At 36.3% G+C, this 144,179-nt stretch overlaps 1 protein-coding gene and 2 long non-coding RNA genes across 3 annotated transcripts; all 3 read right to left on the reverse strand.

Moving 5' to 3' along the window:
• Nucleotides 1-24,895: 24,895 nt before the first annotated feature.
• Nucleotides 24,896-37,590, reverse strand: LOC129274525 (uncharacterized). The gene is made up of 3 exons (XR_010295567.1): nt 37,441-37,590; nt 30,477-30,664; nt 24,896-25,100 (listed from the first exon to the last, which is right to left on the reverse strand). It is a non-coding gene; the product is annotated as an uncharacterized LOC129274525 (long non-coding RNA).
• Nucleotides 37,591-41,289: 3,699 nt separating this feature from the next.
• On the reverse strand, nt 41,290-54,180 carry LOC129275024 (uncharacterized). Its single transcript, XR_008585962.2, has 2 exons — nt 54,033-54,180; nt 41,290-45,741 (listed from the first exon to the last, which is right to left on the reverse strand). It is a non-coding gene; the product is annotated as an uncharacterized LOC129275024 (long non-coding RNA).
• Nucleotides 54,181-76,958: 22,778 nt separating this feature from the next.
• On the reverse strand, nt 76,959-96,671 carry LOC129275025 (receptor-type tyrosine-protein phosphatase N2-like). Its single transcript, XM_064108933.1, has 8 exons — nt 96,579-96,671; nt 93,046-93,246; nt 91,328-91,507; nt 90,416-90,563; nt 88,941-89,014; nt 88,124-88,201; nt 82,321-82,509; nt 76,959-78,839 (listed from the first exon to the last, which is right to left on the reverse strand). Exons 1-8 carry the CDS (start codon nt 96,669-96,671, stop codon nt 78,633-78,635), a joined length of 1,170 nt encoding a protein of 389 aa, XP_063965003.1. The 3' UTR covers nt 76,959-78,632.
• Nucleotides 96,672-144,179: the final 47,508 nt, after the last annotated feature.

Raw genomic sequence — 144,179 nt, forward strand, 5'->3', positions numbered from 1 at the left:
CGATGTGCTTTGGACCTGGTCTCATGTTATAATGTAATATTTGACGAGGTTGAAAGAGGCTCCAAGTAAATTATTCGGCTTAAACTATTACTGAAATAACCGTTTGGGATCAAGATAAGAACATTAAGAGGAGAGAAGAAACACAGTCATAAATGTAATTGTTAAACGACAAAAATGAAAGGAACCATGACAATTGCTCGTATGAATATGAATAATGAACTTCGGGTACTAATATTACTCCTACTACTACCACTACTACCACCACTACTACTACTGCTGCTGCTTCCAATTCTTCGACGAAAATGGAGATGAAAACTGCTACTACTAGTACTGCTGCTGCTGCTGCTACTACTACTACTACTACTACTACTACGTCTACAGTATTACTACCATTACTACTTTTATTATTACTTCTACTTCTTCGACAAAAATGAAGAAGACTACTGCTAGTACTATACCACCATCGCCACCACTATACTTTTACTACTGCTACCTCTACTACCACTTCTACTACTACTACTACTACTACTACGTCATACCTTATAAGTGATCTTTGAATACATGCCATGTGGACCCTAAAGTTGATATTTAGTATAAATATGATTGATTTATTGCTCATCCATTATGATAATATGGCCATGGAGTGATTTGACAAAATGGCGCCCTAGTGACGTTATAATCACGTGATGACTTTGAAAAGCTAATTTCTGCATGCCATCAATATGCATGATAAGTTATGAAAGGGTATTGAAATTGACTAAAGTCGTTTTGCATATTGACTGGGACGAACAAGAATATTAAAGGCAAAATCGGAAGAAATTAAGAGGTTATGTGCCATAAATGACTGGCCAGCTAATTCAGAAGTGCCGCATACCTGCAATGTATTTATTTATTCATTTTTTGAAGAATTAGTCTTTATTGATAATTCAGTAAAAATCATATATAATGTTTGATTCGTTTCAGAAAAGAAAGCATATCTCGTATTGATAAAAACGGTATTCTTGCATAAAGACACATTTAGATGTATAATAACAAAATATATAAAGTTATATACCGCATCTTGTATCGAATAAATGAAAATAATATCCGTTCGAGTAAAACAAAAGACTAAATATGTAAAAAATAATTACACATAATTAGATTCCACTCCTCCCCTACCCAAAAAGCTCTGAAATTAAATATAAATATCTTACCAAGGGTTGCGGTCTCGACCCCTACCACCCCCCCCTTCTCCTAACTGATCGACAAGTCTTGGATTGCTATGCCATGCATATCAATCCAAGCACAGGTTGTCAGCAGTCAATCAAGTCTAGATCCGATCTGTGGCCACCAAACGTGTCACTAATACACCAGTAATATCCAAGAGATGGATAAAGATCGTGCATGAACGAAATTATAATTTGATATTTTGATGATTTCGTCATCGCTTTCTAATGCCCCTGTGCCAGTCCGGCCAATGAACGGGAAACTCGCTTGATTGCCCGCCGCCGCTTCCCATTACCCTAACCTAACAGCGCTGTACCATTCGCACGTTTTGAAATATGTAAGGTCAAGCTCATAGCTGCAACAGGCAAGGAATGAGATATGACTGAGAAGATCTTCGATTTTTTTTTCAAAATCTTTGTACTTTTCAAGACAAATCATCAATGTTGGCATTGAACCTTGCTTCATGACGTCAAAGTTCAAGATTCACGTCACAATCAAATTTTCAACACTCTATTTTAGGTTGATAGAAGCAAATCTTTCCGTTGCTTATAATGTGGACTTTAAAATGAAACATGTGAGAGTGTAGCTGAATTGTATTAAGAAAAATAAAGTTATTAAGTTGACTACTTTTTAAAACCCTCTCTACTTGATTTTCTTAATGCATCTTCAGTCAATTCTACCAACGTATGAAATGCTAGATTCCTTTCCTTTGACATGCCTATCGGATTTTCTTTACCGAATGTGCTTCCGGGGTAAAAAAGTTTCGTCAAATAAGAATATTGTATCAGTCCGTTCTGCAATTATGACACTTCAAAGTATTTGTTGTGCCCATTCCCAACCACGCCCCAATCCCCATATGATATGCAAATCTGGGGCCGATTTCATAAAGACCAACAACTATTGTAACTTTGCCATTATTGAAATTACCACAGAAACCTTGATTGTGATTGGCTGTTCATCCGGATTACCACGGTAGTTACCACAGTGGCTAAGTTACAATAATGGTATTTTTTAATGAAATGGGCCCCAGTTATTAACCTAAATTATGATGTATCTCACATATATCCTTGACATATCAACTGTTGTTTTGTTTCTTGTCAAAGGTTTGTCTTAATTCATAACCCGACACCTTGTGTTTGCCATCATTCACAGACGAAGCACCCCTGTGACAAAACGCGGTCAAGTTTATATACGCAACGTCCGCGGTTTCGCTCTAAATTCACCCACAGTCTAGAGGAATGTTTCATGCAACGTCTTGTCACCGACAATCCGTTCTCAACCTATCAGATGAAAGGATTTCAGTAGCTTATAACAGTTGCCAGTGGAAATCAGTGACGACTTCGTCAGTGAAAGGCTCTCCAGGACACAGACCCCGTTTCGTTGACAATTAACGATAATTAGACATGAAGATTGATGGTCATAAAACCTCCTTGTGCTATCTTAGATACCCAGAGGGGGAGGTGGAGGAGAATGAATATGGGTCTAGGATAGCCAGTCTCAAAAGAAGGGAAATTGAGAGCGAATTTATCTGAAAATTCCGAGAAAGTTTGGCTGTTCGAATTGCTTTGTCGCGTCAACTAAGGCTCCCGGCGATTTTCGTCACAAAAGAAAATGGTAAACGGTTCAGTTATCACAATTTTCCTAGGTTGAGGTTGCTGGAGATTTAGTAGAATATTAATCATTTGCAATACAGTGTCGAATTCTAGGTATCAAATATGCATTAGTTTGGTATGTAAGGTTATATTTCTTTCACAAGTTGATTCGACATTGGGGACTTATATTTTCCAATTAAAAATGAATTCTTTTTAACTTAAGAATGTCTCTGTGAACAAAATATATTTGCTGGTAGATTAATACTTATATATATTTGGTTCGTTCTCACAGTTTAGACATTATTTTAGTTATTCAAAGATACAATGATGGTAATGTCAGTAAGATAATTGCAGTGTAGAGTGATGTACAGCTGTATTTTATAATTAAATATGTTAACGATATACTTTAAGTGCTGAATATGTCAGAGTGCAAACAATTTCTGTTGCTCATTCTACGTCGATCCGATAACATAGTTCGAAGTCAGAGTTGATTTCGTAATTAAAGTTATCCCTTTGAAAATTCCAAAACCGTAATGCGAACTCTACATATCTGTTCTCCCTGGGTCATTCTATATAATGTGAGCCGAGCTGTTATTCCTGTACAAGAAACATTGTTATGTTCACCCTGTTTGTTGATGTTATTAAATACCCAAAATGCATTCGTACTTTCTAATTAATTGCCTTGACAATTGATAACATTATCTATGTCTAAAAATACCAATAATTGGTGAAGTAAATGAGTGATCACATCAGATCGAAGCTATGACATCATCATATGGTACAACAATTTCTAAAACGACGTAATTGAATCAGTTAATAGTTGACCATGGGTACTCAGATGACGTCAAAAGAGCCCATGGGACATACAAAATGAATTAAATAACTCTTTCCTCGAAGTCCCTCGAATTTGAAAAAAAAAATGAAAAAACACAAACTTGTCTCACAACTATTAAACACTACTTTAAAAAATACATGAAATAAATATCTTAATTAACGGTGGCAGGAGTGGGATACGACAAAATGCAGTGGTTCAGCTGTTCATATTTGGTTCATTCTTGGTTCTTAAGCGTACATGTTATTAGGAGATCCAATTATGAAGAAATATTGGAAGGAAAAGACTCGATGGAAACATTTTCAATAGAATGAATATTAAAATGGAAGAGGATTATCACCAATTAATTGAAACATTTTGTATTTGAGTGATGGGGCTACATAATGAATTTTATGCAAATAATCAAAATCAGCGGTTGTTTTCATTTGACAATATAAGTGCAGACATTACGATCTAATAATCAATTAATTAAATGACATAAATAAACATTGAAACAATTAGGGGCGATCAAAGTACCAGTTTACTTTTTCAGATTATTCCGACAACCCGTAAACAAGCTTGTCTGAACTTGCTCGAAAAATTTTTTCCCAATGGTGAAAACACTTTGCGATTCTCTTATTGATTATATGTTTTAAACTACATTTCATCAGTACCATCCAAAATTATGTAAGAAAAATGCAATTAGGAAAAAGATTAAAATACTTGTCAGATCCAAGCCATCAATAAGCAATAACTACCTCAAGCATGTAAAATAATAAGCTAACAAGTACATCCCGCTTCGGGTCAAGTCTACTATCGGGGTCAAACATGCATTCGGGGACATCGCCCCCTCCCCTCCTCAAAGCTCTCGCGCTCTTCTGAAGACAGTTCATTTCAAGGTTAAACGCCGGGGAGACGTGGATAGTGTTATATCTTCGAAACGCATTCTCATTGGTCCGAAGTTTGGGAACTACATAGACAGTGGTGCGCTTCTGAAATAGATAAATGAACTTGATTTGTTTTGTGAAAGAGGCAAAGAGAGATATTTCATCAACAGGTAATGCAACTCGAGTTATCATGAAAAGTTCGACGACAAAGTTCGATTACCATCCTTAAAAATAAATTAATTTACTATATTTTTATTGGCATATGGAACTTTAACCCTTCAGTTCAGTTCCTCCCCTCCTAGAAAAACAGGTAATTGGGTTAGAATATTTTCAACATATAGCTCTGCAAATTTTACTCAAATATAGTCAAGAGTATGTGTGGAAAAAATGTTAAATTCAGATAGTGGGCCACTAACTGTTAATAAGTATTTAATGCATTACATGTTACCTAACGATAACCAGCCAATGTCAACAATAACAGATAGCCAGAATAATTTTATTCTCAATACCTTTTGTTCAAAAGAGCATGAATACATGACTTCCAGACAGTTTGAAACGATTTTTCTCGAGAATCTCGACAAAAAAACAGTTTATCACAATCAGTCTGAAATAATCTCATGCCCTCGCTGTCAAGGCTAATATAAACGCACCCCAAAGAGATACAAACGGGTCAATATTTAGGGAAAACATCGGCAGACGATGATCATGACCTTGAAAGCTTGAGTTTCAAAGCGTCTCGATTTGGCGGGAAATTGGGGGAGATTGTGTGATAAATTTAGAAGGTGTGTATTTTGAGTGGCACGGACGCAGTCGGGCTGGCATTTTTAGTGGGCGGTCCATGGGTTGAAAGTGATGTTTCTTACAAAATATAATAGAAAAATTGATAAAAATAGAATGGAGAAAACAGCTTTAAACTTGATTGGCTAAACACGCACTTACGATTAGTTTTAATTTCGAAAATTCTAATTTATATTATCAGGTATAGATATGTTAATAATTTCAAAAGTTACATTCAATAGAACCACACACAGAATTACTTGGAATTTACTTTCAAAGAACATATTTTCAAGGGGGTAGGTGGAGATGGAAAGAAGCGTGTATATTTTTGTTTGTTTTGGAAAGTGGGTGCGTACCAATGTATTTTCAGACATATGGCCCCTATAACAGATCTAGTTTAGTATTTTGGGAAACATTCTATAATACCTTAGACACATGCAAATCTGTGTATCAAAGTTACCAGACATGTTTTATTTATTTTTTGGCTGAGGTACGTGGAACAACATTATCACCGAAAAAAGATCCATTACATTTCCTTCCAAAATATTTTTCTCATGCGTTTTAAAGAAACAAGTGTACACAACACAACATCAAAACAATCCTTCTCTATCCCACCACAACGACGCAAAGTAAACTATCAAAATGTGGAATCATTTTTATTCTTATCTTATTAATTACCTTGAATCTTTATTATCTTCATGTTGCCAAAACTATAGTTACACCTCAGATCCAGGCACGAAGAACTGCAATAAAATGGGTTTGATAATTGGTTTCAAACGGAATACTAGTATGCTATGATTCAACTAGAGACGGTTAAAAAGTTTTAAGGCATCATTAATTTTAGCAGGGACTCGCCTTCTTACAATTTCGGCGCGCTTCATGTATATGTATTAACGATCAGATTCTGTTCTAGTCTAGATCTGGACGTTTGTGATTTACCAATGGATTCCATTATAAAGATCTATTGTTAACACACGGATACATAACAGCTAATCACAAACATCAAGATCTAGACTAATTCTGATCCGGAAAATTGTTTAATGTAATCGAAGAACAATTCAATTTATATATTTGTCATGTATCTGTTGAAAAACACAATAAATGTTCTCGGACCCTTGAATACATAAATAATATTACTATCATAACAAAACATTTTTATATAATGTATACTAGTACACTAACTTGTAATGCGTGTGTACTGGCCAACATCTGTCGTATGAGTTTTCAGGCAGATATGATATGAAATGAAATGGTGGTTTTCATCCGATTACTTCCAAGACACCACGGCACCTCCGACCTACATCATCTAATTTTACCTCCGAAAGTTGACCTTAATATTGAAACCTGAACGGGTTAAAAATAGATCCCGCTCATTTAAACCCGTCTGTTTATATGGTAAAGCCGCAATTATTTAGGTGAAACATGGAACAGGTTTTGTGGAATTTTCCGAAATCCGCTTGTAAGAAATTGCGGGTGAAATAATCGTATCGAATATCGCCGGGTAGTTTTTGGTCCGTGGAAAAGGGATTTCCAGGAGTTGGGCTGACAAGAAAACTGCTCAAAAAGCTCACCGCATTGGAGATTTTAGTGATCTTTTTCCAACGTTAATCGCGAAATCTATAATTCCTATGAGGGGCATATGTTTCGATAGTGGCATGAGCTTTAATCCAAAAGAAGTTGTTTCGAATCAGAGTCTATTCAAAGACATTGATTCAGTTTTCCATTCTAATACTTCCACGTCCATTCTAGGACGGTAAAATAAACATTTTTCCAAAAATGATTATATCATATATTTGTTATACACCTTGGTTTTAGATAGCTATCAACAATACAAAATACGAAATGTGATTTTGTATACCAGGTAATTAAGTAAAAATTCCGTAAAAACATGCTACCTAATAATAGGATAAATTGACTCTCGTGTTAACATGGTGGTGGTCACGATCGAGTCCATCTTCATATACTGGACACCCGACTAATTCGCCTGCCGTTAAAAATTTACAACTAATTTGACTTTCCCAATTATTTTCCTTCAAAAAGTCTTTAAAAATAATAACTCTTATTAACCAAGGGTAGCCACTTCAGCTGTAAGCTTGTGCTTCCAGCGTACCCTGCAAAACATATTTTAATTCTCAATCGTCGAGCGTGTGCCAAGGCAGAAGGTACCATTTTTAAAGTCTTTGGTATGACTCGGCCGGGGATCGCATCCACCACTTCTTTTTTATGAGGCAGGCGCTTTACCATTGAACCGCCATGTCCACTTGTTTTATATGATTATATTAGATATCATCTTTCTTTAATCTATGAACTACCTGCAATAGGCCTAGATGCTAACCCGCCCTCCATTTTGAACACATGTACGCCTAACCATATGTACCCAGCATGCACTATTCAAAAGTTCACTTCCTGGAAGACGACACCTGGAGGAGATTGAGTTTCAGCTTCAGAGCGAGTTTAAGAGTGTGTAATCCAAATAAGTAGGGTACTTTGTGCGTGGGAAGTCTTTTACAAACTGCAAATAATTGGGAATTTCGGGAACATTAAATAGCATATTGCAAGCAAGCAAACCAACAAGTTTTATTTTGGCTTCTACTTCTTACCATACACCTAAATTTCATTATCGCCTTGTAAACATGGTAAGATAAAAATGAACACAAGCCTCTTCATTAAATTTCATTGTAATCCATGACATGCATGAGGTGGTATGTACGCCACAAATATTGCAACTAAAAGTTACACCTCTAAACTGCCCAAAACGTACTTCGTTTAATATCTAACACTTGCTATGCATATCAACAAAGGTTAACAGACAACACAATACTTGACAGGCGTGCAAAAATGACTCAAACAATAAATTTAATTTGAAAATATGGGACAAACTGATATTACTCCACCTGCTCCTTGATACATCAAGACAAACTTAAAACTTTTGTGATATTTTTAAAAATTATTACTCATACCTCTGTAGGCATCATTTTTTTTAGAGTTTTCATTGTTTTCATTTGTCAACGGGCCTAAACAGTTCATTGTTTGTTTCTAGGATTAATTTAATACAGAAAAATATCAAACTTTGCGGAGAGGACCCATGAGCAATTTTACACAGTCATGCAGAAGGATGCATGCATAGGGGCGTAGAGGTTTATAGGTTCTGACACCTGTCTTTCAATAAGAGGGTCGTGGGTTCGAATCCCAAACATGTAATATTTTCCTTCAGCAAGGAATTTATCGCACATTGTGCTGCACCCAACCCAGGTGAGGTGAATGGGCACCTGGCAAGTTAAATTCATTGAATGGACAGCGCTGAAACTAGCGGCTTAAGCTAAAGCCGTGGTAATGATAATAGTGCGCCTTTGAATAGATTTCTAGATAGATGCTATACATGAATTATTATCATATTGTATTATTATCATTATTACTCTGTATACATCGTGATATGCAATATGAATTATTCAACATCTCACGTTTAATAAACTCACCAACACATCTCTTCCTCTCCTTTATTTTCTGAAGCGCATAGAGACATATTCGTATTATGTGCTATATAAAAACTGACTAAATTTTTTTAATTATTATTATAAAGCAAAAAATGAATTTTATATTTATTTTAAAGCCCATTGTATCCTAGATAAGGTCAATATCAAGTAAACAAATCGTGGTGCATTTGAACCCCCGAAAAGGGTACGAATTGCTGAGAAGCAGCTGATGCACTTTTAATATATTGGATGAGTAGTATCAATTGTAACAGTAACAAGTGAATCCCCCATCCGGTTATTGTCTGCCCTGCTGCTGAGTGATACTATGAGCTCATAATTTATCGAACAATATTGTGCTGATAGCTCTCCCCCAAATTCAGGATACAATTAATGATGAGAATTAGGGAGAGGGGTGGGGGATTGGGAGGGGGTAATATATGATATTTATAAGGGGTGGGATTTATTGAAAAGAGAACGAAATCGAGTGGAAGTCATAAAGATAGATAGAGATACATATCAAGTTTGTGTGTACGTGTGTCTGTGTGGGTTAGGGTGTGCGTGGTTGTCTGTGCGATATAATAAAATAATTTATATATAGGAATGTAAAGAGTGAGCGAAAATAACAGAGGGGGAAAAGGCAGATAAATAATAAAAACAGAGAGAGAGAGAGAGATACGTGAACAGATAGATAGATAGATATAAAGTAGATAGATGGATGGGTGGATAGATGGATAGATAGATAGATAGATGTAGATAGATAGATAGACGGATATATAGATAGATGGATGGATGGATGGATGGGTAGATAGATAGGTAGATTTAGATTTAGATTTAGATTTTATTTCCGTTCAACAATTTTTTTCAAAATATAATCAAAGTAACAATACATATTCAATATAATCGATAATACAGACAAATCAATGAAATTTCGTAACAAATGTTGAATATAAATTAAACAAATCTACAATTTGTTTCAGTAATATTATCAATGAAAAGAAACAAGAAATGAACGGAGGGACTTGCCAAGAAAAGCAAAAGCTTGTAGAGAAGGCAAGCCCCTAAACTTAGTTTCAATACTAATTATAAACAAACTATATATACAACTCTATACAAAAATCGAGACGGACACAGAAGACAGACTTAAAACAAGTAATCCACAAATATCAAAATAAAACGAATAAGCGACAACAAAATTAAGAGAAAGTAATTCGAATAATAATAATTACAGTGGTAACACACAAAAAAAAAGTACTTACAAAATCATAATAGGGAGGGAAAAGTGGCAAAGGAAAGAAAGAGGGAGATAAGGGAGGTGCAAATAAAAAGTGCAAATGAAAGGAGGAACATGGCAGGTGCACAGGTCGTAATGTATTGTATCATGTTGTAGTGTTGTTTTTTTTTTTATAAGTAAAGTTTGACAAATTTATTGGCAGTTAAAGGTTAAGTTATTATGTAGTTTTAGTTTAGGTTATGTGTTAGCTTGACTTGTTGGTGTGGAGTATTGACAAATGAGCATCTTTTTAAGTTTGCGTTTAAAAATATTAAGGTTTGTAGATTCTTTAAAGTCGTTGGGCAGGGAATTCCAATACACAGGTCCAAAAAAGATAAAAGAGTTTTTCGCTAATATAGTACGGGTAGGGGGTAGGTGATAACAATTACGTTGTCTCGTTGGGTAATCGTGTATAGAGGAGTTTTTACAGAACATATTTGAAAAAATTGTTGGGAGATCATCTTTGTTTAGTTTATACATAAATTGGGCGAGTTGGAAAAGATATAAATCACTCACTTTAAGAATATTATTTTGGAAGAATAGTATATTTGTGTGTGATCTGAATTGGGTTTGAAAAATTATTCTAAGAGCCTTCTTCTGCAGCAACAGTATTCTTTGTAATTGTGTTTGGATCGCACAACCCCATGCCAAAATGCCATAATTAATGTATGGTAATATTAATGTATGATACAGTGTAAGTAAAGTGTGAGATGGGAGAAAATATTTGAGTTTGTTGATAATTCCGATGTTTCTTGAAATTGTTTTGCATGTATTATTGATGTGTGGTTTCCATGATAGCTTATTATCAATAGTAACCCCCAAAAATCTTGTCTCTGAAACATTTTCAAGAACAGTATTATCAAAAATTATGTTGTCAGGTATTGTATTTATTCTGTTACTAAAAAGCATAAAATTCGTCTTTTGTAAGTTAAGTGATAGTTTATTCGCCTTAATCCAGTCAGTGACATGTATAAGTTCTGAGTTTACAATTCTTACAAGTTGGTTTACGTTATCATGAGAAAAGAAAATGTTCGAATCGTCAGCAAACAATACAAATGTTAGTAAATTTGAACTTTTTTTAATGTCATTAATATATGTAATAAAAAGAAGAGGACCAAGTAAACTACCCTGTGGTACTCCACATGTAATAGGAAGAGTAGAAGAAACAACGTTGTTGACTGACACAAATTGAGACCTGTCTGTTAGGTAGCTCTTGAACCACTCCAAGGCCTTCCCCCTGATACCATAAAAAGAAAGTTTATGAAGAAGTATATCGTGGTTAATGGTATCGAAGGCCTTGGAGAAGTCCAGGAAAATACCAACAGTATGACAACCTATATCTATGGAAGAAGTAATTTTATTAATAAAAGTCAAAATTGCATGCGAGGTGCTATGATTTTCGCGGAAACCAAATTGCGAGTTCGAAAAAGTATTGAATTTATTAAAACCTTGAACCTTGAAGGAATAATCCCTTAAGCAGCTCTTCCAAGCTAAACTGGGATGGGATGTGCTGTGACAGAAGGTGATGGTGCAGACAATTTTGTTGGAATTCTATTTACAATAAAATTGGTGAAGTGCAAGTAAAAATCATGCTCCTAGTGCTTACAGCATCCTGGAACCTACAGGAGGCTTTAACCCTCTGATGACAGGAAGGGCAGCCCCCCGGAAGACAGCAACTGATGGGGCAGTAACTGCTTTAGCTGGTAGATGGTTCCAGATACGAATGGTACGGGGATAATATGAAAATTTGTATGCATCAATCGTTGCTTGTGGTACAGAGAGTTTTAGCATATGATCTCTTCTACTGATGTATGGAGCCTGGGTTATGAAGTGTGGAAGCTGGATATTCACAAGCTGGTGGTATATTTGATAGAGCATGGTGCTTTGTGCAAGGATACGACGTGTGTGCAGCTGGTCCCATCCCAAATTTGAGACAAGTCCTGAGGCTGATGTAGATTTTCTATAGTCGCGGGTGACAAAGCGAGCAGCTGTTTTCTGTACCCTTTCCAGGCTTGCAGCCGTAGTAGAGGTGTGGGGATTCCAGGCTTCAGCACCATACTCAAGCTGCGGTCGAACCAAGGCCATATACGCATTTGATTTGGCCTTTTCAGAACAAGGTGAGAGAGTTCTTCTCAGCAACCCAAGGGTTTTGCTGGCCTTGTTCGCAATAAGTTGACAGTGCGTATTCCATCGGAGGTCTTTGGAGATGGTGACTCCGAGGTATTTGTATTGGTCGACCTTTGCTATTACCTCATTGGAAAGCCTGTAGCTGTGTTGTATGGGAGCTCGCTTCCTAGTAATGGTAAGGGAAGCACACTTCTTGACATTAAAAGCCATAAGCCACTTTGCTGACCAATCTGATAGGGTTTGAAGATCTTGCTGCAGGATGGAGACATCATGTGCTGTGTTGATATCTCGGTATATCACACTGTCGTCTGCAAAGAGGCGCATCTTGGACTGGATATTTGCAGTGATGTCGTTGATGTAAAGCAAGAAAAGGGCAGGGCCGATCACTGATCCTTGAGGCACCCCAGATGTCACTGGCATCCAAGATGACCGTGATCCCTGAACAACAACTGCTTGTTGTCGGTTGGCGAGTAGTGACATGATCCAGTTTTGAGTGTCTCCTTTGATGCCATAGTATGCTAGCTTTGTTTGCAGATGGCAGTGAGGTACTCGATCAAAGGCTTTCTTGAAATCAAGAAATATGATATCCGTCTGGCCTCTGCGTTGTAGGGTGTGTGCCCAGTCATGAGTGGCTGAGATGAGTTGGGTAGTTGTAGACAACTTCTGCCTAAACCCATGTTGTTCATCTACTAGGATGTTGTTTGCAGCTACATGCTTTGAGATGTGACTAAGTACTAAATGTTCCATTAACTTACTGCAGATGCAAGTCAGGGAAATCGGCCTGTAATTTCCTGGGTCGCATTTATCACCCGACTTGTGAATGGGGGTCACCAAGGCAGACTTCCATTCTGTTGGAACAGTACCTGTATTGTAGCTCTGTTGGAACAGGAACCCAAGAGCCGGCGAGATTTCAACGGCTACAAGTTTAAGTAGCTTAGGAGGAATCTCATCCGGTCCACAGGCTTTGGACGGGTTGAGACCTGACAGTTGTTTAGCCACACCAGTGCGATGAACATGCAAGTGTCCAATGTCAGGATAGTGCATAGAACCTTCCACAGATGTGTGACAAGCCTGTTGGTTTGTGAAGACAGAGTGAAAGTAAGCATTTAGGCACTCCGCTTTGTCTTTGCTAGTCATGTGGATACCCCTGTCAGATTTCAGAGATGGAATGCTGATGTTTTCAGACCTGCAGCATTTGACGTAGGACCAGAACATCTTAGGATTTTCTTGTAGGCTGTCTCCTATGATGTTGTTCACATAATTGTGGTGTGCCTGGTGAACAAGCTTAGCAACCATATTTCGGTGCTGTCTGTAGGCCTTCCATCTTAACGTACTAGGGCCCCTACGGGCTTTCTTGAAGAGCCTGTCCCGTTTCCTCATTTTCCTTTTCAGGTCAGTGGTTATCCATGGAAGGTGTCTTCGGGACTTGCTGAACTTGGATGGTATCAGATCTTCCATGCATTTCTTGAGGAAGACAGCTATCTTCTTCCAGTTCCCATCAACAGATTCAAGCTCTGGATTTGAAAGGAGGAAATCTGAAGAGAACTTTGCAACAGCATCTTTGATGGCTTCATCATCTGCTCTGTGGAATTGGTAAATCTTCCTGGAAGGGGTGCGGCCTGTCTTAGGGTTACCCGAGAAGACAAAAGATACAACATTGTGGTCAGATATGCCTGGAAGTACTTGTACATCTGTAATAAGGCTTGGGTTAGATGTCAGGAGAAGATCCAGGGTGTTACCCGATGCAGGGCGGGTTACATCCATAACAAGTTGTACCAGTGAAAATTCCAAAAGGGTGTCGAGCAGGAGCTGGTGGATGCTTGCACGGCTCATACTGCTCAATATGCAGGATTCCCAATCAATATCCGGAAGGTTGAAGTCTCCTCCAATGATGATATTAGGATGACTTCTCCTGTGTTTGGAAACCACCTTAGATATAGAGAGTTGGAGTTCCTCAAGATCCCACCTTCCATTTGTTGGAGGACGATAGAAACTTGCGATGAAAAGAGGCTTTGCATTTGTGAACTGCAAATTACACCAAATGATTTCACTTTGAGAGTCAAATTCAGGGCAGCTGGATAATATGAGAGACTCGTGGACTGCTATGAAAACACCACCCCCATGTTCATTTCGATCCTTTCTAAATACTGTGTAGTTACATGGGAATACACTATATGTAGAAGTTGCTTCATCAAGCTTGGATTCGCAGCCAAGAATTACATCTGGTTTGTGATGATTGATTGTGGCTTGGAACCGAGTGTACTTGGCAGGGCTTTTGAGGCCGTTGCAGTTGATTATCATACCCTTCAGGATCTTTCTGCGGTTTTTAAGAACGTAATTGTACGAGTATGTATAAGTTTTTCGAGAATTTTAGATAACGAAGTGAGCAATGAAATAGGACGGTAATTAGAAACAAGTTGATTATCACCTTTTTTGTAAAGGGGGATGACTTTGGCTATTTTCATTAGGTTAGGTACCTTCCCTGTGTTCATAGAAACATTAAATATGTGGACCAGAGGATCGACGATAGTTAAAATAATTTTCTTAAGTAGGAAGTTAGGAATACCATCGAAACCTGGGCTCTTCTTGGTCTGTAGATTATTAACAATATTAATAATTTCTCTTGTGTTCGTAGGATTAAAAAATATAGAGTTTGGATTTGGGTTGTCAAGAAAACTGTTGAAAGATTTATGAGTTTGAGGGACTTTGCTTGCCAGATTGTTGCCAATGTTTGAAAAATATGAATTAAATTCTTGTGCTATTGAGATGTTGTCGTCAGTAGTTGTATTGTTTACTTTTATTTTTGTTATAGAAGTACTTTTTTTGTTTTTGTTTAATGCTCCATTAATGATTTTCCATGTGTTCCTCATATCGTTTTTGAACAAATTGAGTTGGGAGGTATAATATTCTCTTTTTGCAATGCGTAATAAAGTAGTGTGTGTGTTTTTGTATGAAGTATATTTAAAGCGAGATTCGTTATTTTGTTTAGTTATGTATTTATAGTAAAGGTTGTTATTTCGGTTGATTGATCTCAAAAGTGATTTAGTAATCCAAGGGTGGAGTGGAACCTTTTTATAATTTGATTTTCTGTTAGTGGTAAAAGGAACGTGAGTATCTAGAGAAGAGTTTAATTTGGAAATGAAAAAGTTATATGCGTCATCAACGTCTGTGGATTCAAAAACAGTTGACCAGTCTGTTGTATTTAAATTATTAACTAGATTGTTTATGTTGTCATCAGTTATCTTTCGAAATGGAGTATTGAATGCTTCTTTCATGATAATTTTATTTGTAGATAATTTAGCAAAAATTGGAAAGTGATCGGTAATGTCACTAAGGATAATACCGGCTTTGGGAATTTGTAGAGTTATATTACTAAAAATGTTATCAATTAAAGTGGCCGAGTTATCTGTCACTCTTGTCGGTTTAGTGATAAGCGGTAAAAAAGAATATGAAAGAAACATTTCAAGAAACTCATGTGAGGTGCTGTTTGAATTACAATCTACTAAGTTAATATTAAAGTCACCCATAAAAAAGCAATCTTTATTTTTCAAAACAGGATTTGATAAAATTTCATTAAGAGATTCTAAAAAAGTATTAACATTAGATTGAGGGGGTCTATAAAAAACACCAAGTACTAAGTTTTTACCTTTGGGGTTTGTGACTTCAACAAATAGGGTTTCTAGAACGTCGTTAGATATGGTCATGTTAGCTATAAGAGTATGGTCGTATTGTTGCGGTATGTAAAGAGCTACACCACCCCCAGGTCTTAGCGTTCTATTGTTAACAATCAAATCAAAATCAGGGAGTGTGAAGAGGGAACATGGATTATCAGAGAACCATGTTTCGGTTAAACCAATAAATGAAGATTTCGGAAACCGGTTTTTATCTAGAAATAGTCTAAGTTTATCAAAGTTTTTACTGGCACTTCTGATATTAAAATGGAGAAGAAAAAAACTTTCGCCAGTGTTATCTGATGTAATGTATGATTTGAAATGTTGTTCTGTGAAATAATGTGATGTAGTGAGCTGTCCGAAGTGATCATTTGCATCCAAATTGTAATTAAGATCGGATGTGTTATTGTCCATAAAATTCTGTATGTGTGCATCATAGTTGGAGTTATCATGATTATCTAGTGTGCGAGTAACGCCATGTTGCGCCGAGAGAGACAACAAGTCATCGTTATTTAGAGAGCTAAATGGAAACCTAGAAATGGTAAATAGATAGATAGATAGATAGATAGATTGAGGGGGCAGGCAGACAAGGGATTTGGTAGGTACTTCCTTCTGAGAAAGAAAATAAACAGAAAATTTGTAATATTCATATTATACAGGAAGACTTAATAATCGCATAATATATCTCGTATTTCCTTTTTCCCCCTTTAGTTCTTTTCTAATTAAATACCGTTCTTAATTCCTTTAAAATACAAGTAAATAAATTACATTCTTTCCAAGTAGGTACATTTCTTTTCATGAAAAAAAATATTTAAGTCAGTGTATTCTATTTAATGAAATAAATCTCCCGACATCTTCGCAGCGTTTAATTCCCCCAATCTGTAATCACCGTCTCCAAGCAGACGACCCAGATTCAAGCGCGCGTACCTGGGAATTTCTCTATAAATTATGGCGGGAAACTCGTATCAGTGTTTCAAGCGTGCTTTTCAATACCAGGTGTCGATTGGGTTATGATTAAGATTCGCATTGATAATGTTATGCACCATGATATCCGAAAACAGATGCAGTCGTACTGAAAGGTTGAGTTAGACCACTTGTTACAGGATCTCCCTGAACTAATCATTGGAGGCACTCACAGGTTCCGAAGGTTTGTTAATATGTTGAAGGTCTACAATAATTGGAATGGCTTGTAAGTCCGAAAGACTATTTCCTACGCCATGTAATATGGTTGATACTACATGAAAAGTCTTAAAAGTTTTGTACTGTCAACTCGATTCCGTAAATGTGCTGACAATCATTTAAAAGTATGATAGCTTGAAAGGTCGGAAAATTGGGAAAATCTTGTTTTTTCTAAAGATCTGATGAACTGTTTCCATCATATCCCGAATCTACCCTCACACAAGAACTTTTCCGGGGGGTGGAAAAGAAATACTCAAGAATCTAAAAACGAGGGAGCGAAGAAACCGATCTACTGACTAGAATAACGTTGCATATTTGAACACTTTGCATTGGTAGATTGACAGTTGGCAGGATTTTAACATTTCCATGGTACATCTGGATAATGATATTATTTATTTATTTTCCAAATGTATACTCCTCTATATTATAGAGGATTACATTTGGAAAAATAGAAGATTTATATCATTTGGGAAAAAATCACACTTCCCCCATTTCAGAACTATGAAATTTATCAAAGCTTTATTAATACAGTTTAAAAAGGGGGTGTGTTGTGTGATGATTTGCATATAGGCCTTTACATGTAGAACTCTTCGGTGAAGTTTTCGTATAATGGAAATCTAATGTAAGGAGAAAAATGATAAATGCTCATTATCAATTATATTGGTATAAAATTGTCACTAAATAAACACATGTTTCGTGCACTTTTCGAACAGTTATTAAAGATTGATAATTAAGACTTACTTAAGGATTCTTTCAAACGTAGGCCTATAACTTTTTTTCATATTTGTTCACATATAAGCAACCTGGCACTTTTTGCACAACGTCTTAAGAGGGTTTCAAAGTCTACTTTGATTCCATTTCAAATTTTAAAAACCATAACAAGTGGGATTATGATGACCTAATCTAAAGCTGAAATGCAGTCCTTGCCAGCTTGATCAAAAACTTTCTAATCCCAATGCCAACAACGAATGATGCATTAATGAGTCATTAGGAGACTACTAAGACATCGAGGTAATGTCGCAGTCATACAAAACAGAACAGACTCAAGACCGATCAAAACTTGAACGTTATTTTAAATGACATACCATCGGTTGTTTTGAAGTCCGGTTTCGTTGATATGACTGTAACAGGAATAAATGGCAACTACATAACGATCTTTTCTGCCTCTTTTATATCAAGTTATGTCTTCTGACTCTAAATGGTTTAGATTATGTTTTTTAAATCACTTTGGCACAAACTGGCCCTGAAAGCAATGTGACATTTCAAGTGGCGCTGATTTTAATTCGGTACGATCTCTTCTTCTATTTCATGGGGTAAATAACTGTCCTTGCTTTTGGTCTATATCATTTTTAAAGACTTAATTCTTCCTTTTTAGTATTTGTTTTTATTAAGAATCATATCTGATTAACGTATTCACAGATATTCAAAGAGATAAAAGATATCACAAATTATCACATTTATATTCGAATCCTAGCTATGGCGTGTTTTCCTTCAGCAAGAAATGTATCCACACTGTGCTGCACTCAACCCAGATGAGGTAAATGGGTACCGGCAGGAAATAATTCCTCAAAAAGCTATGTGCACCTGAATCGGTACCCTGGCTTAGCCGGGTAATAATAATAGCAGGGCCCGCTGGAAGAACAGTTTTCGGAACTGAAGTGGCTACCCTGGGTAAATATACCATTATTATTATTATTGTTATCATTATTATTATTATACCGGTACATATAGAACGCAAATTTTCCCTTTCTATACAATATGTAAATTGGAATATTAAATAAATATTGTAATCACCAGGCATTAATGTCCAAAATGTTTCAAAATGAAAAAAGTGTATTAGAATTTTTATTATTATTGTTAAGGTACTGGCAACCCCCGCCACCGAGAGAATTTTATTTTTCTATTTGAATCTGAATCTTACTTCTAAAGTATTGCGGGGAAGTTTAAGACATTAAAGATATGGCAAACTACCAGGAAAAACCTCTTCCTGAGCCTCACTAATCAACACAAACTGCCCGGCGTGAATTATCAGCTGCAAAAGCGTGCCCTGGATTAGAAGATTCATACTTAAGTTTCTCAAGTCTAGTTGAGACTCCTGACGTAAGAAATTAAGACTTTCTCAATCATTTCTATCAGAAAATCGACATGAAACGTGTGTGAATGTGAACAGACAGACTAAATGCTGTGTTTTTGAGCTTTGACAAACATAGAGGGATAAAATGCATTGGTGAAGGAAAAGAGTGATAAAGAATTTTTTTTGGGGGAAAGTATTAATATCTTGAGGAGAGAAGAGGAGGTAAGCTATCTTCTTGATTAAGGTATTGAGGTAAAGGAATAATCGATTGATAAACTAAATGATATAGGAAGAAAATATTAATAATTGGATACAGTTATAAATATTGATTGGAATTCAGTAATGAAAGAAAACAAATAAATATAATAAAATAATGAATTAAATGAAATAAAGTAAAGCTATACTAACTAGGCATTGTTACAATTCAGTGATTTCCAGATAATCAGCAGCTGGATGATCAGTAAGAAAATGCATCTTTCATTCCCTTGTTATTTCCAGACGTACAGTATCAGAAGTGAGTTCACCCCATGGTCTGACTCCTGGGGAGGTAAGGGGTCTTGGGGATGCTGCCATTTTTGAGCAAAAATTATTATATTATTACTTTCTGCTTGTTAATTTTTTTTCCATATCTACATTCTACATCTCTCGTGGATAATATTTTCATGTACAGCTTTCTCAGGAGAAAGTAATGCTTCATGCCTGATCATGATCTCTCTAATTTTTACCTATTGTTTTATTACAATAAAATCGTTGATGAAGAACTGTACTGGTAAGTGGATAATTTGGCGGGTGTCCTCACAATTGTTGAATACAGTTTCGCAATCCCAGGCAAAAACCTTAATTTTTTCTCTTAGAAGTCTAATATCGTCTGCAGAAAAAACATATTGCTGACCATCGGATTTACATTATTGACATTCATCATGTACATATATCATTGGGATTACAAGAATTACAACTAAAATCAGTCCTTCTTTTCACCTTCTTGGACAACTTATCCATGAAAAATAAAAGAAAATTGGAGAACTATCATACAGAATGATTATAAATCATAAGCTGAATTGTTATGATATTAAGAATTTGAGAGGACATTTTCTGATCGACAGTCAGCAAATTACAATAGGTCAAATATATATGTGTTTTCTGACCATTATAAAAGGGGAAGCATGGGGTATAGAGCAAATACCCGTTCTGGACGCTGTTGAGTTTCTAATGATTGTCATATTTTCAAATATGATATTATTCCTTTTGTCGTTCTGTTCTTGTTGATTTTAGCTTTATGCAAGATCAAACATCAGTGAGGCATTTAAGGTGCCACAAGATTACCATGGAGACTATATTTTTAAACTGAAAATGTAAATATAACCCTAACATAACGTATGTTATTTTTATTTTAAAAAGTCAAAATAATTCAATCTGACTTAATTCTGGGAGAGGGGAGTCAGATGAAATACGAAATCAAGCAATTCATCGCAATATTATGCTGAATATTGGTTCTTCTCTGAAGATTATCCGAACGGTTAGGAAAAGTCAGAATCTTGGCAAATTGGCCAAGGACTTTCAATTAAATGATGCATCTTGGATGACTCAACAAGTCAAGTCGTTCTTCACGTCAAGTCACACCAATAGAACCGATATCAAGTCGATCGATGGTAAGTTATTGAAAAAAACGTAAAAGGTTAGATCGGGCTGGAGTAGGCTTAGTAAGTGTGACTGTGACATGATATTTGAAGTCCCTCGACAAGCAATGATATCGCCCCTCTTGTCCGAATCTTGGCAGCTGTGACACAGGTTCCGTTCCAAATAGACTCGTTTAAATACAACTCTTAAAGATCAAGCTCAACTCCTATAGATACGCGCGTCCGATTGGCTCCAAATAAAGTTGTGTTTGATATCTGGAGTTACAATTGATTGCAGCTTTTTCAAGGACCTTTCTTCTCGTTAGACAGACACATTACAACCCTCACTTTCCCGCTTGCTCACGTCGAGTCGTTGGGACATTTTCGAATCTAGTCCGAGTAAGATAAAAACTGCACTTTTATTTGGCCATGACCAGGACTTGTCATCAGCAGTCGTAGTAATACGTCAGAAGGCAAGATGATTTCCCGATTTTCTTGTTGGATATAGTTTGAAGACTGGATAAAATAATGGCGGTTGTCACAAGAATGGGTATAAAGTGTGATCTAATTTATCTCCAGGACAAAGGAAACTTATATTAAGATCTATTGTGTGAATCTAACAAAAGAAAATAATATTGAACTAAACGCCTTGCCTTAGGAAATATTATATTAAGATGATGTTTACCCTTTAATCCATATTCACAATTTGGTTATTTTAGCAATTGTGCAAAATCAAAGCAATAGTTATGAATAAAAAGGGGGTAGCATACGACGGCTTACTGTGATTAATTTGTACATTAGCATCTTGAACGAGGTCATTGCTTTTCATTACTTTTCAGTGTTTCTGTTTGGAAGCAACCAATATACTGTGCCGTTAGGAATAGTGATAATGACAAATTGGGTGTTGCACGAAACTTGCAATTGATTCCAAGTCAATTATAAGTTCTGAAATCAATCATAATTTTTTCGATCAATTTCTATATCGCAAATAATTGTATATAATCATAATTTTGCAACACCCATAAGAACATCACATATCCGTCTGCGCGTTGTTGCGTGCGCCTGTAATCTAAGGTATATGGTGAAGTTATAGTTAATTGATGCGGAGGTTCGAGGTTCGAGGCGTGGTCGTGTATTTCGGATAATTTCAAGGATGGTGATATGAAAGGTCGATGCTAGACTTGAATTATCATATCTGGTCGAAACACGTCTGTAAAAAGTTAATCATACTCCTAGCTGTCCTATAATGAGAATACCTTGACTTCCACCTGGCAAGTGTATCTTTAAACAACATGTCTCGCAAAAATTCTGATAAAACTGGGAAGTACTCAGGCAACAAAGTAAACACAATCTCTGGTAGGTTTAAATATTCTGACAACTCTGGTGTGAGTTAGCAAATCGAGGGCTTATTCCAACAAGGTGTAGGGATGTACCCAGTAGCTATATCAACACGCACTTACACTGGCAACGAACTGCATTTGTGTATGCATGGTCACGATAACTCACAATTTTGAATTCTTTCCAAGTTTTCAAGGAGAAGTAACGAGGAGTGGTCGCTGGATCGGCTGACTAATATTAAATTATGAAAAAAGTGAGCGTAGAATTAATACAAGATGATATCAAAGGTCATTTATATGGATCTAGGAATTTTAATTATCTAGGGATTTTGATATTTTTATATCCCTTACCGGATCTGTACTGTGGCATTTTGTCCTTCGAGAAAAGTTAATCCGAGAAAGGGAATAAGCTGTTATGCACATCCTTGTGAATTATTGCATCAATAAAATTATAAAACCATTAGTACATCTTCGGAAGGCAGAGCATATAGTTTAAGAGTTAGGATCGATAGTGCGACTGTCTTAGTAATTTCGCATCATTGGGGTACAAAACCTACATCAAGGGATAAAGGTGTCCAACACTTACCATTTGACTTCCAGTATTCTGTACCCATCATCAAACGAAGTCTGATCGGATGAGAATGATGGGGATGTGTTTAATATTCCAAGGAGAAATTGACAGATGCTACCTTCATCCTGAAATCCCTTTCCCTCATCACTCCTCCCTTTTACCCTTCATGATCTGGACTCCGTCTTACAAACAATTTCGATTGATTTCCATAGTTGTGGTTGATCGGATCAATCGTAACTCATTGTAAGACGGAGCCATATCATATCGAATCAGGGGTAGGGGCATCCGGATCCAGCTAACAGATGGAGGGGGGGGGGGGGGGAGGGGACCTGCGCTGCGATCTATGGCAGCTCCTGTGAATGTTGTATTTTGGGGGTGGTTTTAGAGAAGACGGTATACCATTTGTAAATAAAGTGAGTGGACATGTTGGGATACACATGTTTTTTTTGTATGATTTGGTACAGCCTTTCGTCAACTAAGATAAATAAATACAATAAATAGGTAATGAGTGAAATTTCAGACCCATGCGAACATGTTTTAGCTGATAAAGCCATACCCAACATTTTGTGGAAGATAAATAAAATGGAATAAGGAAGGCGCAGCATTACTGAAATTAGTGGAAATGATACATGAACTAAGTGGTAATCAAGAGTAACCTATATCGTAAATCTGTTTTAATTTCATTGGCAATTAAACTATGTCACTATAGCAATAATTGTTAGTGGATTACCAAAAGGGGCATTAGAAAAAATGGCGATTCATTTTGATTCTTAATATGCGCATTTTCTATTTCCCTTTCAATATTAACACCTACCTTCATCTGACATCCCTTAGTTCTTTTTATGTTTTCCTTAATGTCATCACTCAACACATTATTTCAGATCATCATGACAGAAGCTTTTTTGTAACCTTTCGAAAAGGTTGATGTTTTGATGAAAGGACGCGGCTTGAACAACATTAATGTGAAACCGAAAATTACAAGCAGACACCGTGCCCTACTTACTAAATATGGCAGCAAGAACTCTCACCATCATCTTGATGAAATTACGACTAGCTGATCTATGTAATAAGCCTTTAGAAGTTAAGAATACGGTAACCAACGGGTTAATACATAACTGCGTCTATTTGGTGGTCATTTGTTTGTAATAATACTTGCCAATAGTTGTCGTAAACACCCTTTTATTTAACCCCAGTATTCAGCTTTTCGGTTCTGAGGATTTTATATCTATTTCTCCTCTAACATTGCTGTATGTAGTATGAATTAAGTATAGGAACGAATTAGCAAGGCTCTTAGGAATCAAAACGACATTGATGCAAATCTGTAATATTGTTATATCAGGTTAATTATTAAAACAACATCAGATATACCTGGATTGACCTGAATATATGAAAAATATAATAGCTTGCCTTTACAGTCGTTAGAGCACCCAACAAGAAGGGACGAATCGTCTATTAAATGCGAGTCAACACATTTTGTATTTAAAAAAAAATTCTTAAAATACTGTTTGAAAAAAAAGAGAGACAGGCAACAAAACACTACTAATTTGAAATTATTATATATTCTTCACGACAACGGGAAATCGAATATATCCGTCTATGTTTTCTATCATCATGAATTTTTATTTACCTCAGTCTACCTTTGAATTATTTGCGAAGATTTAGAGCGATTGTAAACGCATCAAATCTTTATGCACTAATTATAATGATCGTCATCAGACCATTACCGAAACCAGACATTCCACGCTTGTCGGTTGGTTCTTATGTCACACGAGTTGTTTAAAGGAATCGTTGAGGTTTACAAAATATTCATGCTAAGGTAATAACTTAATCGATGTGCAACGCATGCGACAGCATTCCCCCATGATAAAATGACATTGGTTTCCTTCAAATGAGGCATACGTAGGTTACTAGATTCATAAGATTGACAAACTACAAGGGATTATATAAGGTTCCACAAAGTATAAATTGCTCATAAAAACCTGAATTAGCTTTTATGACAAATTGAAATGATGGCCTGTAGATATTTCTTAGCATTATTGGCATAGTTAAGTGGTCTTTAAGATTTCATATAATAAGTGATGCATTGTCTAGAACAAAATGTTCTTGAAAAAATAGTGCCATCTCTACTGGTAGCTTGGTGAGTATAAACTGTTTGTGTTTATTATTCTAAATAGAGGTAATAATCTTAGATAAAGGCTGTAAATAATGATTAAAATCTAACAATTACATTACAGCATTTTCAATAATTATCATAGATTTGGTTGTTGATATTGTTGCATTAATATTACTGTGGCTTACCTTTAAAAGACGGTACATCTTCAGCTATATTCTTCAGGTCTGAACAGGATAGACCAAAGGTGTGAGGAAGTATACCTTTCGGGCTGCCGCCGCCTCCTTCTCGTTCACCCGAGACGGTCTGTTACCACCCCCAGTAGGGCCCCGGTGCTTTCATCTCGTCGGTTTGGCTCCATTGACTGGGCTGGAGCAACTTGATACACCCCGTTTACATCTAAAACATAAACAAGATTGGGCGAATATTGATAAAGATTATTCATCGTGACGATTAATCTTAGTTTTTTTTGCAAAAAAAAAGACATATATATGACTAAATTCAAATCTTTCTTATTCGCGATAAAACTATCAACGTCTAAAAATTATTCTTCTACTTCTTTTCCACTTCCCTATTTTATCGTTAATTTCCATATTATTATTATTCTTATTATTATAATAATAATTATTATTATTATCCGCCTCCTCCTCTTTCCTCTGCTTCTTTTTCTTCTTCTTTTTCTCTTTCGTCTTCTCCTTTCTTCTTCTTCTTCCTCTTCTTCTACGTCTTCTCCTCCTTCTTGCTTTCCCCTTCTTTGCCTACTAATACTCATTCTTATCCTCTTCCTCTGTTTCTTTCTCTACTTATTCCTCCCCTAAAAAGTGTGCCACGGTTCTATTTTTTCTGTTTCCGCTGCACATTTTGCTGTTTTAAAATGTCGTAGACTTGATAAAAATTATGTGAGATCCATTAAAAGCCAAAATTTTGCAAAGATAAAGTGTATTTATGTTGTCCATAAAATGCAGCTTTTATTACTTATTTTACTTTGCAATATGCGTGCATAGATATGATACAAATCAGCCTGTTCAACACTCACGACACTAGTTACTAAATTAAGTCATTTAACTCAGCTTACTACATGTAAAGTAGAGCCTAGATTTTCATGTTAAACAGGTAGACTAAACACTGGACATACAACTAGGCTAATTTCAGGATGTGAAGTGGTTCCATTCGTACCCCAGACGAAGATGAAAGAAATGGACTCCGGGTACATCAACGCTACCATGCTCTTGATAATGTACCCCCTTCTCATGTTTAGATAAATTAATGTTGCCTTTCCACTGCTGATGGCTGTCAATTCACGCGAATAATTGCTGTTTTCATTTTTTCTCCACTTTGACGATATTTTCACCCCTTTTCTTAATAGCTTTTGCGGGAAGTTCCTACTTAAGGATTTGGAGTATTCCGTTTCAAGGATGTGAAACGCACGTAGTTCGGGTTACTTAGGTTACGAACATTGACCATTTTCTCAATTTTTCGTGAAACTGTCTCTTATTGTTGCTACTGTAATTATCATATCACCAATGAACGAATCAACGCATAAAATCTTCTATTTGTCAATGATGATACAGATCCTTTTACGTGATTTATATATATATAAAGAAATCCAAATAAAATTTAAGTAGATATTTACACCGATACATTGTGTGCCCCTGTGGAAATGGAGAGAAGAGCATGGAAACCTGAAGATGAATTGACTCCTGGGGCCCGTTTCATAAAGAGTTACAACTGTTGTAACTTTGCCATTATGGCAACTACCATAACAACAGGGCTCAGCAGCCAATCAAATTCAAGGTTACCATGGTAGTTGCCATAATGACAAAGCTACAACAATTGCAACTCTTTATGAAATGGGCACCATATGTGACTCTCTGAGCAAAGATAGATAATAACCAATTACGTACCCTTTCTAAATAAAACAAAAATGGAAAAAGGGTAAACATAAAGATAGGTCTAGGTTTGAATTTTCAGAGAGGTATAGAATTACTAATATAGGCCCCTTTCTAAATTAAAGGAGCACATGGAAAAACATAGGACGATTCTAGGAACGATTATTTAAGTTGAGGTCTAGAATAAGTGATAATGTGAGTCCCTGCCTAAAAACAGAGAACAACATGTAAAAGGGAAAGAAAATCCTACTATCTGTATGATTCTTTAATCAGAGATGTTGAATTACCAATCGTGTGCCCATGTCCGAATGGAGATAATAGCATGGAACATGAACATATTAATGGACCATAGGTATGGCCCTTAAAGCAAGAGTGTTGAATTGCCAACCCTGCACCCACGTGTAAAAGGAGAGGGGCAAATGGAAACATTCGAAGACTATTCGATTGTTGGTATGACACTTTGTGTAAATATTGAGAATGACTACTCCTTTCCGCTTGTCTAAATGAAGAGAAACGCATGGGAAAAAATATATTCTCAGGTAATTCTCTTCAAGTGCAGTTGTAAAATGTCCATGTCCGAGAGAAGAGTATGGAACATAAGAAGAGTCATCCCTAGGCACGAATCTTCATGCAGAGGTATAGAACTGCCAAATATGTGCCCCTGTCTGAACGGAGAGATGCACATGAAAAAAAAGATTACTAGTACTCCGTTCATGGTGTATCACTTTGTGTAACGAGTGAGAATGTCATATCATAATTATGTCCTTATCGAAATGGAGATAAAAAATACGCACGAACAACAACAACAGCAACAAAAATCGACTCTAGGTAGGACACTTCATCCAGAGTTGTAGAATGGACAATTATGTGTCCCTGTCTGAACGGACAGGAACCCATGGAGGGAGAAACAAAATCAACTCTAAATATGACTCCTCAAGTCAGTCGTAGAATGACCTTTCACATGTCCTTGTCCGAATGGAGAGAAGGGCAGGGAAGACGGAATGATGGTTTGGCTCTTGTCATGACTCTTCATAATTATAAAATTGTAGAATTGCCAATCATGTGCTCCTATCGGAATAGAGGAACGCAAATATGGAAAAGAATAATGTCCCTATTCGTTGTACGACAATTTGTGTAAATGTGCCCTTGTTTAAATGGAGAGAACAGCATGGAGAAACTAAGATGAAATCTACTCTAGGTATGACTATTTAAGTACAAGTGGTAGCATTGCCAATGATATATATCTGCACAAATGGAGAGAAATGCATGGAAAATGAATGAAATAAACTCTAAATATGACTTTTCAAGTCAGTTGTAGAATGACCTTTCACATGTCCTTGTCCAAATGGGGAGAATGGCGTGGAAGACGGAGAGATGGCTCAACATTAGTTATGACTCTTCAATCAAAGTTGCAGAATATTCAATCCTGTGCAAATATTTGAACAGAGAGAAGCATAAGAGAAATTAAGAGATTCACCGACGCTTGGTATGACACTGTATGAAGATTGAGAATGACTAATGATGTACCCATGTCTTAATGGATAGATGTGCATGTAAGAGGAAAAGGTGACTCGACTTCTAGTTATGACTCTTTAAGTAGACTTGCAGAATAGTCAATTATGTCATGTGCCCTTGTCTGAACGGAGAAGAATCCTTGAAGAAAAAAAGGGGGAGAAATCGACTCTAGATATGGCTCTTCTAGTACATTGTAGAATGGACAAGCGTGTGGCCTTGTCCGAATGGAGAGAAGCGCATGGAAACAAAATTGTATCTATTTTTCGTACGTGACTTTAAGTGCAGGTTAATGGCCAATGGGAAGCCATTAGTGATTGGGAGAAAAGTATGGAGAGAACCTAGCACATGTTTTAGATATGATTATTGTACCCACTATAAAATTGATGCTAATTCATACTTCATCATTATTAATATTTAATCAAATATTTTTTGCGGTAGCAGTTTTAGTGAAGCGCCGTTACTTTGGTAACTCTCGGATAAAAAAAAAGACTTTCTTGGATAAATCGTCAGTCGAGTCCTACCTTGAAAAACTGACCATTTCAACTTCTCTTTCGCTCATCCGTCAACTCCAATCAAAAGGTATGCCTGCAGCGGCAGAAGGAATTGATAATAATCAATCACTAATTCATTTATACCGTGATTGCGTCAAGGAAAGCGCATCTGAGACACTTCTTAAGACATTATTTCCAAGGGCCAATATGAAGTTATCACATCGTGATAGTTATTTTGGTATATTTCTTACCTGACTGATACGAAAACATGAATGCTTGTAAGATAGCATTAATGCTTGTAACTAGGCAACCAAAGGGCCGTAGCCTTAAGGTTCTCTCAGAGGGACTTGCATTTGAGGATTTATATCTTACCAAAGGGCAATATCACATCAAGTGGGATCCCTACCCGGGTCAAAACGGATTGAGAAGCCACAACTCTACCGACTGAGCTAACTTGCCTTCTTATAGCGATTTTCCATAATTGGAAACGTGACCTGATGCATATAAATACCAACACTTTGTAGGACAATAGAGAACATTGATATCAAACGTTCTTCACAGAGGGCGTATGACCGGTCGTTGTAGCGTGGAATACTCCTTATCAGTGTTCAAATTTGGGTGATCGGTCGTTAATTTGGTTAGACTCCTATCACGTCAAAGGAAGCGCATCTGGCCTATTCCTCAAGACAACTTATCAACAAGACTAATATGAAGTTTATCACAAGTGTTGATATCTAGTTTTATCATTTATTACTATGTGACTCACGGAATTGTGATATATATTTCCCGAGACAACTAGGCAAGAAGTTTCTTTTATTCTATTTATTTGGGCTTCTTGACAAAGAAAGTTTATCCCCGATTTGGAAGAAATATTTGATTGGTCTTTGATGTCAACATAAGTCGAAAAGATATTTACGAATACAGCTGAAGGTAAATGAGAAAAAGAGAAAATGAAATAAATGAGAAGTTGCTTTGTTTTCAGCATAAAAAATAAAATAAGTTATACGCAAATTGAAAATAAAAGTAAAAATAGCAATTTATTGAAATATAAGTATGACGTTCCTACTTTTTCGAGAAAAAAATGAAATGCCTTCAATGGGATGCCCATAAATTTTGCTCCAAAAGTAAATTATGAAAATTCGATATTTATAATCGAATGCTTGTTACCAAGTAATTCTTGGTAACTTGGTTAAGTTGAAAGTAGCTTCTGAATACCATTATGAATCACCCGTGATTTGTAAACCTTAATCAAGTAATATGGCAATACATACTATGCAAATATCGACGTTAAGAGGCCCAAAGGCCTATGTGGAGGGCTGCTTCGCATAGTTCCAATAAAGATCCGAGCCGGATAGGACCCGAATATCAATTTCGTTATCCGATATAAAAAGAAAACAAATGAGGTGGAATCTTCAGCAACCGGTGTCAAAAGCAGTGTCCGAGATGGAGTGAGCTGCTATTTTTAAGAACGAGTCAAGTTTCTGGCGATTTCACCTCTTCCTCTTTCTACTTGTCACCTCAACATCCTATTTATATATCCTTCTTTCTCTCTATCTATCCATATATCAGTATAAGCTTTGTCTATCTACCTATCTACCTATCTATCTATCTATCTATCTATCTATATATCTATCTATTTATCTCTCGCTGTCTTCTCTTTCATCCTAATCCCAATAATCTTCATCACGTTTATATGTCTGTCTGTCTCTCTTTCTCTCCCTATACCTACAAACTCTCACATCAATCTCCATTACTCATGTCTTTTCTTTAAACCTTATACTCATTGTATCTTTGTCGGTATATCTTTTACTGTTTCTCTCTCACCTTTTTACCTTGCAAGCCAAGAATAGATGAAGAAAGAGGGACCAAGCATTACTCACGGAAATACGATTACATGGTCGGTTTGTGTCCATAAGGAGATCCGTCGTCGATGAGTCTTTTACTTGTTTTGGTCCGTGGTGCTTGTCGATGACTAATTTAGGACATGTTTGTCCAGGTAAAGTAATTTCTTTCTTTTCCTTTTTTTTTCTTGCGAAGGTCTCCACTTCTGCGCGACCACAGCTTCCACCTAACAAGAAAGAAATTGAAACCTTCAAAATATCTAAGTGACCAATAATAATTTAAAAAAATATTGTAACGGAAATTGAGTTATATGATTATCCATCCTCTTTGTATCGAAAAATTATTCAGATTTGACAGAATTGTTATCAAGACAACTTAAAAAACCACACACAATCAATAAGAACTTATCATCTGTAAAGCGATGTATTGTTTACCTACCTAATAAATATTCTGCTGAAAACCCTTACGAGAGGAGAGCCAATATCAGATGATTCATTATAGTCATTATTTCTAGTCCAAGATTTAAATCACTTGTATTGAGAGCAGCAAAATATGAAATATAATTTGGATTTAAATTATCATATCTCTTTTCATTTTTTTCAGAATTTTTTTCCCAGGTACCCAGTTCCGTCACACGTCAGGCAGCATGACATCGGAAGGAGGTCCCGCCCTTGTCATGTCAAAGACCTTCAAACATTTACCCTTGCCATTATTCCTCACAAGATGATGGACAAATCATGTCAACATTCAACACCGTTCCCATGGCAACTTTGTCATGATATGCACCTCCAAACGCTACGTTGGAATTAAAGATTCCCTTCAACAGAAGTTGGGTATATTGTTTGATGTAGCATTTTTTTATTGATTTATTTTTTACAGATATCATGATTTTCCCTAATTGTGATTCTTGGATTAAAACAAAAAAACTTTATCCTACTTTAGCCTAATACACCACTTGGGCTAAACCCCTTTGTCTAAAATAAATTTGGTCTAATTTTCGTTAGGTCTGCACTACACTTGGTATTATGCCCACTTAATGTAATTACTAATACCAATTTAGTCTAATTTCAGTTTGTCTCATGTTCACTTCGTTGATTCTTTTTCTTTAATCAAATAAAAATGTGGTTCATAAGCAGTTTATCTAACTATATGGACTAAGCTGTGTGAGAGCAAGTGGGTACTAGACGGAATGGACATACGGTTACTGGAAATAGACAAAATAGAATATGGGTTAAATTGGTAAGCCCCAGTCACATATAGACACGGATCCTCACGGATCAACACGGCAACGCCGGCATGATCCGGGGAGGTCCGGGATCGTTTTGCCCCGGATTGAGCGTTGATGACTGTAAAGCCACAGTCACATATAGACACGGATCCTCACGGATCAACACGGCAATGCCGGCATGATCCGGGGAGGTCCGGGATAGCTTTGCCCCGGATGACTGTAAACACGGCATCTACACGGCATCTTCACACGGATCTACACGGACCATGCCGGCAGAGCACGTCGTCAACACGGACCTACACGTCAGCAACACGGACCTACACGTCAGCAACACGGACCAACACGTCAGCTACACGGACCAACACGTCAGCAACACGGACCAACCCGTCAGCTACAAGGACCAACACGTCAGCAACACGGACCTACACGTCACCAACACGGACCAACACGTCAGCTACACGGACCAACACGTCAGCTCAAGGACCAACACGGCAGCTATATTGACCAGCACGGCAAATAAAAATCTGCTCATAATAATGAGCTGATATTTATTTATTTTTTTTCATCCTTGTCGCAACATTATATTATGTTGTTTTAAAAAAAAGATATCAAAACTTAAAACTTCCTTAACCAGCAAAAACGCTGTTTTTTATACAACGCAGTTTACTGTTATAACAGTAGTTGTTAAGTACTTTAAATATTGAACGACAAATTTAATTTCGATTTGATTTGATATCACGTTATTGAAATCACAGTAAAGGAAAGAAATTTACAAAGTCAATAGAAAACATAATAAAAAATTAAGATAGGCCCAGGTCATGACGCATAACTGTCGATGCAGGGCAGTGGTATAAAACTTAATGTACAATTTTGATGTAACAGGTACATAACATTTATTTTAAGAAAATGAAATGTGAAATAGTAATAACAGACAAAGTTGGGGTAAATATTTATTTAAAAAAAGAAAGAAAATTATTGATACATGCACTAAGTTTACAAATATTAGGTTGGGGCCAATCTCCAAAGCGTAAGAAAATATCCTGAATCGTTAAATCATCCATTTAATCATAAATAAATTAAGCAAGTTTGTGTCAACTGTTTAACAACTCCTGAAAAGTTCATAAAGTAAATAGCGTTGTAAAGATTTGATGGGAAAAAAAAACACGGACTGCCAAGGATACTCCAGGCAGCCACACGGACCTACACGGCAGCTACACGGACCTACACGGCAGCCACACGGACCATCCCGGATGGCTTTGCCAACCCGGCAGTCCACGGATGACGCCGGATGTTTTTGACAGTCAAAAACATCCGGCGTCATCCGTGGACTGCCGGGTTGGCAAAGCCATCCGGGATGGTCCGTGTAGGTCCGTGTGGCTGCCGTGTAGCTGCCGTGTAGGTCCGTAAACTGTGTTGTATAAAAAAACAGCGTTTTTACTGGTTAAGGAAGTTTTAAGTTTTGATACCTTTTTTTTAAAACAACATAATATAATGTTGCGACAAGGATGAGGGAAAAAATTAATAAATAAATATCAGCTCATTATTATGAGCAGATTTTCATTTGCCCTGCTGGTCAATATAGCTGCCGTGTTGGTCCTTGAGCTGACGTGTTGGTCCGTGTAGCTGACGTGTTGGTCCGTGTAGCTGACGTGTTGGTCCGTGTTGGTGACGTGTATGTCCGTGTTGCTGACGTGTTGATCCGTGTTGGTCCTTGTAGCTGACGTGTTGGTCCGTGTTGCTGACGTGCTGGTCCGTGTAGCTGACGTGTTGGTCCGTGTTGCTGACGTGTAGGTCCGTGTTGCTGACGTGTTGGTCCGTGTTGACGACGTGCTCTGCCGGCATGATCCGTGTAGATCCGTGTGAAGATGCCGTGTAGATGCCGTGTTTACAGTCATCAACGCTCAATCCGGGGCAAAACGATCCCGGACCTCCCCGGATCATGCCGGCATTGCCGTGTTGATCCGTGAGGATCCGTGTCTATATGTGACTGGGGCTTTAAAGAGGAATTTCATCTTGACGAATAGTTTGGTGTAAACAATAATAAGAGATTGGTGAAGGTTTAAGGAAAATCCATTAATCAAGAAAGTTAGTAGAATTCTAAATGTGACGTCATATATGAGCAGCTATTAAGCTGCTATGTTATATGAAATGCATAAATTGCCAATTTTTAATGATTCATGACAACTTAATATTACTGTCTAAAAGTAGCAGTTGTGGGATGTTTATTTATCACTCACCATTCACCAGCTCCAGTGTAAAAGCTATGGCCCGTATTCTGAAGTCAGGTTCAACTTAGACCATGGTCTAACTCTGTGCTAAAATTATGGGAAGCCAAAAGTGTCATTTTTTTTATTAAGTTGTACGTTCCTTATGTTTACTGTGCTCTTTCCTGATTCATCGATGATTGAAGACAATCATCTATTTATAGTTCCCTGACAATTACATATATGAATGATTTGAGAGCCAAATGAGCTGAAATATGATATCTCTACTGTTAGTGATTTATGTAACAATTGGCTATCCATACTTAAACCACAACTCTAAACCCGAGTTTAAGTTAGACCCGACTTCAGAATACGGGCCTATGACTTTGCTCCTTTCACAAAGGTGACGCGTCTTTTTTTAAACAAACCATCATGATTTTTCTAAAGTAGGCCTACCCAGCTATCTTTCCCTTTTATCACGAAAGCGATAGTCATCGAAGTAGGTCAACTTGGTTTCAATGTGGTGATTCCAACTAACGGATATACAAACATGATCTCCTAGTCTCTTTTAATTATATTTATTTTTATGCACTGATCACGTTGGAATAACACGTTGATTGATAATCATTTCGATATTTACATGTTAGTGTCCCAGTACGTCTCTTCTTATTGCGTTTAAACTAATATTCACTAACTACGCATTACGGAAATATCTTGCTAAATGAAAATCAGATGTCGGTATTGGTAAAGCTTCTGACTATCCCCATCTATACTTTGAATGTAAATTGATATTGTTTATGTTTGTGATTATAAAAAATGAGCGGTTTCTGTGTGTGTCTTAGTGTGTCTTCATTTCATAATAGGGATTTTTCACAACCGCAATGCAGAACGCTTTAGGGAACAATGAAAATCTATTGTCAAATGCCCTTCATGACAATAAAGACATTGTCGAGGGATGGTGAATCGAAACTGCTGTTTCGTCTTGGACTCTGGATAAACGACATATTTGCCATTTTTTCGTCAGATCTAAAACGTAGGACGAAACTGCTGTTCCGATTCACCAGTTTTCGACAAAGACCTCCTAGCTTTTCATTGTGATTTTACTTGAACTTTTAATGCATTTGCTGTGTTGTTGGATCAGTCCTGCGTCGCGCTGTGAATACCCCCAAATACCTGTAGGCCTAATGGGATCCGTGAAGCTTTGCGGATGTTTCGATAAACATGTTTGATAACTTTCTTTGTGTTATCCGATAATATTAATAATAAATATACACACACGATGAGTTGTCTTATATCCATACATCGTTACAATTACAAAATGACGGAATTCTGCCATCTAGAAAACTATCCTGCAAGTTCCAGCATATACTTTTTTTTTAGTAAAAGCTTTATTGAAACACAATTTGATAGTTTCGAATGCATTTTAAAAAAAATAATTAAATATTAAAGTAAAAATATTGGTACAATGTTGACTGAATGTTAAAAGTTAAAAGGTGTATTGCGAAACAAATATCCTTATTGAAATATCAGGTCAGCCGAATTTTTAATTTTCTATATTCCTCTTTGTGGAGCGGGTTTTGTTTTACTCAATTTTTGCCCTTGTCTAATGAACCTGCCAAGCCAGCCCATCATAATTCAATGATTACAGATCAAAACATTGCTCGAGGCACATAGATACTTGGAGCTTAACATGTTGTCGCCAAGCAGGAATCGAAGTGCAGACGATATCAGATGTATGCCCTTTCATCGCTATTCTTATTTGCCACTCTACTCAGAATCTGATGCGGTTGGAAGGGACATACTTAAACTTCACTCTAAAAAGAATTGGTCAAAATGACCATTCTCTTGGTCAATATGAATACGACCGAAGAAAATGGTCAAAACAACCAAATTATTGGTTAAAATCTACCAGGAATTTGGTTGAGTTGACTATTTTTCTCGGTCGGACACATGTTAGCCAAGAGAATGGTCATTTCGTTTTTTTACCAATACTTTGATATGCAAATATGGAGAGAGAGAGAGAAGTGTACATTTTGTGCTATATACATGTACATGTATAGATACAGTTTCGAGATAAGTCCGAATCGATACAAAGGGCTCTAAAGACATTTGCTATTGTCAAAATAAAGAGTAATGAAATATGTCGATTTCTTATTTTATTACTCTAACTAATTATGTACTTACCGGGACAGAGACCGTATCTCCCTCACCAGCTCTCTGTCTTTAATAAATATGGGTTATGAATGTGAATGTAATATTTAGGGACAGTTTTCTGGCGTCCGGCGAGCGATGACACTCATTGTTTTTACAGTCACGTGGAATGCGTTTCATGATGATAAATTATCTGCACTGTTTGTTTAATTATATCCCAAAGATATTTATTTGATTATTGAAGTTCATTCTAGTAAAATGAGGAAAATGAGCCAAAAGACAAGAAAGCCTTGCTCATTTATCAAAATTGAAGATATTCCAGTCTTCAAAGGTGCCAGTACTATTAATTCGCGTGTACTCCAGGTAAACCCTTGTTTTATTTTTATTAATAAATCATATCGATATTATTGGCTTCATAGATTAATTTTAAGAAAAGTTGAAGAAAACTTCACATCATTTTCGGCGCATTGAAGCACAGAGCTACATGCAGACAACATCAATTAACAGATGCACTTTAAAAACAGGTATCGATATCTTTGCCGTCACGTGACCATAATATTCGTCACACACCGCTGGAAACCCGTCACATGTTTTTACAAAGAAGATAATACGCTCAACAGGAAAACAAAGGACGTTCGAATGAAGTCCAAAATTGATACAAGGAAGCTTATCAAATCATCCTAAACATTGAAGGAAATTGGAAACTCCTTCTAAAAATGTTTTCATAGTTACTATCTTCGAAATCGGGAAAACTAAGCATTCAAGGGAGGAAAAATCCAGATAATTTAAAAAGAAAGAAGAATGGTTGTAACCATGACAACAGACATTCTCCCGCTACGATTGGGTGTAACTTGACCTATAAACTTGCTCTGAAAATTAAATAAATTGCATCAGCGAAGACGTTTTACTGCTGCTCATCCAAACTTGTTGCGTAGCGTGAGTTGTACCAATCATTGATATCGAAATTATCAAATTCATTCAAATTAATTTGGTTTAAAAATCGGATCTATACATCTAGCATTCCTCAAATAGCAAGAATCGACCTAGGATTTCGAAACGAGACCCAATATATTATTAGGGCATCTGAAGACTTAACACAAAAAGTAAGCTTCAGTTGAATTAAATTTGACGCAACTTTTGAAATTGATCGCAAAACTGGCATCAGACCCCTCCGTCTAATATGTGGTCGCCCTTTTCCAGCTGCTCTAAATGAAAGAGAAGGAGGGGGAGGCTTCCAAAGACGAACAAAGCACTTTCAATATGTTATAAAATGAGCCAAGTACGTTGGGGTGCTAGTGTATGAGTTACTTTTGTTAACTGAAGTCCTCAGTTTTATGAAAATTACTTTAAAAAGGAAGGCCTACCCGAAACGAACAAACTTTCCTATTCAGATTCTTTTCTTCTTCTATCTTTACTTACCGAACTGGATAAAACTTGTTGAAAAGGTTTTCCTGCTATCTATTCAGTAGCCAAAGATGTATGGATCAAGTTGTTTTTGATCTAATAAATCGTCTTTCAGATAGAGTCGAAACAGCAACTGACATGTACATTTCCACTTAAACGAAACCCTTCCCCGATCTGTTCATTCTGTGGTGATTCAAATTTCTGGTCGGTTCTTTCCCCTGGAACCTATTAACAAGGTATTTCTTTCAAACTGTTGAAAATGAATGGACTACATTAGGCCTATACAATGCATGGAATCCGATTTGCATACATTGACTGTTGCTTTGTCCGATAAACCACTGAAAGGTGTCCTGGGTGGTGTTTTCATAAGCAGTTCGTAAGTTACGAGCGACTTTACGAACGTCTGGCGGTCATTTTCCTTTCGAGCTTTCGTGGGTTATCCTGTTCAAGCCTGTTGTTTTTAACTCTACTATATATATATTTCTGGTGACTTGCCCCCCAAAAAAAAAAATAAAAAAAAATTAAGGAATGAATGAATATAAATGAATGAATGAATGAATGAATGAATGAATCAATCAATCCATCCATCCATCCATCCATCCATCCATCCATCCATCAATCAATCAATCAATCAAACTTATGAAACCTCTACCATGGTGGTCATGACCATCATTGTGTTTGGATGGTATGCGGAACATTTTTAGTTGGTGAACAGGTTTATTGCGTTGGCACTCTAACCTTCCTCCGACCACGATAATCGTACTGGTTTCGAGAAGTATCTTGGTCGGAGGAAGGTCGGAGTAACTCTGTCCAGTCAGATTGGCACTACTCCGACCTTTCCTCCGACAAACGCAGCCTACGTCTGGGTTGTGATAAGATAAATATCTTTGAAAATTCAATCCATGCATATTGGAATTTTACTCCGACTAGGATCCCACGTAGTCTACAAATGTAGACCCACAACTGCAGTGTATGTATCACAGCTGATTCAAGGAGTCTGCATAGCAGACTAGGTCTACTGTGGCTGCAGATTGTGAAATGGCTCGCTTCGCTCGCCCTTTCGGGCTGGTTTGCTTCGCGCGCTGAGATCCCACCTTACGAGCTATTCAGAGTCTGCATAGCAGACTAGATCTCACGCGTCTGAACAAGGCTATCGATCGAAAGTCATGTTAGGAATTTAAACACATTTCGAGATTTCTTCTTACGACTTTGATTGAAAGTTATTGAGTGAAGGAACGATCACGCCTCGCCGATTTGGATGGCGGTTCATGGTGGTTTTCCCGCCGAAGCGGGGTGCAATGAGAGCCCTTTATTGCAGATCTTGGTCTATTTATTTTCAATGGGTTACGATAAGGTGCGGTGTTGCTATGTCAGGCAAGCACAGTTCATAAGAAAATTACAAACGTTGTTATCCACTGAAAGATGATTGGTCAAGCTCAAAAAGGGCCCTGAAAACCGCCAAGAACCGCCATCTATATAGGCTATGTGTGATCGCATTAAAAAAATATATATTGGTCCGAAGCCGCGTTATCTAGAAATTAATTGAAGGCCTCGATGAAGAGACGGATCTCTGATGCCGGTTTTGCAATAAACTTTAAAGTTTGGCAAATTTGCTTTCAAAGGGCTACAACCATTGGCGGCGGAAGCCAAACAAATTAGGGGGACCACCACAAAATTTTAACAAGCAAAAAAAAAAACGAGGTTATCAAACAAAACTTTAGGGGGGCCAACAAAATTTTTTGACAAGCAAAAAAAAAAAAAACCCACCATATTTTAAGGGGGGATCGTCCCCCACCTCAGATTTAGGGGGGACAGGTCCCCCCCGTCCCCCCCCCCCCGCCTATGGTTACAGCAAGGCGTGAATCGCTTTGTTAGGCAAGCCAATTCAAAAGAAAATGCGAAACGGTAACCAACTGAAAAAAAAAATTGCCAAACTTTGTTATACAAAGGAATTGCAAATCGTCTCGAACGTTATCGAAACTAGCGAGTGACAACCCCTTTTTTGACATACACAAACATCTAATAATCAAATATGAATTAATGTATTTTAAACTTGTCGTGATTGTCGACGTCAAATTCGTGCACATATTGATATTTAAATAACAAACGTCTGAGAGATACAAAAACATAAAAGAGGGGAAGAATGGAAAAGTTATTTTTAAAAGCAATTTTAGAAAAATCCCGCCTTAATCCGCAGTAGGAAGTCGGCATTTTTTAGGGCGGAAATTGATTGATAATTCCTGGAAGTAATTAAGGCAATTATCCAATAAACTCATTTTCTGTTTCCATAAACCGCAAATAATGTGTGCGGAGTAGAAAGATAGCAACATTAAACATTTCCCAAACTGAGGTTTCCAAACCTTGACTCTATCAAAGAAGTTTGTATATATGCTAACCTTTTTTATTTTCAGGGCCCCTGTGCACGATCTTTGAAGTGGGGGGTGCTTGTTTTGAAAAAAATATCGACAAAGCAAAAAAAAAAAAAGTTTCACTTAAAATTTTTGGCCAAATTCTTTTTAAAAACACTTTCGTGCAGCTCTTCGTCAAAATAATATTGCCTTGAACTCAAACAGTACAAAGAATAGAAAGGACATAATAAGATACATCATTACTATTAAATCGTTCGTTCCTAAGGAAGTTGCAAACAAAGTTATGCTTATTACTTGACATACCCGTGAGGGGATCTCACTATGTTCCACCGAGATACTGGAACATAGATCTGCTATCCCTAGAAACATTAAATTTATGATAAGTTAAGCAAAGAGAAAAATACTTTTCCACTGATATTTGCTCTGGTTGCCGCTGTTAATCGCATCAACATGTCTGACGTATCCTAAGTAACTACTCCAGGTGGAGTCTGAGGATGCTGTGTGTTTGCGTCATAAGAACATGGATTTCATTTTTATAACTAGAAAAATCACGTGGACACAGGAAAGGGTCGTACTATATTAGAAAATAGATCATTTATATTTTTCTATTTATTTTCATATTCTTTTTGAAAAAAAAAATGACTTGGCTTCCAAATTTTAATGATAGATGGATTAGTTGGTTTGTGGGAGGGGGTTAACGCATTCCATGAGGTGCTTCTGTTTTGAATGGCTTGGGTATGATTACATCAACGAAAAAAAATACACACAGACAGAGAAAAAGAGAAGGAATGGGACAAGTATCATAATCGACGTGGCTTCTACGCTACTGATCAGTAATTTCATCAATGCAACGATGTTGACCATCATCGTCATCATCATCATCATCATCCATATCACCATATTCATGATCATCATTATGATCGTCTTTATCATTATTATCATGATTATCATCATCTTCATCATCATCATCACCTTCATCATTATTATCATTATCATCACCATCATCATCATCATCATCATCACCATCACCATCATCTTCTTCTTCATCATCATCATCACCGCCACCATTTTCCAACAGCATTACTATAAAAATACACAATTCCTACATCCCCAACTTTTAAAAAGCTAATCTAACTCAATAAATCACCATTATCACCATTACAGCCATCATGATAATCATTTTCATCATCATCATCATCATCTTCTTTTTCTTTATCACCATTATCACCATTACAGCCATCATGATAATCATTTTCATCATCATCATCATCATCTTCTTTTTCTTTATCACCATTATCACCATTACAGCCATCATGATAATCATTTTCATCATCATCATCATCATCATCATCACCATCACCATCACCATCACCATTTCCATCATCATCACTATCACCACCACCACCACCACCATTTTCCAATACACAATTCCTACATCCCCAACTTTTAAAAAGCTAATCCAACTCAATAAAAGTGAGCAATCCAAACACAAATATTTTCTTCACATTCATTGCCTACATGCCGTTTATTCACATCTTCAAAAAACTATACACATAGAACACAAAAATTGAAGCATCAAATTCAATACTTTCAAAAATTGGACACTGGAAAGATGCAGAACAGTTGTACCCGTCCATTTTCTTTCTCTTTTTAGTTGTTGCAACAGCAGAGGAATTTCATGCAAACATCTTTTTTTTCTAAAATCCTGCAGGTTTGAAGAGTGAAATTGACCAAAAATCTTAGAAATACTCATAGGATATTAGAAAGTTCGAAAGAGACAATAAATAATGGAATTTATACACATGATGGAATGAATAGAGGTGAAATACCAAGAATAGATTATAGTAATACTCCGTAATTATTTTGAGATGAATATAATCAATCAAGCTGGCACCAGGTTTTTAAAAATTATTGTCATTTTACCAAAGTATTTCCTTAAATCTCTGACCATTCATGTTTCAAAAATTATTTCACATGGTGTGCTCAAACAAACGTTCAACAAGAGGCAGATTTTTTACAAATTAGAGTTGGCATTTGTTATTCGAGCCCTATCCTCTGACACAAAAACACAAATGAAAGAAGTCTTTTAGATAAAAATATAAGCTCTGACAAATATTAATTTCATCCTAAAATTTGTAGATATTTTGATTCCATCTTATTCATAAATATATTTCTACATATTTTGTGTAAGTACTAGATGCAGTGAATTGAATATTCATAACTAACAATACTTTGCAAAAAAACATTCAAGAAATACTTCATCAAGAATCTCAACGAATAAGTATGCAAGAATTTGCATTTCATTTAAAGTCTTGTAATTTCTGTCATGACTAAATGTTACTCAACAATAGTTACATGGTTGTGACCTTGGTATATTGATCAATATCTTCTCTTAATGTAAATTCATTTTTTGCGATAATTAATCAACTAGAGAAGGAAAAAATGATTAATATTATACATTTTTTAAAAGTATGGAGCCGTGTAAACTAAATTGGATGAAGTAGATGGATATTGAGTATAATTAGTTAAGATTGGGCCAAGCGAGGGGAGGCGGGAAATTAGGGACTCTTCTTTGTAATAAATCAAAATATCCCCCTGTCAAAAGATAATGAGATAATCAGTCTTAATTCTGAACTTCTGCTTGTTAAGCAGAGCACTAAGCCATAATATCCTAAAATATTGATGAATATTTTCATAATAAAAATGTGGTCCTCCATAAGTTTCTAATTTTCTTTTCTGTCTATTATTGTTAAAATATTAGACCAGGATTACCAATTAAGTGTACCATTATGTGATTGCAAAAGCTATGATCCTTAGTGAAGCTTATCATTTAAATATGAATGGACCAAACAATACTAAACATGGGTAAGAATAGAATGCCCCTGTTTAGATGATAAAAGTAACCAGATTTGATTAATAAGGTTTAAAATGCAAAAGAACAGAGGAGCTGTGGGTTCAGAAGTCACTCAGCTTAGACTACCCTTTTCACATAATGAAATTAATCAGATTTGATTACACTATGCAATTTTTTCTTCAAAATCACACAAGCTGAATCGTGTTCATCAGTGATTAAGTTGCTATGCGTATGTACTGCATAAAGCAGTTACCAAATCATAGCATGAACAACAAATTATCATACACAGTTCATATTGCACAAGAGAGTTACAGAGCATTGAAGAGACCGTTGAATTAATTTGATGTTAGACCGGTCCCAAGGGATCAAACTAGACCATCCTTAACCAAAATTAGACTGTAATCCGATACCTGGCAGTTAGACTATAATATTGTTTTCACCCAACAATAAACATGATGTGAAATATTAATAGATTGCTTTTATTATTTCATGGACATAAATCCCTCCGTGACTCACCCGTCTTAAAATGGACACAACCCGGATTGATAGTGAGATGTAATCTGGTGAGGTTCCTCTCGTAAATAAAGCGCGGACCTCGGTGAATCAGAGAGGATGATGGGAAGGGACGATACCAAGTTGGCAACACATCGTTTATCTTTGAATCTGGGGTCCGTTTCTTGAAGCATTGCATTAATGAATAGTGGTAACTTGCTATTATTATGGTAAGGACCGTGGAAACCATGATTGTGATTGGCTGACGAGCCATCTTACCGTAGTAGTTACCATTGGATGGCAAAGTTACAACAGTTCTTAAGTCCTTATGAAACAGGTCTCTAGTTGCAACCTTCTCTCATTTACCTTTTTGTGTTTGCTGTTAAGTATGAAAGTCTACTTACGGATGCCTTTTTTTTTCTTTTTTTTTCAAATATTGTATAGTCCAAAGAAAATACAATGAAAAGTGAAAGCACGGACAGCTCGTGCTCATTAAGCCGGCCATGTATGCTTTACAAATGAGAGTCCATTTTTGGATCAATTTCCCTTTTTTTGGGGGGGGGGAGAGGGGGGGGTATTTTCCATCCACCCTAGTTTCATCCACATAGCATGCTATGCTGCAAAATTTTTTTATGCAAGTGAGCGTTTACTAGAACAATTAATGTTTACCAATATTGCATCTTCCACAAAGTTCCAATCTTCAACATAATTCCTTTGACTATCTTCATCCCCATTAACTCCCCTTTTCAGTCTTCATCATATCCTACAATCTTGATGAACTCTGTAGTGACTTTAAATTTTAAGGTATATATTTATTGAAACCGTAAATGTAAAATAAGTAGCAAAATAAACAATTCAAACCCCACCATGATGTCTTATATCAAAATCTGGACGTATCTGTACATTAAAAAAAATAATGTATGACCAAATATTGAATAGTTATGGATCACTGAGAGAGTCAAAAGATGAAAAAAAAAGAAAAAAGTGACAGTATGATGAATTCATATCTCAGATGAATTTAATTCATTCTTATTGGTTATATCAGGATATCACATGACAAATATTAATATCTCATTTTTATACCCTGGCAAGTTCTTATTGTCTGAATATCAAAGAAGATGAAATAGAAGATAGGTTACTATACATGAGAGAATACATCAACAAGATACATTACACATCCACACAAAGGAAAGACACAAATAACGAGAGGAAAAAAGAAAGTCCAAGGAATACAAATGTCGAGAAAATAAATATATAGAATTAAATGATTGGATTATAATCGCAGCTGAGCGCTACAAAATATACAGAGGAATGATTAATAAGTTGTAATAAAAACAAATGTCCTTGATGATTTTTGAATGAAATTGCATAATCTAATTATTCAATCTTTGATGAAATACACACGATAAATCCAATTCCAATGACCTCAACTGCGATATTGCATAACATGATTTGAGTCCTGTAGCTGGACTTATAATATTAGCACATGATTGATGATAATTTAATCATGATTATTGAATAAAGTAATTTAGATAAAAATGCACATTTCACAGTCATTGTTGCCCCCCCCCCCCCATTCTCCTTAAGCCCAGTTTTCTTAGAGACTTAAAATAAAAATGAATCTCCCAAAGATCATTGATGTACATTAACAGCACACTGCTTAGATAAATCCATTTGTTTACCTCGAGTAAAAGAGAACATTAATATCACAAAATAAAATTTATCTTTTATCATCTGGTGTGTGCATTATGCAGTGCTGTGGTTTGGTCTAAATTCAAATTTATTTTGGAGCTACCGCGTCCTTGCATAAGACTAATCAAAATCTACATTCAAAGCACACAACAAGAACTAGTGTGTGGGGAACCTGGGAACAAGACAGATAAGGTGCTTAGAATGTTTATTTTTAAAGGGCATTTGACAACAAATTTCAACCAATCCCTAAACAAGACATATTTTTAGGCCTATAGTCAACACAATGAAATCAAGCTTTTAAAACTAAACTCTGCTTTTTTTTAAACACAGTGCACTCAGCATCACTGTTGAATCACAAACTTGTACAATTATAGTTCTTGCTCTCAAAATTTAAATAAGTGCCTCTGTATTTATTTTCATATAATTTGTATTTTTTTTGTACAATATTCATCATCTTACATCTATTCACAAAACAACACAAATTGCACAAAGAAAGGTAGTATGGGGGCTTGATTTGGCCCCCACTTTACCTGCCTATCGTAAGATGGGAGCATTGGAACGTTATTATCGCTTCAATTTCTCCTTGAATTTATAAAAATTTCAACTACCGTCTGAGACATTTTTTAAGAAGATGAGAATTAACACATTGGATGAATACAATAATCTGATTTTTTAAAATTTTTGTGACGATGCGTGCTAGATGCCTTTATACTATGTGGTTCTGCAGTAACTGCACCTTGCACACTGGTCAGTGAGTTGTAGGTTCAAATACCCGGTGAAGACTTAGCCCGTGTTTCCATTGGAGGGACGGTTGACCTCTGGTGCGGAGGTCGAAGGTCATTGAGGTAAAGCCTTCAGGATTGCGTTGACCTCTTCCACTACGGCGGTGAGTGCAAACTCAAACTGGGCCTGGATAAAATATGAAGGGAGAGAGAAAGAGAGAAATTTATTTCTTACCATCTATTTACAATGCTTGACTGATTAAAAAAAAATCGCTAGGTACCCCCCCCCCGGTACTACAAAATAGTAAGTAAATATCAAATAAAGATTTAAATTCTAAACATGTTCTTTATTTGCAGGACTTATTGTGCAAGGACTAACAGAGAATAAATCTCTACAAAGAAAAAAAAAATATCATAGAAATTGGAATAACTTCCAAGACAATGCTTGCTTTAATTAAAGCAATTTAAAGAACAGAGGCAAAAAAAAACCTAACAATCATTTTCATGTTTAAACATGAGTAGCTGCAAGGAAGGGAATGAGTTAAGACAATAATACAGTGGGGAGGTGAACTTTATTGCACGTCCAATTCATAATGATTTTAATCTTGTCTTGTGGGAGCATCACAATCAGTCGGAGGGAAATGTGTCAAGTCGCTGTCAACAAATTCTACAGGAAACATTATATGAAAGGTGACAGCTCTCTACCGTGGTAAATTGCCATTTGGTCTACACCTGCTTTGTTTTATTTTCCGTTTGGTCTACACCCACTGGCCCGTATTTTGAAGTCAGGTTTAACTTAGACCATGGTCTAACTCTGTGTTAAAATTATGGGAAGCCAAAAGTGTCAAAATTTTTATTGAGTTGTACGTTTCTTATGTTTACTGTGCTCTTTCCTGATTCATCAATGGTGAAGACAATCATCTAATTATACTTCCTACACAATTATGAATGATTTGAGAGTCAAATGAACTAAAATATTATATCTCTACTGTTAGTGATTTATGTAACAATTGGCTATCCATACTTAAACCACAAATTTAAACCTAATTTAAACCAGACTTCAGAATACGGGCCACTGTGTATACTTTCCATTTGGTCTAATCTCAGTTTGTCTACAACCATACCACTTCATCTAATATTTTACTTGCTTATATAGCGTTTAACACTTACTTTATCATAAGTCTCTAAGCGCTATAATTCAGCATAATTACCCTGGCTTTAGCAGAGCAGCTGTTACGCGCGCTGCATTTCGAGGCACAAATTCCTACCAGGTATCTATTCACCTCACCTGGGTTGCTGAAGGAAAACACGCCGTTGCTTGGAATTGAACCCACGTCCCTCATATTGAACGACAAGAGTCATAAACACGAGGCCATGATGCCCCCAAATCATCTACTTCATCTATTTAACTATTTGGTTAAAATGCCTTTAACCCATTTACCATATTGTCTTAATTTTATTTTGCTTTCTTCTTCTTATGCTTGCCTAATATTCAATCTTTGGGCTAATTTTTTTATCCTTTCTTTGAATACCTCTTTTTTCATAGCATCATTAGAAGTGTTGTCAAATTCAATTAAACAAATTTGCATTCTTGTAACATTTAAACCAAAATAGCAAAACGTTGTTTTCCAGTCATGAGAGACACATCTTCTTTCAAGTCTGCACGTACCATATATCAAGTTGAATTTCCACTTCTAATAATGCTTCCTTAATACCCATCAGATATCATTTCATTATAATTTGATATATATTTCCAGCGGATTCCATCTCGAATATTATCAGGGTTGGTGATCAAAGATTTTCAAAGCGATGTCCTAAATTTGATGCATCGTATCTTCGTCTGCTATCGGAATCCAATCGGGGGGTGAGGATGGGGAAGAGGGCGTCAAGTAATATGCAGCTCGTAATTTCCCTTTTTGCAACTCTCAAACAGGAGTGATTCAGGGCAGATGGAATGATTTGGGGTGAACTTGATGGAATATGATTGTAGGCGACTGCCCAACCCCTGAAACTCAAAATTGAGGTAGAGAGGATGACCACTGATCATTTTTTATTAGCAAATCATAATGATTGTCTTTCATTTTGTGTTTCCTCAAAAGTTTCTTGGTGAGTCCCTACCTTGAACAGAAGGTCAAAGAATACTGTCAATTTCAACATCCTATTTTTGTTTACTTCTTATAGTCATAAAGATAAGCTTGTATTATAATCTGAAACACTTTAACTGGTTTAAATCTGCACACTGGCAGTCTAATTCGAGACAAATATCAGATGTTTTTTATCACCATTTTGGGGTACTCAAATTTTTAAAAACCTCTGAATGTGATGAGTCACTTTTTACTTGATCAATAAGGTTTGAAAAATACTTTTTGTCAATTGTAAAAATGAGACAGATTAGAATGATTTCCCGATAGGGTGGCAAAACTGTATTTTCATTTCACTTCTCAGGTTCAAATTAACAATAGATCAACTTATAAATTCATAAAAACTTTAACGTAAGAACAATTATCATTTCCTTTTCTCTGCGTCCTGACTCCCAACTGTGAATACTTCACCAATTTAAACCCAAAGTCTTGGCTCAGATATTTTCGGATTCAAAATTTAATATTTCATAAATTGTAAACATCATTCGAACAGAAATGTCAGATTTCTTGCTGATGCGTGGGCAACTGAGAAAATAGGGCAGTTCTAATTCCATTTCTGTTTTTTTTTTAAACAAAGTAAGTAGACACTATGTCTGCTTCTATCCAAGATAACATCAATGAGGTATGAAACTAAAGTTATTTTTACAATCGATCATTAAATGGTAGTTTCTATAAATGTTATTCTATAGATCACCGCACATCGCATTCTCTTAACTATTGTATTTTCAAAATCTAGGTCAATACTGCTAAGTGCTAAATTAAAAATGCTTAACCCATCGCGCCTTGAGCCTGCAGTAACTAAAGCGACGGTCATTGGAAAACATGTATCATACTGACATCAAAGTGAGTGTTTTAAAATCCGGCGTTGACCTTTTGCTGTTAGTGTTGGATCAAATTTTACATGAGCACGGCACCAAACTAAAAATAAAAGCAGTTCCTGACAAAAATCTTGGCAGTGTTGAGCTATTTTTTAAACAATCATTAGTTGTATTGAAGCTAAGGCAGGCAATCTAAGTTGTGCTTCTTAGTAACACTAGAGCAAAACTTTAAATCACCTTTTGGTGTTATAGTCCGGTCTGTTAGCGTCAAAAATGCCCTACTTGTGGACACGGTGGACAAAAGCATGATTTTTTCTCCAGACCTTTGTTTATGTATAATAATTAAAAATGGGGTATGCTCCAAAAAATCTGGCTGCAGGAACAGTGAAAAAATGGGTGAAAATGTCAGAATTTATGAGTTTAGATTGGTCTGATATATAGACTAGCGCTAGTGCAAAACTCAATAGCAGTGCATTATTTTGCATTGGATTAGTTCTTGAATTCAGACCCTTTTTTAACAGATCTTCTGTTTGTCCTCGCATCTCAATGACCAAATATCTGAATGCAGATGCTAACCAAGCCCAAGGGTGGCGGTGGAGGGGGTTGAATGTTGGTGTGTATGTACATATTTTGGTCTTGGGGTAAAGATGTGCAATACATATTTTTTGCATGTGTTGGAAATGACGTTGCCATGGTAACAGTGTATTATGGCAAAAATAAGGTAAAAATCTTGCAGTTAGAACTACTTCCTCTGTTTTCATCCGATTCTCATGAAATATGGCGCACACATTGGTCTTGAGGTGAAGATGTCTAAGACACATTTTTGTGTGTCTTTCAGAAATCTAGTTGCCATGGTAACAACATATCATTTGGTGAAAATTGGGAAAAAAACTTACAATTCAAACTGCTTCATCAGTTTTCTATCAATTCTCATGAAATTTGGCATACACATTGGTATTGAAGTAAAGATGTACAAGGCACTCTTTGTGTGTGTTTCAGAAATTGTGTTGCCATGGGAACAATATATCATATGGCAAAATTTAGGTAAAAACCTTGCATTTGAACTACTTCATCAGTTTTTTTTTGTTTTGAACCAATTCTCATGAAATAATTATGGCTCACACATTGGCCTTGAGGTAAAGATGTGCAAGAACCTTTTTATTTTATTTTTTTTTGCATTTGTCAGAGAGTGCATTGCCTTGGTAACCACATATAGCCAGAAATATGGGGAAAACTCATTGTGGATCAATCTACTCTTCAGTTTTCAGCCTGTGCTCATAAAAGTTGACACAAATATTCATTTTGTGTAAAGATTCATATTCAGTGGTAAAAGGGAATCCAGCCTTGGTCATAATGTTGTGTGCATGGAAAAGGAGAAAAATAAGAATGGTGAAGGTTTGAAAGAAATCGGACAAGCAAAATAAAGTTTTATGGCTGCTTTAAAATTAAGATCCCTAAGGCTACTAGTATGTAGAATTCAAATTTGCAACTGGGTAAGTAAATTATGACAAGGGGTGAGGCCGCAAGGACAACTTTCCCACAAGACTAGTACTTAATTATTAGGATTTTTGGTTTTCTCCTAAATCCCTATTCCATTGGGGCTGTAATATAAACCTAGTAGTATAATGTTTTATGTCCTCATGAGCGAGATATAATTTGAAGTAAAAATTTTGATTTTTTTTTTTTTTAAGCCAATTAATTATTCCAGTACATGGAAGAGTGGTCCTTGCCTTACATCACTATGACATCACATATGCGGTCAATTTGAAGTCTTCATGGGTATAGTGATTACCAATGTTTACAACTTTTATATATTCACAACTTTCTTATGGTTTGTCCGATATTGTTCCAACTTTGACCTATAAACTTGTCTGATTTTTCATTTTCCTCTAAAACAAGTGTTTATTTGGGTTGGATTCCCCTTTATAACGTCATATAATAGCGCAGGGTATTAATCACCTTCAATAATATTTATAGGTTCTTTTTGGGGGGCGGAGGAGGTCCTTAAAAACTGACAACATAAAAATATAGAAAGTTAAAGGCCATGACCATTAGGAACTTAAACACTCTTTTTTTTTTTTTTGGGGGGGGAGGCTTTAGAAAATTGCCACATAAAGAGTAAAAGGAAATTATTACGACTAGGAACTTAACCCCCCCCCCCAAAAAAAAGGGGGAGAAAAATCCTTTACACTTCAGCGTATTAATTTAAAGCCTAAAACATTCTGCTTTAGAAAAAAATTGTTTCCGGTGTCCAATTAATCAATGTTTTATTTATCTTCTTCTACTCAGTCTTTGTTCATTTCAGTTCCTACTCTCCCCCCCCCTCTCTGTCTCCCTTTCTAAGTACATTTTTCTTTGCTATTTTAATTCATTATTATCTAGCAACAATTATTCCATTTTGAATGCTTACACCTACACCGAAATATAATACCATGACATTTATTTTTTTTTCTTCATAATCTTTTAAACTCCATTTTGGCTACACTCTGTCGATACTATTAGCAATATTTAATTTCTAGTTTAAAGAATTGAAGAAACGACTGTCATGATATTATATTTTGGTAAAGGTACATCAAATTCATATTAACAAGGTTGCAGCAGTCAGAATGGAATAGCTGTTGCTTGACAAAAATGGATGTAGTTATTTTCCGAAAATCCTCTGTGAAAATTTTAGTTTTATATTATATCACTGAGTTTTCCCATTCCTGCAGTTACCACCATCTGAAAGGGATAAGACTAGAATATAATTATATGTAGAGAAATAAAATTTTCTCTACATATAATTATATTCTAGTCATATCCGTTATAAGTTTGTCTTTACTCCAATGGAAAATTATTTGAATTTGTTTTTATGACAGTCAGAGTTTGCATCCAACAATTTTGCTACTGACACATAATATTCATTTTTTGACAATGGGAGATGTAGGATGTATAAAGCAGGGGCTATCACAGAAATATACTGAAAAAATTAAATGAAAGAAAATATAAGGCTAAAATCTATTGTGCACTTATGTATATTTTTTATATGGTATGTTATTGAGTCATGGGTTTGCAAGTGAATTTCTAAAACAAGTGCAGAGATTTTTGTATAAATTTATATTTCTATAATTAGTTGCACGATTAAAGGTACACTTTAAAATATGTCAGAAAAAATATACTCGGAGAGAGAGAGGAAACAGAAGGAGATGGTATGGTGAAGCTCAAAATCAAGAGTGATGTGAAAGTTAAAAAGAAAGAGTAGGAACGGAATATGAATATGAATAAAAGACTGAGTAGGAGAATATAAATAAACAATGGTTAATTGGGTACCGTAAACATTTTTTTATCAAATGAGAATGCATTAAACTTCAAATGAATGGTCTGAAGTGCAAAGGACTCTTCTTACCTTTTAAGGGGGAGGGGGGGCATTTTCAGCTCAAAAAATATATCAGCCCCCTATTTTTTCGGGGGGGGGGGGGTGAAGTTCCTAGTCATAATCCTTTAACTTTAACTTTGAACTTTTATGAGGTCATTTTCTAAAGACCCCCCCCCCCCCACCAAAAAAAACAAAAACAAAACAAAAAGAGCAATGTCTAGCTTTAAAAATGCAAAGACACCTGAGGGGCAAAGGTGAAGGTAGACTGGTTTGAGCATGGGGAGGTAGAACTAAAAGTGGTATGGGGAGGGGTGCACATCTTGGGGAGGTGGAACTAAGGTTTGGAAAATCGGCTGTTGAAAGTGGAAGGGGTACACATTTTGTTTTGCTTGCCAGTGTTGGAACTCCTCTGCCTCAGCGGAAGGTTTCACATTCACCCAGTGTACCTCCAGCCTATGCCCTTGAGGGGATGCGTATCAAGAGTGTTTATCATGTTTATGTTTCTAATGGCCACCGCCTTTAACCTTCTTTATTTCGATGTCAGATTTTAAGGACCAATCCCGCCCCTCCCCCCAAAACCTAGAAATATTAATGAAGGTGATTAGTACCCCCACACTCTGGCGTGAATATTTTAATGCAGAGAAGACATTTAGAATTTAATATGAATCTTTACCCCAAGATGAATATTTCTTACAACTTTTATGAGCACTGACTAAAAACAGGGAAAGTAGTTTGATCCACAATGAGTTTTCCTGCATTTCTGGCAATCATATGTGGCTACCCTGGCAATGCACTCTCTGACAAATGCAAAAAAAAAAAAGGGTTCTTGCACATCTTTACCCCAAGGCCAATGTGTGAGCCAAATTTCACGAGAATTGATTCAAAACTGATGAAGTAGTTCAAATTGCAAGTTCTTTACCTAAATTTTGCCACATGATATGTTGTTACCATGGCAACACAATTTCTGAAACACACACGAAAAGTGCCTTGCACATCTTTACTTCAATACCAATGTGTATGCCAAATTTCATGAAAATTGATTGAAAACTGATGAAGCAGTTTGAATTGTAAGTTTTTTCCCCAATTTTCACCATATAATGTGTTGTTACCATGGCAACTAGATTTCTGAAAGACACACAAAAATGTGTCTTAGACATCTTCACCTCAAGACCAATGCGTGTGCCACATTTCATGAGAATCGGTTAAAAACAGAGGAAGTAGTTCTAACTGCAAGATTTTTACCTTATTTTTGCCATAATACACTGTTACCATGGCAACACCATTTCCAACACATGCAAAAAAATATGTTTGCACATCTTTACCCCAAGACCAAAATATGTACATACACACCAACAGTCAACCCCCTCCACCGCCACCCTTGGGCTTGGTTAGCATCTGCATTCAGATATTTGGTGCATTGAGATGCGAGGACAAACAGAAGATCTGTTAAAAAAGGGTCTGAATTCAAGAACTAATCCAATGCAAAATAATGCACTGCTATTGAGTTTTGCACTAGCGCTAGTCTATATATCAGACCAATCTAAACTCATAAATTCTGACATTTTCACCCATTTTTTCTCTGTTCCTGCAGCCAGATTTTTTGGAGCATACCCCATTTTTAATTCTTATACATAAACAAAGGTCTGGAGAAAAAATCACGCTTTTGTCCACCGTGTCCACATAATTTCGCTAACAGACCAGACTATTAGTGTTGGGATTGATTTATACATTCAAATTTCAAGGATTGAAAATAAATCCAGATTGGCTGTGAATAGTAAGTGTTGGAACGAGTTTATTGTTTCCATTATAATTAATTCAACCTAATTACTGTCTTTTAAAAATATTTTACAAATCTCTAATTGCTGAAAAAAAAATCACCTAATGCTTTTTTTAATTTAAAAAAAATACTGCTACAAAGACAATGATTGTGTATGCAAGTAATATGTTTATTGTCATTGTGCACAGTTAATTGTACCTGTTACATGTTTGTAATTTTATAAACTTGTTGTTCTTATTATGTTTTTGCACGACATGCATGTTAACAAGATGAATTTCCATTAATGGACAATATTGACAATATTTATACTTTTGTTTATGCACTAAAACAAGAGACAAAGGGAATTCAGGCTTTACATCATATCCAAAGGACTGGCATGGTTCTTACCTGGGTCTGGACCATGCCTGGACGTTGATCTCTGATGTGTTCTAGGGTGGCAGCAATGTCCAGTTCCTTGACCCCTTTCAGCATCCTGGTCAGCACCAGGTCCAGCAGACAGTACGTCCCGGTGCGTCCAACGCCGTCACTGTGGACAGAAAAACACAAAAGGGTTCACAGAAATGTAAATGATTGATAATCTGAGCAACTTATTTTCAAGAAAACAAGGATTTAATTAAAATACACTCTCAAGTTTTGTCAAATATGAAATATGCTTGACTGAAGGAATTTTTTTTTTTTTACAAATTCTGCAAACCTATAGAGAAATCGTGATGATCCAATAAGTGCACACAAATGGGGAGGTAACATGTTCTGCATGTTGGACAAAGTTATGTCAAATATGAAATATGCTTGACTGAAGGATAACATTTTTTTTTACAAATTCTGCAAACCTATAGAGAAATAGTGATGATCCAATAGGCGCACACGAATGTGGAGGTAAAACGATTTGCACGTAAGACAAAGCTTGAGGGAAAATAATGGCAACTTTTCTCCTGATATTTCCTTAAATTTAACTCTGTTTTCCTTCAAGCAAAGTTAATGCTAATCATGTTTCTATAACTCTTTTTTGAGGGATCACTGAAGTCTATATAATATTATCTAGTTTGGTTTCTCTGATACATTGGGCAAGGTGTATATTCATAACTGGAAAAAAAATTATTGTATTCAATGGAATATTTCCAAAAGAGTACAAGTATCCTAGATGAAAGGGAAGATGGGTTTAGAGATAAAGGGTCGTCAGATGTCAGTTGACAAGTGGTGGACAGTTCTGGGGGAATATCCTCATGCCAATGACCTTGCTCTATCCTTGAACCCATTCCTACTTCCAAAAGACCATTGAGTCACAATCAAAAGATGCTCTTTTCATTAAATACGTGATGACATATATGGATCACATCCTCACTGCGCTGCTTTTACAATTTTCAATCTAATTTGATACTTTTTTCATTTTCTAGCTTTACTGTTGTGAGACTGAATTAGATCCTGTAATTAAAAAAAATTGTGATCACAACCTGTTTATTTTTTATGACAAATCTGCTCTAAGCCAATTATATTACAGAATTACACAAGCTCGTATCTACTTTGTACCTTGCTACCAAAAAAGTTTCAATAAGAAATGAAGTCCTTGATTAAAAAAAAACATTGAATGCATGTTTGTAAGATGATGATCGGAATTGTAATGGATCATCTAGAAGGGATACTTGCAAAAATCTTGTTCCATAGTCTTCTTACATTAAAGATAAAATGAGATCTATAGAGTGACTTTAATGTGTGGTTTACATGGTGTTGCATTTAGAAGACATATCTGTACTCTTTAAACCTAAAAATAAATCTAAATTGCTTGATTAGAAATCAACACTGACGGTAGCACAACCCTGCATAAAATACCTTATATTGGTCACTTTGACTTTTTAATCTCTAAGCCGATCAGGCAAAATGAACAAGCACATTTTTACAGAAACAAAACCCAAGCTCAAAGACATCCATGAACTTTAACTTCAGGCATGTCTCCATAAACAGAACAAAGAACTTCCTAAACAGCACAGCATCCATGTCAAGATGCGGTCTGGTTGCCATGGCAGCCCCACATCCGATGACTACACCCGTCCTGGAAGACCCAGGTGGTTTGATCACATGACCTTCCCTGAAGACAGGGAACGAGAATGGATGATTAGGAGCAATGAGATCATGGATGGACTACTTCGTAAAATCTAATTGATAATATAATGAAGGTTTACCTATAAAGAAAGTCCAGGAGTCGTATAAAATAGCTTGTAAATACATGTAAAGGCCACCGCACACCTTACGACCCAACTGGTCGGCGACTGGCTTGCGACTGAGTGAGGGAAGATGTGACGTCACGGCTCTTGTCAGCTTGTGCGTCGCAGACCGGTCAGAGACAAGTCGCAAGGAAAATCGGAAGGATTTGACATGTCGAATCCTTATGACTGGATCGCAAGCTCAATCCAACTTCCAGCCAATCACACAGCAGAGTTGCACGATGCGTATTATGATAAACAACGCGCATACGCAGTAGTAAGCGCACTTTCTCAGTTGCAATGCCAAAAAGCAAAAAGCGCATGCGTGAGTCGCAGATCGGATCGCAAGGTGTGCGGTGTCGAGGCTTATGACTACCTTGCGATTCATTTCCCCTCACCCAGTCGCAAGCCAGTCGCCGACCAGTCGGGTCGTAAGGTGTGCGTTGGCCTTAAGTAAAGGTAATTATACTTCTACTACAATTAGATAAAATGGAAAGGTAGAAAGATAGAGTATGGGGGGAAAAACAAAGAAAGATGGGGATAGACAGGGAGGGGGGAGGGATCAAGAGAGAAAGAAAGAGTGAGGGAGAGTAGGAGGAAGAGAGAGGGAGGGAGAGACAGACAGACAGAAAGACAGGTAGGTCATGATGGGGAAGATGGGGGGAGAAGGGGGGGGGGGGGTTAGCAAAAAATGGCAACCAGCAGAAGAGGGAAAGGGTTCAACATACATGTATCATTATTCAGCTTCTACCAAAAAAGCCCAACCAATCCAGCGATCAACTCAGCAGAATCGAAAAGTCTAAACACTTGTCCGCACACTATACTCCACCATAGTGTGAACACAGTAATGACAAAAAGAACATTCCTAGGGTCTGTAACCTCCGAGACTTGGGACCGACACTGCCTCAAATTGGTGACACACCTGAGCTCGACACGGGCTGCCGAACATAGCGACAGACATAGATATACTCCTTTCCCACCACCCCTGGGGCCGCACCGCTCAATTACGCCTCTAATAGATGGCTCTACAGAGCAGCGGCATGTGTGCCTCAGAAGGAGTAGTCTCGGGGTCCTGACTGTTTCAGCGAATTGAATCATGATCAATAGGGGCGACTTCATCAGAACTACTTTGGTGCTCGAGCCTGCCGTTTCTTATATGATTAATTAGCATTAAAAAATATCTCACTTATTTTCTGCTTTAACCTACAAGTTTATCCTGAAGAAGACCCATCCCTTCACATCAGACATAAAAAAACATAATTTCATTAGTATCGTGACAGACATTGCAATCATTTTTCAGATTTCAAAATTAAAATTGGGATAGCCAAGCAACATAGGCTCTGCTCTTACCAGCAACAGAAGAAGTTTTCATGACGACTTCTACTTTTTAGTGAAAGATGTTATAAGCTACTGGAAATGCTTGCATTTGATTGGCCGAGAGCAAACTAGTCAGTGAAAATCACAGACAATACCCTTCATGAAACACTCCCCAGATGAATAACGAAGATTTGACAAAAGAGGGCACCATCACATTCTGTGCCAAAATTTGATGGACAATAACACCATTGATGAGTGTTGATGTCACTAGGAGAGTTCAGTAACCATGAAAATTGCTCTCTTTTGGCCAAGTTATGAAAAAATGTTCTCACAAAAGTCCCATGAATCCTGTGAATACCGAATGACGATCCACAGCATTTATATTGCGCCGTATTTCTGTTAAACACATTCATAGGCGCAGGCTCATCCAATTACAAAGCAGTATGCAGTTTGGTGCTGATTTTTTTAATGACATACCAGAAGAGAGTTTCTCATCAATATTTGTCCTTTGACAACTTTCCTTGATTTTGATTGACTGAGAAGCACAGGTATTTGACTGTTACTATGGTAACTGTCGGATAAAACAGAATTCGTCGGATGAAAATCTGACCTGTGGCAGTCCCTTTGTGAAATGTTCACTGGAGAGGAAAAAACTAGCGAAAAGCTGTATGAACTGCACCGAGTGACACCAGGTTGATAATCCAAGACTAGATCTTCACCATCATCTTTCCTCATCCCTTCCATTCATTTCATGCTCCTCTTGGCGGAGTCAATTAAATCTTATTCTGAAGATTCTCAAAGACAACAAACCGATGCCATGAACTCTAAAGAGCGAAGGTCCATCCCCCTTGGGGTGAACGTTCGCTCCCCCATGAAAGGGGAAGAGTTCCTCACGTTCCACTGCCAAGAGAACATTGAACTTTGCGAAACTTACTCGGAGGGGGCGGCTGCAGGAGAGGAGTCACGAAACTTGCTATCAGAGAACAGTGGCTGTTCTATAAATGTTTCAACAATAACTGATCATCAGCAGTACCGGTCCTTGGATTAAATTCCTGAACCCTTAGACTGAATTGACACGCTACCTAACCCTTGTCAAAGTTCAAACGCTTAACCTTACATTATCCTTACAAAAGTAAAAGCAACCACACTCCCTAATAATGGCTTATCATCGAGAGTCTTTGCAAAAGGAGGGTGTATGTTGATGCTTCTACAAGCATAAGAGAGACAGGGTAGAATAGCTGGTGGAGACGTGGTCTAGAACTTCAGAATCAAGGCTCAAATCTCAGTCAAATGTTAGTAATCCTTCGGTGTGTGGCACTTTAGAAACCTTATTACTTGGTCCCTTGGAGGAGACTAAAAGCTCTTGGTTCCCTGGTTACTTACTAGCAAGCATTCATGATTTATTTTATAGTGGTCAGGTTAAAATAAAACCTAACCACAAACTATTTCTGGTTCACCATATTTTAATTGGAATAGAAAGAAGGGTTCCTGACCAAGTATGGACAACATAAAAAAGGTGGTTTTCTTATGTTGTGTAGCTATTAATTTGCATAACTATGCAACACAGTCACATTGTTCTTGGTACTATCCGACCATCCAACTCTCGACATAAAAAATTTACACAAGCGCTATAATTGGCTGTATATTTTAACCCTGATACACTTTATAGAAAATACAGACACATTTTCTATATCATTCCTTGCATCAAATATTGACATTTATAATCACAAACCTACCATGAAACTTCTGTTTATTTAGTCATAAAGTTTTTTTAAGGGTTGCTGTCATTTTTCACTAATCATTATTGAATTCATCCATAATTGAGATCCTCTGTTCGTAATGACCAATTCTTATTTTCTTTGTCATAATTCACAAAAAGCTTTGCAAAACATTCCTGATCCAGCCTGTCAGACTCAAACTCAAACGACAGCTTGTATTGCGAGAGTACATTAATGGGAGAGCAGTGGGGGGGGGGGGGGGGTTGATGCACCTCAGATAACCCTAAAAGGGGGAACTCTTTAATCAAGAGCAGCGCGAACATGACTTCTCAATTAGCTCAAGGGGGGAAAACAATGGATTCCATTACATTCCCCAAACAGGATATTTACAGCACATTATGCAATATCCAATGATTTCCTGTCGCCTTATGTCCCGATGTGTCCAACCTCCGAGCGCTCAATTAAAGAAATTAATTAATTCTTCCATTCGGTGGTATGGCAATTGGATTAGTGGCGTGGAGATTTTGCAAAGTCATCTGGGAGTTTTCTCTCTCCCATGATGCCGATGGGTGCATGCGCGGCCTGCTGCCGGTGTCCCCTTTTGGAACAACGTCAATGTGACCAACATATAATAACAGGAAAGTACATGACCATGATCTCCACCTCAACATCCTCCTCCTTTTCCTTTATTTCTTCCTTGATGGATGTCAATAATATCACCCCCAGCCCCCTCTCCTGTTCCTTAAAAAAATTGTTTTCTCCTGCCAACTCCTATTGCAGTTATCAAATGCAAGTGCACATACAACTGGATCAATATCCTTATATTTTGAGGTTAACAGGCTGGAACTGGAATTTGCGATTTTTATACCAGACATTCATTATTTAGCATTAATGTTTTAAAATTGTTTTAGATCAGATATGTACACAAAATAGTGATACACTTCTTGCCAATCTATCTGTGATATAGAGAAAACTTATAGCTACAATGTATTTAAAGACTTTTTGATCTTAATGGCAAACTTCATTTGAAGCTTTTAGGTATAATATAAACAGAATCTAATTAATCTTATATAAGTGCAGGCATGCATGACTGAATTAAATGACCAAGGATTTTATTTTCTGTAAAAACTTCCGTACTTTGTTAGGCCCTGATGACTGGAATGAATTAAAATATGTAGAAAATCACCATGTCAAAATAATACTATTAGTATTTGGCCTGCTGTGAGATATTAATAATTTCAAAATTTCACAAAACAGCATAAAATAAAATGAACAATGGAATATCATATTTGATGTGACAAATGATCAAAATGGCATATCAATCAGTGTCCTTTAGCTGCCAAACAGATGACGCAATGAACACATTTGCTATCTTACTTGATGAATGTATCAAACAAGAGAGGATTTAGCATTTAATTAAATTCATATCACTGCCAATCCGATAAATCTGTTTCGTCAACCACTTTACACCACAAACAATAACACATATAAGAACATGTTCCACCTGTGAACGCAACACAGCACCAACGACGGATCCCCTACGGATCTTAATTCAATGTACGCTACTGTTAATGAGAGTGTTCCATTGTTTATGTGATAATTTAATTCCTTTCTCTCGGGGTATGTGTCGAGCAGGGGAGGTGATTAACAAATAATTAGTGCAATTATTTCTGGTAATGAATTTGCTGATGGAACAAAGAATATTGAACATTAACCGGGGGCTATCATTTTCACTTCTGGAAGTAAGTTCGTTTATTTTTTTAAGGGAAAGTTTTTTCAGTGGCAGGGATTACAGTAATTTGATTTACAGTGTACATGAAGATAAATAAATTTGAAGTGTTGCATACCTGTGAAAATGTGAAATTTGAAGTGTGTCAAAAAATTAAGACAAGGGAAAATAAAGTAAAAATGACTGAGAAAAAAAGAAAGATAATGACTATGCTAAAACCATAGTCATGTGACAATAAAAAAACCCATTTATCAAAAAAGAGAATATTCTGCTTCATTTACTTTTACAAGTGCGCCCTTGACTACCGTAATACTGGCTTATACTGCTAAAGACACTATTTTCAAGTTAAGTACTTTCACTTAACATAACTACTGCTTTTATGATGAATTTCCCTCAAAATACACTGTTCTTTTCGCTATAATAATGAAGAAGAACAGAAAAAACATATAAAGTTTAAATCTGTGTACTTTAGAGTGTACAGCATTTAACCTTAACCCTAACCTTACACCTATACACATACAAACCCCATAGGAATCATAAATCGGCATTTCTGAGAAAACACAGCTTACGGCAAAATTGTCCTTTGAATGAATTTCAGAGGCATCAGGTCAAGACGTCTAAGATTTACAGAAGCCAACTACTCATAAAGATGACCTTCCTTGCCATCGAGACAGATACCTGTAAAGCGTAGTCACGTTCTGCCGTCTTACGACAATCAATTGTTCTCAGCTTGAAACGATAGAGGGCACTATTTAATGAAAACCCGAAGCTCAGGATATCTTTATATCAATCATTATATTGAAAAGAAGTTTTCAGCATAAGCTGGAGATATGATTATTAAACGTAACAAAAAAATCTGAGATAAAATACAGGGATTCTAACACGGTCTTCAAAATGCATTTTACAGAGATAAGGAATATCGTTTCTGTTAGGGTAGTTAGTATTTTCATGGTACATGTATAATGGTCTCATAGACCACCCACAGCACAAGGATTTGCAATCAAAAGCAACGCAGCAATGGCCAATCAAAAGCATTCTTACATAGATGGAGTGATCAATACACCCACCAACAACCAATCAGAATCAGGATTTACAATTGGTAATAATGATCACAAAGCTTTATGAATAATGTGCCTTGGTCTTCAGTAACCAATGTTCACTTTGCGATTCATTTAAATAAAATGACTTGACAGAATTCATCACGAGAAGTTCAAAGAAAGTATGCCAGAAGACCCCAGAATGAAACCACATCTACATTTTGGATGAAATGTGAGCAAGATGTGTATTCCCTGGCCAGAATGAAGAGAGGCACAGACGACAGTTTCTCGTCGAACCGGACAGGATATGGCACATTTCACAATAGTTTTGCACTTCTCGTCTTTCCTACCATAGGAAGAAGGGGACATTGAAAAACTTCCGCTATGTTCACCTAAGTGTGAATCACTGGTTCCAGTTTCCTTTAGAAGTATTTTTTTTCCATCTTTGAATGTTGCTTTGTTGCTTAGCATCTACCATAACATAGATTGATTGCTAGTTCAATGGTATAAAAACTCAAACTAAACTTGTATTAATTTTATCTTTACATGTATATATTTACAAATTAATTCAAAAATGAGCATAACATTTACAAAATAATCACTTCAAAAGTTAAAAGGCGAAGTACTGGTTAATGGGATGCTCTGCCAGTCACAATGGTGAAAAGAAAGCACCTAGTAGACTTAAAAGAAGTTAAAAGAAGAACATTCTGAAGGCTGTCTTTCATTCCTGCTTAAATTTTTCACCTTGAAATTCTTGTCTTCCAATAAAAACCCTTTCCAAATAGATTGTGTGGTTAGAAGTAACGTTTGTGCTAAAGATAGTAAAAATATGCCAAGTTTGAAAATCTTCCATAAAGGGAGGAATCGATACCCGCTCTTGTTCTCAAGTAATAACTAGGACGCAAGCTGAGGGAAATGAAATGGAATACTAGGTGGTGGTGTGAATTCCACGTTTTACCCAGGATCTTGTCAATTAACTCCACGCCACTGGTAAGGGCGGTGCAGGTCACCGTGCCCGCCGAGGGTTCCCTCCTTTTCTTTTCTTCGACAGGACCCCCATCTCATCTGTCATTGGGTTGCACAAGTCCTTTATTTTACGCCAGGCACGAAGAAAAACTGTTTGCCCATAAGAGAAACTACTCGACCTAGTTCAGAAGTGGCTCATAGTTTTGCCGCCAGGGAGGTTGACGATGAGAGTGACGTAAAGAGGTGTGAAGGCCTATAACATGACCTTAAAGCCTGTACCACCCATCTACGAAGTTGTTTGCCCTCTAACTCAAGGTCATTCCTAATTGCACTTTTTGGATAACTCAATTGTGCATAGACTGATCTTAAAATACTGGGAGATTAGGTACAATCATAACATCTTTATGGTATCAACTTAAAGAGAGTGCGACTAAAGTTTGTTTTGATTTAAAAGAGTAGTTTTCATGAATGATTCAAACAAGTTTCCTGTATCTTAACTCATCATATTTCATAAAATATGCTTTCCTTGTGTGAGAACATTCATGCTCTAAACGAATCATGAAGGGGGGGGGCCACTTCCATTGACGAGTGGATACCATGCGCGACCATGGGGTCTCTAAAAGCACCCTAAACACGTATTTTCCATATTTTGAAAATGCACCCCTTAACAAGTCTTGGCGTGTGAAACCCTACTCTTAACAAGTATTGGAAACAAAACGATACTCTTAGCAAGTACTGTAGTCCCTGAAATGAAACCCTAAACAAGTACAGCGATATTTTATTGTTATGTCACGGGTCTGTCGGTCATTGGTTTACCTTTACACATCGCGCAAATCGGACTCTAAACACGTAATGTTTGGGGCAAAAAGGACCCTTTATAAAACATTTTAATTTTGTTTTATCATCCCCGCAAATTTGACCCTAAACGCGTAGCTTTCCTAGCGAAATAGATACCCTTTTTTCATTGTTTTTGTGTTTTTGACACCCTTATCACGTTACGTACGTAACGTGCCCTATCTTGAAAAAGACATCCTTTTTACGTGTTTTTTTGGTCCCGCATGGTATCCACTCGTCAATATAAGTGACCCGGGACTAGGACCGAATAAGCATTGTTCTTTCATTGATTAATCGCTAACCTTTGTGTTACAGTACCCTGGGTCCTGTAACATGAAGGTTAGCGATTGATTGTACTCTGATTGTACGCTTGATTTTCACGATTGATTGTACATTGTAGTCAATGGAATCAATCGTAGAAAAGTGTTCTACGATCATTGCTAAGCTTTGTGTTACGGGCCCCTGGTCAGGAAAAGTTGAAGAAATCAATCAACCCACTTTAAAAAAGACAATATGCCTAGCAAACGAAGAAAGAAAAAAAAAATAGTAATTCAAAATTTGCGTATCTCATCTTTTGTGAACTACAGAATCCGCTCCTAGAATGAAATCATGTTCAGTGCATCAAATGGATGGTGCTAGGAAATGCACAAATCTTTCCGCCGGGGTCAAACTGGTATCATCTTTAGAAATTAGCTTACTGATTACAAACAAATGAAGACAAAAATAAACCCCCTTGATAAATTTGAATCGATGATTGTCTCGTCTACATTTCCCTAGACATAACTCAATGTCTGTTGCACAATTAGTACATCAGTCTGAGATTACGATTCTTTTCAATCGCTTCATCCTAAATAATTAGGTTAATATTCCATAAGTCTCTGACCCAGACATTCATAATATGATTATTAGTTATTATTAGTTAATAAGAATACTTGACAAATTGTTCTAGAACAAGGTATAATTGGGTTACTGGTCTTCAGACATATTTTGACCTCTCTTTCTATCTTAAGTTGTATGCCTTCTTCTGAATGTCCCAGTTTTCTGCTATGTTAATTTACCATCAAGAAAGTATAACTTCCTCCGTAAAATCAAGAAAAGTTCTGAATTGGCGCATTTATTGTCCTCTTAATTTCCAAACTTAATCATAGCCTGGTTTATCATCTTACTTTCAAGAAATAAACCCCTCCATAAAAATCAATTAAAGTTATGAACTATTTCACTTATTCGTTGGATTATTAAATTTGATCTTATAAAACCTTCTTTGTAAATATACTATCAAGAAATAAACTGATGTATAATATCAATAAAATGTCTGAATGAGTTCACTTTTATCATTCTTTTATTATCATTAATATTATAAATATGATCTTTAATAGACTAGTTTGCCGGCTCACTCTGAAATAAATAAGCTCATAAATATCTATTTCATCTTTAAAGCTAACAAAGTCTGAGATACTTAGAGGCCTTTCTTGAACTCTATTAAAAGTCTATATTCCAAATATTTAAAACAAATCCAAGACTAGTGGTTAACAATGACCAATATAACATTGGAATTATTATTAATCTAAAGGATTTATTTTTAAATCTCAAAGGGTTTGAATTTTAATCTTTTAGCTTTGAATTCAAATCCATTAAGGGTTAAAACTCACCTGCAATGGACAACGATGGGGCAAGCTCGACCGCGGAATGACTTGTTCACTTTTCTGTAATAAGGAAAAATACAAGGAAAGAACGAGAAAAGGAGAGAGGGAGAGACAGTGAAAAAAAGCAGAAAAAGAGAAAAATTAAAATTACAGGTTAAATTTCCTTTTTGTTATTCTGTACTTTATAACTTCTATTGAAACAAAATTATCCATGTACCTGTGTAATAATCCAACAATGTCAATCTTAGAAGAAAAAAAAAATGACAACAAGAAATAACCATTTCCAAAGGGTGTTAAATTGGAAGCAAAAGAAAGATGATCAAATCCAGGAAGTTCTGAAGTTCATGGAAATTATAAAATGATGTAAGAGAGAATAACAAGTCACTCAAAATCAAATTTATTATGATCTAGAATTTTTTTATCACTACATGTAATTAATCGAATTATCCCATTCATAAGGGGCTAATTTCCCAGCTTGAGGTACGAACATAACAAGAGGTATACTAAAAATATATAGAAATGAAATGTGGTGTATATATATCTCAAAGGACAAGGCATATATATATATAGTCAAGGTGGTGAGCCTCACAACATGAAACAGACTAATATCCTACTCCCCCTCACGACCGCTCTACGATCACGACAATTACAAATTATCAGCATTGTCCAATATCCTCATCCCTATCAACATCAGAAGTGTCATAGCAATTAAGATATATAATGAAATTATCACACAGATCGCTCTTTTATCTCATCTTGAATTTCCTACCTGTTAACTGATCACTGCTAGCTTGTTAATGAAAACTTAATAAGGGGGCACATGCAAGGTTTCATATGAAAATCTCGAAGGGGGTGGATAATGTCTCTCTTTGTCATGTGCTAAAAATAAAGGGTGAAGATGGTAGGATGGGGGGGGGTGCCAAAGGTGGGGTGGGGACTGGGGAGGCATGAAGGTGCCGTGGCCCAGTGGTCTAAGGTGCCCGACTATACATGGAAAGTCTGGGGTTCGATCCCCGGCCGCGGCACCTATGCCCGTGAGCAAGGCATTTCATCGACAATGCTCTGGAGATGATATATGCATTCTTGTTAACTAGGTGTGCACTTGTTTAAAAAAAATGAAAGAATTAATATAACATTAAGGCTGATGCATGTAGAACATTGTTATTCAATTTACAGCAACAAATTAAGTCATCAAGGGAGCAGAACAGGACAAGTTGGGGATAATGAACCTAGAGCAATAATGTAACTCACATTTCATAGACAGATGAAGTATCAGTATTATTCATTGTAGAATATCAACTTGTCATTTCTTTGGGCGCTGTAAGAAATACATTTCTAGGGATGAATTATGAAGTTCTTTTCACCTTTCTGTTTTATCTTTATCACTTTTTTTCGTTATTCTGGATCAATTTTTCTTTGTTGCTATCTTTGTCATGATGCAAGATGTATTTAAATGTGCAAAATTAATATGACAATTATGTATATGATCGAGCAATGAGAGGAAAATTTTTTTTTGCAGCGGACAATGAAATGAGATTGAATTGATTTGAACTGCAAGTTTGATGCTACAAGTATATAACTGAGTAAAAAGTCTGCATAAATAGATATCAAGCGGTTCATGGATATTTATCGCCTTTGAGATGTCAACACCCCTCAGGAAAGGATACATTTCAAGACATGGTCCTTACCTAATTATAAGCATCTCAATAAATGTTCTATCCCTTCCTCAGAGCACTATCAATTCCCTACTCAGAGCAAGCCGTTCAAAGTCAAAAGGACGTTAACTCACAGACCTTAACACACATTCAATGGCTTGTTTGCTGTGCAAGCCCTTCACTCAAAGAAAGCAGTCTGGATATTCAGTCCCACACTTGGGACTTGAGCAACGGAAGGCCTCCTCTCCTTCAAGAAATTTACATTGAAACAGCAAGTCGTACTTGTGCTAGTCTTGTGTGAAGACCCGCTTCAATCAGGGTCTGTACCATCAGACTAGTCAACAGCCTTTTAGCACCAGACCAATGATGGGTCCTAATCTAGTCCCAATGCTAGACCAGGTCCCAACGGGCAAAGCTTGTTGTCACTTATCTGGTCTTAATGCTTCCTGCAGAGAGTTCTCAATTATGGACAAATTAAGTTTGCAAGGTGAAGGGATCAATGATCAGAACGAGGTGAGAATAATGGATCACTGACCTGGGTCATCAGACAGAACTTCTGCAAAGTTGCTCGAAAGTAAGGGGTTACCAGTAGTTAAATGAGTTTTGATTACTTATCTAATGTGACTAGCATAGGGGCTGGTTATGAGAAACCGCCATGTTTAGCCAGAATGCTTATCCTTTAATTTTGTAATGTCAACTTTTTATGAGATTATTTATCAAACCTATGAGATGGAGGAACTTCCATGAAACGACAGAATGCAATATGAGAAAAAAATAAAGGCATGACATATTTATAGTATGAAGGTAGACATGATATTGTTGACAAAAAATAACTTCTGAAGTGGTGAACCAAGTTGAAAAACACATAAGCACAGTTAAGGACTTTCAAGTTTTGGTGCAGATATAACATTATTATTTACCATATTACAAATTGCTAGACAGCATAATTGGTTTTTTAACCATTTTCCCATTAACCCAAAACCTTTCTAAAATACCACAAATACTATTTCAGCAGATGACTAAATGGGGGTTTGAAAAAAAGAAGAAGAATAATTATGAATCTTCCCAATAGAAGTCTAGACCACCAAGGTTCAACCTAATCCCCCTCTGAGTGAGTGACAGAATAATAGTTTGATTATTTTCCTATTGGATTATTAAGGACACCATGTTATAGAATTACGAGGTATCTATAGTTGTCCTCTACAGAGGAGTGATTCAATAAACAACATTACTTCCTTTAAACAGTTTCAAGGAAGTTTCTGCTTTCTTCAGATGTCAGTAAATCTAAATAAAACACATACACAGGAGTAAACAATGAAGGGGTGCAAATATATCACACACATAAAGATCAATGAAAAACATCCTCTAAAGATGACTACAAATTACAAAAGGAGTGAACTTTAATCCTTTCCATTCCCATGTGGTATGATGTCACAGGTTTGGAGTGAAAGATGATTACTTTTAAGTGTTCTCTGCAAAAACAAACATGGATTTCCACTCTTTTAAGATGAATTCTCACTCCCCATGGAGTGATGTAAAGTGTCACTTACATTTGTAATAGATGATCAAAATGATTTTAAACCTTGCAGCACAGTACAAATATGAATTTACTTTAATAAAGGTTATTTTCCATTTCCCATTACCTCGCGATTCATAACCTTCAAATTTTGGAAATATAATAAGAAACAATATAAATATTAGGCCTATTCAATGAACATAATTCATAAATCAAATGAAACTGTATGTCTTTGACAAAGCATGTACAAAAGGGTAATACAATCAACTCTATATATTGATTGCATATTATTTATGTTACCAGGCTCCTATCTTGTAACACTTGTTATCAAAGCTAAACAAAATATTAACAAAGACAAACAAAGCTTCATATCTATTATAAACATGCATAAAGAATAAAAACATATCCTCCAGATTGCAGTTATCTCTTTAAAATTCATGAGCACCTGACTCTTACAATCTTTTGTCGTTACAAAGAAAAAACATCATGACCCTCGATACATGTACATCCCACATAGTGATTAAGTCATCGTTCATCAAGTAGACTTAAATTCCAGAATAACTCGCTCATTTCTCCCAATGAATGAGGGATGAGTGACGAGAGACAGGGAAAGAGACTAACGCTATCACTTTTGCAATTGTTGATGGGTTCCCATGACAACGGTGCATCACGACCCTCTGGAAACGAGCCAAACGTGAGATGGAGACCAATATGGGGAGCATTTCATGAAGAGTTCTTGTCAGTGGTTTTCAACTGACAGCTGTTATAAGCTATCAGAATCCTCGCACTTGATTGGTTAAGGCCAAGTTTGTCAGTAAATATCACTGACAAAAACTTTTGTGAAACAATCCACTGGTTTTATAGTTCTGAGTTAGGGGTTTGTGGTGAGCCTTTCATGAAACTAATAGCCAGTGGTTATCACTGACAACTGTTATATAAGCTACCCAAATGCTTGCAGCTGATTGGCTGAGAGCAAATTTGATCACTGAAAATCACAGACAAGCTGTTTCATGAAACACCCCCGACGTTTTACAGATCTTTGTTAAAGGTTCATGTTTGGAGATGGATGTAACGGGAGAAGCGCGATAATGGAAAATTTCAAATGTGGTGTATCCATGCTACATGATTCATCCAGTTTTGGTTTGTGCGAAGTGATGTTTCGTCTCCATGACCACGTTGGGAGATGATGTTCTAAAGATGACGACGAGTCGATGACCAAGATGTTTTTCTTATCGCTGGGAGCAATGGTTTATTGGGGTCCTTGGGAAGTCCTTCGCAGAACCTTGTCGTATTTGATTGGTTTCATCAAGCATCGCTGACAATGATATGTTCTTCCGCTGATGAATGCTTTCCGCTCTCAAGGTTATTCCCCTCCTCCGCTTTTGACGATGACTTCGATTCAACTCTTGAATTTTTAACTTTTAATGGCTACTGCTTTACCACCTGCACAGCAACATTCAACTACAAAATTTATAATTACATCTAGCCATAATCCTCACATTCATCCCAGTCTTAATCTTAACAGAAAAAACCTATCCTAACCCCCGGCCTTATAAAATGTCCCACACATATTCAAGTAAATCTATATTTTACAAAACTATTCAAACGATTATATCATAACAAACTGAAATCCCAAATTCAACTTCAGACTGAACACTACAACACAATTTCTTAAAGAAGTAACATTTTAAAGCATTTTTTAAATAGCTATCAGAGCTACAACAGGAGCTTTAAAGCGGAACAACAACAACAAACTTTTAAATGGAGCCTTATCTAATATTTACAAACAGATATGTAACATATGCAGGAACTTTTCAAATTCGATGAATACTTTTGTTTGGTAAGGAAAAGTTTTTATCAAAGTTCTGTCTAGTGCTTTGAAAAAGCTTACTATCAAAATAATTGCATTCGAATACCAAGAAAACGAACCCCTTGGGTGTTTCTTGAAACAGATGTAGATTGGAGAATGTACATGTAGATGTAGAATATAACCCTTTATTCTGAGATTAATAATTGTTAGTGCTCATTCCAAGCAATAGGATGATTAGGAAAGATGAAGGAGGTCATTCTTGAAGTAGTTTAGTAGATGTCGCTATATCAGGCATGTACGGTTGATACAAAGAGCTAGTCTCTTCTCGATGACCCACTCTATGATGAGATGATTAGTAATGCATCCGGGGCAAGGTGACCGCATCCCGTTACCAAGGCAACGGTGATGCCTAGCCGATGGGTTGGGTTGGTTGGTTGGTTAGTTGATCCGGTTACACACACAAACGATGTTGCATAGATGTTAGTGCCCGAACCCTCCCAATCACTTTTGTGACTATGCAACTACTCTGATCGGCAAAAGACAAAAGTTGCATAAACACAAAAATGATCGGGCTGGTGGGAGTGGTGGATTATGGGTAGAAGGAGTTAGTCCACGGAGGGGATCCAAACAAGGCAGGCATATGTTATTGTAATTTGGTTAAAATACAATACCGTATTAAATACAACACACATTGTAATAGGGTTAATGTTGTTACTATACATACACACACCTTTGCATGAAGTGATTTCTGATGAAACCTTATGTAATACATGCAAAATCTTAAGTTATGAACAAGTTAAATGGAATACTATCTTGTTAGTTTTATACATATATATATCATATTCATAAATTCAACAACTCAACTTAACATATTCTAAAATATCAACATTGTACAACAACATCCTCTATCGCAATGACTGTGAAGAGGAAAGAATCATTATACTTATTTTAAGTCTGCTACTGATAGATTCTTACTATAGTCCCATACATTGAATACTGTGTTTTGACTTTGAACAAAGTGAAAGGACTACTGCTCAAGATATCTGACATAAAAAGAGTTAAAGAGGGAAAAATATTAGCTACGTTTACAAGATAGTTTAGTCATAACAATTTTTCAAGTTTGCAAAAAAGTATTCAGCTATTGAGGATCGAATAAAAGAAGATGCTTGAGGATGTTTATTTCAATCTTGATTGATGATAAAATTAATTGCTTGGAGTTGTGAAAATGTTGATGTTTGTGGTGTTCTGGACGTGGCGGGTAGGGGTGGGGGTAGCGAGTTCTACGGTCCTGCAATGCTGATACAGTAGCAATCATTAAGATATCAAACAAGGATTTAATGTTAATGATTTAATTGCATCATTTTGGTTGGGGAAATTTGGAAGTTATAAATGATATACTATCATAAAGGCTCACTTAAGGGCAAAAAAAAAATTCAAAGTTAGGCAGTAGGGATAGCTATGGAAGTACAATTTCAAATAAATAAGTATTAGTATGAATAAATATATATGTATGCATATATTTCAATAACAGTGATTTTGTATGAGTAATGGCATGATTTTCATGGTGAAAATAAAATTGAATTTGAAAATTGTTGAATATATTTCACTAATCTATTTCTGTGTGTAATAAAACATCTCTAGATGAAACAGTGGCTTCAAAAGCAACAAAAAAACACACAAAAAACACAAAACTCAGAAACAGCAACATTAAATTTTTGCCGATTGGATTCTCCTGTGAACATGGCTGACAATTTGAAAGGCTATCAAACGGAGGTTGGGAGAGTCTAGATTCGTCAGGGCCCTGGCCTTGGCTTTTCTCGCTCAATTTAGATGGTTGACACACAGAAATTAGCCAACCGAGGTGTTATATTAGACACAGATGAAATACTTGTCCTAGTTGCTCCTTGCCTTGCACTTAAAGGCCCAAATACAGATTTCAATATCAAATGATTACAAGTTTGTATGTTTATATACTATATGTTCACTATATGTATGGTATTGACAAAAACAAATGAGATAGGAAAAGTGGGCAATAATTAGAGGTGAGAAAGATTGGGACATTGACTCGATTAAACCGACTCAGGGAGCATGTATGTTACATGTATGTTCCCCTAGGTTCATACAAGAGTTAGTTAACAGGGATTTATAATTTCCACCTCTTATTGATTATGAAACAACACCTTTTTGTTACACGAAACAGAGCCAGAAAATAAAAATACACACAGAACCCTGGGTTAGTTGAAAGCCTCTCAAACAAAACCTCGACCAAACAGCAAATGTTATACATAGACCATGGAGCTAATAAGAGATAGCTCTATGCATAGACCTTTAAATCCGACACCTTAAAATGGCAAAGAAGGGGAATATTCAATCCTCCGATATTCAATCTGTTTGCACAGGGAGTGGCCCTCCCTTGGAAAGATGCAGATGATCCCAGGGGGTACGTCTATTCCCCAAAGTGATAACCGAGAAAAGAAAACCTGATAGATACACGCACTCAGGGCACAGGTTGCCATGGAAACCAAATTTCATTTCTAACTTGCAACAGCGATAAAAAAAATATGGTGATAAGTAAATGAAAGCATCGTGAAACCGATGGATGGACCGAGAAATTTGCCGGAACCTTTTCGGGGAGCGAGTAGAGCGTCTTGGATGACGGAGAAGGAAAGGTTTGGTGTAAAAGATATCTAGGAACGGTGATGGAGTGTGGAATAGACTGCTGAATGCAATGACAAACCTTTCGAACGTAGACTTTAAGGCTATAGAGGGGGCTGAATAACAAAATCAGACGTTTCGCTGGTCTATCATTGTCCGCCATGTTTCTCTCCCCCCCCCATTTTCTCTCTCGTTCTTCCTATCATTTCACATCTCTTATCCTCTCTCTTCTCCTAATTATCTAAACTTAGAAGTTTCTGCAATTATAATTCTTAATCGGCTAAAGCCTATAAGGTCATTTGGCAAAGTACATTACTTATGATAAGAAAATGAGTGGGAGTGTTTGTAGTTGGCACACATGAATGCATATTGCCTTTAATGAAAAAATATATGTATTTTAAAAAGGGAAAATGAAAAAGAAGATGTTCAAGAAGTTCAACTGCACCACATGAGATTCTACTACTGAGTAAACTCTCACTATGCATGAAGAGAGTAGTTAGAAAGTTTGGGAGATATGCAAATTAAAGACATGCTGTTCCGCGACTTTGACAAAACTATCAAATAATTCTTTTTACGCATTTTTCGGGCAAAACTGGTTGTGTACTATCACATATTCCCCTATTTCTGACAGGCCTAGGCATATGGCTGGTAACCAACAATTTCAATGGATAAAATAAAACATATTTGCCAGTGTTTTTTTGTGATAGGTCCATGGTATGATCAGAGTAAAGATACGCCAAAAGTAAATCCAAAACATTAAAAAAAAAACTATAAAATGCATTCATGTTTTCTTCCCAAAACACCTCTATCCTCCATGCAACCTTTATCTCTTCAGCATGCTATCAAGATCACAGCTCACTTTCCAAATGAAATCAATTCTATCCAATTTCGGTCAAAACATATTTTTAGACAGATGTTCCAGGAGTGAATAACAGGAAGCACATGAAAATATACCCGGGGATAGCCAAACTCTACGAGTTCTATAAATATCATCCAATTTCACAGATATGTTCTCCTCTGAATGCACTGTTTACAAACCTTCCCAACAGTAGTTCTTTTCCAGTGGCAGATACAAGCAGGGGCTAAGAGACGTGCGCCCCTTCCTGGCTGATTTTGAGGATAGAAATGGTCATCTGCACCCAATATTTTCTCTGTTTGCCTCCCCCATCTATTTAAAAATCCTGTATATGTCATTGTTTTCCAATTAATCAATCTCAAGAAATATGATTGTATCTGAAAGCAAATCATATATTGAATGGATGGAATTAAAAATGCATATTTTAGCAGTGGAATAGTTTTTTTTTAAGTTTGCATAATAATTCTATATTCAAGCTGTACAAATTGTTATAATCTATTCACTAACTTGCATATAGCACTGTATTATTTGATCAATCTATTTAATATATATCTATTTATTATTATTATTACTAATTTTTATCATGTGTCATTTGCCTCACATTTTCTAACTACTAAAATAGTATCCACTTGTTTACTGCTTTCAGCAAAGATTTAATTCCTGACTTTTTAAGATGAAAACAAAATCAAGATCTAAAATAAAATCTTCAAAACAGTAATTCATATAATATTTTATGCACCTGCATCTAACAATAAAAAAGTATAAAAATAGATTTTTGCCTCTTTATTCAATTAAAATGACTCTGCATAAAATTGTAACCCCATGCTATATATTACCCAACCAATGAGTCGAGAAAAAATCACAAACAAAGACGTTCAAAAAATGCCAACCCTTAATTTTTGCTGCTTTAGGCAATTTGAAATCAGAGAAAAGCAATTGTTTAATCTATAATTTGAACATTTCCCCTTCGCCACCCACACATGCTAATCATTACACGCTTATTTTTGAAGCAGTGAGCAGGCAAAATAAATTATCCCTAATCCTACGACACCACAATACCCTGCCGTTGTAACTTCTGTAATCCTACATGAAGCCATATTGCTATTTTTTCTACATCTGATAGTGATCAAAAGAGTTCCTGTATGGCTTTTGGTGACCATACCCCTAACTATTTAAAGACTTTATATTATTCAACAATTTAATTGTGATATTGTTTTGTTTGTTTTTACGAGACCAATATGGATTGAAATATTCACAATGGGATTGGAGAATTTTTTATTAACTGCATGATTAATTTTGAAATCAGCATGTTTCCTTTATTCTGTTTATTGCATTGAAAGTGTGACGAGTTCACTCACATGCACACGGTTGCAGCTCTAAGAAATTGGTAAGTCAGCACTTTAGAATCAGAAATTCTCAAAATGTTTCATCATTATAACAGCACAACTCTCCAAGCATAATGTTGCCCTCCACATAACCCTAAGACATTTCAAAACGGTACATCTCACCCTAAAATTACCCAAACACATTCACACTGCTGTACACATCAGGAGCTGCAGTGGGAATATGCTGTGTACAACCCCTTTTCAAGCACTAGTGTCAACTGGTGGCACACTTAACATATTGAACTTGAATGTGACTTTGGGCAGGGAGAGGGGGCTGTCCCCACAGGCTGGACATGATAAAAGTGTGTACGATGATCGCGATAAGGTCAGAAATCCTATCTTTCGATCTATGTTACCCTAAGCCTGGTGAGTAGGCTCTTTTCTGCGCTCAGGAAGGGAACATTCTGGGCATGTCTCCCATTTAAGATCAGATAGGGGGCGAGGGAAGCCCCCGTGGGTCGGTGGTGGCTTGGGGGACTGGGAGTGGCAGTGGGAAGCATCGGATGGGTTCCGCTTCATTGGATATTAATGGATGGTAACAAATGATGGACATAATGAGAAAATTAAATGGAAATGAGACAGAAGTGAGTGTTTTTACAGTAGAATTAGCTTTAAAATAAAACACTTTCTTGTCACTTGAAATTGATTACACATTGCATAAGACATGACCCAAATGTTACCATGCAGTTGCTCTCAACCAAACATATTACTATATTAATATATATTTTTCAGTAGCTTGTTATGCGATGCTGATAACCGCTTACATGAAACAAAAACAGGGTCAAAATATAACTCAGTTGCTCTCAGCCAGTGGAATATTTATCAGTAGCTTTGAACGTGAAATTGATAAATGTAAAAGCTTTAATGAAACCAGGCTCATATGTAACTCATTTGCTCTCGGCCAATCAACTTGATGCTTTTCCTTAGCTTGTAACATAAGATCTTTCAATGAAAGAGGTACCATCATATGATAATTAAATCATGAGGAGGACATTGATTTACCCTTCCTCTCCCTAGTCCCACGCCATCCTTTCAATGTCAGCCCTCGGGGCAAAGGAAGAGAGGTGACAATGGAGACAGATCATGACGACGACGAGAGGGACATTACAGCGCCCCCTATCATGGGACCATTCCCAACAGGCCGAACCATCGACTCCCAAAAAATTGGGAGGATTAATGTAAGGATGGCGCGCAGGAATTCGAGCTGACCTCGAGACTTTTATGTGGTCTACGGTAGGCTTACAGTAGATTACTTTTTCTCAGGAAACATTGACTGCTATGAATCTATCTACCTGTTGCTCCTATTCTAAACAAGCTTAATGAATTCAATTTCCATCTTTCATTTTTAAATCCTTATTTTTGCGTTTTGCTCTGTAATTTACATCAGTTGAAATGCTCTCCACTATTTTTTTTGTGCAAAATATTTGGCATTGATAACCTAATTTAAGGGGAAAATGCCAAAATAGATATACATGCATATATTTATCATAAAATTGTATAATGAAATACAATAGACAAAAAATAGAAACCTTAAATAGCCACACCAATTATCAGTTATTTTTTGTGTGCATTAGTTAGACCTTTTTAAGCTGAGATCTGCAGAGGGGGTCAAAGTACACCTCCCGTCCCCTCCTCCACCAAGTAAAGCCTTGGTCTGAAAATGCAAAGTTAAAAGTAGCATTAATCTACAAATCAAAGCCACTCCTAGTGCAAAAACCACCAGCTCTATAATCATCTCTGTTTTTACATTTCAAAGTAATTAACTACATTGAAGCAGAACTCCTCACTAATTAAAGTATGTTCGCAATATGAGAAAAACTCACCAATCTACAGTCTACACACCAGTGAAAATTACCTCTATTTTTACATTTCAAAGTAATTAAGTATATTAATGCAGAGCTCCTCATCTAAGGTATGTACGCACTATGAGCACAGCCCACTCACCCACATGAGTGATTATTTCCAATAAAATGTGATTATTTATTTCCATTTATACTATTCCATGTTTATTTATAGGATTTTCTATGATTGCTATCCAACTTTTATGCAGAGGGAAAATAAGAAAACATGACCATAATTTATAGGCAACCATATTTTTAGCTGTATCTGTCAATTTCATTTTCCTCTCTCAGCAATTCAGTCACCTCGCTTGAATGGTTCAACACTAAGGTCCATTAGCAGAGTTTGAATTCAATTTTTTTGTGTGGAATTGTGAGTCATGAATATATAAACTATGGCCTCTATTTGCACAATTACAAGTAAAACTTTACGACAGGAAAGAAGAAAATTGATACTAAAATAAAGAGAGAAACAGAAGGAGCAAGCTCCCTTGTCATCCTTGCCTTCTAATCTTCTTGACAGTCTATTCCAGAATTTTATAAATTTTCAATATAAGAATAGAATACTTCCCCAGATCACTCTTTTCTCCCTCTCCATCTATCTGCCTCTACTTATCTTTCTTTCTCCCCTCTCTCCTTATCACGCAATTTTTTCCCCCTCCACCCCTCCCTTCCTCTTTCCTCTCCCTATAACATGTGTATCCCTCTATTTTTAAAATATATATATTACTCTATTTCAAAAGTCTTTTATGACCTAACCAACATACATGATGCATTCATGAGACACACAATCACTGTACTGAAACATGCCTCAAGAATCCAACACTGGTACACACCAGTATAAAAACCATAAGCAGCTACTCCAGGTCCTGGACTGGATTTCAAGTTTCTCAGTCAAGGAACAGATTCCAACAGTCTAATCATCAGAGATGGTGCCAAGACCAGTATCCAGACCTAGTCCAGTCTAGGTCTCGCTTTCAGGCTAGGTCTCAAGAGTGTGTACAAAAGTCTATAGAGGATTTTCATTCTTCTGCAGTTCTTTGCAACTCCGATTTGCCAATCTTGACTCTTATCATCACTAGTGTTATATACAATGCTTAATACCATGCTAATTATTATCATGAGTAGTTATTACTTGTTGATTCTACATGCGATGGGTGAGGAGGGCTGTGGGATAGACATTTGGGGCTTTCACACCTGCCCATCATGAAAAATACCAGTTTTTTCTTCAAAATTGCAAGAACAATTGTGGGAATTTCTCCTTTGTAGAGTGAAAGAATATTGCACTAACACAGGAGGTAGGATGTGAACAAAAAACATCTTCTTTGAAGGGGAAAGGAATTCTTGTTGCTCAATCATAATCTATTAGAACTTTACTGGTTCAGGCAGTTGTGAATGTGTTATATTACAATCATCAGGAGTTTTGATTTTTGAGGGCTGAAATAATACATGGAATCCACAGGTATTTTTCCTAAACAGGACCCCATTTCATAAACACTTGCAACTATGACAACTTTTTCCATAATTGTGAATACTGTATACAATGAGCAACTTGCCATTTGTAGCTGTTCTCTTTCCGTTTTTGCATCTGTTTTATAACCATTTTGTAGCCCTATAAAAAAAACTGTTAAAGAATGGCAATATAGCAACTTTCTCCATAATGGCAACATTCAATGGCAACTATTTTTTGCCAATTTTGCCCAACTTTGGTCATTGTGATAGAAACCTTGATTTTGATTGGCTGCTGAGCCCTATTGCCGTAGTAGTTTCCACGATGGCAAAGTTAGAATAATTGTCAATCTTTATGCAATGGGCCCCCCAGGGGACTGTTCACACAATGGTAAAGTTAAAATCATTGTAAGTAATTATGAATTGGGTCCCCAGGGAGGTGTGAAAGGAGGTACATGTAGAGATGATGATTTGATGATGATTATATACTGACCTTCTGAATTCCAGTAATGACTTCGGTGATGGAGGGACTCCAGTCTCGGGCCATGTCAGGAAGTGGAACTGGGTTACCGTACGCGTCTCCTGGGTCTACAGGTGAGATGAGAAGGTGAGAGATAGAAGGGAAGGGGGGGGGGGGGAGAAAGAGATAAAGTAATAGAGATAGGCAGATATATGGATGGATGGACAAATAGAAAGATTCAGATGGGGGGGGGGGGACAGAGAGACAGTGAAAGAAAGGCAGATATGTAGTGACAGAAAGCAAGAAAGACAGTCAGATTGAAGAAATAGAGAGATCGATACAAATAGATAGGAAGAAGAAAGAGGGACAGAGCAAGAAAAAAAGAAACAGAAAGATAAGGGGGGAAACAGGATTATTTAGAAAGCAACACACAGAGAAAAAGAAGGAAATAGAGAGATCAATTCAGAAATAATCATAGAGAGATTTTTAAGTAAATGAATAACGAGAAGATGAGAAATTATAAGGAACACAAGAGGGGAAAAGTAAGAAATAAATGATAAGACAAGAGAAATGAGAAAGAGATAAAAATAGGAGGAATAAAGAGTGAGAGAGAGAGGAGATAATGAAGAAGAAGATGCAAAAGGGAAGTGAGAAAAAACAACATGGAACAGATAATTAACAAGTCGATTTGACATATGTCAAATGAATGCAGTACATTGCAATTTCGACAAGAAAATCTCGGCCTCAATTTGTGTAATTTACCCATAAAACTCAACTCTCTAGCTGCCCTCTCGTTCACCCCAACTCTCTAAGTAGTTTACCAAAAGCATTCCTAATTTCCAACTATAATTAAAGAAGCACCCACATGAAACTTTGATACTTACATAATTCTTACTTTTTCATTTGAGACATTTCCCATCCTAAGACCTGCTATGCAAATGTTATTCTATGCGATATGATGGGGGGAAAAACCCAGTGAAAATTAAATTAATTGAAATGCCAGTGATAACATTCACATCCTAACCGAACAAGCATTGAGCACCTGACCTTGGTTGTATGCTCTAACAAGAGGAGAAAAGGTCTCTCATCGTGAATTAGTCTTAAACCGTGATACCATCTCTCACGTACAGGTTTGTGGAAGCAAATTTCTTCTCTTATTGCTGTATTGGGGTGTCATAAATTGTGAGGGTTGGTGCTTTAGTCCCGACCAAGTATTCTCATGTCAGGCTTTTTTTTTCCTCATGCAAGGAAGTTCCACAATGAGTCACCCAAGGCTCTATTTAAAATGTTACTGTCAAAATTCTATACATATAATAATAATAGCTGGATTTATAAAGTGCTTTTCGCCAGAGGATACAAAGCGCTGCTATTATTACCCCGGCTTTAGCTCGAGCTACCATCACCGGCGCTCAGTGCATGCAAGGAATTAATCCTGCCGGGTACCCATTCACCTCACCTGGGTCGAGTGCAGCACAGTGTGGATAAATTTCTTGCTGAAGGAAAACACGCCATGGCTACAATTCGAACCCACGACCCTCTGTTTTAAAGGCGAGAGTCAGAACCACTAGACCACGACGCACCCACATATGAATATAAAGACAGAAACACGCAGGAGGGCAAAAGACTGTTTAATCAATGATATGAATCTCTAGTCAGCTAGTCAAAGGACCAGAAAATAAAAGAAACCTTCATCTTTTCATTGAATATATAATTCACTTTCTCTCTTTCTTTCACCAAAAGACAAGTTTTGGCGCCTATTTCTTTGTCTATGAAACCAATAGCTCCTGATTCTGTAAACTTTCTTTTAAAAGAAAGTGATGATTTTTTTGTTTTGTTTTTGCAGAGTATTTTGGCAATTCTTCAACAAAAGATCATTTCATCCCCGCTGACTGTTCCGTCATTTGAATACCCCCTATTTCCTTTCAGTCGACCGGGGGATTTGTCCCCAAATGACCTTTCCTGGCAAACTCTGCAAACTCGCTGACTTGAAAAAAAAAAGAGAGAAGGGGAACTACGAGATAAAGCTCCCTGCAATTAATCATCACCCTTAGCCTAAATGAGATTAACTACAGGTCTCTGTCGTTAGGTAGCAAAGATTTACGGACTTAAGCACCAACTTTGGCGCAGGTTGCGAGATTGGTCAGACGCTCTTCCTTGGATGACTACCGAATTGAATTATTCATCTTACCGACTCTTTTCCATTGACTCATTATGTGGTCACAGAGTATGCCTTATCTTACCACACAATGTACAACAGGGCATGTGGTGGATAATTTTGTAGTCCCATGTACTTATTCACCTGTTAGTTTTTATTGTAACTTTATATCATATCGTGATGATAGGGGAAAGGAGTTGCACAGGTGTTGCATGAATTTATGAAGAATGAGTGATCTCTCCTAGATATTCCTTTTCTATACCCCCCCCCCCTCCTCCTTTGAATATTGCTTTTTTTGCACAAATTAGGCCTGTTATGACAGAAAATACTTTATTTTAATACAAAGTGTGTCATAAATTGTGGACATATTTGTTTCGTTAATTAAACCACATGAAACAATTTCATTTTAAAATATCTCAAAATAATTATCACATGAGACTATGTCAGCATTCTACTAAATCCTGTAGAGTAATTAAAATGGAATTTTCCATATCGGCATTTTTACACTTGCCTGTAAAAAAATAACTTGTAACTTCATATTGAAACATATTAGTTTTACTGTTTGTGTAATTATCATTCTTTTTTGCAAACTAAAATAAAGAGCAAAAATTAACCCCTTCCTCATTCACTAAATGTTTCCTTTTTGTTCTATGAGGTACACTGCATGCCTCCTTCATTTCTGAAGATTCTTGCAGTACAGTAGTTGCTGTCTTCAAATGGTAAGAATATGTCGGCTTAGTATAAAAACTTTAAGTTCAACCAAATACACTAGAAGATTTTTTAAAAAATCTACCAATCTATCTAGTATCTATGACACATACAACGCCAGAAGCATAACTGCATGGTGGGATTTACAAAGAAATCCCTTCTCTAAACCCAGTTATTAAACATTGAGCTCACAAGAAATTTACAAAGTCTTGTCCTTTTCACGATCCCTGAAGGATGAAATTTACAAGCAGGTGGAAGGTTCATGGTAGATTTTATTCCAATGTCGAGGACTGTGTATGTAGTCTATGTTACCAGACTCGGCTTCGCAGTCTAAACTCGAGGCCAAATAATAATGTATTTACTGGATATATCAAACTCTCAAAGGTACAACAATTTAACTCGAATTTGGGGCAGAGCCTCCACAAATTAAATTCTGTTCTAGACCTTTTGCAGTAATTCAAATTCCATTTGTTTACTTTTCCTTGTATCAATTGACCTTTCTATGTTTGGATAACTTACATTATTTTCTTAATTATTATATCTTATAAGTGCATACATGTAGACTAATTGACCCTTCATAAGATACATTTACCCAAGCCAAAGCATTTTTTTAAACAGATTTTTTACAGATTGTGCAAAAAATGTTTATATACCTCTTTTAAGTAGAATTTCTACGGTCCCAAACAATTCTACTTCACCAAATGTACGAGTACATGTATGTATAATTTTTCAAATGTAACTATTACCTCCAAGTTCTTCAGATAGAAGCTTCGGACCAGGTAGTCTTCGCACCAGACATGCTCAGAAACCAGATGCACCTCGTAGAAATGATAGAGGGCGCTTCCCTCATCGGGCCAGTAACGGCATCGGTTGATGTCCGTCTCAGACATGTGCGTAAGGTTGACGATCACCACCGATCCTTGCTCCCAGACCATCTGATAAAAAGTATCAGGAAAGAAAATAACGATAATTTTTCTAGGTCATTTCTCATTTTGTTTTATTCATTTCAAATTCTCAATAAACACATTGAAAAGACAGATCAAAATAGTTCATTACTGTCTAATAATCATCAATTCAAATTATCTTTGAACATATAGAAAAGACAAATGAAAATAGTCCATCACTGTCTAATATTATCATTTCAAATTCTCTTTAATAAACACATAGAAAAGACAAATAAAAATAATTAATCACTGTTTAGTATCATCATTTCAAATTCTCTTTAAACATATAAAAAAGACAGATAAAAATAATTCATTATTGTCTAATATCATCATTTCAAATTATCATTAAATATAGAGAAAATACCAATGAAAATAGTTCATTACTGTCTAATATCATTTCAAATTATCTTTAAACCTACAAAAGACAAATGAAAATATATGATATCATACAAGTTATATGAACAGGTATATACAGTACTGGGTATGTCAAGTGGATAGGTAGGCCTTAACTAGATTATTGATAACAAGATGCATGATTCAAATGCTTCTGCATTTGCTACTCTTAACTCAGGGTCTCATAAATCTAGGCTTTGTGAAGGATAACAAATATGAAAGAACATTTGTGACATACCACCCCAAAACCACCAATAAGTCGCCAGGTAAGGTTCTCTGTAAATAGCCAAAATAGTAATTTAGTCTCAAAACCCCCAAAATTAAGAGAAAAGCTTATCTGAAAGATCAATTTTTCTTCTTTATACTGTGAAAATTTGAAGTTGTGAAGTTGAGTAAAAGAAAAGATACAACAGTTTCTTGGACACTACTTTTTCGGACTGCTTGGAAGTTTCACTGAGATTACACAGTATGCACATCTCATGCTTGATTGAACCCCAAACTTCAAACCTTGTTTTCTCCTTATTTTTCAAACTCTTGCTGAATTTCCTCTGCATTCAATCAAGTACTTGTAATGGTTATTGTTGGTCAATTTTAACATATCATATATAATTTTAAAGCTTTTCAAGGAAGTGAATTTTCAAGCTCAAACAAAATCTAAATATTCATTTTGGTCGACTTATTGTTGGTTTTGGGGTGGCAGGTTACATTTGATTGAATATGGCTAATTAGAGATTGATCACAAACTTTTGTACAACAGAGCCTGGGTGAGTAAACAGGGACTTGACACAAACCCATTAAAAAAATGCTTGAATGTATTACAACATCCATCACTGAATATGGAATATTTACAAGTTGAAAACTCAATAAGCTTTCTGAACTTAATACCGGTATAATTTTATTCTACTGTTATTTAATAATCTTTTTAAATTTTAAATATCGTAATTACCCCCAAACTATTGGCATTAGATATTTAGCCACAAGCTCTCATGGGTGCTAGTCCAAAGTCACATTAGCTAATCAACTATTTTGCTTTCAGTAGAATGTAAGTATTGGATTGCACTAGACAAAAGCACAGCTTTGTTTTCACAAAGAAATTCAATATTTTTGTTTACATCGTAAGTACACAGACATAAGGAGTACTTCTACACATCCTAATCATAAAGCACTATTAAAAGCAATCTTGTGCTATAGATAAACATGACACTATCTGAAGGAGATAATTCAACAAACTACAATTAAAAAGTAGTAATTTTGTTCATATTTTTCTCTCCTAGAATAAAAAAAAGTTATTTTCATAAAAGCCACACGTCAGTGTTTCATATTTATCTGATTGCAGATGTTGCAGTACTGGCTCCTATTATAGAATGCGCCTCAGGCCACTGCCTAAATTAATCAAATTTTAAAGTGCCCAAATAACACTTGACAGTATCAAATTACTAGTGTAAAAATTAAGGGAATTACACATAAGTTCTAGTGTGGTGGGATAAACATGCAGTTTCCAATTAATTTTCCTAATTATTGCAATTTAAAAGATTAGTACAAAAGAGGCCAGAGATGTTGCACAATGCAGTTTAGCCCTGTTCAACTTAGTTCTGAATATTTTCTAATTGTACTTGAGAGTTTACATTCTAGAAACATATAACATGCTATTGCATTAACTGAACATTTCTTTTTTCAACAAAGACCGGCTCTTTCACACAAATAAAGAATTTCTATTTCCCAAAATCTTAAAGTTAATATCTATATATCTTTCAAAAGGTTCTATATACCTACAATGATAGCAATAAGATCAGTATCAAGATCCTTGCAATATTTAAACATTTTAAACATGTTCGTAATCATTTCACAAATATCTCCCAGGTACACCCACAATCTATGGATTTCCATAATCAAATTTACATAAAAGAGTGAAATTTGAGAAACATGAACAAGAATTATCATATAATTTGATCAAATCACATCCATGTCTCATGAGTAGTAACTAAATTAGACTATAGAAAAGCTGCCATAATCCATTAGATAAAAACTGACGTCAACAATCGTTATCCTTGTTGATCTAAAAGTGGGAGCTAATTATAATGCCCAGTTTAAGGCAAAAATGTCAGACATAGCATTAGTGAGCAGGCTCAAAGTGTAAGAAGTAATATCATATAGGAATATCTTGCTAAGATAAGTTGAATATTATTTCTGTACATATAATTATTTTGTTTTGTCTACCCAGAGTCAGTGGACTAAGCACAGTTTTTCTTGGAGGAAGAAACACTGTTTTTTCTTAAAGGAGGAAGTCTGTAGATTTCTCCATTTTATGCACTTTCAGTGTTGTCCAGAAAATGTCCTTTTATTCTAAATCTAAAGAAAATATGTTTTCTTTTGCCTGTAGCCCCATGCTGAACAGGTTCGTTGCAGGGTTATGGCCTTCTCCCTACCAACTATAATAGCCATAGAACAAACATTAGACAAATGTTTCTGCAAAATATCATTACATAATATTGACTGGCCTTGAGGGGAACATCAAATATGTCGCCCACAAACAGAATCATATTGGCCCGAGTCATTAGACGAGGGCAATATGGTTCTTTTAATTAAGGGCATTATATTTTATGTTCCCCGAAAGAAAAGCCAGTCAATATTTTTATTATTATCCAAATTAGACATCTAGAGCAAAAATCGTGAAAATTTAGACTAAAAAAAAAAACAATAATAAGAATGGGAATCTATTTTGTCATGTTGAGCAGATTGGGCCACTGAACTTTACCATTGTGACGCGATTGAAATGACACGTCCCCGGTGGGTGTTTCATAAAGCTGTTCGTAAGTTAAGAGCGACTTTAAGAACGACTGGTGATCCTTTCTTGTTGTAAATGGTATATTGAATTGGCAATGATTTAGCGTGTAAGGATCACCAGTCGTTCTTAAAGTCGCTCTTAACTTACGAACAGCTTTATGAAACGGCACCCTGGTCTTTGGGACGCAGTATTTAGCGTTTTCAACTTCAAGTTGATTAACATTGTGACGTATAGCATAATTGCGCGGTTCAATAGGACGCGTATACGGACGCTGATGTTAGCTCTACCTTATTGCCCACTACATTTCCACGCATTTTCTCATTGACTTTCCTGAGCGGGCAATAAACTATACAACCTCTATAAAGGGGACAAAGGTGATGATTCCATTGATCACAGAAAATTGGCATTTGTATTTTCCTTTTCAATTGCATGCAGTGACTGAAAACAATATGATCTCTATAGACTTTTCAGGTGACTCCATGGAAGTGTTGTACTGCTTGTATGGACAACATAGACAGGGTTCCCAGCTTTTCGAGAAAACAAAATTCCCTGATTTTTTCCTAATGAAGTTTAAAAATTCCCTGATAATTATTTAAACCTTTTCCCAGTTTCGCATGTTTACTAAATTGTTGCAGTAAATTACATGTATTTTCAGTATAAAAACAATAATGTAAAACTAATCAGTACCACAATAACCATCAATGGATGTTGTTTTGATATGCAACAAAATACAACAGAGTCTGACTGACTACCGTGCTCTCGACTTTTGGGCTAATCAAAATTCCCTGATTTCCCCCTCATTTAAGGCATTTTTCCCTGTATTGAGGTATTTTTTTTAAATCAAATTCCCTGATTTTTCCCTGACTGGAGAAAAGTAAAATAATTTTCCCTGATTTCCCTGATGGGCTGGCAACCCTGATAGAAGTCCTAAGCATTATGCATTTCAAACCCATTTCATATATCAATCAACAAGAACCAACTTATTTTGATTCATAATCATAACTGGATGAATTTTGAGCTATTTTAACATACAAACCAATTATAAACTGAATTAATTTGTAATTGAATATGCCCAACCATGAGACAATGAGAAGTTAAATAAATCACAATTTAACTATTGAAAAATGCACCTGAGAGAATATTCATTTAAAAAATGAACCATGAATAATTGTACAGTGCATATAAATATGCTGGTATATATTTTTCATATTTCACCATGCGATATTTCTTTATATTTGCACTGTAATTAATCACCTAATGTTTCATACTTTGACACACGATGCAATAATCTGTTGTATTATATGATAATGGACCATCTGTGCTGCATCTCATTTAAAAATACCAGTAGAGTTGGTAATTAAATTGCGCTTTATCATAGAAACATATGTTCTCTTTTAAATGACAGTGCAATGATAACTGAACAGGTGAAATGATTGATTTATATTTTTCCTCATGTAAATTGCAAATTCAAACAGTAGATTGAATCTGTTTGCGTTTATAATAATGTAGGAGGGTGAAGATCTGTCTGAACATTGCCTGAATTGCCCCATATGATTTTAAAATAATTTTAAAGAGAAACATGCTCATTTTCTGCTCAATGATAAGCTTGTATATGATGTAAAATATAAAGCAAATAATCACTTCTCCAGTGAAATGAATGTAGTCACATGCAAGTTTTTGCACTGCCACGCAGAACGAATTCAAGGACACAGGGAATGTATTAAAAATACATATCAAATCACAATGAACAGTTGAGTGGTCAAAATTGCTGAACCGGAACAGCTGGGGCCCGTCTTACAAAGAGTTGCGATTGATCTGATCAATCGCAACTATGGAAAGCCAGCAAAGTCAACATATAAAATGCATGTTTGTTTTTTAAAAATTCCAGATATGAATGTATATCCATAATTTCATTGATATCTTGACAATTTGGTGTGTTCTCCTTTATTTACAATTGACATTTTGCAAATTTCCTGCAGAAAAAATAATGACACAGATGGATTTCCATAGAGTTACGATTGATTGGATCAATCACAACTCTTTGTAAGTCGGGGCCCAGAACGTATAATTTCGGAGCTGACGAAAAATTGCATGCCATTTTCCAGAAGCCAGGACGAAACTGCTGTTTTGATTCACCAAATTTTCAACAAAGACTTTCTTGGTTGCTCTTTGTCATGAATGGCACTTGGAAAGACATTTTTTATGGTCTTGAAAGCGTTCTGCATCGCAGTGCGTAAACTCCCGACTATCTTTTTGAAGCAAAACCTTGCATTACAACATCCATTTCGCCTTGGAAATGATAGTTTGTCCCCATCATTTTTTTACCAACAGTAATTATTTGCTTATAATATCATAAACATTTCACATATTTTTAAAATCTGCAGGGTTTTATTGGGCCAGCAATGATAAGCCAAAAACAGTACATACCTGCCAGAAGTCGGCCAGGGTGTTGGCTAGTGGAGCCTGGGTGGCAATGTAAGCCGGAGCTCTGGGGTCAATGTCCATCTGGGTCAAATGTTAAAGGTTAACATTGGTTATCATTATAAAGGAGACTCATATATCATATTTCCAATTGGTATTAACAGTGTAGCTTTAATTTCGAGTACATCGCAATGCTAGGCTAAGGGCAAATTTAGTGGAAAAAAACTGCAAAATTGTTAATACTGCTCATGCATTTGTTTCTACTATTTGATGAAAAAAAATAAAGCCTTATTATGAAGGATGTTTTGAATTAGATTGTCTTATTAATGAATTCATTTTAAAACTCCTCACACTACAAACTTATTCTAGGGAAAATAACACTGACAATGGTTTTTGTGATATTTTCTTTGATTCTAGATTTCCATATTGCACCACTGATGTTGATAATATTGGGTAGACTTGGGTAGAAAAGCTACAGCCGTTTACTAGCTTCACTTGCATAAAGGTAAGGGAGAAAACTGATTATTACAATTGATTGATTACTTCAACTGTACGAATGTGCAAAATTGCAACAGTAGCTGGAAAAGGATGAAGGAGCGTTAGATTTCTCATTCATGTCAGTAGAATATCATCTGATTTTGTAAAATCAGCCTTCAATTCAGCATTAACCTGTTGAATACTGAATTATGAGATTCCCATAGGATTTGTACAGGGATCATCCTGTTCTATTAGGCAACGGGTTAAGAGTGAGATTTCATGCCATATGGGCTGGGATGTGAAACCTTAAACTCCAAATCATTGAATATATAGAGTGCAGACTTACAATAGCACTGGCATTGATGTAATCCGACTTATTGGCGCTGGTGGCCTCCGTCAACTTCACCCTCGTGTGGTCATCTGAAAACAAGAGAAAAGAATTTTAGGATGAAATACAGAGGAAACCTGCGTATATAGACCATTAAGAACTCAACTCTGTTTGACATGTTCATGTCTCAAATGGAATCATAGTTACAGTATCACTTTAGATCTAAACATTTTTTCATTATTATTTTTATTTTTTATTTTATTCTGACCTGGATATAGTTGGGGAAGTTTGGGAGGAAGACCAGCAGGTTATAGTAAATTGACATATACAATCCACACTAAATAGAGACCGTTCTCATTATGCTAAACCGATTCAGGAATCCAGTTTGGAAGATCGCTTTGCTAGCGTTCCCACTTGATCACACGAAAGTGGATTTCAAAATCACTTCCCGTAAAGCGATCTTGTTGCTATGGAAACGCTCTCAGTGGGGTGACATGTTTCGTGCAAAATTCGAAACCGCAGCGTAGGCTATCTACACCTGTCGTGCGGAGTAGCGCGCTCAAAATATGCGAAGATCACTTCCCAAAGAACGGTTTTGTCCTCACTTACACTAAAACCACTTAACGAGGCAAAGCGATCTTGAAAACTACATCGCGAGGTGGTTTTCTGTACCGGTTTGGAGTTTCGACCGTTCTCACTACACGTTAAACTAGTTTCCACTAAACTAGTTTTAGGAAGGTAGTGAGAACGGTGTCAAAGTGAGTGGTGCGATCTTAAAATACAGAGAATAACTTTCTTACACATTTACATTGGGAGACAGAGTTGGAGAAAGAGATACATCTTTATACCATAATATAACAAAATGGTCAATATTACACTGTATCAATATTTTACGTGCAGTATGTTTTAGGAAGAATAAACCCCATCGGTCTAATTCTTGTTAGTTTATGTATTTTTTACACTGATTTGTGGTTCATTGGTACATTGAAGATCTAAATGGGGTGGGGGTGGGAAAGTAGCGCAAAGCTCTGTCATTTATGAAGATTTACCCTCATAGACTGGCAGTACCTGACAGTAATTACACCACAAGATGGCGCTCTTCTCTTATCAGAATTAAAATGAATTGACTACGGAGTACTTAGCAACCTTCCCACAAACACCCTGTACCCCTAAGATAATACCAGTATACAGCTGACACTATTTGATCACTATTGAGTGGTCAACATGTGGTGGGGCAAATTTATAGAGCACTTAGTTACCGCAAGGAAAAGGCACAATACCAAATACTCATGGAATTTATTAGGAGGTAAGATGATATACAGTAATTTTTTTTTTTTTGGGGGGGGGCAGGGAGGGAGGGGGGGTGAAGTGGGGAAAGCAGGGGACAGGAGCGGAAGACAGGGGGGAGAGATCAATAGGTGGTCAAATAAAAAAGAAAGAAGAGTTTTTTTGGGGGGGAGGGGGGTTAAGAGGGAGGGGAGGGGGTTACTTACAAGGAATGGCAGTCTTAACCCTGTTCTTGTTCTCATTCTCTGGTGCCTTGCCAGCGTCCTGGTTGCAGGGATCAGCCTCGTAACTACAGAGGGCCTCCCACTCCTTGCTCATACGATCTTTGTTATTCAAATGGTCCTCCATGTAACTCTAAACAGGGGGTAAAACTCATTGTAAATACGCAATCACATTCTAGAAAATAGCTATATTATCACTATCACTTCAAATTTTTTGTTTTATTGTATTTTTCCAAATCATGAAAAGTTTACCTGTTTTTTGTAAGCTTTTACAATTTAGGTCTGATGATTGTGAAAAAAATGTTCTCTTGTAGAAATAGTATGTATCTAGTGTTATATTACTGAAACAATATTCTGAACTGGTGGGTGTTTCATAAAGCTGTTCGTAAGTTAAGAGCGACTTTAAGAACGACTGGTGATCCTTTCTTGTGGTAAATGGTATATTCATTGGCGATGGTTTAGCGCATAAGAAATGATCACCAGTCGTTCTTAAAGTCGCTCTTAACTTACGAACAGCTTTATGAAACGGCCCCCCGATCTATGATCTAATAATCATCCTGTATTTTATAAAAACAAAAACTCTACAAGATTTATTCACGCTCCTCCTTGTTTTTGTCTTTGTGAAAATCATTCTAATCAGGTAATTACGTGTATATCATTGGATATATTATTGGAAACAACACGACTGTACATTCATGATGGATCTAGGATGTTATAATTACCCCTATTTTCACCAAAAATATGTCAGTAAGCAAGATATCAACATTGAAAAATAAGCCTTTGTGAATTTGTCTTTTTAACTTTTATTCAATTAAAGCTTATAATGCATACTCAAATCCATGAATACCAAATAAATTTATTCATGTTGACTTGAAGTTGAACAAGAGAGATATTTACCAGGACCACGTGACCCGTGGAGATGTCCATGTTGGACTGGACGGGTTCCTCGCTCCATGACGACGTGCTGCTGCGGCTGGATGGACTGGGTTGAGCGCCATCGCTGGCCGCCACGCTGCTCACGCGGGTGAGCGGTTCAGGCTTGTCCGACTTGGTCGCCATGCGTTGACGGCATAGGTCCTGCAAATGGGTAGGGAGTGAGGCCAGTATTGTAAAAACGAGGGAACAACGTTGATTTTCATAGTGTAGAAGATTACAGATGAAGTTTGGTTCAGAGTTTTAAGTCTGAAAGAAACTGTCTGAGGATAATCAAAATCCCCAATAATAACAAATTCATGCAAATCTTATGTAGATCCTTCTCTTGTAATTGTAAAAATTCCGGCAAAATATAGAAGGGACAAAAGGAGGTCTAACTTTAATAATGCAGTTCAGGAGTTTGTAACTAGAGGTGCGTTTGAGCGCCACTTTTTCCCCTAGACTCACTATTGAAACAGTCAGGTTTATCAAAGAGATTTAAATCTACTTGGGTTTAGTGAAAAAAGTAAACGTGTTCAAATCACAAATGTGAAGCATGTAAAAAGCGGCATTTGGAAAGATGTCTCTGTAAAAACACATTTAAAAGTGGTTTCTGACCATGGAGAGTGAGATAATAACTTTAGGCAACATGTCAAAATTCTGTGCCTTGTCTTTTTGGCAAGAATAAAAAATGATGCTATGCATCTTTTCAGTGTAGCTTCACCACTTTCCCCATTATTTTTTTTTTTTATGATGAATGTCATGGTTAGATTCCTGCTGGGAAAGATCTGACTTCTGACTGCCTCAACCACATGATGCAATGCGTGATATATACAGTGCGTCCCACAAAAAAGGAAACCCATTTTCAGAGAAACATTTCACAATTATTACACATGTCCTTACTATGAATTTGATACTTAGGGTAAGATTGGAATCTCATCTTTAGCTTGAGACCAACAGCTTAGGAAATCATCCATGCATGTGGCAGATTAAAAACAATCAATATTGAGGCCTATCAGAAACGATTTGTGCAGAAAAATATGTGTTAATCATTTCAGGGATCAGTGAGAGAAACTTAACAAAGAATACGAAAGAAATGCTAATGAGCCAATTGTCGAATATAAGCACAGTTGTCGTATTACAGATCAAACTTCTCCAATTTCTAAGCACAACCTGATTTTGACATTGAAATTTCAAACTCGTCTTGCTCATTAATGCGTGAAGCATTTGTCACATATTAGGTATCAAAATGTAGAGGAATAATCAAATTGTAAGATGATGTAAATGAAATATCATAATCAATTTGCCTTTTGAAGAAAAAAGATATGGAAATCCCGGTTTCCTTTTTTTCTAGGATGCAATGTATAGGACATTACATAAGGTTTGTTATAAAACTCATTCTATTCTGGGTGATGCACTAGCCTCTGTTACTATTATGCATAATACTGCTTTGACCCTTTGCGCACTGATGTTGCAATCTTGCACATTCGTACAATTAAATTCAACAATCGTAATAATTAGTTTTCTCCCTTACCTTCAAATTAGAGAAGCTAATAAAAGGCAATCATTCTTTGATAGTATCTATATAATCATCATAATTATCAAAGGTGTAATATGGAAATATTGAATTGAAGAAAATAACATGGAAACGATTGTCATTATTATTCCCCCCAAATTAGTTCAGCATGCAAAGAGTTAATTACCTGGTAATCAGCAGAAGCCTCGTTGCCGTTTTCACCTTCGGACTGCTTCAGCTCTGTCACCTTGGCCTTCTCATTGGACCGCTTCTTGAGGCAGTACACCGTTACCGTGGCGATGAGGATACCAACCACGCAGGCCACGAGCACCACCGTGAGGATGACCAGCGCTGTGTTGTCGGAGCTCCCGGACGACAGCACCTTGACCTGGAGAGGGAGACAATCAGATGAAGACAAATACGTTATTTCAAATCGAAGCTAGCTTGTGAGCTTTTGTTCATCCAATGTGTTGCGTTCAACCCAGGGGTTTGTTCTAAATGTATAAAGCTATATGTTAAGTTGGCTATGTTTCCTTCATTATTTTCATTAAATTTGCGTGGAAATATATTGTTGATGATATGGTACACTGTACATGGGTAGTCTGCTGTGCAACATTTCACTCGAATTAAGGGTCTGAATATGCAGACTACTAAAGGCCTTGTGTACTGCATGAAGGCCTTCTCGCTCAGGGAACAGCAAGTTTTGTATGTGCTAGTCTTTGCGTGGAGACCCTCGTGTTGATCAAAGTTTCAATCAGGGTCTGTGCCTGAAGACTAGTACATGGGTGCCAATGAGGGGGGGGGGGGTGAATGCATTTCCCCTGATTTTTTTTCTTCTGAATTTTGTACAGTAACCAATCGGTGACCATTACCCTCCCTCAAATTGGCTAAGAAAAGACTCAATAAATTATTATTTAATTGGTTCATTGATTTTACTATTGACATGTAATTTGCACAATTGATATGAGAGCAGTTGAACAATTGTCAAAAATTGCTAAACATACATAAAATTAATGAGACTATACTTTCATATTTCATACTGTATGCCAGCTATTCCTAAAAAAAAGTCAAGCTTAAACTGTATTGACAGATTTAAGCATCATTCTGACTGTTGAGGGCAGCAGACATTGTAAAGATTCTCCTCACATTGACATTTACAACTTCCTGCTACTGACAATGTGCATATTTTTTGAGAGAATCACTAACACAAAGTAGATTATCGAGTACAACTTTACAGTAAATAAAGTATCAAGTATTTAATGTGACAGAGGTTTATTGTTCACCGTTTCATTAGTCCCGAAAAGCCCTGTTTGGATGGTGGCATGAAGAGAAATTTATGGTAAAGGGATCGAGTTATAAATAAAAGGCATAAAAAGAAAATATTCTTTTGTTACAATATTTAAAGCTGAAGTCTTAAAAATCTTTCATTTCTTTCATTTTTTCTCTTCTATTTATCTTCTCTCCACCATCCATACCAAGGACTCTACACAGCGAAGAGCAAACCTCTATGCTACATGTTCCACAATCTTCAAATAACGAAAATGGTGTTTCCTTAAAAAAAACCCCCAGATCAAAGCGCTGAAATTAAATCTGACAGAGATATCGTTTAAGTTAACTATATGATAAGGTGAAACACAGCAGTAACAAAATTGAGAATTTCTAACAGATTCTACAGTTTCAATTTTACAAAAAACTTTTAATAAATAATGAAAAAAATGTATAGCATGATTCACAGAATCAGTCCTGATCTATTTCTGTTGAAATTGAAACTATTTTAATCTCATTTTGAAACACTTTCATTATAAATGAATAAAATAGAAAGGGACTATCTATCCATATATCCGTCTTATACATGATACACAAAGTACTTCCTGATATATAGCATCGAAATAGCCAATGCAGAGCATAATTTTATAAAAGCAAGCAAATAAGTATGGCCATAATTTGTGCTCTTCGGTTAACAGTACTTGAAAAGTACTTAAAATACTTTAATATGATACATGAAACCAATTTGTGGTTCAAAATATTGTTGCTTCTTTAATAGCACAGTTCAAACAGACAAGAAATCATGTAGGTACAAATTGTTGTGTAGCTGCAGGAACGCACTTAGCACCACACTTACGCCCTTGGTAGCGCGCATAAGGGCATTGTGTAAGGGCGTTTCTGCACGGGTGAGGTGCGCAAGTGTGGTGTGAGGGCGTTCCTGCACCGAAACAACAAAATACTGGCATGCACTCAGTATTGCACTCAATCTGAAAAATAAGTCAGAAACAAATCTTGGCACCAGAGGGATTTGAACCTGTTGTCTACTGACTGCAGGTCAGTGACCCTACCACTGGGTCTTCACTGGTTCGTGGCACATTTATGATGAAATACAAAAGGGATGACCTTCTGTATAGGCTGCTGTTCAAATTCACTTTTTTTTGGGGGGGGGAGGCATGCAAATTCCAGCTCCTCCCCAGAATTGCTGCCCATGCATTTAGACTAATCACACTCACACCTCTATGGCTGCGTTTATGCGACCTCAAGCCAGAATCATGATTTGAATCATGATTTGAATCATGATTCAAAACACAAACATGAATCACAATATCACAGAATCAGCGTTTAGACGACCTTCATTCCAATGCTGTTTCTCCTCAGATTCGGGCCAATCCAGTGCGCATCACTAGTGCGCAGTTTGACAGAGGAAGTTTTTCGCACGTGTTTCGGCTCTCGAAAATTCTTTTGCTTCCATCAGAATTCAGTCTATACCTCATTTTGTTTACTTCTATCATAAAGGGTCCATATATATGCTTCTATTCATCTTGTTAGTTTATCCAAAATGGTGTTCGGAAGTGAATTTCAGCGTAGATCCAATTTGATATTGATACTGTATACTCAACAACAACTGAGATCATTGTCTGTCCAGTTAATTCATTTACTAGAACTTGAAGTTGAAGACATGACCAAAAAATGAAAAGTAGTGGACGATGCGATGACCAACACAGAACTTGAACATGACAAGAAATGAATTCATAGTCATGTACATACAATGAGCATATAAAGCGCCTTGAGCTTGGCAAGAGTCAAACCGAAAGTAGCCCGACACAATGTGGTGAGGTCATATAATCATGATTGTAATCACGATATCGTTTATTCGAACATTTTCGTACGTGATTCTGCAGAAACGTCTTTCCAAACGCCCCTTTTTTCGTGTTTCATGTTTGTGATTCTAATCATGATAATATTCAATTTCGACTAAACGCAATCGTGATTCTGCAGAATCATGATTTGAATCATGATTCAAATCATGATTCTAGGGTAAAAAAGTGGCGGATAAACGCACCCTATGTCTAACTGTGAATAAGCCTCTATAATCACAAATCTATTATTCACCAACCTTGATATAACTTGAAAGATGTAGATATTGATATGTAATCAGCATCATTAATTGGTAATTGTCACTTAGAGGTAAGTAAGTGTAGTTTCGAAAGCGGATGCACAAGTGGGAGGCGAAACGTAGATTTTGCTTTGTACGAAAATCATCAAGAGAGAAGGGCCACTATCATTACACTACATAGCAATGCACTTGCAGAACAGAGCAAATGTAGCTATGGACAAGCCTTTCAATAGTAAATTCATACCACTCAATGTACAATTCAATAAAATACTCAAGTATAAACCTACCGCTCATCTTCGACATCACCAAAAAAAGTAACACATTTTCTCCATATTTACTCGTATAAACTCTTCAAAAGGCAAGTCTTCCACTACCGCTTCTGTTAATACACCACGTGGACTTAACTTCTGTCTTCCCGCGCGCCCTATCATCTTTCCCACTTTACATGTATGTTCATTCTAAATTTAACGATTCGTTTATGATATTCCAGGTTTAATGTGTGAGTCATATCTATGAATATCTTCAGTAGTTTCGATAGCAATGTATGTTGCACTTTGTCCCGCCTTATCGCCAAATGCTAACATTCACAAGTGCCTAACAATGAGCGGGTAAACAGTAAAAAACCAAACGCAGCTGTTCTTTTTCCGGTATAGACAGACAAGACACCGTTCACATCTCCAATGAAGAGGAGTTACGCTTGGTGCCGGGAGTAATTAGTTAAATCGATGCAATGATCATGGTAACGAGATCAATGATTCCAACATAATCAGGATCATTGACAATGCAAACTAAGTATTATCTTCCATACCACTGACTGCAAAGAAAACTATATCAGCAGAATTTGATGTAAGGAAAAAAGTTACTGACATTTCTGCTGAATACAGAGTCAACAAAAAAATTAAAATGGCAATGTAAGGTTAGACAATATCTGAGTGACTTTAGATTCGCTATTTACCTTTTGATAAAGAGATAAAAAAGATGTGCAGCTGATAAAATATACAATAAGGCTCTCTTGTGTCTATTCAATTCTTCACAGGTCATTCAAATTATGGAGAATATCGACCCAAAATGTTTTCCTGCAGTTTTCTCTCTTTTATTCAGGAAATAAATACTATCTGGTGTCATTGTTCTGGCACTCATCTGGTAATCAGAGGGTCGAGTGTTCAAATCCCACCACGGCCTAGCGTCCTTTGGCAAGGCATCAATCTACACTTTGCCACTCTCCACCCAGGGTTAAATGGGTATCTGGTATGATGTGAAAGTCACTATAGCTTGTCCAGTGTTGTGTGCACCCCCAACGGTGACTGGCTACAATACTCCCCAGGGAGTGGAAGATGTGCATATTTTGTGTGTGGGAATGACTGGTTGCATCCGAAGACCAGTGTAATAATAATTCTATAAGGGCTTAGATATGTACAGTGTATATCTTATGCACACCAGCTGTCTACAGTCCCATAAACATCCAATTCTGTTTGCAGTACACGTGACTCCCAACAGAGTTAAGTCAACTCATTAAAATTGAATAATTGAAAGGATAAATTGAATAAGCCAGACAGGTTTGCCATAAAACAGCAAAAAAATTATAAAGCCTCCGGTTATATCACTGCCTAACAATAAAAGAGATAGGAAGAAATAATTTTCAGTGCTCATTCAGACACATTAAAACCATTAGGTCTATTACGTTCCAACATAAATTATATACCTTCCCTGTAAGCAAATATAAATGAACTCCCCAAAATCTAGCACAACTGAATATTCAAATAAAAATAAATATTGGAACTGTTGCCAGAATTCAATAGTTTACAGAGGCATAAAAGAGCAATCCTTTCATAAAATTTCATGAATTTCCTTTTAGCTTTATAGGCCTATATCAACAATATCTCAATTTGTGAAAACAACATATTTCCTGATAATTGTTTGATAAATGTACAAAACCAAACCCAAACACATGGCAAAGCATATTTCATGAATTCTTTGATATTTTCACCATTTACTTCCTTGCCTCACACTACTTTCACATTTGCAGAATAAACTCCAGCCTTTACAGTGTGCAATATGAACAGTGCCCAGTAACTCAAAAGCGTGGTTGGTCTGAGTTGTAAGTCTACAGTTAGTAATTTTCGGAGTATTGCATTTATGTCTATTTCGAACAATAAAAAATGAATTTTCCTTTTTTTTCATTTTTAATGTATTTAATAGTTAATCTGATTGTATAATTGCATTATATCTATTCATTTACAAGGCATTATAGTTAACAAATATCAAGCTACATTTTTGCTACATATTGTTAAGGAATAATGACACAAAGCATTCTTAAATTTTCTATCATTTGGAAACTAATCATATAGCATACTGGTATAAAAATATATCACAATAACTGGAACTGCTTATTACAAAAATTTACCCATTCAACGAGTCATGGGGATTCAATTTTTCCCATGGGCAGCTAAAGAATAAGTATTAACAGGGGTTGGGATAATACAGATCCCATTTCATTTCATATAAACCAAAGAACAATTTCCATAACAAATTTACAATCAGCCAATTAGATTGAAGGATTTCAATAGTTTTGAACTAAAGTCTTATGAAACGGGCCCCAGATCCGGCATTAGCCGGCTCCAGTACTTTTGTATGAAGGGGTATGGCTACCTAATAGAAGAGAAACTTCTCTATTGGAGACTGGTTTCATTATGTCATTCAATTTTTAATAGGCACTAAGGCCTTGTAACACAAAACAGAATGAATGGATATATTAATGATTTGTATGACTAATTGCATTGGTAACTATGTGCAATCAAATGTAAGAATACGTACAATCAATTGCTAAGTTTTGTGTACAAGGGACCTGGTTTTACCTGTATTTCCAAATATAACTTCCACGAAGAATAAAAACTTCTAATATAAGTCTGTAAAGATAGATTATCACATGCATTCAACTGAGTTAAAAGTACATTATTTTGTAATTCACTTCAACAGTGCAGTTGACTTACTCCAGCGAGAAATTTGTCTAAAATATACTGCTTTCAACCCAGTTTTAGTGAATGGGTTTCCCTGAAGGATCTATTCCCTTTATGCTTAGCATTCATGTGGCACTTTGGCTTTTGCCATGATGATGATAAGATACATTGTAAAACGCAGTGCAGAATACCAATGAAGTTGGTGTATTATACAAATGGACAATTTACTCAATATTTAGTATACAAAGGTACTTACTAAGGTACTATTCAGCATCTAAAATGTGGATGCTTTATTTTTTTTTCTTTTAGAGATTTTGCATGTTCAACTTCAAATAATTCAAGCATATTTTTCAAATGATTTATAGAATTGGAGTCTCAGAAAACATATAATGCAATAACATGAATGAGAAGCTGGAAAAAAAATAGATAGTGAAAGATGATGAGAAAGCCAGAGATAGATGAGGGAAAAGGAGGAAGAAGAGAGAGAGAAAGAGAGATGGAGAGAAAGAAACAGAGAAAGAGCAAGTAGAGAGAAACAAATCAAAATACAAAAAGAATGATCACATACAATTTGAGAGAGAGAAAGAGAGTGGGAGAAATGAAGCATAACTCCTCAGTCACAAAACAGAATAATTACTTGAAATTAGTACAAAAAATATCCTGAACCATTTCCCTCCAAAACACATCCTGAGATGCAACCCAATCAGTGGGATGGAAAACCAATCAATCACTGCACACGGATAAAAAAAAATCACATCAATGAAAATTCCAATTACCCCTTAATGAAATTACACATTTTGATTAAAAAGAACTACAGCGAGCAAGCACAGAAGATATGTATCATATATTACTTCCTGCGACAAAGCCAGAAGACCTGGATAAATCCACCATTAGAAGAGGAGATACAGTCTTTGGAAAGTTGGAAAATGCTTCCTCCAGAAAAAAGTCGTTGGGATACAGTACCTGACTGGCTTGAGATCCATGATATTCCCTGCACAAAGAAGGATGCAGATCCGTAGGAGTGTCTTTGTGAATAACAGCTGCCCGCTATACTACCGAGGTCTGGGGGAAGCCTAGTGCGCCACCGTGAATCCACTCAACCAACGACCAACGGAGAATGAATGAATGAATGAATGACTGGGAGCTTGGGAAGAAAAGGATAGCCTGCTTGAATCCTCATAAAATCCAAAGCGCAAATCAAAGAGTGTGCTGCCAGCCGAGCCTGTTATATGGTGATTGGCACTTGGGCATAACGCCATCCACGTGGCAAGGGGGCGGAGCTTAGCCACCACTACCAACATGTCCCCACCCTTTAATTGGATGATAATCCTTGCACATATTTACTCAGTTTATATACTCTCTGGTTTTCTTATGTAGTATTTTCTTTGCTGATAGATGGTATGCTTGTTCTGTGTATTGCTGTACACTTGTTTTATTAGCTGTTACACCTCACACAATCCTAAATGCATCCATCATCATGCATTTTAATTCACTTGAAGTGTGTTAATACTTAATAGTTTTCTTTTTATAGTGTTCCCTCTTGAAATAGACCATTAAATGACCATTATATTTTCTCTTAAAAATCCCTCTTTTTCGCTTGATCAATTTCTGCTATTTAGAGTCTCCCATTCAAAAAGAAGCATCTTTTCTCCTGTAAGTCACTTTCTCATTTATTCTCTGTATCAAGCATACATAAATATCTTCTCCTTAATACTTCACAAATTCATTGAAGTCATGTTATATCTCTTTGTATACCCAGGATATCTTGGGTTAGAGTCTGTAGGAAATGTGTAATACAGTGTAGTAATATTGCACTCAATTGGTTACTAAACTGTTTAGTTTCACAATTTCATGACACTTTTTTGGTTTCACTGCGCTTTTCTAATGACAAATGGTATTTACCAACTCGTCACTTATTAATTTTGAATATTTCACTTTTGAATATCAATACCTAATCTACTGCCTAATTCTAGAATTTAAGTACAATATTCAGCCCTATCTCTTTCTATTCTAATTCTATCTCCAATGTAATGCTTGCATATTACTCAGTATCTTGTAACTTTATATAATTTTTCTTTCTTCTTTTCCTCCTCTCTGTTTCTGTCTCCTCTCTTCTCTGACTCTCTCTTTCTGTCTGTCATTCCCTCTTGTCCTTGTTCTTCAAATTCATATCTTTCCTGCATCCTCAGTGCATGTAATTAAATGATCTTTAATCATATAACTCTTTCAATGTTTCTTTTTCTTTCTATTCCTCTCTGTCTCCCCTCTCTCACTCCCCTTCTCTTTCACTCTCTCTCTATGTGTGTGTGTGTGTGTGTGTGTGTGTGTGTGTCTTCCCCCTCCTGGTTAGACGGTCTCACTCTCTGTGTATCTTTCTCTTTCTCTCTCCCCCTCTGTCATCTCTTTTACTCTCTCTATGTGTGTGTGTGTGTGTGTTGTGTGTATGTCTTCCCCCTCCTTGTTAGACGGTCTCACTCTCTGCGTATCTTTCTCTTTCTATCTCTCTCCCTCTGTCATCTCTTCCTGTCTCTCTTCCATCTCTCAACTGCTCATTCTCACCCATTCATCTCTCGATTTCCCAAACACAACAAGCTTCTTTGGTTCTCCAATACCTCCCCCGCGGGGCTTCTCTTTCAGTCCCCACGTGCCGAGTTGCTACTGAGCGATTCAGTGGCAGTACCACTGGCTAAGCGAGTGAACCAGCTGGCGCAAAATATAGATACAAAACATCTCAAACTCGAGGCAAAGGGTAGGTAGTTCATGAGGAAGGGGAAGAGGGGTCAGAGAATAAAAAAAAAAAACAACATAGAAACTGAAAGAGAGAGGGATAGAAGAAAAATAGGAGTGTAAGAAAGAAAGGGGGTGTGAGAGAGAGGGAAGAAAGAAGGAAGGAAGAGGGCCAAAATGGAAAACGAAAAGAGGCTTATTTGAGCATCTTGAGACATTTAAAATGCCACATTATACAATGTAATATCAAAACTACTACTACTACTACTACGACGACTACTACTACTACTAATACTAATACTACTACTACTACTACTACTACTACTACTACACATAGTCCTAAAAAGAAGTTTTTTTAAAAGAAGTTTTGGGTATTAAAAATATTATCATCAGGGTGAGACGCAAACATTTTCGTTATAAATCCAAACAAGGCAACGCTCCAAACTATTTGTAGATCTATATTAAAGGACACTGACATACAACTCCTTACCACTTCGTATTCAGAAACCCCCCTTATTTGAAAAATCTTTAAAAAAGTATTATAGACAATTCCAGACTCCTCAAACGAATATCTCAAATAACCTTCCCAATCATTCCCTTGTTATATTTGTTTTTAGTTGTTATGGTTTTTCTTATCAATTACATTTTTTAAATCATTGTATAATCCTTATTTCATTCACATTCATTAATGATTTTTGTTCTCTGAAAACCATCACTATTTATCATTGCTCATTGTTTTACCTTTGAATATTTTAAGTTTATATGTGTACATTCAGTGGGGCTTCCTTGTAAAGATGCTAAGATTGAACAGGACAACCCTGTCTTTTTAAACAAATGCATAATGAATACATAATTTTGTTGTTCGGCATGTAAAAGGCAATAAGACACTATCAATTGCAAAAAAAAAGAAATGATACAAGATACTCTATCAGAAAATTGAATTAAACAAATAAATATATATTTTTAGATAATATTGATTGGCAATATTGCCCTTTTCTTGCCAAATGACAATTAATAATGAATCACAAAATGGAGACATTAATGTTCATCCTAGAAAAATAAGGGCACGGTTAATAAAATTGGGATAGGGAGGATTCATAGGTCTATGTGGCGTACATACTACACCAGCCCCAGAGAACCCCAAGCACCTGGCTAATTCGGAACACACCGGAGTCGTGCCTTTGTTAGATGTGTTCAAGTTGATACCCAATTGCGACAGCGCACAAGGCAATGTCATCCTACAGATTTGTGTGCTATAAATGGCAGGGTTGCTGTGTATACGCTGTACTCTGGCACTAAGTGGGATTTTATTGATATAACCTTTTGATAAATCAAATGAATGTCCGACTATGGGACAATTTCAAGTGTACACTCTATGAATTTCAAGGGTTTAAAAATGAATCCAGATCATTTAGATTTAAACCTTGTGGATTTGAACCTCAAATGAAGCTACATGTAAAGCCTAAAATATGTAAATTTAAATCTTTTGAGATATGAAAGTTCATTCTTAGGGGCAAAAGTACATATCTGCATTGCGTATCAAGCACAATTGTGATAGATCCTGCTCACATGCCTAACATAACGATGTAAGCAGAGGTGAAAAGAAAGAATTTTATCTAATGGTACATGTACCAGTAATACTGTCTTGAACAACTGTTAGATTTAAAAATGTATTTTCTCTTACTGTTTTTTCATCAATTTGAACCGCTGGATATATATAGATACTTAAGTACTGAAAGTGCCATAGATTATTCCCACATGGTCTTATACAGAGTAAACAGAAAACACATCTATCATAATTAGACAAATGAAAAAAATAGATAATTACAAAAACATTCACCAGGAAATACAGATATTGACAAGTATCGTATATCTGAAATTACACCTCTTAAACTTACTCCAATTACAAGCTGCAATATGTTAAGGGTAAAAGAGGATCTATTTCACAGATAGTAAATCATATGGAGCGTTGTGGCCCAGTGGATTAGTCTTCGGACTTTGAAACAGAGGGTCGCGGGTTCGAATCCCAGCCATGGCGTAATTTCCTTCGGCAAGAAATTCATCCACATTGTGCTGCACTTGACCCAGGTGAGGTGAATGGGTACCCGGTAGGATTTATTCCTTGAATGCTTTAGCGCCTGTATGGCCGCTCAGCTACAGCCGGGGTAATATTAATATACCAAGTATATTTCAGCACCTTGAGCACATAATCAATGTGGATTTGGCGCTTTAGAAATACTCTATATTATTATTATTATTATATACAACTCTTTTCTTTCACTCCTATTCAGAATTTGCAAAGAGGGCATCATCATATTATTCTGTTTCATAAAGTCATTTGTGAATTTAGGTGCAACATTTATATATTAAAGCATTTGTGAAACAATGAAATCTAAACGAGCACACTGAATTTCACCAACACAAAAAGGCACAAGTGGGAGGAAGTACATGTATTATTATATACGATATATTTCCTTCTCTCAGAAGATACAATTGTACATATCAACAATTCATGTGATGATCTGGCCAAGATATTCACTTATATTTTCATTTTATGACAAATTCATAATGTTCCATGTATTGGCATTTGATAATTAGAAGAAATAAAGGATAACTCGAATGCACTGAATACCAAATTCCAAATAGTTTCATTCTACAATTTTTTTGGGGGGGGTCCTTCATCAGGGAAAATGTAAATATGAAGAGGGTGGGGGTGGGGGACCCCAAAAATCTGGAGAATGTAACTATAATTTGGAACTGGCATTCAAGTCATCATTTATTTCATTTCATTAGGCCTACATGATAATAGACAATCATCTGCTGGCACAACCCATATTTCGAATTAATTCTAGATATAACCTTTACCTTTACAATACTCCATGGTTTTTCCCCATTGGGTTATTTCATTGAAAAAAATTATTGCTTCTATTTGCATTAAATATACAAATTTTACAACAAATTGAAAAAATATATTGGATTTACTGACTGTACCATATGGTCACTTATGGTGGATGAAAATGATAATCAATTTGATTTTTATGCACATAATAACCGATTACGCAGGCATAGAATTATTAAGTTTACAAACATGCTGGCATGGAATCATGTGAAGTATTATATTCGGAGGTATGTAAATAAAGAACATAGAAGATAATTATCCCCCAAATTGTATATGAATGGAATAAATCTCTATAAATCGGGTCTCGAATATAACTACTTGTTAGGAAGCAACAAGGAGACTTATGGCTCGATTACCTCTTTTATGGTGCAGAAATTGGTGTGTTAAACCTTGAAGAAGTAAATGATTATTTATGTAATTTACATACAATAGTAAATAATACTGAACATCCACGACCTAATGAAGCATAGAATGCCAGACTTATTGTTGGATATCCAAGATGTAGCATCTACATCCAAGTATGTCATGGGATATGCTCACTAAGGCATATGATACAACAGTATGCTGGCTTAGTAATGGTTAATCAGCTGAGTATTATTCAAAATCAGCAAGCCATACGGCCCTCAATGGATGATTTATGATCCTTCCCATCTCGGTGCACATACATGTACTCTACAGTGTGGAAAGAAGTGGAAATATCATTCACGAAGGCATCATGCACATATAGCTACAGACACAAACATAGGGCAGGCTTAATTTATCACTATTGTATACAGCCGACATGCCCCTAAAATACACACCAGACATCATCACATCAATCTCGTAAATCAGTATGCCTTACACTGTACGGCAGTCAGGTGATCATATCTGACATCCAGTATTGCCTTCAAACAGCCACGAGCGCCGCGGGAAGTAATAAACCTTGACGTCCATCACAACGCGAAATAGCGGCATCTAGTTAATATCGTTATAAACATCTGTATGATAATATCAAGGGTTGCTCAAAAGATTGAAATTACCTGATTTCGTCAGAGAATCAAAACCTCAAGCACATGTGAAAACAGGACATGATACTGATAACTGGATGCAAGGTGGAATCTATTCTTGGCGACTGCTAGTGCGACCACTTCCGTTTATTGTCCCATATGTTTGGTGCTCCGGGTGGTTTCCCATACACAAAACAACCAAAGTTCCCGAACAGCGCAAGAGGATCAACAAGCCCCAGCTGACAAAAAGGTGTAGTCCCAGTAATAGGTAATTATGGAGGAATATAACCTTCTAAGAAACATGGGATTACCTTCAGACCAACGCTTTTGTATAGATAGTCATGATAGGACTCGTCCTCGTATTCCGATCACCCATGCCTACGTTCGCGCCATTACAGCACTTCAAAATACTCACACACACACACTCTCTCTCCCGTCCCACATATTAAAATGACACACAGCCATGCAGGCAGGCAGGCAGTCCAGCACACAACATAAAAAGCTCGTAAAGTCGAGCAGGGCACGGCATGCCGAACACAGCCAGCTAACCCTCCACTAGCTATCGGACCGATCAGTGAGCACCGCACCGGCATCAGTTGAGTGGTTGAGTCTTTCTTGTATATCATTAGCATTATAATCACACCAAACTGACGACCACGGGCCGACTAACCAATGTCACAATCGCTTCCCTACCCTCAACTCTCAGCCCTCTTGCCAATCATACTCCACATGCTTTGCTCCAGTACAACAGGAACATATGGAGTGCCATCTTTTTTTTTTTTTTCAGAAATGAATTATTTGCACTTGTTCATCATTGGAAATGATTAATTTCTAGTAAACCAAATTACAACGGCAATAAATATTCATAAATGTTTACCAAATAAATTATGTAACTGTGATTGCACAAGTAGCGAATCTCAATCTTCTTCACCTTATTAATTGCCAGGGCCTTTTTTTTTGGTGTTGAAAACCTGATTGCATGGTTTGCTCAATATGGTTTAACAATTTTATATAGTATACTTAAATTGATGATTTAGAAGTTTTTAGTTATTTAATACTCGGCTGATTTTTTGTAAATTTTTCTATGAAACCTGAAACTGAGATTTCATAGAATCAGCAGGAAATTACGGGCAAGTCTAGAAATATTGAGATATCATATTTCCTGTGATGTGAAATCAGAAAAAAAGAGAAAAGTTTTAACAAGGGATTGCTTAAAGGGGATGGTAAGACTTTCATTGTTACATTATATGAATACAGAAAATAGCCTAACATTCCATTGTATCCCCAATCAACATGAATATTGAATACTTTTTCTATAATCTATTTGTGTTAATTTTATATATATACCTGTTATTCAAAATAGAATAATCATTGAGGAAATATATTAAATTTTTTCATACATGTAATATGAATTGTTCTGATATAAGCATGCATATCATAATCATATGCTTACACCTGTCAGTTATATATAGTATAACAAGTGATATCGTTCTAAAAAGAAAATTATAAACAATAAAACTAATTGAAAAGAGAATCAACAATGAAATAAATATATATAAAACAAATTACATAACTATCTTCAAAAAATTATATAAAAATAGTCAAAATTTGTCTTTCTTTGAGTAATTTTATCAGTATCCCATTTGCTCAATGTGTTTTCATTTCTTCGTTACATTATATTGTGTGTGCTGGAGATTATGGAATTCACAAATCATACACATACTATAGGCCTACACACAAAAAAATTGTATACAAAACACGACAGTATGTTGCAGACATTCGGCACGGACGAGGGAAAAGTGAAAGAGGTTCTCCTGATTATGATTGAGGCATTTTATCGTGCTCGTTATACATCAGAAGCCATTGAATCGTGACTAATGCGTTGATACGCATGACAAAGGAGGCAAAAAGTGGCTCGACGACGGTGGGAGATGGGGAGAGAGACTGGGAGATAGAGAGAGAGATTGGAGGATGAGATAAAAGGAAAACATCAAAAGGAACAGGGTCAAATGGGGAGCAGGCGAAGGCCAGGAGATGTAAATGAGATCATATCGTAAAGAAGATGTGTGGATGAAGCAGTGTCGGCAGAGATGGAGTGATGAAGGGAGGGAGAGATAGAAAAAGAGAGGAGAGGAGGAAGAAAGAGAGAGAGAAGAAGGGACAGAGCGTGATGGAAAACAGCAACAGGAATAAGAAGAGATATAAGATGAAAAACAAAGTGTGAATGTGTGACAGATAATAAAAGAAGAATTTGAAAATATGAGAGAGACAGAGACAAAAATACAGAAAGATGGAGTGAGGGGGAGATATAAAAAGATGGGAAGGAATCAATGGAAGGGGAGGGGAGGGGGTAAGAGAAAGACAGAGAGAGAGATATACAGTGAGAGATTAGAAGAGGGAGAGAGACAGAGAGAACAAAATACAGAGAGATAACGAAAGAGAGAGGTCTAATGAAATATTTACAGGATCAAATGGGGTAAAAAAAAACATGCAATATTAATCGCATATACAACACAATGAAGCGAGTAAGATTACAGTCATCCCCAGTTCATGTTAATTTGAGAGATGGAAAATGAAATACTAGCTGTTAAACAGCAGAGAAACCAACCGCAAAAGAAGAAAAGTAACTGAGAAAGAAGTTAATGTTTTTACCAAGATTGGGACTTAATAAGTAGAAAAAGTTATTCTAGATTTCCTAGGAAATTAGTTTACCTATTGATTCAGCACCACATAATTTCAGTCATCTTAAACAGTATAAACTTCAATACGTACACTGCTAGTCAATTTCCTCCTTTCCCTTGAAACACCCAGCAAATGTTTATATTTTCAGTATTAAAAGGAACATTGATCTTTCATTTTTATTTTATTAAACAGCAACAAAGAAATCTCTGCAGACGACCGAGCGAGAAACACGACCCATAATGGCCATTCTACCAGCAAAAACAGATGAGGGTTCGGTCAAACGCAGTATTATAATGTGAGAGATAATATCACATCCTTCTATGCAAGCATCATTGATAGATAGTATTCACCAGATATGAATCTCAATTTTATAGTCACACGAAAGGTGATGAATGGGACTAGAGTGAAAAGACAATACCAAAGATTGAGCTTTTAAAGGGTTTTACGATACCCAAGAGAGAATGTTTTCTCTCTTTTTTTCATTTAATTAAAACATACTTCCATCCAGAATTATTCCAGGTTATGGAATTTAGAATAGAAATCCTTGAGGTCATATTATTTAGGTCAAATGCTAGTTTACAGGTGATGTTTTGCTACAGAAATAGGGAGAAAGGAGAAAATTGCTTTTACCTGTTTTGTGAATATTTCTATCACTCTGCTCATTCTAATATTGAAATATCAATGAAAACCTTCTTAAATCTGGTGTTTTGTAGATATAAATACTGTGGTGGTGGCCGGGGTAGGGGAGTCACCCATAGCCCCTTTCATTTGCTATTCTATTCAGCAATCTATGGGGCCGTTCTCATTACGCTTTCTAAAACTAGTTTACTGGAAACCGATTCAGGAAACCACTTTGGAAGATCGCTTTGCTAGCGTTCCCACTTGATCACACGAAAGTGGTTTTCAAAATCACTTCACGTAAAGCGCTCTTGTTGCTATGGAAACGCTCTCAGTGGGGTGACATGTTTCGTGCGAAATTCGAAACCGCAGCATAGGCATTCTACACCTGTCGTGTGGAGTAGCGCGCTCAAAATGTGCGAAGATCGCGTCCCGAAGAACGGTCGTGTCCTCACTTACGCTAAAACCAGTTTAACGAGGCAAAGCAATCTTGAAAACTACATCGCGAGGTGGTTTTCCAAACTGGTTTGGAAGATCGCTTCCAAGACCGCTTCGACCGTTCTCACTACGCGTTAAACTAGTTTCCACTAAACTAGTTTCCAGTAAACTAGTTTTAGGAACGTAGTGAGAACAGCCTCTAAGAATTAATCCAATGGATTAAATTTATAGAAATAGATAAAGGTACAATGAGATTTAATTGAAATTAGCAATGAAACAGGATCAATTAAAAATGGACAAGATAAGGAAATGTGATCAAAAGTATAATGATCTAGAAATGAATATAAAATCATTGGAAAAGTAACTATCAAAATTTAAGCCTTTCTTATACAAGGAAATGAATATGAATTCACATTTTCTGTGTGTATGAATAGGCCATGTGTGAAATATGAACCTATGATGGGAATATTTATACATGTCCATAATCTTGTATTGAACGACATTGCTAACAGGCCTGAGAATTCTCAAGCATGCCGTTAACACAAACAAAGGCCCGGGATAAAAAACGTTATTGTATGGGTAGAACAAAGGGAAGCAATAGGGATCGACTGAAACATGAAAGAAACTCAAAGACGAGGATAGATAAACAGAAACCGATATGAGAGCGTCAACATCTGTAGCAGGCGAGGTGTGTTCAAACAATGGAAATAATATTTCTATTACACGGGAGGAGAAAGAAGGGATTTTGCAACAGGTTTTTCAGATTTGGAGTGTAAGATATATATTGCAGGCTGGCTGTGTTAAACAGACAAAAGATATTAATGTAATAAAGGCGGTTCTTTTTAATAACCTTTGTATACATTGTGATAGTCTTTTCATTTCACATCGAAGGATGATGTCATGACGACCGAGGGAGCGAGAATATAATCAAGCTGCTGCCATTTTTTGTTAGATATCCACAGAAAAAAGGGGGAAAGGGGAAAAGTTCAAAATAAATGAGGCATCTCAAGAGAGAATGAGGTGTCTTTAAAATTGGGTTAAATAAATGGGTTGAATAAATTTATGAAATGAAAATGAATAGTCTCCTGGGGCCCTTTGTTGTTTCTTGAAAAGGTGCACTTTCCATACAATATGAATTGTGTTATGATATCACACAGTTGTTTCTTTTTTTTGTAATTGAGCTCTATAACATGATGGAAAATATCAACAATACATATTATATCCTTTTTGCCTGGTATCAAATTGTCTAAATCCATTGTCATCAATTTCAGACAGAATCTAGCCGAGGAGCCAGGAAAGGGGCGGGGGGGGGGGGGGGGGGGGGGCAAGGCCCGCTCCCCTGTATTCATGCTTGCCTACTTCTAACATAGTGTATTTACACCTATCACAAGCACAATACCCAGTATTTAAACTTCCCAATGTGAAAGCAAAAAAAACAAACTTGGCTCTACCTTACTTTTATTAGAAATAAAAAAAACTAACGTATAGGGTCCAAAGTCACATGGATAGGCCTATTTGTTACAAGTATGTTTTTGTTGATAAGATGTTAGCGTCTTCATATAATGCTCATTAACTTCTAATACTTTATCAGGTTTAGGTAGGTGTGAAAGCACTTTATATTCATTTGGAAAGTTTATCCAATCAACAATATATTTTTCCTATTAAGCCAGATGTTAACATGCCCTACGTGGCATCGAGATTAAATGTTTTTTTTTTTTTTTAAGAAGTCATTCATTTCCTGGATAATCAGTGATGGACACTGGTTTATATTAACTATGGCATCACAGGAAACTATTCAGGTAGGAGTCCCTTTCATGATTACGATGATTAATGAAGCATGCAAAAATGTTCCCACTCATTAGGCATCACTTTACTGCTAATTCATTTCAATACACAACCACTATAGTTTTGTTGTGATTGCTAAACATCTTTACATTCAATTACATATCAAACCGTTATTACTACAATTATTATGATTAATATCATATGAACTATTCTAATATTTATATAATATTTACTGGCCTTGAGGGGAACATCAAATATGTCGCCCGCAAAAGAATCATATTGGCCCAAGTCTTCAGACGAGGGCAATATGGTTCTTTAAAAGGCGACATATTTGATGTTTCCCGAAAGAAGAGCCAGCCATATTATTATTACCTAAGGCTGTACAATGTGTAATTCAAGTCCAAATCAAGCTACTATTTGGAACAATTTACATGCCTGTTTGCATATCGCTACTTCTGATTTCAGGTTATTCACGAACTTAGCGAAGTAACCCTTAATAAGCAATTGTGACGTAAATTGTTACCTTGCAGTCGGGCATCATGCATGGCGCGCACACACACTTAACACGTAGAAATCTACAATGCGTTGGTTCATAAACTGGTTCCAGCCAGATTTTTCAAATACTGAAATTGGCGATCAAAATCGGCTTCTACTGCGGAAGCGCATTAGCAGAAATATGGCCAATATTGCCCTCTGTTTTGTACAGGTTTCCTATGGGCAAAGCCCGGGGAGGGCAACATGGCAAATGTTTACCTCGTTGGTCTCGGATTGAAAGTAGCGAGCGAAATATGACTTTTATTTATCTCCTAAAATGCCTTGTATAGGTAATAATCATTATTATAATGATAAATATAAAACACTAAATTAGTTTACAACCCCAGATATATTAAAATATTAGTAAATTAAGCCAAAGAAGCATTGTAATTCATCTGCTTTGAGATGCAGCTATATTAACTTAAATACATGGAAGCTTTGAAATAGCTGCACAAATTGAAATAAGCTTCCTATCAGAACTGAATCTGAGTGACCATCTTCGTTAATGCAGTAATTAGTAATTAGGCATCCGTGTACTGCTATATGAGCAAAGTACAAAATATAAAATGAAAATAGAAGGGGGATTGTGAATGGCAGTGAAACAGGAAGGGCCCTTAATAATTATTCCAATGAAACAGGTGCAGCTATTAATCATATAGCTCTCATATTGGTGTATGATTCACCAGTATCGTATTGAGAAATAAAGTTACAATATTTTATATATACTGCTGGATGCAATAAAGGAAGGAAAGATATTTCATTCATGGCTGCATCTTTTCAGGTTCGATAGAAATGTTGGCTAAATGAAGAGCATCTCTCTTTCTCTCACCCTCTCTTACCGTCTATATATCTCTGTCTCTCTCTCTGCCTCCCTATCTCTCTGTCTGTCCGTATCTCTCTCTCATTCTATCCCTCTTCAACCTTTCTCATCTTCCTATCTTTTTTCTCTATCTCGCATTATTACTTATATTGATTTGTGAATGTTGCCTCTTTATCTTTTTTAATCAGTATATGTATCATACGTCTTTCTTCTGTAACTGTTTTTTTTAGCAATGGGAGCAATGACAGTAAAAGAATAGTGACTATACCGAGAAAGTAACAAAAAGATCTTTGTCATGAAATCCAGGCCTCAAATTATGTGTATGATGCAGAGGGGGGGGGGGGGGGGGGGAGAAAGCCACTTGCATTGACGAGTGGATATCATGCACGGCCAAAAAACATGTAAAAATTATGTCTTTTTCAAGATAGGGCATGTTACGTACGTAACGTAATAAGGGTGTCAAAAACACTGAAATATTGAAAAAAGGGTGTCTATTTCACTAGGAGAGCTATACATGTTTAGGGTAAAATTTGCGAGGGTTTAAAAATTAAGACTAAAATGTTTTATTAAGGATGTACTTTTTGCCCCAACAGTCAACACTACGTGTTTAGAGTACGATTTGTGCGAGGTGTGGGAGGTGGGGCCGTACTAAACCCAATGATGTAGGTAAAGGTAAAACCGACTTCCATGACATAACAATTAAAATATCGCTGTACTTGCTTAGGAATTCAATTCGGGGAATACTTGCCAAAAAAATCGTTTTGTTTCCAATACTTGTTAAGGGTAGGGTTTCACACGCCAATACTTGTTAAGCGATGGAAGTACCCCCCCCCCTTGGTATTATGCCATAACCGTGATGATTTTTAACATTTAACATTGGTCATCTACAATGTGGGCAATGCAGAAGGATATATTTTATCTTGCAGTTTCTTAATAAAGAACCCTGTGGGAAGGGGGAAAATAGTAGGAGAAAGGGAGAAGATCTGAGACTTCCAGGTATAAGACATTTATTGGAAATAACTGTAGCTAGTGTGAATGAAGTCTGTGTTACTTGCCTCACTGTCACACTCTCTCCATCACTCTCTTTTGCACATTCACATCCGAATCATTCTTGCCTGACTGCGTTTCACACCGCATCCTTCTCCGTCCCCGCCATGTACCCAGTGATTCCAGTCTACGGCTCACATCGTGCATATATTATGCAGACAGCAATGCTGCACTTTTCCTTCTCGGGGAAAAATTGCCTTTTCATCAGATTTCTTATCAGATGAAATATACTTCTTTTCGCTTGTATTGATATTTTGTCTCATTCTACTTGCCTGCGGTAGATTCCCTGTAGTCTGCATATGCCTGAATGGAATATACAGACTACAATTTTAAGAAATATGTTACTGTCATTGTCAATGTCATCAGCATCATGGGGGGGGGGGGCATTGTGGGCTCAACTGTATAGCTGTAGACTGTTGTATTATTAATAGCAATAAATTGAGGGCAGTATTGCATAAATTTATTTTACAGGCGTTAAAGAAAATTACAATGTTTCAACTTACCCCGCGTTCCAACTAACCCCGATCTCCCCTACACTTGCATGACTATAGGTTCTTTAAACTGCTTCTAAACCTGCTAAATGCTTATTATTATTATTATTCATTTGTGAGGATAATAGCCTGTAATCTCTGTCCATGATGTACAGAACCTTTTTTTGGCCTCTTTTTGTCAAAAACATACCTCCTTGATAATAATTTTTCCCCATTTTCCATCTCCAGAAAGCTCCTAATTGAGTGAGCCACCTGGAACCAGTGTCCTGTCCTCCTTTCTATTTTCTGTTATTCTTCTCCTCTTCCGTCTTCTTCTCTTCCCCTTCTCATCCTTTCACTTCTTCTCCTTCATTTCCCCCAATTCTTCCTCCTTTATCATTATGATTTTCATCTTCTTTCTCCCCCTCTCTCTCTCTTTCTCTCTCTCCCTCTAAGCTCACGTTCAATACCAGTGACCAAGAGCAGGATGCAATGCAAGGTGGTTGGGAATATGAAAATCAATACAAAAAAGGCCTTGAACCAATTTTGGATTAATGGTTGTGAAAAATACTCTAGCACTCACTAGCCCTTCGATAAATCTATAATACTCTTACAAAAAGAAGAAGTACAGTGTCTGATTTTTTTTCTCAAACTGTCTGCATTGATTCCACTACATCATCAATGCAACATGATTGCAAATGCATCAGAAAAATAATATAAACTGATATTATAAGGTATGGATGTGCAAAAGACACATTATCTGTATCATAAATTGGAAGTTTTTGTAGCAATATATAATAATTTTTCAAACATTCATGAAAATTTAAAATGGAAATACAGTGGTCTTTTATTCACCAAGTGAGATTAAGAGAACATTTGTGGGTTTTTTGTGGGGGGGGGGGGGTGTTGATATATAGAACCCAATACTTTTGGATTTAAAGACAGAATAACCGAGTCTTGGGTTTTGATTAAAATTGGTTAATAACGCTGCCTCCTTTAAAAGAATTCTAATGATTCGTTTTGTAAGAGGTACTGTAGAAGAAAGAAGCCCAAAACACTTCAACATCAATGCGGTAGAACCTATTTTTATATAAGTCTTCTCTGGATTTGTTTTCAAAAGCTCATCTCCAGGAAATCAGAGTACGCCACACCTAAGACTTAATCATTACTATATTATAATTATTATCAATAACAATCATTTTGACAAGATTTCATAATTATGAATACATTCAGGGTCCACACTTCCAATTTTTTTTCCTTCAAATTTAAGATATGTCAAGCATTCTTTAGCATCCATCAATGGAAAACGTATTTCACCCAACCGAACCTTGCCGACATTGACACGGTCAATGTCGCCGCTACTAATCATTTTACAGATGAAGTGAGCATGAAGGTATCAACAGCCAAATGCGAAACATTGTTTTCTTCAGAGCATACGAAGCTTGACACTTCACGAATCCTCTACCTTCATCAGCCAAGAGATCATGGAGGCTTGGGAGTTGATAAATTGAATGAAGCATCGGAAAATATTAGATTTGATGGGCAAGATGGGTCGTGGTATAAGTTGATTATCGATGCGAGCTTCAGGGATGATGATGTCGTTTGAATGGAAACGGATCGTAATAGAAGGAGGTGGTACTGGGATTGGTCGGGGTGACAGGCAGCCAACGTAATGAGTTCGGGTTTCTTTTGCTCCTGCCGTGCCAAATTTGGAGGGTTTTTGAAGCTTTTTGGTAATAACGTGTCTTAACTCTGCATGCTTGTGATATATACAGTTTCTTGTCACTGTTCAAAGTCATAAAATAACAGTTTACAATTTGCCATCGACACGTCTCATGGGTATTTGTCAAAACTTTAATTGCTCTGTATGCTCATTTGAGTCATTTCTTTGATTATGAATTGAATTTAGCTGAGAAAGTTTTGATTTTTCTCTCTCTTTAATGCTTGCCTGAGTGACTGATGCTTTCTCTCATTCTCTGACTCCCTCTCTCTGTACTTCTTCAAATGGTTTATTTGTCTGCTTTATTTATTCTCCCTCTTGCTCTCTCTTTCTCTCTCCCTCTCTTTATTCTGTTATCAATAATTCCTTCTCATAATTGTTGACTCTCCCTCTCCCTCTCTCATCATTGACCCCTCTCTTTTCATTTTGCCAGTCTCTCCCTTCCTTTTCTCTCTCTTTCTCTCTCACTTTTCACTTTCTAACAATCATTAATTTCCACGGTATCCTTCAGCATCATGGATTTCTTTTCACCTTCTTCGATCCTGCATTTTGGTTATATAATATCTCAATGCATGTTCATATTACAATTCTCATTAAATTTATATTGTGAAGCCAACGTTCAACATCAAATCGTGATAGCTCGAGGGCTTCTTGTCTCAACTCTATATTTTTTTCAATATAATGTATACCTCTGAGTGGCACTAGTTTTAAAATGGGCAACGGGCTGTCTCCAGAAAGAAATTAACAAACATTTATAGCATTGCGTCTCTCAACTACAGTCTGAAATCTTTAAATTGAAGTGCAATGACATTTTACGTCATGTTTGATACTGAATTTAAGCAATAAAATCTTAATTTCTAAGTTTACACAGCAACAACTTAAAGTGAATGAAAATAGTCTTTGCTAGTACTTTGTGAGGAAGAAAAATATTCCCATTTACAGAGCTTCCTTCCTCGTAGGTTTGAAACAGATTCATGAATATTCATAGATCAGGTTCTGTTCTCTCCTCAAAACAGAATCATGCATATTCAAAGGGTCATTCCCATTTAAGGATTGTATCCACATATAATATATTTACTGAAACAAATATAAATAACTTTTTATTCAGAGAACTTTTATATATGATTGTCTTCATTTAAACAAAGTGAGATAAGAGGGATCATATGGGTCACCAAGAATTCTTTAAAAAATGACTTAAAGGTGTTCTTAAAGAGCAGTTTTCAAGAGAAAGAATTGCATTAGTATCTCTCTACCAAACACATGGTGACTTGGAGAAATTTCAACATGGGAATGCTTGTAGCATGCAGCCACACACAAAAAACCTTTCCAAAGTAAAAGAATTAAGGAGCTTCAGCGCCCTAATGAGGAAATTGAGACTTTGTTTGCCCATCAACTATCCCATTCATGATGCCCTCGTTAACAGGCTTAAAACCAATCTCAAGAGGATTGCATGGCGGTAAATAAGTCCGATTCTATTTGCTAACGGTTGAAACCCAAAGTCCACTACCTGGGGCCTGTAACACAAAGATTAGCAAAACGATCGCACAGTGAATCTTAATGACTGATTGCATATTGTTGACAATGTTATCCATTGTAAGTATTAGTTCTATGATCGATTGTTTAGGTTTGTGATACCGGATCCAGGGGACTACTCACAGTCAAGGGCATTGAAAAGATCTGAAAGAGGAACACCAGAAACAAAAGCGAAAGCAAATGTTGGTATTTCACAAACGTTAACAATACTACGCTGGTATTTAAAAAAAAATCATGTTGAGTAGTAGATGGGTTAGGGAATTTGTAGTGCTGCAAAACAAGAAATGTCTTCAAGTTTAATATCAGGGTAGCATGTCTGGCATTGCTGAGATTTAAAAAAAAATATCAAGATTACAGAGAATTATTCACTATTTGAAAACATAACAATAATCAGACATGATAGTGTTGAAAGAATCAAGCAATTGATTGCAAACTGATTTTAGGTCTCTAAAACAATCACAAGACTTGTAATTAATGGCTAATTTGCAATCAATTAATGGTACACCATGACGATTCCACCAAGCACTTCGTAAGAATTCAAAACCGGGGGTTCACTCTAAATTTCAAGGATTTAAAATAAATCCAAATCGGCTGTGAATAGTGGTCAGCTGAGCATTGGATTTATTTATTAATTTTGAAGATTAACTTTTAAATCTAAAAAGGTTTTTTTAATCAAAATTTTTAGATCTACATTTAGATCCACAAGGTTTAAATCTTATTCCAATATTCAGCTGGTCACTATTCAGTCGATTTGGATTTATGTCAAATCCTTGGAATTTAGAGTGTACAGGGGATAATGAGGAGATTATTTCTGAAAAGAAGTCATATTGGTGCGTTAAGCAATGTCTTAATGAGGAAGGATAATGAACTTGATTTTAATCAGATCATCATTACAAGAGAGATAATGAGGTAGTGACAGCTGCATGCTGTAGGGGATGGAAAGAAGGGAAAGAGAAAGAGAAAGAAAGACAGACAGACGGACGGACGGACGGACGGACGGACGGACGGACGGACGGACGGACGGACGGACGGACGGACGGACGGACGGACGGACGACAGACAGACAGACAGACAGACAGACAGACAGACAGACAGACAGACAGACAGACAGACAGACAGACAGACAGACAGACAGACAGACAGACAGACAGACAGACAGACAGACAGACAGACAGACAGACAGACAGACAGACAGACAGACCGACCGACCGACCGAACGAACGAACGAACGAACGAACGAACGAACGAACGAACGAACGAACGAACGAACGAACGAACGAACGAACGAACGAACGAACGAACGAACGAACGAACGAACGAACGACCGACCGACCGACCGACCGACCGACCGACCGACCGACCGACCGACCGACCGACCGAACGAACGAACGAACGAACGAACGAACGAACGAACGAACGAACGAACGAACGAACGAACGAACGAACGAACGAACGAACGAACGAACGAACGAACGAACGAACGAACGAACGAACGAACGAACGAACGAACGAACGAACGAACGAAAGAAAGAAAGAAAGAAAGAAAGAAAGAAAGAAAGAAAGAAAGAAAGAAAGAAAGAAAAAAAGAAAGAAAGAAAGAAAGAAAGAAAGAAAGAAAGAAAAAAGAAAGAAAGAAAGAAAGAAAGAAAGAAAGAAAGAAAGAAAGAAAGGAAAGAGGATAAGGAGAGAGAGAGTGAGATATCGCAAAATAACAAATAATATGAAACAAGAAGTGTCAGCGCAAAGAAAAATGAAAGAAAATGTGTTAAGCCCCACAGGATTACTATAAAGAAAATGAAAGAAAATGTGTTAAGCCCCACAGGATTACTATAAAGAAAATGAAAAAAAATCTTTAAAATACTATATATATAGCACAAAGGAAAACATGAAGAATAACTGAAAATATTTTTTTTCTTTGAGTACAATATACACACTACTGAAACATTAAATGCTATAAAGGATATTGAAAATGAGTGATGATGAAACTCTTTCATATCATCAATTTCCTTGTTATGAATAATTTTTTGAATGACTACACAGGTTATTTTAATAGTCTGTTTACCAACTATTAATCACATCTATCTCTTTTAATACCTATTATCTATTTATTCATCTATATGTCTGTGTGTATGTCTATGTCTGCCTGGCTCTATATTTATCTATCTATAAAGCTCTCTCTCCCTCCGTTTCTGTCCACTACATAAGGTCATACAAGCCAATTTCAAGTGCTCCACCTATATTTCATGTTTATCCGATCACCTTTTCAATTCATAGTAGACTCTAGTTCACATTTATTCAGTGGGTTGACTCCGTTTGATCAGTAAAATGCCATGTTAGTACACGTGTTAGCACTGCAGACTACTTCAAGTAGCAGCTGAGTTTCACGCTCGAGTTATTGATTAAGTAAAGACGAAAGCAGAAGTAGTAGCAGTAGGATCAGGGGTGGCGAGATGACACTTCATGGGATTAATTGTTGTAATAGCTCTTGGGCAATACAAATTAAAGGATTATATTAAGCTAAAGAACAAGAAATTTACCAGTATTGTTCTTTAATAACTAAGCGGAGGTTTCGGAAGGCAGCTTAAACCAGGCATTTTAATGGGGGAGAGAGATATGAAATTAAATAATATAATGACATTTTGCTAGATACATTTTTAAAATATGATAATTGGTCTCCCATGAATATTTATTGTCTGTAGTACAATAAAATATGTAAAAACTTCACCCAAACTGATAATTAACATATCCCTTGACTTTATGCAGATCTTGTTCTCATTTTCGATTTCAAGTGCTTTCACAATGGACTATATTACCACGTTTGGATAACTGGTACGTCAAAAGGCATGGAGGCTTACGCTACCATAAGACTCCTATAGCGTCGGTCATGCACTGCAAGATTTCCACAAACAAAGGGTGAAAGTACTATCAATAAATCAGTTCCAGTCCCCGTTGCAGGAAGAGTTGCTTTTGGATGCAACTACGTTATGCAAGTCCTAAATGCATGCTTCTGATTGCTTATTTTAGGAGCTACATTTGATTGCACAGCGTTCTGCAAAGGGACCTGAGCACAAGGGAACTTTTGAAAATGTGCAGAGATTACTCTTTTTCACCTAAAATAATCTTTAAAAATGTGTGAAACATACTCTGCTGAACTGATCGACTTTTCAAGTATGATTTATGCTCGTACAAAGTACCAGCAACATTCAGTTTATATCGCGTTTGAACCGAGGACAGACATGGAGTCAAGAAGTCAAATGCGGGAATTCCTGCCCACATATCTGAACCGCATTGAACTACATGGGTGAATAAGATTTATGGAAATGAGCTGGTACGACAAGCTTACTCATGTTACCGTATGCTATCACAACAATGAAATGCTATGCAAATTGAGGAAAGCATTTTCTATCCTTTAAAATTATGAGTCTGCAGAAATAATTAACTTAGCATGCAAGGGCGTAGGCAGGGGGTGCACTGAGTGCATGTGCACCCTCCCGCTGAGGCAGAGGAGTTCGGAAACTGGCAAGCAAAACAAAATTTGTACCCCTTCTTCTGCTTTCAATGGCTGATTTTCCAAACTTTAGTTCCACCTCCCCTAGATGTGCACCCCCATACCACTTTAGTTCCACCTCCCCAGGATGTGCACCTTCATATGCTCACTAACCAGCCAATGCCCTTTGCATGCCTTTTAAACATAAATTGATTATATTAATATTGAGGACACCAGCCCACAAAAGATGAATGTGCATTGAATAGTTCATAACATACATGATTACTAAGTTAATCACAGATGCTAATGGTTTTTATTTAAATAAAATCTTCCTGCATGAGCCTACATCAATAATTTTAATCATAGCTCAATCAACATTTTCATTTACGAGCAAATGAAATAATGTTTCCTTGAAGTATTTTCACTTAAAATTGCGAACAAGCTCGAGCTGTACCAGTTGTCACATCTGAACGACGACTGCAAAGATTATAATGATAAAATGATGACACAGATGATAGAATAAAAAAAATAAGATGATGATAACTGTGATAATTATGATAACTATTGTATATTTTGACGTCAATATAATATGAGATTCATTATCATCTCATCTATCATTTTAATATCGGATAGCACTTCGAGACAACTTTGAATGCTTAGGGTCCTACAATATATGTTGCTAGGTGAGATAAACATCAAACAAATCCCTTAAACAGTTAGCCCAGCCATTATGGAAGTGAGAAACTATATACTGGATGTATGGTAACTGGTCTATTGTTAAAAATAGTCTGTGATAAATCTCACGATATAATTCTAAATAATCAATAGCAATCTATTGTGGACGCAAGGCGTGGCATGCAAAGCATGTGTGAATTCTGGAACATATTCCCATCGTTACCCGGTACATCCATGCAAAAAAAAGGACCATGAAAAAATATTAAAGAACAAATGCATATAATTTGAGAATTGCTTGTACAGTATCTCTGTGTTCTTCCATTGTTCCTTTCAAATCCATTTAAATGGATATTTCCTCTCACATTTTACCAGTTCTTAATGTTCTACTGGTTTTTTTTTCTTGTGCTTTCTTCTTAAATCTGCCCCCTCTCTGTTTCTTCTTTTTTTTCTTTTTTTTTCTACCCCTCTCCCTCGTTCCCTCTGTCTTCTATACTCATCTATTCCTCTCGCTGCTTTTTCTTATTCCTCCCCTTACCATTTGCCTATATACAACATACATCCTGTTTTATTTGCCAAATTCATCATGTCCTATTTCACATCATTTTGTTCTTTTTTACAATAACTATACAAACTTCATATGGCAAGATCACATCCTAATTCGGCATCAACAGCTATACACTTTTCAAGAAAAATTCAAGTCAAATCTAAATTTCTAACTACCTTTTCTCACCCCAAAAATATTGGTTTTCCAATACTCAACCTTCAAATTTATACTAACTGCATCTTCTCTGGCATTATCCTACCCTGTAATACCAACAATCTTAACAATACTTTACATTTTCATGACAGCATCATTCGTATCCATGGAAACCTATTTAATGAGATATTCAAAGCTGATATTTTCTATTTTAATTTTTCTAACCATGCATTATCATCACCATCAATACTACCTCCACCATCAAATCACTCAAACACAGATAAATAATTGGCCATCACTTTCAAAAGTAACAATATTCGTTAGAAAATAAGCCTTTTCTGTACCTGCTGCTAGAGGAGGAATAGGTGGCTTGCGCAGTACGCTTTGGCTGGCCCAACGACAGCATGACTGCCTTCCAAACAAAGCATGCTTCTACGAGATTGTATTGAGTATACCCCAAGGGACAAACGTTGAGAAGAAAGAGAAAGCGCCACAGCAGAATTTAAAAAAAAAAGGCAGTTCGCTTCGGCAACGGCTCCTAAACACACAAAGTGCTCTCTCTCTCTCCCCCCCCCCCCCCTCTATCTTTTTCTCTCTCTCTTTCTCTTCCTCCCTCTCTGTCACATACACACTGTTACTTTTACTGGCCCCGTGCATTCAATTAGATGTATGGTACTGTGTATGCTCCATGATAGAACTATGAATGCAAAAATACTTCAGTTAAATGCTAGGAGACAGAAGAGGGGGGAAGAAGGAAGAAGGGAAAGGAAAAACAAAAAGTTAGAAGGGGGCAGAGGAATTGGAATATTGAGATAGGAATAGGGAGAGGGAAATGGAGGGTGGGCTCGCAAAAAAAAGCAGGTCATTTTCTTGCTTTTCCCCTTTCAAATGCAAATAAGGCAGCCGTGTGCCACAATCTGATTGGGCAAGTGTATGGGTGCTCATGGCAACGGGGGACAGATGTTTGGAGTCTGTATGAAATACTGGCTTCCCCAGTATAGGCCCACTTATGATTATGATGAATGCTAAATTTATTGCTGAGGCTCTATGGTGGAGAAGGGGGAGTCAAATGGGAGAGCAGAAAGAGATAGTTTTAAAAAAAGAAGGAGAAGAAGAATAATAAGAAGGAGAAGGTGAAGAAGGAGAATGAGAAGGAGGAGAAGAATGAGAAGGAGAAGGAAAAGAAGAAGAAGGAGAAGGGGAAGAAGGAGAAGGAGAAGAAGGAGAAGAAGGAGAAGAAGTAGAAGAAGAAGAAAAAGAAGAAGAAGAAGGAGAAGAAGAAGAAGGAGGAGGAGGAGGAGGAGGAGGGGGAGGGGGAGGAGGAGGAGGAGAAGGAGGAGGGGGAGGGGGAGGAGGAGGAGGAGAAGGAGGAGGAGGATGGGGAGAAGAAGAAGAAGAAGAAGGAGAAGAAGAAGGAGGAGGAGGAGGAGAAGGAGGAGGAGAAGGGGGAGAAGAAGTAGAAGAAGAAGAAGAAGGAGGATAAGAAGGAGGAGGAGGAGGAGGGGGAGGAGGAGGGGGAGAAGAAGAAGAAGAAGAAGGGGGAGAAGAAGAAGTAGAAGGGGGAGAAGAAGACGAAGGAGGAGGAGAAGAAGAAAAAAAAGGATAGAGATATGGGGGATAGAGAGAAAATGAAGGGAAGAGAGCAGAGAAATGAAATAATAATTTTTGACCAGACATGATGGCTCAGTGGTAAAGAGACCATCTCATGAACATGAAGTCATGGGTTCAATCCCCATCCAAATCATACCAGAACAAAATCAGGGGACCTTCTGCCTTCTGGTCAGGCGCTCAATGTTTTATAATAAAGAAGGGTTATAATTACATTATGTTATGCAGGGCCTGATGGGAGAACAATTCATAAGAGCTGAAGTGGCTACCCTGGGTAAATAAGAATTATTATCATAAAGAATGCTACCATAAAATAAACAACATAAGAAACCAGCAGGGCAAAAAATATGCATGGGAAAACAATGAGGTATATCTCATTAGATTCAACAAAAAAATGCACTATACAAATAGGGCATATGAAGAAGGATCCGGATGCTAACCTACACAAGAAGTTTACTTTAAAACGCATTTAAAATAGGAGACATATCAGAAAATATTTTATCAAATGAGATGAAATTTCTCAGAAAAGTGATATGATGTAATGCCTGGGGAAAAATCAGAATCGATTACCAATCTTAAAGAGGTGAGGAAATTAATAATTCTACTTTATAAGCTCCTATAGATACAATTATCACTGTCATCGAAAGTGAATCACAAATCTGTATTTTCCATGTTCAACTCCTTCTTGATTGACCTATGATATATTGCACCACAACTTTTTTTTCAAAAACATTCTTACTTTAACTAAGTACAGATTAAACTATTCTCACTGGAAACAAGTGAAATTACCATTCAAACTTATAACCCGAAAGTCCTTGTAAAAGTGATCAAAAATGAGAAATTATCATAGTGTTTAGAGCTGTGTTACATAAAAGATCGCAATATGGTAACTTTGTGACCCAATGTTAAATACCTCGGGAACAATGCTCAACAGGTAATCAAAATCAAAGATTTCATGGAAGTTACAATCAGATAGTAAAACCATAGAGCTATAGCCAGACCTGCCAACCTCTGGGAATGAAAGTGTATTCTGTGATTAAAAAAGTGTATTTTCCCCAAAAAAGTGTATTTCATAATAAAATGCGTGGCGCACTCGCTCATCGCGGCGCTCAAGCTGCATGCAAGCTAAAATGCGCACTGCTCTTGTAGATGAAAAAAAAAACATTTAAATATGTGTATATCTCACCCTGGTTTTACCAAAATGATTGAAAAAAAAACCCAGTTACCTGAAATTACATTGATCTAATACCCATATTTGTGTAATTTTTATGAAATAGAGACTTATAGAGATGATTTTTTTCAATAAATTACGATTTTGTAAAAAAAACAAAAAACATATTTTTGTAAGAAAAAACGTACTGCCGTATTTTGGTTGCAAAAACGTACTAAGTACGCCAAAAACGTACTGGTTGGAAGGTATGTATAGCTCTATGGTAAAACTACTATTAAAGTAATTTTTATGCAACAGGGCCTGGGTTGCCAATTTGCTCTCAGAGTAGAGAAACATTCCCTTTAAGAGAGTTGCAAACACCGTCATTCAGATTGACTGGATTACAACGATAATGGAGCTGCATCAGCAGAATGGTCGATGCCATCTTCAGCTTGGTGGAGTGATGAAAGGAGTTTCAATTTACATTATCAAGTCTTGGATAATTTATGATCGTTAAAGGAATAATCGATCCCCCACGAAGATGATGAGTGTTATATTGAGTTTAACTCCATGGCAACATGTTGAGTTTACATTGTTATTTTTAAAACAACAGCTGGGTGTTTTCTTTAATAGTACCACTTCTAACAGGTACTTTATTGTTTGACGCTATCACAACTTCTCTGCTTCTGTTACCACTAAGAATACCTGGAAAAATATTATTACAATGACTCTTCATGATAAAGATTCAATATGATGGTGGAGATAACGAATTATGATGATAATTATGACGATGATGATGGTGGTGATGTGGACAGTAACAAAAATGATGATTTCAATGAGATAGTGTTGATGGAGATACTACTGATATCAACACGTTCATATCTTACTATGATAACTCATCATTATTCTTATTCCACTTAAATCATTTTATTTTCAATCCAGTTAAATCTTGAAATGATGTTGACATTTTTGTTGGTAGCATCATCCATTTTGTTACGTAAAAATAAACACTAAACTCCCCCCAAAGCACATAGGTTTCCCGAAGTACGGAAATGTGTGATAGACAATAGCGATATCGGCACCACAGCATGCAATGAAAAACTGCTGGATCTTCTCTATTCAAAAGGTCAATTCAAAGAGATCTAGTTTTCTCTGAATATCAAGTGGAACATTTAGCATTGCCAAGAGGTTGATCACAATAAGATATATCAAACCATTCTCCTGTTAATTTTGACAACAAAGTTAATTGGCTACGGCCCTGCAGAATGCCCCAGAAATAGTCGTTTTGGCACTTCTCCCTCAACAAAAAAGGGGAAAATGAATAATTCATTTTCCCCTTTTTTTTTATTATCAAAGAATATTGGGAGGCCTATGTACGGAGGCTGATTGATATTTCCGGAGGAAAGTATTTCAAGCATTTTAGAAATCAATATTCCACCAGTCGACCAACTGATAACTAGTCCTAAAGCAGAAACGCATATTCGTTTTTGCCAAAAAATATCAAGTTTACAAAGTACAACCTTCAAAAATAATCTTTTGTGAGACAATAAAATCTGTTAGAATAAATTGCTACCACCCATGCCTAGATATGAGGACTCATTTGCGTAGGAGAGTAGTGCCTTCAGTTAATTCAGTATTGATCGATGCCTATTTCATCTGAGAAACAATCACGGTGTAGCTGTTTTCAAAAAGTGACAGAGACAAAGAAAATTGACAAATTTCATTCATGAGGAATCTCTCATTTTAAAATCAACTGCCAACGCCTTAAACCATGCAGGCTGGCACTAGTCTGCAGGCACAGACCCTGTATTAAACTTTGATCAGCAAGTGTGTCTCCACGCAAAGACTAGCACATACAAAACTTGCCGTTTCAAGAGAGGGCCTTCAGTACACAAGGCATGAGTAGGCTGCACATTCAGACTAGGCTGGCACAACTTCAAAATATTTTCAATAAACAAGCTGTTTAAGGCAATAACAATAATAGAAATGATTTTATGTTTTCTTTCATTAAGTGAAAGCTTACAACACCATCCTTGGATCTTAACTTGTGTTGACATAACAGGAAGTGAAGTATTAATAGTTTTCCTCATTTTAAATGCATGAATAGTTTTAGATTAATGGTGTTAGCTCAACACCCACTGGTGCTTTCATAACCCATCGTGTTTGTTATGTAGTCAATTTGGTGTTTTGTTCAAACTCCATGGTGTACTTTTTATACATGAGGACAACTTCACGCTTTCTAAACAAGTGTTAATTCATGGTGTTAAATTAACACCAAATGATGCTATGTTTAACCCATTCTGTGTGTTATTTTAACACTATTTGGTGTTGTATTCAAGCTCCATTGTGTATTTTTTTACCAAAGGGTGTTATCCTCCAGGAAAACTGTCTGGCGTTTTCCTTATTATACTATTGATACAAACTATCTAGTCTCTTGGATTCAATCTCTGTGTTCTATATTATTTGGTGTATTTATAACTCCAAGGTGTGTTTCTTACACCAAAGGGTGTAATCTTCTGAGAAAACTGTCTGGTGCTTTTCTTAACACTATACGTTTTACAGTGTACGAATGCATCTGTTAATTTGAAAAACAGGGAAGATACCACTTATTCATCTTAGAGTATGTTTAATATTTTATGATTCCAAGCTTCAAGCGCTAAAAGTCATTTTCATTTCTTCCATACATGGCCATTTTATGACGGCCATATAACCAATGTCTCCTACTAACGCTATCCAAGGCTTCAGAAGACACAACAGAGAAAAAGAGGAGAGATAAGAAGAACTTTATAGATGCATCAATGAAAAAAAATGGAAGAAGAAACACCTGGCTCTGCTATTGGTTTTTTTTACTTCAAACGAGACAAACTAAGAAGATACAAGAAACGCACGGGAGGGGAAAATGGCAGAGCGTGTCTTTCAGCATCTTCCTGCCCGATGCAATTTACTCTGGTTGCCATGGCGACAAGAAACAGTACACAACACTTTTGGGTCGGTCTGAGGAATGGCGGAGGGTGGATACTGCATGTGAAGTCACGCGGAGGATTCATTTAGTAAAGTTATGAATAATGGGCTCCAGGCTTGAATACAAAGAGATATGGCGCGGCAAAGATAGAGAAACTTGAAGGATATAGAGGGGGGATAGATTGTAAGATTGACAGAGAGATATGAGACGTAATTAGTGAATGAAGGACAAAGAATCTGTTTGTTGGAGGGGTGGAAGAGAAAATCAAATTAGAGGTGAAAATGGCAGGGGACTGGGCAGGTTTGTATTGTGGATGCATTATTTTTCGAGATATGATGTCATTTTGATTTTGAACAGTCTGCTCGGACAGAAAATGCATAGTTATTATGACTATAGTATAATATCATGATTATTATTGTTGCTATTCACATTATTATCACTGCAATCATCCAGCACCACTATCATCATAATCTCTGTCATCATCATTATCAACATCATCAGTATAGATGGTGGTGGCGATGAAGATGATAATGAATTGATTATTATTATGATTTCGAATGCATTACTCCACAAAATGCTAACTTTGTATGAAACGCAGAAAAACGTATGTTAGGAGAGATAAAAGGTTAAATTTTCAACGCAATCTTGGAAACTAACCAACTGACCTAGGATATTGTTTCCAATCCATTTCCATTAATGATACTCTGAAGAACTCAATGGGTTGATTAAAAGGGGAGCGAACTGGCCTACACTCTTTTGAAATATACCTTTTGAGCTAAATTTAGTAATAAAAAAATAGTCTACGATTTAATTTGTTTAGAGAAACTGAAATGTTTTTGCAAGGAAGAGTACTTGTTTTACTACGTGGGAACATATATATTGCATTATGAATGTATTGAGAAGTGCATTGGTGTGTTATCATATAAGTGGAACTTGAAGACTATTGCTTTAAAAGAATGTTGCATTATGGGAAGTGGACCTGGCCTGATAGGAGTAGTTGAGACCTTGGGGTGGGGCTATAAAGGATGTGGGTCCATGTGCCCTTTAATAGTTATTGCAATACATAACAAGGCGTTGCAAGTTTGCATACACAAATCAAATTATTGAGGAATCGTTTACATCATAATATGAAGTATCTTTATCGTCATCTATTAACGTGTTCAAGAGATAAACACCAAGATTTATTATACCTTAAGATTTGAAATCTTTGTTTCATTTTGTATTTAATATCAAATAAAAGAAGGGCTGATGGAGTTCAACTGAGGAACTAATTCAATTTTATTACTTAATATGCTAATACTTGGCGGCATGATGACTACCATTTCCTGTAAAGAATGACTTATATAATTCTGAAAACGGGAAATTCTTGGCAATACAGCTTTGGAAAGGAAACTCTCTTCCAACTGTTCTTATAATTTAACAAGGGTCTTATTTGCACAACTCAAGAGACAAATTTACCAATAACCAAACAACTAATTCAATATGGAATAATCTTATCCTAACATAAAATCAATTTACAACATAAAACAACACACTACTCCACCGTGCTAATTCCTACCATTTTACATGTATGAAAAACACCCCAAAATCAAATTATTTCTCTTCAAACAATTCAATAACAGATGTCCCTGTCCCATCTACAACTCCCATATTTCTATTCCACACATGTGTAAACTTTCATGCATTCTCAAGAATAGGTCGAACAATTCTATTTGCTTTAACTCACAACAGCCAATAAGAACAGGTTCAGCTGGTGGTGTTATATTGTATGATATATTGATTGTAATGTAGGGTAATTATATGGATCAATTTTCTCCCATATTAGAGCTCGAAAACAAAGCCTTGCTGAGATTTGAGTGCAGTGTGAGAATCTGGGTATGCCTTGGAGAAGAAAATGTATTATCAAATAAAAGTTGTGGTTCATGATTGTATTGTACAAAGAGAGGTTAAGCAAAAAAATATTTTAAAATGAAGTTAAATGAAAGCAATACCAACCTACTTGCAATATCAAGTTTTTTCATGAATGAGGAAATCAACTCTTTTATTTAATATCCATATATTTTTATTGATCTTTTACAGCTTACTTATTTTGTTTTTATCATTCTTAATTTACCTTTTCCTCATTATCTTATGTACATGTATTTAAATTTTTATTGCCTAAGTATTCTTGCCTATACACATATTTCTCATGTCAGTTTTTACAAAGGTGTACTGCTTTTTAATGTTTGAAATATGTAATGAGTCTTTTAATTGTTTTTACTTTGTATACATGACCGATTCAGCCATTTGGCTGCGACTCATGTTTTTAATAAACCTTGAATTGAATTGAATCAAAACCTCAGTTCATTTATTTCCTTTGTATACAGGATGATATGGAACAATGCAGAAATTAGATTGATGGTGAGCGCTCATTTGCTCATGCAGCCCATTTTATGGAACAAACTCCCAAATTCCCTGGAAACAGTTGATTCAGTTGACAAATTCAAAACGACCCTTAAAACCTAATGATTTGAATTGTACCTCAACTCATCAAAGTGAACTCACCAACACATCTCTTTCTTTCCTTCATTTTCTGAAGCACATAAAGATGCATTCATTATGTGTTATATGCTATATAAAAAAGACTATTATTGTTGCTGCATGAATTGCTTACACATTTCTTTGATACTAATGATAATTTACATGCAACATATTATATTGCTTATTACAATATCAGGTGAGCTGATGAATTTAACTCATCCATCTAGATTTTTACGTCAGCATTGCTATTTTCAAGATTTCAAGTTAAACCAAAGTTCAGAATATGGGCCATTGTCTTTGTAAGTGTATGCAGTTAAGATGTAAGGCCTATATGCTACTTTATATATTCATACACATAACAACAATAGGAGAGATCACCACCACGCCTCCAAAAGGTAGTTTTATCAGCTTACACGATCTGACGCTGGGGCATCCATTAATCCAAACGAGTGCATATTATTCATCTCAAAATTGAGGGAGATTTGCGGGGGAACGTGTCTCGGCATGGCAAAACTCGCCGTAAAAGAAGGATCTGCCTTTAATAATGCATCAGCGGGTTTTAAAAATTACATTCATTTGAGAGTCTGACAATGGAGGATGGAGCTCATCGCAGCAGCCTTGCACGTGATGTTTTAATAATAATCTGATATTGCTCAAGAACGTGAAGAGGAATTTTTCTTTTGGGTATGCCAGCATTGTAGAGGAATCATATGTAGAGATGTGATATTTCTAATCAAAGTATATCGATAATATATCGTGTGGAGCGTTGTGGCCCAGTGGATTAGTCTTCGGACTTTGAAACAGAGGGTCGTGGGTTCGAATCCCAGCCATGGCGTAATTTCCTTCGGCAAGAAACTGATCCACAATGTGCTGCACTCAACCCAGGTGAGGTAAATGGGTACCGGTAGGAAGTAATTCCTGAAAAAGCTGTGTGCGCTATGAACGCCTAGCTTAGCCGGGTAATATAGGAGCGCCTTGAGCACCTAACAAGGTGGATATGTGCGCAATATAAATACCCTATATTATTATTATTATAATGTTCCATACACGTAACAGCAGTGAAAGGGATATTGTGGATAAGTATGATACATATAGAAATGAAAGGGGGAGAAAGGGGGGAGAGGGGTTGGAAATTGAAGAAACAAGAAGAGAAAGAAACAGGAATATGCATAAATGAGAAAGGAAAGGAAAAGAAAGCAAAGAGAGAGAGACAAAGAGAGTTGAAATAGAAAGAGTGAGAGAGGGTGAGAGAGAAAGAAAGAGAGAATTGGAGGGAGAATCAGGGTCAATTCTCAAGGCGCAATTTCTTTGCATGCACCTGTATTTCTGAAATTCCCTTCAATTCTCTCAAAAGTAAATTGCTTATCAAATATGCTCATTAATTGTTCACTTTTTTAGCAGCAAATACGACAAAATGTCAAAGTTGAGACTCGAGAGATGGATTTCTGTTCTCTGTCAATCTTTTTCAAGATGAACAAAGAGGGGTCAAATTCAGGATTGAATTTACATGCATCAAAAGTCAACAATTGAAGTTATTTTTTCCATGCAGTTTTAAATATAGCAACTCTAACTTCTGAAAAAAAATGGCCACGAGCATATGATTGACTATTTTTGCCATTTCATGGCTTCAGAGAATGCAAAATAATTATGTTAGGGTCAAAATTGCTTGTAGCCGTATTGAGGCTGGCTTTTACATGGACACGAGAGGGCTCACTTCAACACAGCCAGTGGGCAATCATTGAATTTGTCCCTTTGAATTTGTATCTTGGTCTGAACTCATATGTGTCGGTTAAAAAATAAATGAATTCTTGGTCTTTACATTTTAATAGTCCATTTTTAATGCATTGTTTATGTAATGTTTCTTTGTTTTGTAATACAGGGGCCATGGAGGGATTTTGAAAGTGGTGGGGGTGGGGGCTAAACATGCATAGAATCATGATTCCACAGTCATTTTCATGTTTTGGTACATTTACGGGGGTACAAAAAAAAAAGCGGGGAGAGGCCGAGACCACCAAGCATCCCCCCTCCCCCGTCATGGGATTTGAACCCACGACCATATGGTTGAAAGACAACGCTAGAGTCTGAACCACTAGACGACAATGTCCACATCACTAAGGAGAGAGTATTGCCTTCTTATTCATTACACTCTTATCACTCACTTCATCAACGATTCAATCCATCCATTCATTTTACTCAGCGCAAGACAGACATAAACACCAAATCCATGTCCGGGGATTAATGTCCTTCTGTCTCTTCATGTACCAATTACTCGCTGATTGCCTATTCATCTTCCAACCATCTTTGCCGACGCAATCCCTATTTGGGTCTATGACATGAGGCGCAGGTAGAATTACTCCATGATCAATGTTGTCTCTGGGAAAAATTATGAACTTTGCCTGCATATCTTTACTTGCCTGCATGACTTCTACAACCTACAGATGAATGTACACGGTAAAACTGGGGTGTTGTCAATTGGTGAAACACCAACTGACACCAGTTGGTGTTTCTAGAGGACCACAATGTAAGGTGTTGAAGGTCCACCAGAGAGTTTCAACACAACACCAAAGAGTGTTAACTTAACAACCTTAGGTGTTGTAATAACATCAGGTGATTTAATACAAACAGCACTTAACACCAAATAGTGTTCGTTAACAACCATAGGTGTTTTCCTAACACCATGTGATTTTTCAATGAACTTAACACGAAAGAGTGTTGGTTTCACAACCATAGGTGTTGTCATAACACCACATGATTTTATACTAACAATCAACTTAACACCAAATAGTGTTAGTTTCACAACCAAGGGTGTGGTAATAACACCATGGTATATTAAACTTACACTAGCAAATTAACACCTTTATAACCTGACTGGTGTAGTCCTGTAAGTAAACTGGTTAACACCACAGACTTTGCAGTATGCATGTGTATTCTCATTCAGCAGGTCAAAGAGGAAGCATATGTGTGAACTTTGAAAAAAAAAGCAAGTTCAGATTTCATTGTGAAAAAAATATGTGTAAAATTCACCTGGATTTGTTAAAGGAAAAGGTCACATAATACAAAATAATATTATGTATTTTGTATCTTTTAGTGACATCAACATCAGACCGTTAAACTGATCATGACCCATCCTTAGATCTAATTCTAATGATCAGATTAAAAAAATTGAGTAAAAATAAAATCACTGGAATTTGTTTTTTTTAAACAAAAGCCTGAAAGATACCACTTTATTAATAATGATTTCATTTGACCCCTTTTCACCTTGCCCTCTATAATTTACAAATAAGGGACTTGAGCAAACTTGGACCTTCCAGCATGGGTCAAGCTCAGTGCCATAACCTTCTCTTTCTGAAATATTATCAATCAGCCGTCCTCTCTAATTCATCTATTATTCAATCATATAATTATAGCTTGTCGGATCTCATCAATCAATTGGGTATTGGTCATCGTGTCCAATTCATAGCAAATGAGGACAAAGGGCCAATAACACTAAGAAGTGATTCATATGGACCGCATATACATGTACATCTCAGTTTGGACAAATTTATTTCATTTGTTTTTGGCGGTTACACTACATTTGCTCTGCAACTATTGCTTTGGGTTTAATTTCGTGTAAGATGTAGGGCTAGGGTTGCAATAGGGTTTTATGTTAGGTTTCGGTCTTAGGGTAGGGTATAGTTTTAAACCCAGGGTTGAAGTTGGTCAATCGATCGGTGTGTGGAATTGAATGGAGTAATTGTTGCCGGAGCAAATATCATGGAACCGTTTTTGACATGGTTCTCTTATTATTCATCTACTAATATGGCAGTATTTTTTTCTTCGTGGCCTTTTTAAAATGGTTTGGAGATTTTGTTCTATCTATATAAAACATGGTTCTCATTGCTTTCCTAACCTGGCATAGCTCCATCCTTTCTTTTGAAAACACACAAACAGAAATAAATAAATGATTTCAACTTACGTCTTGACCGTATGCCATATGTAACCCTATCATACTGGCAACCTCTTCCTTGTCACTAGCTGTGATAAAAAAAGCAAACAAAATAAACAGTTAAAATGGCATGTAAATCAATTATAGCCAAGCATCATCAAACACATAGGCCTATTCCTCACTTTGAAGGTAAAGAGTTAGTTAACATCTTTCTTCACTACTCTTAGGCCCTATAACACAAAACGATAAATGTGTTTAAAAAAGCAAGAAAAGAAAATAAAGAAACTTGATGGTGTAGAGAGTTTGCTTGAAGTACATTGTACATCAAAGAATAAAGAGAGTTATGAATTTTTACAGATTTGAATTTGTGATGTCTTAAGGCGACCGCACACCTTACGATTGGTCTGCGACCCGATTTCAGAATAAAATGTAGTAGAATTTGATGCTAACATTGAGACTTGGAATATCTTACTGTGTAATGTTCTAAATCATCGTACGAATACCTATGTTCAAATCTGTGAATATGCTATCATCCTTCTTAGAATAAAGGCAAATTTAATATCTAGTCGTAATGACGTCATAGCAGTCATACGATTGGCTACGATTTGAAACTATTTTGGCTTTTACTCCGAAATAAAGGCTTGCAATCTTTCAAAATGGTTATATTAGTATTTTTTCAATTAATTTTAACCTCAAATAAAATGATATGTACCATTCACATTTTTAGAAAATGAGCAACATGCGATTTGTTCCAAAATCGGATCGCGAACAGTCGTAAGGTGTGCGGTGGCCTTTATGCAAGCAGCATCTACATGTGTGATGTAGTGGAAATTTCAGAATTACCACCCTTTTTAATGGTTCATGATGACTGAAAATATTTTTCTCATAGAAGTGGGTATAAAAAGATGTGTCTGATAATATCATGAATTCACCAGGAAAATTAAATTAAATTTTCTGAGAAAATTGCATTTAATTGAATTTACATGTTTATCATATGACCAATGGGGAGCTGCTTGCATTTAATGTCACAAATTAAAAAATTAAAAACAACATTACTCTGTTATCCTTTGGGGGATTTGGGGGGTCGTTATAACTCTCATCTTTCAATCTGATAGACGTAAGTTCGAAACCGAGCCATGGCATGTTTTCTTTCAGCAAGAAATTTTCCTACATTGTGCTGTACTCAACCCTGGTGAGGTGAACGGGTACCCAGCAGGATTAATTCCTTGAATGCAATGAGCACTGAAAGGCAGCTCGAGCTAAAGCCGGGATAATAATAACAATAATAATGTGCCTAGGAAAAGATTATTTCTAGATAGATGGCGCTATATAAATGCCTATCATTATTATTATTAAGTAGTACTTGTCGTCTTAGTAGTAGAAGTAGTAGTAGTAGTAGTAGTAGTAGTAGCAGCAGCAGTAGTAGTAGTAGTAGTGGTACTAGTAGTAGCAGTAGTAGTAGTAGTAGTAGTAGTAGTGGTAGTAGTAGTAGTAGTAGTAGTAGTAGTAGTAGTAGTAGTAGTAGTAGTAGTAGAAGTAGTAGTAGTAGTAGCAGCAGCAGCAGCAGCAGCAGCAGCAGCAGCAGTAGTAGTAGTAGTAGTATTTTTACCAAGTTTAATATCTGCTTCTTTTGTTTTTGTGCTTTTATTAAAAATAGCTTCACACCAGGGTAAACTTACCCTTTGACCTGCTCATATCAGAGCAGCTGCATGGTATCAATTGCCAACATTTTCAATTTAAAGAAATCTCATTTCTTTATCTTTTTTTCTGAAAAACATTAAGTAAGGCTTATCTCTGTTTTTATTCCAACATTTTCCTTCATTAGGTACTTGAAGAAAGGAGGAAATTGTTTCCGAGCACTAATAAGCCATATCAACATCTCACCAGCTTGTTACTTTATTTACTTAAAAGAAATGCTATTTCAGGTATTACTGATAAAAATAATATTAATAATAATATCCAGTCATTGTATAGCACACGCCATGTAACATTTAACATCACTATTCACTAGATATTACTACCCTAGATTAAGCCTGGCAAGCCTTTGACAGTACAAGCATTTCAAGGAATAAATTCCTGCAAATCTCTCCATTTCAAATAATTCTAACAGTGTAATTCAAGACAGCATTTTTGTTTTGTTTTTTGGTTGTTTATAAATCCTTTCTCCTTTTTTTTTCTATTATTGATGTTTTACTCATACATTGAATTGTATTACTTTGTATTTCTTAATTGTATATACATGTAATGTGTTTTATTATACATGGATAATCTGAAGAAGAGCCATTGGCTGATGTGCATGTACCATGTAGAATAAAATAACTGAAATGAAATGAAAATGCAATAGCTTTTGAAAGTCTTCCATGGGTTTTTCACCGCAATATGCTCACACACATGAGCCATATATCAACTCAAATTCCGTGATAAACACTCGCATAAATCAAAGTCAGACAAGTACTTCACATTGCTACCCCCATCTACGCCTCGCACAACAGTCAACATGACGATAAAATTAAAACACAACCTCAAAACCAATATTGTCATTTCATTTTATATTTTCATAACACGTGAAAGGGTCGTTTACCACTCTGCGTATTTGCCGTGCAAATATCAGCAGGGAGCAGTAGCAGTGGAATTTGAGAATGTGTGGAAGGGACTTCATAAATGTTTATATATTTTTTTTAAATCAAAAGCTTTTTGGTAAAGTGAGCTATCGCATCAAGAGTCGAGGGATGGGGATGGGGGATTATTATGCAAAGAACACGAGTGAGCACTCGAGACACGATAGAGAAAAATGTTTGATAAGAGGGATGAATGAAGTCAGAAGCTGAATTGGTTATTTTTCAGTCATATTCCACACTAAAAAAAGAATTAAAAAGCTCCACATGCCCACACATACTACAGTATGCATCATCTTCAGTATCCTGGTGGGTGTTTCACAGAGCTGTTCGTAAGTTAAGGGTGACTTTATGAAGGACTGGTGAACCTTTCTTATGCGTTCAATAATCACCAATGAACATTTAATGGTGAATATTATTTACCACAAAAACCGATCACCAGTCGTTCTTAAAGTCACTCTTAACTTTTATGAAACAGCCCCCTGATGCAGTACCGGTAGTACCACAGGAAGAAGGTATTTCTTTATTTAAAGAGAATAAATTGATAATTAAAATACATATGATTGTATTCTTTAGGGGTTTTGAGGATGATCATCCAATATATACTTCATATCTAGAAAAAGAACTAATAATTTTAATTGCTTTCTTTTCTTTACATCGATTTTCAATCAATATCAATTATGATATGAATCAATAAAGGAAAGAAATTATTTACAGTATTGAATAGAATAGCACTTCCACATCTCTTTGGAAAAAGATACAAAACACAAGGTATCAAATATGAAATTTCAATTCTATCACCACTTTTCCTTTCAAAAAAGTATTTTAATAATCCTTAAAGATATTTGATAATACAGCATTTCTTCCTGAATTTATATGAGTGCACATTAAAATTGAAGACAATGAAGATTAAAGTTAACAAGTTATCATCTTGGCAATATTGTAAAGCAAAGCAATAGTATTAATGCTAATTACCATTGGAAAATATCTTATTATATTGGTAAACCTAAAGGGTTAAAACTGATATTACATCATATGTCAGGAAGTACATGACAAAAGGTGACACAAGGACAAAACGAAACCCAACACCAAAAATTTTTTTTACCAATTCATGTGACTATATGATATACATTAACATGATAAAATTAATAACAGGCCTCACCCCCCAAATCTTAAAAACTGAATAAGTCATATATCAGAATATTATTAGAAAATAATAATAAAAAAATAATAAAAATATCATTTAACACATTTATTAGCAATTATAGAATAATACACTAATCCCAGTATCAAATGCAAATGACCCTGCCTTTTAGAAATGACAGCTCACAATCCATGAATTTTGATACCTATTGTCTTTTGTTAAATCACAAATCACATAATGCCGTAATATCACTATTTGGCCTATAATCCTAACTAATAAATATATAACAACTTACTTTCAAGCCAAGGCCTCCCATTTTTTCTAGTATAATACAGGCTGCCGCATCACACAAACTGAACAGTTTTGATATTACCATCTTGTTATCATATCAACATATTGGGAGATTAGCGGTAAAAACACAGCCTGGTATCAACAGGGGAGAAGGAAAGGACAGAGTGGGGCAAATAGCCGTCCCTCTTTACAATGGTAAAGAAGAATGTTATAACTCTAAGGTCGGATATGAAGGATTATGTGAGAAAAATGTACATGTAGCAAGTAAGAAGTTATGTGCACTGTACATATTCTGGATTAAAAAAAAATATTCCTGATTTTTTTCTGAATAAATTGCCACTAGGTACCCACTTGGCCAACTCTTTCTTCACTCTATTTCTAGATCGTCTATAACCATTTCGTCTATGAACCATTTTTTTCCCCATAGCCTCTTTACCTATTTGCCACTTGGTCTACACCCACTTGGCCAACTCTTTCTTTGGTCCCATCCCACATTGTCTAATTCTATTTCTTGTTCGTCAATCACCAATTTGTCTATGAACCATTTTTTCTCATAGCCACTTAACCTATTTGCCATTAGGTCTAATTTTCATATAGGAATATACACATTTCATCTGATATCCACTTGGTCTAACATCGTTCAGTCTATATGATTGGATAAGTTGTTAAAGGTCAAGTCCACCCCAGGAAAATGCTGACTTGAATAAATAGAGAAAAATCAAACTAGCATAGTGCTGAAAATCTCATCAAAATCGGATGTAAAATAAGAAAGTTATGACATTTTAGAGTGTCGCTTATTTTTCACAAAACAGTGATATGCACAACAAGGTGAGTCAGACTATGATGTCCATCACTCACTATTTCTTTTGTTTTTTTTATTGTTTGAATTATACAATATTTCATTTATTATAGATTTGACAATAAGGACCAACTTGACTGTACCATATAGAATTAAACAATGCTAATTCCACATGTTCTGGGAGGAATTAATCGTTGTATCACTTGACACTTGACTTGTCCTTTAATGAACCAAATTTTCATAATGACAAATTGCACAAAAGCAAGTAGTACACTAAGTGGAAATTAGACCAAGTCTGGACATGAGGCTAAATGAGAATTAGCCTAGCATTAGACCAAATGATGGGTGGACCAAGTGGCAGTTGAAATAAATTGATAATAGACCAAGTGGGATTAGCCCTACCTGGTATAGTCATTATGGTGTTAGATGATCTGATTAGACCAACTGCTAGTAGACCAAGTGGGTTTAGCCTTAATGGTGTTAAATGATCTGAGGATTAGACATACTGCTTATAGACCAAGTGGGTTTAGCCATGATGGTGTTAAATGATCTAAGAATTAGACCAACTGCTAGTAGACCAAGTGGGTTTAGCCTTGATGGTATTAGGTGGTCTGAGAATTAGACATACTGCTAGTAGACCAAGTGGGTATAGCTGTAATGGTATTAGATAATATGAGGATTAGACCTTCTGCTAGTAGACCAAGTGGGTTTAGCCATGATGGTCTAAGATGATCTGAGAATTAGACCAACTGCTAGTAGACCAAGTAGGTTAAGCCCTAATGGTATTTGATAATCTGAGGATTAGAACTTCTGCTAGTAGACCATGTGGGTTTAGCCATGATGGTGTTAGATGATCTGAGAATTAGACCAACTTCTAGTAGACCAAGAGGGTTTAGTCATGATGGTATTTGATAATCTGAGTATTAGACCTTCTGCTAGTAGACCTTAGCCATGATGGTGTTAGATGATCTGAGAATTAGATATTGATCTACTGCTAGTAGACCAACTGAACACAAGACTTATTCTACACTACCTCTTCCAAATTTCAACCCCCCCCCCCACCTTCTCATATTTTGTCCTGGTTCCACCCCTCCATCTGTTCTCAACATGTACATATTAATTTACAAGGGCCTTGTTTTATCCCTCCCTTTTTAATATATACTGACTAGAACTTTGTTTATTTTTCATTTTGGTCAATATTGGTTTCCACTCCGCCAAACACGAATGGCGGCTCCCTCCAGCATTATCTTAATAATACCCTGCATGGTGACGCCTGTTTGATTGATAAATAGCCATATCAAAGCTATTGTTTTCCTACATCCATACTGTATTGCATTTTGATGAAAAGATAAATATATGCATCAATTAATAGCTTGTTTTTAAGAGGAGGTTGCTACGCTGTAAGATTTAATTTGTTTAATTTAATGATGTAAACTGAGCTAATGATTTCCACAGATATATACTTTTATAATGCGTATTACAATTTTGTACCATAAAATATTTTAAAAATGTTTTGTAAACTTTGTTTATTCTCAGATATGCTATAAAGAATGTATGATATAGAATTGTTTTGTATGATAAAAAAATCACAAAAAATAAAGTCCTTTTTTCACTACAAATCCACTCTTGAAGAGTGAACCCTTTCACTAATCAATTTTTCAAAAAAAAAAAACATGTCCATGGGGAGGAAATCTCAGATATCTTTTCATCAATGACTTTCATTTTCAAAAAATGTTTTTATCAATGTATTATCTTGTAAACTTTTTATTTAGCTGAATGAACAATAAAAATTGTAATTATATTAAAAAATTTTGTGCCCTAGTTGGTTATGCAAAAACATTCTTTCTTAGAGCATTAATGTATATGAGACCAATAACCCAAACCCCTGTAAGTACAAATCAATTTATCCAAATGAGCGATAACCTCACACCTATGAGAAAAAGTGGAATTGTCTTGTATACGTGGCATACTCCAAGCGCAATATTGAATTAGGACTTTGAGCCACAAAATATATTAAACCTATATACTAGTGGCACAGCTGTGCTGGATGTGCAAATAAAAAAGAGATTCCAACAATCCCCTTCTGCTTTTCAACATACATAGCAATTTCAGGTTTCAGTACTCAATACAAGGCAATTAGTTGAAAGTGTTTTTGTTTGCAGACACTATAGATAACGAGGACAAAGTATTTAGACCTAAATCGCCATGTAATCCTGACAAATGCACATTTTAAAAACAGTTAATGTATTTAGTAAGAGATAATACATACCCTGAGGTAAAACAATATTATATTACATTTTTAAATGCTTTTGAGAGATTCAGGGCCATAATGATGATGAATTACTCGATATATGATATCCCTGGAGTATTTCTTCATAATAACTGAGATTTTTTTATTCATAATGTACAAGCCATTTCAGTTCTGATTCTTATTCAATAATATAGGGCTTTTATAGCATGTATTCCTGTTTAGGGGGTAAAATGTACCCAGCAAACAGAAAAAAATATGTGCATTTGGTACAAATTTAGCAACGGAAAATAACTGATTAGAGAAGGTTTAAAGACAGACACATTATCATAGTGTATACATGGATATTGATATTATTTAAATGCCCCACTACCATGTTACAGCATCAGGGTACTTTTTTTTTCCAGAACTACATTTTTTTAGCTCATGGGCCAAACTTGTTGCATTGTATTATATTTTATATTGGAGCCTATGGGAATGTGAGGGGCCCATTTTTAGATTTCGAATAATAATAGTAATTTCAACATTTATAAGGCACTAAAGAGCGATGTTTCTAAGCACTCAAAGGGCTTGGGGGAGGGGATATGTGGGGTGAAGTTGTCCCAAGACCCCATGTAACATCTTCCCAGACAGCAGTACAGTATACTTTTTCTGGAAGAGTATATTGCTAATGTTATACATGTACAACTGCATGCTCTACACATGTATTGATATCTCTAATCAATAGAACCATGTGAGTTGTCAGTCTAAAAGAAAAAGGTACACGGAAGAGGGGAAAAAACCTGCCATCACAACCAAAATGTACTCCATTTGCATTCCCGATTATACACAATGCACTCTCGTGACCTCACAACCCGCAAGAAGCCTGTCGCTGCATTCCGTAAGGACGACCTCTTGGTGCCGCGACCGCGTCCCAAATGCTCCGATTCCTCTTTTTTGTTTTCAGATGTTGAAATGCGAGAAATCTGCAGGCTGCTTTTTATGCAGGGACAATATCGAAGTTGGCATAGGGACGCCGAACGCCTCGGGAAAAGGGGACTAAATGAGCACCCGGTGGAAAACGCTGAATTACAATTCAAGTGTTTGAGAAAGGGGGGGGGGGCATTTGGACATCGTGAATGTAAAATGAAGGAATTGGAGGATGGAAGACCGGAAGTAAAAGATGAAGAAGGAAAAAAAGATGAAGGACAAGAAGATGATGAGGAGAAGAAGCAGAAAGAGAAGAAAATAAAGAGAACATTGAGACAGAGCTGAAAAGGATATAAGAAAATAATGATCTAAACACTAGGGTATGCAGACAATGCAAATATAATGCCAAGCATATGCAAAATTGTGTAGGTAAACTGATGTGAGTCAATAAATATTTTGTCCTCATGTTCCTTTTGTGATTTTAACAATGTTTTAATGCTTCTTAACAAAAACATTGGCAAGAGAATGTTATCTATAGACAAGATACAGAAAACTCAATAAGACACTTTGTCCAGCATTCACAATATAAATCAATGATTGAGCTGATTTTCACAACAATAATGCAAGAATGATATTCTTCCCTTTTTCAAATAATTTTTTCCCTTTGGAACTTAAAATGTGTTTGTGAACACTTTGCTTGCGAGTAAACTACCTTACTGATCCTCTGCAAATGTTTCTGATCGCATACAGGGGTATTTGGTCGGAATGATGAATTAGAAGAAAAGATGGGATGGGAAAATGTAAAGGGAAAACTAGATTATATATTTTTTCTGCTTTTCTCTGGATGTGATGTGAACCATTCGCTGCTAGAACAGTACTTCAAAGATCATCTTCATGTTTGTTTTGCGATCACATTTCGGGAGAATTTATGAGCTTAGTGTATAACTAGGCTAAGAAATGCAGCAGGAAAGACAAACTGATAGTCGCAATCATCAAGGTTTACTTTCATTACTCCATGTGCAGTCGGATACAATATGTCAGAATTTGGTCAGAATGATGTTAAGTAGAAGAAAACCATGTGATGGTAATGGAAAATAAAAAGGGAAAAGTAGATTATGTATTCCTCCCTTTTGCTTCTCTAGATTGCTTGCTAGTAAATTACCTCAAAGATCCTTTGCATACGATTTGATCATATTCAGGGGAATTCATATATATTTTTGTGTCTAATTAGGCTAAGAAATGCAGCTGGAAAGACAAACTGATAGTCGCAATCATTGAGGTTTACTTTCATTACTCGATGCGTGGTCGGATACAATATGTCAGAATTTGGTCGGGATGATGAAGTAGAAGAAAAACCATGCAATGGGTAGGGATGAGAGGTTGCATGGGAAACCGGAAATGAATGTCGCACGTCGGGATGACCTCAGGAAAACTACAGGAAATCATCTTGATTGCGGAGGAAGGGATGGATGGATGGGTAGTGATGGAGGGGAAAAGAAAGAGGGTGGGGATGATGAGGGAAGATGGAGAGACGGAGTAGTTGAAAAGGAAGAAAGTAGACAAAACGGAAATATCCAAGGATCAGCAAGATGATTGTGAAAGGAAAGAGAAGCATTAAGGGAAGTGGCAGAGAGGGAGGAGAGAGATGAGAAGATATGAGAGAGAGAGGGAGAGAGAGAAAGAGCATACAAAA

Source organism: Lytechinus pictus, chromosome 13 (assembly GCF_037042905.1).
Source record: "Lytechinus pictus isolate F3 Inbred chromosome 13, Lp3.0, whole genome shotgun sequence".
Lineage (NCBI taxonomy): Eukaryota > Metazoa > Echinodermata > Echinoidea > Temnopleuroida > Toxopneustidae > Lytechinus > Lytechinus pictus.

Excerpts from the sequence above, each read along its gene's own strand:
- LOC129275025 (XM_064108933.1), bottom strand. The coding sequence starts at position 96,671 with ATGATAGGGCGCGCGGGAAGACAGAAGTTAAGTCCACGTGGTGTATTA. Across the intron at positions 93,247-96,578 it reads CTTTTGAAGAGTTTATACGA|GTCAAGGTGCTGTCGTCCGG; the intron begins GTAAATATGGAG and ends CTCCCTCTCCAG. Across the intron at positions 82,510-88,123 it reads CCCTGGCCGACTTCTGGCAG|ATGGTCTGGGAGCAAGGATC; the intron begins GTATGTACTGTT and ends ACTTTTTATCAG.